The following is a 144,179-nucleotide window of genomic DNA, read 5'->3' on the forward strand; positions in this document are numbered from 1 at the left end:
GATACAACCAGAATGTTTTCTATGGTGTAAAAGAGAGAGTCGTAGCTGACATGCCAAATTTCCTTAGTCTTCTGAGAGAGTTGTTGGTGGGCTTTCTTAACTATAGTGTCAGCATGGGGGATCCAGGATAGGTTGCTGGTGATCTGGATACCTAAAAGCTTGAAGCTCTCGACCCTTTCTACATCATCCCCATTGATGTAGACAGGAGCATGTTCTCCTTCACATTTCCTGAAGTCAGTTATCATCTCCTTCATTTTGTTGACATTGAAGGAGAGATTATTGTTTCCACACCAGTTTGTCAGCCTGTTCACCAATCTGCCTCCCAGTTTGGACTTAAAACAAAGAGCAAGCCAGCAAAACTTATTATAACTGTGGATGCACTTATAACCACCATCTATCTTCCAAGATGAACAATGAATTTTGGCCAGATGTAATATGTATGAAGGTTTCAGCAGCGAACAACCTGAGGTGGATGCAGTTATGGCACTGAAAATAGGCCATTATTGTGATGGAGTTAGAAACACTGAATTGGGTTGGGGAACATACTATTTGTGGTGGGAACTTCACAGCATTTAACTGCAAGAAGTTAAGAGTCAGCTGAACAAAAGGTGTTGGACAGCGTGACAGTAAACAGTTGAGACCAGTGGTGAGTCAACTATTATTAATCCGCATGTGGAAGATGATCTAGTTTACAGATGTTGCCAAAGAGGACGAGAAGGACAAAAATGGTTCTGGGAAGATACCATATTTGGTAGTAGAGGGGAATGAGATACTGTTGCTGGAGATGCCTGGCTTAAAAGATAGGTAAAAGTTAAAAGATGGTTTACCCCAGTCCAACACTGACATCTCCACATTAAAGATAGGTAACAGTGCAAAAGAGGAATTCAAATGCATCCTGATACTTTCCAGAGATGTGTATTATCATTGTAAAACTGTACAGATACTAAATCTTCAAAGGAATTTAAAAACTTCTAGGTTACAAGGATGAACTAACCTTGGCTGAAAATCCAGGAAAATCCGTTCCAATTTCACTCTGATTGGCTATGTGCATGTTAATATGATGGGGGAATAAATTCTCACGTCAGAAGCCAGCAAATGCAGTTACCTAGAAAGGAACATAAGAACTAGGCACAGGCAATTTAGCCCCTTGAACCTGTTGTCATTCAGTACGATCTCATTTTGGCTGATCTCATCTTGGCTTTAATATCCTAGCTTATGGCTGGGTCTCCGGATGTGCACCCAATTTACAAGGGTCAATTACTTTAAGCATCACATGAAATTATCGTCTGATACAGACAGATAATACTTTTCCCTTTGAAGAAGTACTTAAAACTATTAGCCAAATCATGACTTACAGTAAGAGAATGGAATTGTACCCTCAAATGATATGTGCCTCGTTAATACATTTACAAGTATATTTAATATTCACCAGTCAATCCTTGTGGAGATGCAGGAAATCACCACAAATTCTAATTTAAGCTTAAATACCAGTAAGTGTTCTAATAGCAGCTGGTATACATGATGCATCTGAAAGGGTAATGAGATTTGGCAGTTGATTTTTCTGAGTATTGCTACCTTTATGGTACTTGCTTTGGATGGCACCAAAGAAATTGCAAAACTGATTATTTGAAGGTCTTACAGGTTCTGAAAGAAGCTGAGTGTCAAACTTGATACCTTTAAAAAGTTACTGCAGATACTGTGGAACACTGCTGGACAGTCTGAAATATAGCTTTACAAATACCATGGACTAAAATTAATGAACTTGCACTAAGTTTTGATTAGCTATAAAACTCCAACAGGTACTAAATCCCCAAAGGAAATTTGTAACATTTTGAGTATAAAATTTTTTGGGTTCCAAAGATTTTATATAATTGATCAACCCTGGCTGAAAATGCAGGAAAATCTGTCTCAAGTTCTCCCAATTTTGTTTAAGGTATGTTAATGTGTGGGTAATAAATTCTGACGTATCAAAGTCATCAAATCCAGTTGTACAGTTTAAGAAGTTGCATTTATAACTTCCTGCATCAAATCTTGTCAAAGCAGTCAAATCTTGGAGTGAGCAAAATAAAGCACAGCCTGACTGGAAAGCTGGTTACTTTAATTGTGCCAGATAATAGAAACAACATCAAGCAAGGCATCTCAAGTATAAGTAAGGTCCACTTTATAACATGCCTCACACCCCAACATTAAAAAAGCAACCTGGCCAATGTTGTTGCACAGCACAAACTAGATTACAGTTAATGCTAAATTAGAGACATTTTTGTGCTGTCAGTCCTGGTTTACAAAGGAATCTTCCATTCCATTAGCATAGGCTGGATTTGAATCTAAGCCCCAGAGGTGAAAAAGGGAATGGTCAACCCCCAAAAGTCAGCATATAAACATAAGTGAAATCTTCACCAAAAGTCTCGAACAATTCTAATGTTTCAACTGTATAGCATTAAAAACAACGAAAACAACACAGATTAACATATAAATTTAAACAACTGGGTACCTTTCTCCAGTATCCTAAATATTTTAACAAAAAGTGCAATTACATTAGCTTAGTTCCTGTAATGTATTAAAAATAAGAGAACAGACCATGTAACAAATCCAGTAGTGATATCCATCCTCCTATGTAGCTCAGAGATGTGGACTATGTACTGCAAGCACCTCAAAATCCTGGAGAAGTACCATCAGTGCTGCCTCTACAAGATCCTGCAAAGTCCACTGGCAAGATAGATGCACCAATTTCAGTGTTCTTGCTCAGGCCAATCGCAGCATTGGACACGCTTAATCAGCTCCGCAGGGTGGACCACATCATCTGCATGCCAGACCTCAGACTCCCAAAACGTGCTTTATTGTGATCATCGACATAGGTGGTGATGCCCAGGGGGGCAGAGAAAGTGCTTCAAGAACACCCCCAAACCTCCTTAAGTGAAACATCATCACCGATACCTGAGAATTTCTGGCCTAAGACTGCTTGAAGTGGAGGAAAAACATCAGGGAAGGAGCTGAATACCTTGAGTTTCATTGTCATAGAATCCCCTACAGCGAAGAAGGCAGCCATTCAGCCCACTGAGTCTGAACCAACTCTTTGAAAGTGGATCTTTCCCGGACCTAACGAAAAGGGGTTAAAATGTGAATTGCCTAAAATGAAGCCATCTTTCTCCAAGTGAAGCATTAATTAAGGTGACACAAATTAGTGTTTATTGACTGTACAAATGCTATTACAGGAATGATTCAGTTTACTAATTAAACAAAATGACATTACCAGAGAACATTTCTGGCAGTGCTGGAGTTCTGATATTCGTACAGAAAAGACAACCAAACTTGCTTATTTTCAATGTTACAAAAATCATAGAATCTGTCATTTCATAGAGACTTTTAAAACTGCTATCACAAAATAAATTGGAGGAGAAAAAAATGTACAAATGATGGCACTGATTAGGGTCTGTAGAACAATTTCTACAGCTAGAGCAAGTCCTGTAAACATTTGAAAGTTAGAATTCATTATCTGGAAATGCTGTTGCTCATTTTCAGGGCATTGTGCTTCACAATGATAAGATCATGACTAAGTTTCAGCATTCCTTCCCACAGTAGACAAAAAATCTGGCAGCTGCAGTTCACACATCATTGACACATCTAGCTTGGTCACTATCACAATTGCAGCAGTACCACGCCATTAATTATTGCTCGATATGTCTGGATCTGCAAGTTAGGATTATTTTGTTCATGATTTCTGATTTTCAGCATGTGTTTCTTTAGTAGAAATAAGCTATATCCTTAAATATCAAACCTTTTACAGTCACTAATGGACATTTGTTCATTCTGGTATCAACTATTCCTAACAAAAAAAAATCAAAAAGCACCCCATACCTACCTCCATGAAGCTAATTGTACATGATTTCAAGTTTAAAATAATTGTAGTTTAGTTTATAAACAATGTTACAAAACATTAGTTTCAATGAAATCCAAGCAAACTATGTATAAAAAATCTCATGCTGCATTTCCAGTTACATCAGTAGAAATATTGAACACAGTGCAATACTCACACATACGACCAAATTATTGAGGTCTCCCAATAAATCAAGATTAACTCTTGCACTCATTCTACATTTAACAGACCCTTTCAAATTTAGACTAAGTCAGATTGTTATATCAATACTCTAAAAAGTTAAAGACTTATTCCTCTCCAAAAATACAGAACTTTAGTTAATACCTAGGTTAGAATTTTATAAGATTGTATAAGTCTTCACATTTCAAAACATGGGCCTTGATGTTCCTACACCATATTTAACCTAAAAATGATTAGTGTTCACAAAAATTCCTTTAATACCCTGATGTGGAATGGCAAAAGGATGAAAAGTGTTCAGTTCATGAAAAAAGTGGTTCTGTGCAACCGCGCAGTAACATTCCAGATTGTTATATCAATGTTGGTTTAATATTGGATAGCAAGACACCATTTTGGAGTCCTTTAGTTTTGCAGACCAACAGCTTACTGCAGTTGACTTGATTTATAGATTATCTCCAGGTTGGTACTGGGGCTCTGTAGCAGTAAAATAGTCTTCTAGGAAGGACTGTGTATATTCAAATGTTGGCCTTTCATCTGGGTCTTTTTTCCAACACTGTTTCATGAGCTCATGAAGAGACTCTGGACATCCATGAGGGCAAGGCATTCTGTAGCCCCGTTCCACTTGCTCTAGAACCTCCCTGTTCACCATACCTAAGAAGTAGATTTGAATAATTAGCAAATAACATTTTTCTTTAAATAAAAGATTTCCCATTCTTTATCCAAAATGAAAAACCAGTCCAATTTTACTGCAGTGATGACAAACTTGCACTGTGAATCCATTAAACAGAAAATAAATTCAATAACAGATTTTACGTAGAACTCTTAAAAGATACCAAAGAATGCCATTTTGAGTGTCTCGTTTGGTCTTAAAACCCCAAAACTATTTTTAGCTATGCATTTCTATAAGCAAGACAATTGTTAGAGATCATAATTTCAACTATCTAATACAACAAAGTATTTATTTTACACCTTTTCTCAGCAGTCCACATTTTGGACTTACAACAAAATGCAAATGCAGTAAATTTGCCCAATTTTATTTTCTGAAAAGGCTAAATGGACTCTTTTCTCAATCGTGAGTCCCAGACTTCCTTCTCTTAGTTTGTAGTGTTACTTTACATTGTACTACACACTTCTGTATTGGCCTACAGATTTTCTAAAAGACTTGAGTTCATAAATGTAAGCTGATGCTTCAGTATAGACTGGGAAGCTCCTACGACACGGTCCCAATCATAAGACCACATTATAGTTGAGACCGCATTAAAGTGATGTTTATAAAGAGGCGCGTGCACATGCATGTAAAGCAGTACAAGTTGATGATCTGGATACCTCAAAATTTGAAGCTCTTGACTATTTCCACTTCATCACCATTGTTATAGATAGCGGCATGTCTGCCATTACATTTCCTCAAGTTGGTGACTATCTCCTTTGTTTTTTCTCCCCCCATAGAATCCCTACAGTGCACAAGGAGGCTATTCAGCCCATCGAGTCTGGAGCAACATCAATCCCACCCCAGACCCTATCCCAACAATTTCACACACTTACCCGGTCAATCCTTCTAACCTACACATCCCAGGACACTAAGGGACAATTTAGCATGGCCAATCAACCTAATCTGCACATCTTTGGACCGTGGGAGGAAACCGTAACACCTGGAGGAAACCCACGCAGACAAATCTGGGAAGAACGTGCAACCTCTACATAGACAGTGACCCAAGTCGGCAATCAAACTCTAGTCCCTGCAGCTATGAGGCAGTAGTGTTAACCACTGTGCCATCCTAAATTTTTTCTCAAATTGAGGGAGAAATTATTGTCATCATACCATTTCACCAGATTCTCTGTCTCTTTCCTCCACTCCGTCTGGTCATTGTTTGAGATCGGACCACTATGGTGGTTTCATCAGCAAACTTGAAAATGGAGTTAGAGCAGTATTTGGCCACGCCATCATAAGTACATAAGGAGTATGGGGCTGAGGACACAGCTTTGCAGGGCACCCGTGTGGAGGATAACCGTGGAGGACGTGCCGTTGCCTATCCTTACTGATTGCAGTGGGGTGGTGAAATCAATAATTTAAAACTGTTCACATTTATTCCTTGTCTCTGCCTTTGTCAGGTGTAACATGTTTTGAAATTGTGTCACATCTGCAGCACTTGATTTTTTGTTAGTTTCTAACCATATCAACAATTCATCTATATAGTGGATCACTGTATGGAACGAAGACACTGGCTTTGAGTCAGCGATGTCATCATCATCATCATCTTCAGCTGGCTAGACCTTGAGCTCGGATCTTTCACACTGGCCAAAATTTAATCTTACTGGCAGCTGCTTGCATGTTGATACTGAGCTATGCGTTAATGCTGGCAGTAATTAGTTCTATTCTAAGTACAAACCTGTATTGTTATGGTGAGACCAGTCTGTAAATTGATGAAGTCATCCAGGTTGTGATGCCCAATGAGTATTAGCCTGGTTGTGATTTCTGATGATGGTAGTAGTGTGGCTTGGTAAATTTTCTATTGAACAGAGTCAGCTTATGCAGAGTAGTTATGATGCAACAAAAGTGATATCATTTCTTACAGCATCCTTTCCTATGGTTTGAGTTCCAATTCTGGACTGGTATCCATTGGGAAATGACATTGTGTGTGAATTATACTATGAATGGCAGAACCCTTAGGAATATTAACATCCAGAAGGATCTGGGCGGACAGGTTCACAGTTCCCTACAAGTGGCAACACGGGTAGCCAGGGTGATTAAGGAGGCATGTTTATTGGGGCACTGAGTACAGGAGCTGACAAATCATTTTGCAACTACATAAAATCCTTGGTTAGACTGTATTTGGAGTATTGTAAGCAGGTCTGGTCACCACGCTATCAAGACGTGGAAACTTTGGAGAGTGCAAAGAAGGTTCACCAGGATATTGCTTAGTCTCGAGGGTGTTAGTTATGAGGAGAGCTTGAATAGACTGGGATTGTTTTCACTTGAAATATGGAGGCTGAATTAAAGTTAATTTATTAGTCACAAATGCCTTACATTGACAATGCAATCAAGTTACTGTAAAAATCCCCTAGTTGCCACAATCCAGCACCTGTTCAGGTAGACTAAGTGAGAATTTAGCATGGCCATGTCTTTTGGACTGTGGGAAGAGACTGGAGTACCCAGAGGAAACCCACGCAGACATGGGGAGAATATGCAGACAGTGACCCAAGCCGGGAATCGAACCTGGGTTCCTGGTGTTGAGAGGCAGCAGTGCTAATCACTGTGCCATCCTGAAAGGTCTGATAGAGATCTACAAAACTACCAGGTCTCCTTCTATGAGAGGCATAGACAGGGTGGATAGTCAGAGGCTTTTTCCCAGGGTGGAAGTGTCAATTACAAGGTGGCACAGGTTCAAGGCAAGAGGGGGAAAGTTTAAAGGAGATGTGCGAGGGAGGTTTATCATACAAAGAATGGTGGGTGTCTGGAACATATTGCCAGAGGTGGTGGTGGAAGCAGGTACATTAGCAACAGAAGATGCATCTAGATGGGTACATGAATAGCGAGGGAATAGAGGGCTATGGTCCGAGTAAGGACAGAAGTTTTTTATTTAATTTAGTTAGGGCATCAGGATCAGCATGGGCTTGGAGATCCGAAGGGCCTGCTCCGGTGCTGTACTTTTCATTGTTTTTTGACAATGGATTGTAAAACTGATCTCACATAACTATTAAATGTTAGAGCCACTCTTGATAAATATTTGGGAAAAAGGATTAGTCTGCTTAAGTCACAGAATCTGGTAAAAATCCCAGTCATGGATAATTTTAATCATACTTTGGGACAAGATACAAGTTAATCAAGCCATCAAAAAACTAGGAAAGAGCACCTCATGGAGTATAAAACCTTTCTGCCTCTGAGGGTGCAACCAACTTTAATATTTTGTTTCTACATATTTTGCTCATTTTCTTTTCCTGTACACCATGGTTTAAGTGGTAAAGAATATGGTTATTCCTGATTGGTGGCACCCCAATCTTTTGGCTTATGGGACAGCTGGGGGAGGAGTGGAAAGAGGAAAACAAAAAGGTGAGACTGGAAGTTTTGGCACATTTATGCACACACTAAGCTTTTAATGGCACTTTTCCATGAATCTGCTGTTAATAATACTTGAGTCATTACCAGAGATCCTGACTGGACAGCATGCAGTGGTAACTGTCTTATTTTGGAAATAAATATTTTAAATATTCATTCATTGAACAGCGGTAACATTGGAATGAAGAGTTGGCATTGTACCTGGCAGGTGTACGCTGGAGAACAGATTGGAACAGTCAGCTAACGGAAAAGGCAAATATAGTGCTAAAATATGAAGAAAAACCCCATCTCAGGCCATTGTTTTTTAATTATGCTTCAAAATCATGAAGCCACGGAATCCATAAAAAGAGTATAGATTTAATTTTGACAAGCCAAAACAAAAGTGAGTGACAGCATTGCTGAATGTTAAAACTTCCACAAACCAAAACAACAACTCCAGCTAAAAACACTATTGCATTTGTTGCACGTGTTTTAAATTAGGTCAACCGAATTATTTAAATATGCATTGTGGATAGGTGATGCCTTGGGCAAACATGTAACCATAAAGGACCATTGTAAAAACACTGAGACACAGCCACTAAAGCTAAATAAGTGAATCCACGTAATTAAAAAAAGTCAATAGCTTTTAAAATTCTCACCAATCAGATGGATCTGTCCATGGTAGTGTCAGAATGACTACCATACAATCCTTGTGGAGGCAAAGACTCAACTTCATATTGAGGATACCCTCCATTGTGTTGTGTGCAACTGCCACTGTTCTAAATGAAAGGGATCTCGAACAGCTCAAGCTTGGGCATCCATGAGATGCTGTGGACCATCAGTGGCAGAATTATACTCAACCACAATGGGTAATCATGGCCTGACATATCACCCTCTCTCCTATTACCACCAAGCCAGGGGATCAACCTTGGTTCAATGAAGAGTGCAGGAGGACATTCCAAGAGCAACACCAGGCATACCTAAGAATGAAGTGCCACTGTGTACAGTTCTGGTCACCATATTATAGCAAGGATATTATTAAACTAGAAGCAATCCTCAGCCAGAAGTGCCAAGTGAATGATCTATCTCAGCCTCCTCCAGAGGTCCGCAGCATCACAGATATCAGTCTTCAGCTTTTTTGATTCACTCCATGTGATATCAAGAAATTGCTGAAGACACTGGGTGCTACAAAGGCTATGGGCCTTGAAAATACTCTGGTAATAATACTTATGCTGCAGAACTTGCCGTGCCCCTAACCAAGCTGCTCCATACAGCTACAGCACATGCATCTACCCAGCAATGGGGAACGTTGCCCAGGGATGTCCTGTATGTAAGGAGCAGGGCAAATCAAACTCGGCCAATTACCGTTTCATCAGTCTACTCTCGATCATCAGTAAAGTGATGAAACTCCCCAACAGAACTATGGGTACTACCTACACCTTAGGTATTGAGGTGGTTTAAGGCAGCAGTTCACCATCTCCTTCTCAAGGGAAATTAGGGATAGACAATAAATGCTGATTTAGCCAGTGACACCTACATCCTACAAATGAATTTAAGAATAGCTTTAAAGTGTGGTAGAAGCAACAGCCAAAAGTGATAGGACGAATTCTAATAGGGAAGGTTAAAACAGGTTGGTGGCAGTATGGTGCAGCAGCACGGGCATTGATCCCCTTGCTTAATGGCTGAAGTGGACACACTGCTTCAGGTGAATGTGAAGACTGTGAATCCCGTTCAGAACTCAATAACATCCCAAGAGGATAACAGTGCACCACAGCTGTCAGGAATAGGTGATATACCCATTTCTAATATTAGAAGGATAAGAACTAGGAGCAGAAGTAGGTAATTCAGCACCGAGCCTACTCCGCCATTTAATACGTTTCATAGCTGATCTCATCTCAACCTCAACTACACTTAACTGCCCGTTCACCCTAGCTCTTCAAACCCCTAACTAATTAAAAATCTACCCAACTCTTCCTTAAATTTACTCAAAATGCTGGATCCACAATGCTCAGGGGTAGTGAATTCCACAGACTTACGACCCTTTGACAGAAATAATTTCACCTCTTCTCGGTTTTGAACATGCTACCCCTTATTCTAAAACCAAGACTCTTGCTATTGATTGCCCAACCAAGAGGAAAAATCCTCTCCACATCCACTTTGTCAATTCCTCTTACTTAATGCAACTACATCTGTCCTCAAATAAGGGGAACAAAACTGCATACAATATTCTAAGTGTGGTCTCATCAATGCTTTGTACAGGAGCAGCAACACTTCACTATTTCTATATTCTATTCCTTTAGCAATGAATGCCAAAATTCCATTTGCCTTCCTTATTACCTGTCAAAAATACTAATTTTCTGCGATTCATACACGAGAACACCCAGACCTCTCTGCACCATAGCATCACAAAGTTTCTTGCCATTTAGACAGTAATTTGCCTTTGCATCTTTGTGCTCATAGAAACTTTTGCAGTCCGTTCTTATACTTAGTGCTAGTTTTCTTTCATAACGTACAATTGTTCTTTTTATCGCTTTTTTTTAGTGATCACTTGCTGATCTTTAAAAGCTTCCCAATCTTCCAGTGTGCCACTGGCCTTTGCAACATGGTATGCCTTTGTTTTTGTCTTTATGGTATCCTTAGCTACCTTACTTAACTATAGAAGTCTTTCTCCCCCTCTTACCAACTTTCCTTCTCTCTGGAATTTGTGATGACTTGAATGTCTCCTTATATATGTCGCAGATCATCAACTGTCTTACCTTGTAGTCTTCCTGCCCAGTCCACAAGGGCTAAATCTGTCCTCATGCCTATGTAATTTCCTATGTTTAAATCCTGAATGCTAGTGTGGGACTCCAGTTTCTTGTCCTCAAAAGGAATTTGAAATTCTAGCATGGTATAATCTCTCTTCCCTAGATGATCCTGAACAGATATTTAATTAATCCCCCCTCAAGATTGGTGGAACGGCAAATTGCGCGGAGGGTGTGGAGAGTCTGCAGAAGGATCTAGATAGGCTGGGCGAATGGGCCAGGAAATGGCAAATAGAATTTAATGATGGCAAATAGAATTTAATGTTGGCAAGTGCGAGGTGGTCCACTTTGGTAGGAATAATGGTAGGAAGGACTATTACTTACGTGGCGAAAAACTGCAGCAGGCGACGGTGCAGAGGGACCTCGGGGTCCTTGTGCATGAGTCGCAAAAACCCAGCTTGCAGGTGCAGCAGGTGGTCAGGAAGGCTAATGGGATGCTGGCCTTCATAGCAAGGGGGATTGAATATAAAAGTAGGGAGGTCTTGCTGCGGCTGTATAGGGCATTGGTGAGGCCGCAGCTGGAGTACTGTGTGCAGTTTTGGTCGCCGTACTTACGCAAGGATATTTTGGCCTTGGAGGGAGTGCAGAGGAGGTTTACTAGGCTGATGCCGGAGTTGAGGGGGTTGAGTTATGAGGAGAGGCTGAATAAACTAGGCTTGTACTCGTTAGAGTTTAGAAGAATGAGGGGAGATCTCATTGAGACATATAAGATGATGAATGGGATGGATAGGATAGAGGTGGAGGGACTCCTCCCGCTCAGAAAGGACAGTAGGACTAGGGGGCACAGCCTCAAGATAAAGGGGGGGCAGTTTAGAACGGAGTTGAGGAGGAACTTCTTCACTCAAAGGGTGGTGAATCTCTGGAATTCTCTGCCCATTGAGGTGGTGGAGGCTGCCTCGCTAAATATTTTTAAGACGCGGGTTGATGGGTTTTTGATAAGCGAGGGGATTAAGGGTTATGGGGAGAGGGCGGGAATGTGGAACTGAGCCATGACAGATCAGCCATGATCTTATTGAATGGCGGGGCAGGCTCGAAGGGCTAGATGGCCTACTCCTGCTCCTATTTCTTATGTTCTTATTATACAACACCAAATCCAGAATAACCCATTCTCTGGTTGGTTCCACAAAATATTGCTCCCAAAAAAAATCCCTAACACATTCAATGAACTCTTCCTTGAAGCCACTCTTGCTAATTTGATTATTCCAGTCCATATGCATGTTAAAATCACCCATGAGTATTGTTGTACATTTCTTGCAAGTCCTCAGTATTTCTTAAAACCATGTGCCACTGCGGAACTACTGTTTGGAGACCTATAGGTTATTCCCACCAGGGCTCTCTTTCCCTTGCTATTTCTTATTTCCATCCAGAGTGATTCTATATCTTGGACTCCAGTTTCTATATCATTTCTTACTACAGCACTGATTGCTGCCTTCACTAAAAAAGCTATACCACTTCCTTTTCTTTCTCTCCTATCCTTCAAAAATACTGAGTACCCTTGAACATTCAATTTCCAAACCTGGTTTCCTTGCATCTACGTTTCATTAACTGCCACTAAAGCATACCCACTTTTCTCAACTTGTGGATGTTAACTCAATTTTATTCTGAATACATTGTACATTCAAATACAAAGCCTTTAAATTCATTTTATTATCCAGTTTCCCTCTTGTTTGGTCCTTTGTGCAATATGACTTTCATGAGATTTGACACTGCCTTTTGCGTTCTGTTGACGCTCAGATTCATCACTAACCTGTACAACTATCATTAACTTGTACTCCTACTTTCTTTAACTTTGACTTCCTAATTTTCCATGCAACTGAGCCCTCAGCCCCACTCTTTAGTTTAAAGCCCTCTCTACTTCTCTAGTTATACGGTCCAGGAGAACACTGATCCCAACATTGTTCAGACGTAGACTATCCCAATGGTACAGCCCCCACTTGCCCTAGTATTGATGCCAGTGCCCCACAAACTGAAACCCACTTCTCCCCAGTCTTTGGGCCACGTATTCACCTCTCTAATTTTTCTGTACTCTTTGCCAATTTTCATGTGGCTCAGGTAATAATGCAGAGATTCTAACCTTGAGATTCTGTTTTCTAATTTAGTGCTTATTTCCTCAAACTGCCTATACAGAATCTCTGTTCTTGTTCTACGTATGTCAATGACACCTATATGGACCATGGAATCCTCCTCGTCCCACAAGTTCCAGCCTAGAGCAGGTGTCCCGAATGAACCTTGGCACTGGGCAGGCAAGTCAGCCTTTGAGATTCTCAATTCTGCCAACACAGAAAAGTGTCTATTCCCTTGACTATAATATCCCAAATTATGACTACATTTTCTCCCTCAACTTGAATGGCTCCCTGAACCACTGAGCCATGGTCATTGTGATCACCCTCCCTACAGTCCTGCTTTCATCCACATAGGGAGCAAGAATCTCAAACCTGCTGGACAAAGACAGGGCTGAGGTGCCTGCAGTGCTCTCTTTTGGATCCCTCTCTCTGCTTCACTTGCAGTCACACCCTCCTGGCCATTGACAGAATATAGGCAGTTAATCTTACTGCCTCATGAAACAGCAGTCAGGTAACACTCCCTCTCCCTGATGTGTCACAATATCTGAAGCTCAGACTAGAGCTCACTGATTCTGGGCCGAAGTCCCTCAAGCAACCAACACTGCCGCAGATATGGGCGCTGTGAACCACAATATACTAGCACCATATGGAAGAAATTGGGCATTAAGCAATCTGGCAAGGCAGAGCAACAGTTACATGCAAATACCCCATGATATAATGCCACAAAATATTGTCTATCGATCAGTCGTATTTTCAGTTTGCCACGAGAATCCTTCACACGATTTTACAGTTGCGTCTTTGCATTGCCTGCAAGGCATACAGTCAAAATGCAATGTCCAATTGACATCATTACATGCATATCAAAGCTATGAATGAACCTTTCCATTTTTCAACACCTGCGAGAAGCTCATGTTAGGCTCAGGGCAGTTGTAAGCTTGCATTTTAGGAAAAGCGCCAATGTGGTGACATCCAGTAGAAGGGAAAGGAAACGCAAGCAGCAACCACACTGACACATTATTCACCTGTTCTATTTATGCAGGGGCAGCATATTAGTTCCTTTGCAGAAATGAACGATTTACATGCGCAACTGTAGAATGCAGTAGAGGTCTTGCAAACTGGTTGCAAATGTTCCTACCACAGATGGGAAAGTTCTGCTCTCCAGACCCAGAGCAAGTTGAAGCAGCTGTCTCATCAGTAGCAGTCGTTGCTTCAAGTCTAGATCAACTCATTTTAACGCAAATCCTGCAGAATTATGCTAGATATTAATTTGTATATTTCTACATCAATTCTGGGAGCTTAATAAAACCTAAGACATAAAATACACAAGCATTTCTGTTTACTAAATACAGAAAATTGACTTACAGGTCAGAAAGAAAGTGGTGTAGAGTATACTACTCCAATTATGCACTGCCTGATTTGGGAACACACCTACTCTCCTAGTGTACAGGACTTGGACATCAGCACTCAAGTTACATCTCTCAAAACCAACTTCCCTCCATTAAATGAAACATCTGAACATTTTAGCATTTTATTGGAAGACCGATCAGTTAATAATTTTGCCTTTTGTTTACCTGGATATGGCACTCTTCCCTTAGTAACGAGCTCTATCAACAGAATTCCAAAAGACCACACATCAGATTTGATTGTAAATCGCCCATATAAAGCAGCTTCTGGAGCTGTCCATTTGATAGGAAATTTGGCTCCTAAATAAGAGGAACATAATTACTGATGGGACCAATATAGCTTTATAAACTTGTGCATGCTTCAAACAAAGATGGAATTACCAATCTTTACCTTGTCTTGCTGTGTATTCATTGTCTTCAATCAATCGTGCCAAACCAAAGTCTGCAATTTTACATACGAGATTGTCACCTACAAGGATATTGGCTGCCCTCAGGTCTCTATGGATGTAGTTCATTCGTTCAATATATGCCATGCCATCAGCAATCTTAGTGAACACAAAAGTTTGCATTTTAGCAGGTATTTCACAATTTATCAATATCAAGTAAATTATACAAATTCAGCATTTGTTGTTAGAATAGCACTTATTTTTTACTTTACTATCAAGTAGAAATATAGAACATAGGGAAGGAGGCGGCCATTTGGCCTTTCGAGCCTGCTCCTGCATTCATTACAGTCATTTCTACTTCATCCCCATTGACATAGACAGGGGCATATCCTCCACTACGCTTCCTGAAGTCAATTGCTATATCCATTGTTTTGTTGACATTGAGGAAAGAGATTTTTGTCGCACCAGTTCACCAAATTCTCTCTATCCTGTACACCATTTCATTATTGTTTGAGATCTGACCCACTGCGGTGGCATTATCAGCCAACTTGGAAAGTGATTTGGAGGGATCTTTGGCCACAGTCATAGGTGGATAAAGGCATAATAAGGGGCTGAGGACACAGCTTTGTGGGCACTAGTGTTGAGGGTGATCATGGAGGTGTTGTTGTTGCCCATCCTTACTGATTGCGGTCTGTGGATTAGGAAGTCTAGGATCCAGTCACAGAGGGAGGTGCTGTGGCCAGGCCACGGAATTTGGAGATGAATTTTGTAGGAATAATAGCGCTGAAGGCCGAACTGTAGTCAGTAAATAGGTGTCTTCGTATTCTAGGTGTTCCAGGGTTCAGTGTATGGCTAGGGAGATGGCATCTGCTGTGGATCTATTGTGACGATAGGCGAACTGAAGTGGATCCAGGCAATCTGGGAGGCCGGAATTGATTTAGACTATGACTAACTTTTCGAAGCACTTCATAATGATAGGTGGTAGAGCCAGCAGATGATAGTCATTAAGGCATGCTACCTCACTTTTCTTTGGTACTGGGATGATGGTCGTCTTCTCAAAGCAGAAAGGGACCTCAGATTTTTGTAAAGAGGGGTTGAAGATATCAATAAATACCCCTGCCAGCTGGTCCGTGCAAGGGCCTGAGTGCTCGTCCACGTACCGCATCCAAGTCAGTCACTTTGTGGGTTGATCTTCAAGACTGCTCTGATGCCTGCAATGGTGACTTCAGATACAGGTTCATCCGAGGCTTCCGGGGTGGAGAATGTGCTCTCGCTGACCTCTGGTGCAAAACGGACATTGAATGCATTGAGCTTATCGGGGAGGGGTACTTGGGGGCTGATGATTTTCTGTTCCTTCATCTTGTAGCCTATTACGCCTTGAAGACCTTGCATAGTCGGTGGGAATCCATGTGGCTAGCCTGGGACTCTAGCTTGGTCTGATACTGTCTTTTGGCATCTTTGATGGATCTCCATGGCTTTCTTGTATAGGTGATATCCGCATCACGGCTACCATCGACACCGCAAACTGCCAGCTCCAAGTAGAGAGGATCTCCAGATCGCATACATCGACAACGACTTCTTTCTTGTATAGGTCAATGTCACCTGACTTGAACGCCTTAGACCCGGACTGCAGTAGGTATCCTTGTTCATCCATGGTTTCTGGTTGTGAAACACACGGATTTGCTTCTTCGGATGTCACGGGGTGATAGTTCTATCCTGTCCTGTTGGAAATGATCATTCCCTAGCACTTGTGTGTGTGAATGTTATTTGCCACTTGTCAGCCCAAGTGTGGATATTGTCCTGGTCTTGCTGCACTTGGATACAGACTGCTTCTGTATCATGAATAATACTGAACACTGGGCAGTCATCAGCGAACATCCTCACTTCTGACCTTATGATGAAGGAAGATAGCTGGGTCTAGGACATCACTGTGGAACACCTGCTGTGGAGTCCTGAAACTGAGAAGATGGACTTCCAATCACCATCATTTTCCTTTGTGCCAGATATGACTCCAACTGACAGAGGGTTTTTCCCCCCTCATTTAAAATGACTCCAGTTTTATCAGAGCTCTTTGATGCCATACTTAGTCAAATGCTGAATTTATGTCAAGGGCAGTCACTCACTCTGTCATTCAGCTCTTTCGTCCATGTTTGAACCAAGGCTACAATGAAGTCAGGAGCTGAGTGATCCTTGTAGCTGTGATGCAAATAACAGTAAATCACAGCAACATGCACATGTAGACTGCACATGTGCAGTGTATGGACCTTTGCACTGCATGCATTCTTCAACGACAAGAGGAAATACTTATATTGTTTCTGAAGAATTTAAGGTACAGTATGTTATTAATCTTTTGCAACCAGGTGCATGAACGCTGTTTAAATGCAAGTGTGAACCTGTGGCTTTCCGCAGTTTGATAAACTGCGTGAACTTGAAGCATGGAAACAAGTCTGCAAAAGGAGGCACTTTTGTATCTCTTAAGCATCGTGGTTTTTTTACTGTGAGTTTTTACATTGATAACACCTGGTTGTTACATTTTTAATTACAGATGAGTGAACAGGAGTTGACGGTCCTTTCAGCAGTACTTACAACATATTACTGCAAAAGTATTTTTTAACTAATTTATAATTTCAAAGTGGCCTGTTTACTTATAGGTAACAATTCTGTCAGATGGGAAATTCATTTATTAGGCACAGAATAAGCCCCAACAAAGTCAGACAAAACTCTCTTGCCGTCTTACACCTATATACTTGACAAAAAGACAATCACTGAAGTTTTGCATGTTCAGTTAAATTTCAATTTCATGCATGCTTCTACACTTAAACGATGTTAAATTTGTTTCAATATGTTTTCTCTAATAGACAACCTTACCTGCGCTGCCATATCAACAAGCTGAGGAAGTTTCAGAACTTTCCCATCACCTTCTTTTACAAAATCCAATAAGCTTCCTGTATCAATAAAAGTTCATCTTCAGTTAATTTTTTTTTACCAATTTCGTTCATTCTTTTTTGAATTAAGTGAACAGGAATACAGCCACTTTATTTACTTTGACAAGTGCTGCTCCCCAACTACTTACAATCTATATTAATTACTTGGATATAGGGATAGAAGGTACTATAGCCACATTTACAAATGGATATGGATAGGTTAGGTGAGTGGGCCAAAATGTGGTAGGTAGAATTTAACGTGGATAAGTGTGACGTTATCCATTTTGGTCAGAAAAATGGGAAGGTAACTTAACTAAATGGAGAGATACTTTGGTGTGCTTCAGTGCAGAAGGATCTGGGTATCCTTGTGCATGACTTTCTGAAAAGGAAAGCAAATGTAAATTTGGAACTTACAGCTCAAGAAATAGAATATAATATGAGGGAGTGTTGCCGCAACTATACAAGGCATTGGTGAGACTGTACCTGGAGTAATGTGTACAGTTTTGGCCTACTTACTTGAGGAAGGATGTAGTGGGGATTACAGGCAGTTCAGAGGAGGTTCACTAAATTGATATGACAGGTGTTTGTCTTATAAAGAGATTGAGCAGTTTAGGCCAGTTTAGATGAATGAAAGATCTAATTGATGGGTGTATGATAAGAAGTATTGATATAGTAGACATAGAGCAAAAGCTTCCTCTTGTGGGGCAGTGTAGGACAAGTGACTATAGTTTTATAATAAGAGGTAGCAGATTTAAAACAGAGATGAGAAAAAAACGTCTTCCCTCAAAGGGTTGTGAATCTGTGGAATTCATTACCCCAGAGTACTGTGGATGCCTGGCTATTGAGTAAATAGACAGATTTTTAATTAGTAATGCTTCAAGGGTTATGGAGAATGGGCAGGAAAGTAGAGTTGCGGCTGAGACAAGATCAACAATCATCATCTTGAATGGCAGAGCAGGCTTGAGGGGTTGAATCGCCAACTCCTACTTATGTTTGTATCACTGGATGAAACAGAAGCAGCATATTGATACAATGAAATGAGTTAGCTGATAGTACAATAATGCTGGTTGAGTTTTATCAACAGCGTTGCTGGAGTCACACTTAACATGCACAACAAACATCTTAAGAAAGCTGCACTTTTCTTACAGCTGATCAAACAAAAACATTTGTTTAATGTATATTTGTTCAGTTTACCAGCTGAGAATCTGCTTTCTTCAAAGTTACACTTCAGTGGACTCAGAACAATATATTTTACTCTGACAAAGAGTCATCCTGACTCAAAACATTGGCTCTCTCTCTGCAGATACTGTCGGACCTGAGATTTTCCAGCATTTTCTGTTTTTGTTTGGAATATATTTTACTTTGTTAGTGAAATCCACATTTGATTACTCTAAACTTAGCAGAATGAGTTGCTTTTCACATAACCATTGATACATGATTTGATGAAGCTAATCTATGAATTTGATGTTCTCAACTCAGTGAGCCATGGCAAAGCACAAAGAGTACCAAATAACCAATTTTACATTGAGGTGATTTAGCTTGGTGCTGGAAAGCTAAATCACCGATGCTAATTCAGTATTTGCACAGCTTTATCCTGTGCAACGCTTGCACATAAAGCAAGCTTCTTGCAATTTCTCGCTTCTATTTCATCACCTACCTGTAGTTTCCTCCTCTTCAAAGTGATATTAATTGATTGGTCCATTGTCAGATATGCCATCTTTTGATCACTCCCCAATTCCCAATTGTAATTCATTTTTCAACCAACACCACTATAAATGGAATACTTGATATCCTTAGGACATGAAGTCTTGTAAATGCTCATTTTTCCTTTTCTGAATATTTGTTACAAGTTCACTTCAATTCCCTACTTGGGCGTCAACTGCATAAATATTTTATTTCCGGCTATTTCAGATTCCATTAATCTAAAAACCTGTTTCTTCCTTCTCAGTAACAGGAAGAGAATACTTTTAAAATATTTAAAATGATAGTAAGAACATACAAGGAACAAAAAGAATGCTCTTTACACAAGTGTCTTTGGTGTTCAATTGGAATTCACTTCGAAGTTACGTGCATCTACTTATATATACACACTACATCAGGTATACAACAATCATTTAGAGATAACCTAACCTTTTGCCATGTATTCTGTTACAATGTAAATCGGCTCTTCTGAGACAACAGCATATAATGGTACAAGTTTATCATGACGCAATTTCTTCATAATTTGAGCCTCTTGCAAAAAAGCTTCAGGAGACATGGTACCCGGTTTTAGTGTTTTAATCGCCACTTTTGTTGTTCCATTCCAAGTTCCTGAAAAATGAAAATGGGGATAACATAATCAAGTGAAAGCATCTACACAATTCATAAGCACTAACTTAGAGTAGGTGTACTGTATCTGAAGAAGTTAACAGACAGTTCTCTCTGCAGGAACAGAACTATAATCTGACATCTCGACCATCATCTGTACAAGAATATTTACACAGCTTTAGCCTAGGTAAAAAGCAGTTTCTTTACTGCTCAAGAGACAGGTTAAGGAACTCCCTATTCGTCAAAAGCCATTTGCTTCATGAGGCCCGCTGCTACCTCATGCCAAGCTGAAAGCACCAACCTCAGCAGCCCACTGAATCGTGAAATGCAAATGTGAACAGTGACGAGGTCACCCTCTTCTAGCCTCGTCATACCTCTTTCAGTGGTTAGTTGTAACTCCTCTACCCAAGTCTGCCATCGATTTCTTTGATTTGAAGGGCTTTGGGAATTAAGGTGAATGCTGTCAAGTCTCTTTACTGTAATACCGAGTAATAGACAGGCCTGTTAATCCCAGCTATTAGTGCACTTATCTGCAGACCCAGTCCTCAACCAGAAAATTATAGGTTCACTCCTACACGTGACCTGTTGCTCCCCCCTTCAGATGTTAATTGTGATGATTGTGGCGTAACGGGTAGGAATATATGTAGTTTTTTTCTGTTTAAACAAAATTTTTAAAGATTTAGCTTTGTTTTGCGGGCTGGTAGTATGTCTGGAAAACATTTAGCTCAGATGCTAGGAGAATAGCATAATTGCTAGTTTTAGCCATGTAGTATGGACTTAGGATGGAGCTTTTTGTTAATCGATGAAGATTCCCCTTGGGATTTTTGATTAAGTTGATTGACAGGGTCATGTCATAACGTGTTAATGGGAAGAGCTAGGTTTGTCGGAGATAAAACAGCTTTTCAATTCTGGCTTGGGTTTGCTTGAAGACAGAGTTACGTAAGCCATTCTGAAACTCATTTTCTCTCTCTGAAAGCTTCAAGACTGTCTACACTCATTGTTGCACTCACTGACTACATTTAAAGTGACACTATGTCCAAGGGGAATGTTGCTTATTTGGAACTGAAACAGTGATAAGTTAAAAGTTAGTTGTTTTCTTTCATTTTTAAATATTGTTCAATTGCTAATAGCTAAGCTGCTTCATTTATTATATTTAAACCGTATTATTAGATAAAGCTTGCTTTACTATAAAAGATCCCTAATTTGTCAGTGGACTTACTCCTGGAATGAAGCATCTTATCCTCACATTAATGCTGAAATAGAAAAATTGTTGGGGTCTAGTCGGGCATCCTAATATAAAAGAAGAACAAAGAAAATTACAGCACAGGAATAGGCTCTTCAGCCCTCCAAGCCTGCACCGACTATGCTGCCCAACTTAACTAAAACCCCCTACCCTTCCAGGGATGATATCCCTCTATTCCCATCCTATTCATGTACTTGTCAAGATGCCCCTTAAAAGTCACTACGGCATCCGTTTCCACTACCTCCCCCGGTAACGAGTTCCAGGCACCCACTACTGTGTAAAAACTCTGCCTCGTACATCTCCTTTAAACCTTGTGCCTCGCACCTTAAATTTATGCCCCCTAGTAACTGACACTTCCACAATGGGAAAAAGCTTCTGATTATCCACTCTGACAATGTTTCTCATAATCTTGTAGACTTCTATCAGGTCTCCCCTCAACCTCCATTGCTCCAGTGAGAACAAACCAAGTTTCTCCAACCTCTCCTCATACCAGACAATATCCTGGTAAATCTTTTCTGTACCACTGCAAAGCTTCCACATCCTTCTGGTAGTGCGGCGACCAGAATTGAACACTATATTCCAAGTGCGGCCTAACTAAGGTTCTATAAAACTACAACATGACTGCCAATTTTTAAACTGAATACCCCGGCTGACAAAGGCAAGCATGCCGTATGCCTTCTTGACTACCTTCTCCACCTGTATTGCCACTTCCAGTGATCTGTGTACCTGTACATCCAGATCCCTCTGCTTATCGATATTCTTAAGTGTTCTGCCTTTTACTGTAACTTGGGGTTTTGGTTCAGTATCTTAACACAATCCACTCTAAGGTCTGCCTTTAGAAGCTTCACTATAGCAGTACAATCTGTCATCATATTTCTCCTTTTTTATTGTTATTGGCCTAAATCTGCTAAATTGTTCTCTACTCCAGTGAAATCAGCATGAAATAAAATGGGGATTTAGATTGCAAAATTGTTGAAGAAACAAGTAAGCATTGGTCTGTAGGAGGAGTTCTTGCATTGTTACAGCTGATCATAACAATCTTGTACAACCAGGTGAGATTAAGAATTTTTTTAAAGCTGTATAAAGAATGACCATTTGGAAATAGGATTTGTATAACTGATACCAGTCAAGTGTCTATAATTCACAGGCTGCATTGCATTTTTTTTTAAGGAGCCAAAATACTTACCCATCCAGACTTCACCAAAACAGCCTTGGCCAAGTTTAATTTCCAGGCGCAAGGAATCCCGAGGAATCTCCCATGCATCTTTAGCCAGTCCCTGGGTTTGTGGTTTTACAGTAGGGCACACAGTAGTTAATCTATGGCATAAACCATCTGCATGATCTAAAGAAATAGAAAAATAAAATTCCACAAATTTTGAAAAGTAAAATACACATTGAAAGGATATAATAGAGGGAATGTACAAGGAAACATAATATTACAGCATAGTCAAGAACCCCCATGTATCCAACACATACTCTTTTCCACCTTCTTACGTCAAGAAAAAGATATAAAAATCTGAGATCACATACCACCCAACTCAAGAATAGCTTGTTACCTGCTGCCATCAGACTTCTGAATGGACTTACCTTATATTAAGTTGATCTTTCTCTATACCCTAGCTATGAGTACAACATTATATGCTGCACTCTCTCCTTTCCTTCTCCCCGATATACTTGATAAACGGTATGCTTTGTCTGTATACCATGCAAGAAACAATACTTTGCATGGTACCCCATTAAATGTGACAATAATTCAAATAAACCCCCACCACCCCCCCCCCCACAAAAAAGGAGGTGCAAAATGGAAGTGGGAAGGGAAAGAGTTGAGGGGCGGAGCGAGTGCATGTGCAGAGCTAAGTTTGTCCACAAGTCTCGTTCACTTCCACCATCATGGTTTTCATTCATCCCACACACACCTTCATGTACTCTCATCTCAGGCACAGAGCACCGCGACTGGGAGTGAACCAGGCAAACACATATTGCCATATTCTATTTCACTCTAATACTCATTTGTATCTATTACTCATTGTTTTTATATTTCTAAGTAATTTATTTTACTACTACATTTAAAAAAATTTGTAACACTGCAGCAAATTTTCTTACTGAAATTTGCTCAGCGTTGCCTTGTGAGGAATATTTAGAAATATGTCCCTACCCCCACCTCTCCCCAAGCAAAAAGGTTGGACAACCCTGCCTAACAACTAATGAAGTATTTCCTGAAATGCAGACACTGTTGGAACAGAAGAAACACAGCAGCTAATTTTCGCTTGGCAAGCCCTCACAAACATCTATGTAATAATGACCAGACAATTTGTTTTTCTAACGTTGGCTCAGGTATAAATATAGGCCAGAACACCAGGAATCACTCTGCTACTTTTCTTCAAAATATTGCCATGAAATCTTTTATATCTGCCCCATGCAAGCACAGTTTGATGTTTCATCCAACAGCCAGCAACCCTGATTGTGCAATCGCTTCATCAGTATTGCACTGACCTGGAATGGGACTTGAATCTGAAACCTTGTGATGTAAAGACAAGTGTGCTATGAACTGAACCACAGCTGATACACAGCATAAAGTTCACATAAGCTTGTACCTCAGTGAATTAAGTAATTCTTTCTATTTTCAAACCGCATTTGTTTCATTATTCCACTTTTGAAAAACTACAAGTATTTCTGAAACTAATTTTTCTGAACCTTTTAGGAAAGGAGGTACCTGTGTAGTGTTTCACCAGTTTCTGTAGTGATTCAAACTGTGCTCTTGTTGTAATATAATAACCACCGCTGTCAAGTTTTCGGATTTTGTAGTGTTTGACATTATCACCTTTAACTTCATCCCAATCTCTTATTGAAAGAGAGTATGCACCTGAAAGAAAATTTAGGAAATAGTAAATTTTAAAATTCTTGTTTCCATTTTTAATAGATTTAGTGAAAGTACATGCCTCAAGTTTATTGATCAGTTCAGGTTTTCACCTATACCAACCAAATAGATAAGTGGATAAATATTTTTAGCTTCCCTTCGATCAACATTACTGTTCCACTGCAATGTCAACACGTTGTTCAGGAATAGAACAAGTGAGAGATCAGTCCTAAGTTACTGTGACACCTAAATCTCAAACTCCTTCCTTTTGCAATCTTTCATTTCCTTAACTATGTCACTGGCAACACTGCCTGAAACAATTGTCCACTTGTGCTCTCATCATGCTGTTACTTGCAACCCGAGCCTTCGATTGTTGTGAACCTTTGTTCTAGTCAGCTTATTGCTATACTCCTTGCTCACATCAGTGCTTCCCTCTGTCAACAGCAATTAATACTATGAAAATGAGCTCAACATTCTTACGCAAGTGCTTGTGCACTACACATTTAAATGCATGATTTACTAAAAATGACTGATGCATATACTATTACATTCTTGTAGACTAGAAACTTTTAAAAATAAATTTGACAGTTATTCACAGAAAGAATTACATCAAAATATTTAATGTTTTAAATTAAAGCCTTTAGTGTACAAGACAAATGAACAACACTATATTTTCATAGAAATCATAGAATCCCTACAGTGCAGGCGGCGATCTGGCCTATTGAGTCTGCACCGACAACAATCCACCCAAGCCCTATCCCCATAGCCCCACATATTTACCACTCTAACCTACACATCTCAGAACACTAAGGGGCAATTTAGCATGGCCAATTAACCTAACCAGACCATCTTTGGATTGTGGGAAGAAACCGGAGCACCCGGAGGAAACCCACACAGGCACGGGAAGAGTGTGCACACTCCACACAGACAGTGACCCAAACCAAGAATTGAACCCAGGTCCCTGGCGCAGTGAGGCAGCAGTACTAACCTCTGTGCCACCGTGTTGCCCTAAATGTAAACACTTGCATTTTAAATTTGAAAGTCTCAATAAACCACTTCCTATTCCACTTTTATTTTATCTAAGAGGTTCCCTGTATCTTGAGGGTTCCTTTCCTTCTCCTGGGATCAAGGTAAGCCACAGCTCTCAGGAATTCACTTTGATTCACCTCAATGTTCCTTCTATTTGCCAAAGTACAAAGAACAAAGAGCAAAGAAAAGTACAGCAGAGGAACAGGCCCTTCAGCCCTCCAAGCCTGTGCCAATTGTGATTCTCTAACACAACTAAAAGAAAAACCTTCTGCTCTTACTCAATCCGTATCCCTCTATTTACTCCCTATTCATGTACCCACCCAGATGCCTCTTAAACGTTGCTAATGTGCCTGCTTCCACCACGCATTCCAGGCACCCACCATTCTCTACGTGAAAAACTTCCCCAGCACATCTCCCTTAAACTTTCCTCCTTTCATCTTGAACCTGTGACCCCTTATAATTGACACTTCCACCCTGGAAAAAAGCCTTTGATTTTTTAGGAAATTTGGGCTCCTTTCAGTCGCATCTAGCTAGATGGCCCTCCAATACTCAATACCTCATGAACTCAAACTCCAGCTCAAGCATCAGCCATACTGCATTCTTGTTTGGTGACTCAGTTCGCCCTTAGTTTCTGATCTCTTGGTTCTGGCTACTCCACTACTCCTGGCAGATATTGTCTCTGCCTGTCCCAAATCTGCTCCCAAGCGAACTTCAAATAGCTATTTCAGTGAGAAACCTCTCAGATAAAATCATACAGTGGTCTACTATCATGGCAATGTGGCACACCTAGGATGCCCTAGATAGAGATCTAAACCAATCAACTTTACTTGCAAAATACCCTTTGATTTTCAGACTTGCACAAATCTGAACTATGTACATCTCGCATTGGGATAACAGCAATTTTAGCAGACACACTAGTTCCATTAAAAACAAAGAGGACCACTTGTTTATTATTTCCACACCTCTAACTCTGACCTCTAAATGAACATGGACCACTGTTTGAACTATTAATATCATGAAGCTGCTTACCAGTTTCTCAAACCCGGTTGTTTCCCCATTTATCCTCTCTGTGCTTCTGAGGGATCCAGATTTATTTTTGCTGAACTCTTCCTTTTTAAATACTTATAAAAGTTCAACAACCTTTGTAAACATTATGAATTTACTCTCATTCTGATTTCCCCCTTCTTTAAAATCAATTTCTTCTATTGTTGCTTTTAATACTGTCCCAATCCTCAGGCTTCTTAGTCAATTTGGTGACATTTTAAGCTTTTTCTTAATACGATCCTTAACTTCCAGTTACCATGGCACTGTCACTTTACTAGGGGAGTTTTTATCCCTCAAGAGAATGTATATTCATTGAGAATTATGAATGATTTAAATGGTTGTTGCCAGAACCATTATACTTTTTAATCTAATTACCCAATCTTTTTGAGCCAACTTGCTCCTCATTGCTCTGTAATTAGCTCAGTTTTAAATTTAAGACCTTTGCTTTCACTAAGCTACATCACCCTCAAAAGTTAATATGAAGTGCTATCATATTATGATCACTCTTCCCTAGAGGATCCTTTATGATGGTTACTAATTAATTCTGTCTAACTGAATACATTTAAAATAACCTGTTCCACCATTGGTTCCTTGACATTCTTTCTCGAAACCATCTGAAATGCATTCCATAAATTCATCATCCAAACTATTTCTGCCAATTTGTTAAGTTTATATGAAGACTGAAGTTCCCACATTATTGCAATACCCTTGTGTGCTTTTACATTTCCTGACTTTTAAAATTTATTCACTGTTGCTTCATAAAACCATCTGTATTATTTCAAATTTTCTGGACTATTTACTGTTGCATTAAACACTTAAAATGGCTACTACCTTTTGTGGTTTCACTTTCTCGAACTAAAAATGTGCCACGTGGATTTCCTGGATGTAGTAGTAATCGCTCTGCATCCTTACGACCCATTTTACCAAAATACCACCTAGAAACAAATCACAGAAAGAATGAGTAACACTTAACAACGTTGTCATAAAATGAGCTTTCTAACCAAACCATGTAGGAATCTAAAAACCAGGAGAAGCGTAATGCCTGAAGGTAATGACAAAGAATAGTGCTTTTGTCAGATTTCAAGTCTGAATCTTTTTTGCAATTTATGCAAAAGACTATTTTGTAAATTAGGTTGATCATAGGAACATCCATCAAGAGGATAAAAATATAAAGAAATTAGTCTTGCGTGAGCAAAAGACCAAAAGAATGAGGGTTTAGAATTGTAAGATTGTAGTGAGAATCATTGAAAAGTAAAAAGACTTCAGAAATTTCAGAGACTAATTGTACATTTACACCATTGTGTCAGTGAAAAGCAGGTTCATTTGCAGCAGTCCAGTTTTAAAGGTATTTTCTGCAAGGCCCTGAAGCTCAAATGCTATGATTTGAAAATAGCTGTAGCAGGTTTCCAGCATCAATGTTTTTGTTGTGCCATTGTTAACAAACTTTTCTATCACCAAATTTATCCTTTTATTTGTCCAGGATGTCAAGGGGTTAATGGTGGAACAGATTATTTTAAATGTATTCTTCAGTTGGACAGAAATAATTAGTAACCATCATAAAGGATCCTCTTAGGGAACAGTGATCATACAGCCCTTTAACAGCTATTCCCTTGGTATAGTTTTTAATTCCCAGCAAGTGTGCTTTCTCTCAAAGGGCGGTGGATACAGCATATACCCTGTGTTAACGGCACACAACTGCAAAAATGAATTAGCAAAACTAGAGGCCACTGCATACATATTGACTAATCTAGAGTCAAACCCTGACTTGACACTGAACAAATTAAGAGAATTAATTCTGCTTTGCTTTGGAGTCAATTTGCAGTCCATGACTCCACAGCTATTGTTTTCAAGTTTATTTATTAGTGTCACAAGTAGGCTTACATTAACACTGCAATGAAGTTACTGTGAAAATCCCCTAGTCGCCACAGTCTGGCACCTGTTCAGGAGTATTTAGCATAGCCAATACACCTAGCAATTAACTAATTAATTCTAACAATAATACATTTGAAATAATTTGTTCTACCACTGGTTCCCATCCTGTTTTCGAAACTATCTGAAACACATTCCATACATTCATCATCCAAGCATAGGAGGCTTAGGGGTGATCTTATAGAGGTCTATAAAATAATGAGGGGCATAGATCAGCTAGTCAATATATTTTCCCAAAGGTAGGGGATTCTAAAACTAGAGGGCATAGGTTTAAGGTGAGAAGGGAGAGATACAAAAAGGTCCAGAGGGGCAATTTTTTTCATACAGAGGGCTTCATGGGTAAGATGGGTATAGAGGAATATGGGTCAAATGCCGGCAATCAGGACTAGCTTAGGGATTACCAAAAGGGGCAGCATGGACAAATTGGGCTGAAGGGCCTTTTTCCATACTGTAAACCCCTATGACTCTAGTTCATAAATTTGCTGATAGTGCAAACCCAAAACTATTGTGCGTCAATGCAAATATATTGCAAATCTAGTCTTGGGACTGGCAATACAAAAAGGAAATAGAGAATGTGCATGTGTACAAACTGTTTGGAAAGCAAGTTGCTGATTTGCACATTCTAAGATTGGCCTTTTGGGAAATGCAATTTATCAATATATAAAATTGGAACTAATTATTGCTATATCATGGCTTGAAAAAAATCCGTATTTTGGGGACGAAGTGTCAGTTTGATTTGAAGTGGGAGTGTCAAAAGAAAAATATAAAAAAAGCTTGCATCATTATTTAAAAGGAGCAGTGTAAAAAGTGTTTCTCTAATGTGTTTGAAATAGCTCATCCAATTTTCAAGTGTTGTAATGACAGAATACACAGCTACATGGGATTCAGATCATCAGCATTTAGGCAATATGTCACACCAAGAACATTGCAGAGCATGAAACAGGGAACAATTGCTTTGAATTGAATTTGGAACCACTGGGGCACTAAATGACAGAAAGGCCAAATTTTACTTGGGCTAATGGCCTTCATTTTATGGCTACAGGGGCATGGAGTTTATGTTAGAACAACACAAATCAGTAGTTAGGTCACAACTCAAATACTGCATGCAGTTCTGATCGCCATATTACAGAAAGTTAGTGATTGCACTAAGAGGATGCAGAGGAAAATTACAAAGTCATTGACAAAGGTGGAGAAATTTAGTTGTGAGGAAAAACGTGATAGGGTATTTTGAGAATGGAGACTCAGCAGAGATTTAATTGAGGGCTTAGATTTAATGGATAGAAAGCTATTTCCCTCAGCAAGAGAGGACCAATACCAGGCGTTGCAGCTTTGAAATAATTAGTAGTAGGGATGGAGAGGAGCTAAGAATAGTTTCACCCAAAGATAAGTGAGGGATCTAGAACTGAGCAGAAACCTTGATCGCATTTAAGAAACAGCCAAACGTGCGCTCAGAAATGCTGTAGCTTACAAGGCTACGGACCAATAGCTGGAAATTGGAATCAGGCTGAATATTTTACAGTTATTGTATAATTCTGTGATTCTTAGAAACAGTAAAACCTTGTTGCGACTATCAGATTGGCACGATTGAATTTTGATGCTAAAATAATAAGATGAAGCTTGGACTGATATAAGCTCACAATCCAAAAGTGAAGCTTGTTATTTACCTAGAGGTGATATTTGCGCAGATATAGAGTGGCACAGTGGTGAGTACTGCTACCTCAGTGCCAGGACTCAGGTTCAATTCCAGCCTTGAGTGACTGCCTGCGTGGAGTTTGCTCATTCCCCCAGTGTCTATGTGGGTTTCCTCTGGATTCCTCCCACAGTCCAAAGATGTGCAGGTTAGATGGATTGGTCATGCTAAATTGCCCATTAGTGTCCAAAGATGAGTAGGTTATGGGGATTAGTGGGGTAAATACATGGAGTTATGGGCTTAGGGCCTTGGTAAGATGCTCTGTCGAAGAGTCAGTGCAGACCCAATGGGCGAAAGGGCCTCCTTCTGCACTGCACTACAATCACCCCAAGCCTCCTCTGCTTGGATGATGAATGTATGGAATGTGTTTCAGATAGTTTCGAAAACAGGATTGGAACCAGTGATCCTATGATTCTACTTCTTGCGATTAAAGAATTGTTCAATTTTAGTTAAATGTGGAATGCAAGAAAAAAATTTGTTTTAAAATATTTGAATGCTTAGTGATTATTTCAGAAAAAATTACTGAGATAGTTGCTTGTGGAATTACATGTGTATTAATTCAGTAAGAAGCACTCATCAATAAAAACTTCTATCTCTGAAACTGCCCAGCTGCGCAAGTGGTAAATAACTAAGCAACTTTCAGGAAATGGAACTTCACCGTCACACATTCAAAAACAAAATTGCTGCTTCATGAGTGAGATAAATGGATATCATGATATCTTTGGTGTAACATTGTGCCTTTCAAGACCTCAGGACATCCTTCTGAGTGCCCCAGTGATTCCAAATTCAATTCAAAGCAATTGCTCCACTTCATGCTCTGCAATGTTCCTGGTGTGACATATTGCCTAAATGCTGATAATCTGAATCCCACATAGCTGTGTATTCTGTCATAACAACACTTGAAAATTGGATGAGCTATTTCAAACATATTAGAGAAACACTTACTACACTGCTTCTTTTAAATAATGACGCAAGCTTTTTTTTGATCACATTTGACACTTCCACTTCAAATCAAATTAACACTTTGTCCCCAAAACACATATTTTTCAAGCCATCATATAGCAATGAATTATTTACAGCTAATGAAGTATTTCTGAAATTTAGTCAATGTGGTTATGTAGAAAACATAGCAGCCAATTTCCAAATAGCAAGCTCCCACAAACGGCAATGTGATAATGACCAGACATTTGTTTTTGGAAGGCTGACTGAGACACGAATATTGACCAAGACACCAGAAATAACTCCCCTATTCTTTAAAATAGTGCCATGTGATCATTCACATCATCTGAAGTAGACTTGGTTTAAGGCTTCATTTAATTTTTAGATGAGTGCAAAAAGAAAAATAGTATAAAATAAACTGATTAAAGTTGTGGGAAGTACTTCGCAGAACTGCAAATTTATGTTAAATGTCATGCAAGAACAAAAGCTGGGCCTAAAGCACAAATATGCAAAAATATCAACTTAATATTTACCAAGTGAAGATTTCTTGGCAGTCTTTGTTATATAAATGACCAGTTTTTAGCTTTTGGAGGGGAGAAAAAAGGAAAAGGAGGAAGGGAATTAACTGATTTTGCAGAGAAGGAACAAGAGCGTTTCCAGTGGATAACCATTTAAAATGGCGATAGCTTTTTCCCAAGTGACAGGCAACTAAATAAAGAAACTAATTAAACAGTTTTCAATTTATTTACTTCTTAGACAACAGACCTGAGGAAACAACCACGGACAATGAACCACACTTTACTGCTGCAGAACGTGCTAACTTAACTAAATGGAATTAAACAATAATTTTGTTTTCCATGCCACCAAGTGTGTTTTGGAAATGATGTTCAAACATTTGAAAAAGTACTCTAAGCAAATACTACCCCTGACAAGTGGGAAATTAAACTGATCCTGTAGCAGTTGTTAAGCTTTCTACTGTTGCACAAACAGCCCAAACTTTAACTGACCACTCTCCTAGTGCATTATTTCCTTTCCAAGATGCAAACATTTAAGCCTGACTTTGCCAGTTATTGAAGAAAAATAAGGATGGCAGAAAGCTCTGCATAGCATAAGTCAAATAATATTTAATGTGCATCAACAACGCACATGGAAAATTTGGGAAAAAAACTTTATGTTTGGGCTGGGGGAGAGAGAATGAGTCGCCCGAACCACATTAAATAGTGTAATAATACCTAGATATGATTCAAATCAAAGCAATTAGATATTTACCTTGGGAAGGACCGGCAGTCTGCTCCTCCCCTTTCAGGAAGGGAAATTCTGTATCGCCTATTAAGTTGCCATTAGTTTATTCATTAGTGTCACAAATAGGCTTACATTAACACTGCAATGAAGTTATTGTGAAAATTCCCTAAAGTCGCCACGTTCTGGCACCTGTCTGAGTAGAACGTGGGAGAATTTAGCATGGCCAATGCACCTAACCAGCACGGCTTTCTGACTGGGAAGAAATCAGAGTACCCAGAGGAAACCCCTGCAGGCATGGGATTATGTAAAGACTACAGAAAACAAAAACTGAACTAAGGCTTAATGAAAATATTAGTCAACTTAGATGGATTGAAGTGGACTATAATGCTCAGTACATAAATGAGGGTACAGGATAATGCAGTCTGGTGGCCAGAAGAAAGTAATTCTCAAGATGGGAAGGAAGCTCTAATCCAGTAGTGCCAACATAAAGACTGTTAGAAAAAATTATCCAATTATTAAACAGGGCTTTGTTGCTGCTTTGTATCCCTATTTGAAACAGTCCTTAAAGACCAATATTACAGTGTGATAATTCCATTTGGAGGGTAAGGTCAATCTTTACAGCTCATTTTTAATTGCCCTCAAGATACAAATCAGTAGCTTACAAGGCCATTTCAGTAGCTAGTTAAGAAGCAATCTACATTCATGTGGGTCTGAAGTCATAGATTGGCAAGACAAGGTAAGAATGGCAGCTTTCATTCCCAAAAAGAGTGAATTAGACAGGGTTTTACGATAATCTAGTAGTTTCATGGTCAGGATTAGCCATAGGAATATTAGAAATAGCAGGAGGCCATTCTGTCTGCATGAGCCATCCAATTCATGGCTGATCAGCTACATCTTACATCATTTTCCCCATGTCCCTTTATGTCATTTCTATTTTGAACATACTCAATGACTGAGCTTCCACCACCCTCTGGGGCAGCGTTTCTAAAGATTTCCATGTTCTGAATGAAGAAATTCTCCCTCATCTCAGTCTTATTGGCTGCATCTGCATGTCAGCTTTCAACAACTTATGAACAAGGATACCCAGGTAGGTCCCTTTGGACATTAACACTTCCTAATCTTTCACCATTTAAAGTGGATAAATTCACACTTATTCATTTTATATTTCATCTGCCATATTCTTGCCCATTCATGTAGCCTGTCCAAATTCCCTTGGAGTCTCCTTGCATTCCCCTCACTTCACCTCCGAGTTTTGTCTCATCTGCAAGTTTGGAAATATTACATTTGGTTCCCACAACCAAATCATTTATACAGATTATGAACAGCAGTGGCCCAAGCACTAATCATTTCAGCCTGCCACCCTGAGAATGATCTGTTTGTTCTTACTTGTTCAGTAAGTTAACAAGTATGCTTCCATACCCATTATTAATATTTGACTATTTATATATGGGTATACAAAGTACTGGTGATCAGACAGCCTCAATTAATCATATAAGATCATAAGGGGTAGGAACAGAAGTAGACCATTTACATAGAAACATAGAAGATAGGTGCAGGAGAAGGCCATTTGGCACTTGGAGCCTGCTCTGCCATTCATTATGATTATGGCTGACCATCCAACTCAATAACCCAATCCTGCTTTTTCCTCATAACCTTTGGTCCCATTCGCTCCATTTGATCCATCTGCCATTCAAAGGGATTTTGACTGATCTCCAATTCATCCTCAACTCCATTTTCTTGTCTTATCCCGATAACCCTGGATTCCCTTATCAATTAAAAATCTGTCTATCTCAGCCTTGAACATACCTAACAACCCTGTACAGCCTCCTGTATTAAAGAATTGCACAGCTTCTCTATTCTCACAAGAAATTCCTCCTCATTTCATTAAATTGGTCACTCCTTACTCTGAGGTTATGCCCTCTGATCCTATACTCTCTCAAAAGGAGAAAAGAAAATCTCAGCATCTACCCTGTCAAGCTCCCTGATAATCCTATGTTTTAATAAGGTCACTTTTCAGACCCAATCTATTCAAAAAAAAATCTCTCCATACTTGAGATCAACCTAGTGTATTTTCTCTAGGATGTCTACAATGCCTGTTTGTCTTTTCTTAAAGGGGACCAAAACTGCTCACAGCATTCCAGTGTGGTCTAACGAATGTCTAGTTTAGTTTTAGCAAGAATTTCCTTTTTTAAAATCTCATTTCCTTTGAAATAAAGGCCAATATTCCATTTACCTTCCCCATTACCTGCTGAGCTTGCATGCTAGCTTTTTGTGATCTTTGAATCATAAAATCCCTACAGTGCAGACGGAATCCATTCGGCCCTTCGATTCTACACCAATTCTACGACAGAGCATCTTACCCAGGTCCGTTTCCTTAACCCCATGTATTTACCTGGCTAACCCCCCTAATTTACACATCTTGGGACACTAAGGAGCAATTTAGCATGGCCAGCCCACCTAACCTGCACATTTGGATTGTGGGAGGAAACCAGAACACTCGGAGGAAACCCACAACTCGCAAACTCCACAGTCACCCAAGGCTGCAACTTGGGTCCCTGGTGCTGTGATGCAGCAGTGCTAACCATTGTACTACCGTGCACCCAATTCCTCCGTGCTGCAGCTTTCTGCAGTCTATCTAAATATTCAGCTCCTTCATTCTTCCTAGAGCATAATTTCACATTTTCCCACATTGTATTCTATCTGCAAGTTTTTGCCCACTCACTTAACCTGTCTACATGTTTCTGTGGGCTGTGTGTATCATCCCCCATGATTTGCCTGGGCTTGTAAAATATCACTTACTGTCCTGTCTGGAGACAATACACATCTCTTTAACCTATGCTGATGCTATCTACACTCACATTGTCTGCATCTTTACGGCTTGAATAGCAGGTTAGCGGCAAAGGCTTGCAATCTAATCAGTATTCTGCAAAATGTGTGTGTCTTTATATGCCTTTCTCTGATCAGAACCTTCCATACACCTGACAAAAGCACACCGTTTCCAAAACCAAATAAACTGGTTGGACTTAAACCTGGTGTTGTGAGACTTCTTACTGTATCTTCCTCACCACTTGCCTTCTGACCTATATTTATGTCATCCACAATCCTGCTAATAGTACGCTCACTTCCCTCATCCAAGTCATTAATACATATTGTAAATAATTGTGGACCCAGCACTAATCCCTGTGGCACTCCATTACTTTCAGGCTGCCATCCTGGAAATGCTCTTATCCCAACTTGCTGTCTTTTAATAGTTAGCCAATCCTCTATCCATGCTATACTATTTGAGTCTGTTGCAATTAAAAATTGCATTAATTTAGTAACCACGAAATTTTATATTTCATATTTCCACATCTGAGAAACATTTCAAATATTGAAATGCAGTCAAATATAGCAGTCAATTAATACACAAAATGATGGAAAAGCCTAGCTGCTGGTCCACAGAACTGGCCTCATAGTAATGTTGCAGCCATAGATCAGACCAGCACTTCCTTCCACCTGCCAGTACAAAAATTCTGTAAAATTCCTTTCCAAAAACCAAAGGCAATGAAAATGAGTTCAATAAGACCGCAAAGGCCACAAAACAGCCAATGTTTTACCGGCTTTTTTGTACGTTGAGATACTATCTTAGCTAGGAACTGATCCTGCTCCCTTTGAATGTTATGATGTGGATGTGCCGGCGCTGTACTGGGGTAAACAGTGAACCTGCACCAACTTCATGAACTGACAATTTATTTCAAAGGGAAATGACCCTCAGAAGAAAACTTTTGAGGTGAGATCTTGTTTTATTTTTATGTAACTTACTCACATACTTCCTGTTTCACCCTAACTGATCTAAAAGCACAGGTAGTAGCACTGCTGCCTCACAGCACCAGGGGTCCTGGTTCAATTCCCAGCCTGGGTCACCGTCTCTGTGGAATCTGCATGTTCTCCCTGTGTCTGCGAGGGTTTCATCGGGTATTCCGGTTTCCTCCCACAAACTGAAAGATGTGCTGGCTAGGTGTACTGGCTGTGCTAAATTCTCCCTCAGTGTACCCAAACACATGCTGGAGTGTGGTGACAGTAATTTCATTGCAATGTTAATGTAAGCCTACTTGTAACACTAATAAATAACCTGTAAAAAATTCAAAAAGTCCATTCATATGGAATGTTCCAGCCCCTTCATTAATTTAAACACCTTGATGGAAATTCCCAACGTCTATATTTTCTGGAACAACACCACACAGCTCCCTTAGCCCATAATGATAAGGGGATTTAAATAATTTTGGTCAATCTAATGGCCCTTCTTTGAACCCTTTCCAAGACACCCATATTATCCAATATGTGAAGGAACCAATGGTCTAAGTATTTTAAATGAGGCCTAACCAAACAAACTCCCACAATAGTAACAGAGTTATGTTACTTGTGGTGGTTGAAGACTGAGTGTTCAGCATTGCACAACATCCTGTTCTTTGTAAAGTGCCATGTAACCAAGATGCTCATCCAAAAAATCTATTTCATGTTTACTTGAAAAGCAGTGACAATGCAACATTCACTCCACAGCAGACTGAAGTGTCATCTTTAATCATCAATGAAAATCCTACAAAGGAACTTGAATCCCAAACCTTCTGAACGAAGGACAGATTGCGGCCGGCTGATAACCTAATTGAGTTCAGGCAAGTTCAGAAACATTGGATAGTAACTGACAAAGCATTAAACCAAAGGGTTTGGAGCACACACAAGTGCTTGCATAAACTGGAGCCACTCCTTTGAACATTTGGGCCAGTATAGTTGCTCAAATACAATCTCCCAATGCACACAACGAATACTCTCCACGGATTGTAATAAAGGTCATGCAATTCCACTCAGGGTAAAGTGGTCTCAACCTCACTTTACAGTAAAACATGCATGTATACACACAGATAACTAACTTCTTCCATGTCTCTTTTATCATTGTTTTCCATCAGATCTGTCATAATTTACTCATGATACTATACCATATTAAATCCTGAAAATGACAACTGCAACTATAGGATAAGAAATATTTACCATGTTTATTTGTAAAACTATTAAGTTTTTAACATTCAGTTTTTAATGGTTATAAGTATCTTAAAATTATAAAAGTGAAAACTGATGACAGAACTGTAAGAAAAATGCTAGGAAGAAACAACTACAACAGCAGAAAGAGTACATCATACCATGGAGCTAATGAAAATCTTTGAGTCAGCTACTAATCTCGATTTTAACAAACATGTTAAGATAAGCAATTTTTAAAAAATGAAACAGCTAGCAGACTTCAAATGGTGAAATTTTAAACACCCGCATCAAATTTCCTCAAATACTTGAAACGGAGAACAAGATCTTACTCTTCTGCTTGAATGGAGTCAGCAGGAGCCACATAATTGCTGGGAATGTAACCATTTTTCCCTGTAGTGATAGATCGAGCTTCCCACCAGTCTCCTTCCCTGTAAAGGCAAAAGAGCACCAGATATCTAGCAGTTCTTTGAGTTGGTCATTCTAGGATATTGTAATAAATGTCACTTTAAACGCTTCAGAGAAGATCTGAACCTGGATTGCAAAATCATGTCGAAAATTATTTTAAGTATACAGAAAAGATAAATTTATGCAACACTTCTTACATCCTTGGGTTGCCTCAAAATATTCTGCACTCAAATTCCTTTATGACTCAATCACCATTTCACTAAAATCCTTCAATCACCTTTCTGGTGGGTTTGCTGCATGCTGAATGCTTGCCAGAGAACTGCCCTTTTTCAAAATAGTGCTATGGTGCCCAGCTAAACAGGGTCTCAATTTAACACTGATCTGAAAATGGCACCTCTCATAATGCAGCAGTCACTGCACTGTGTCATCAACACTGTTTTCTCTGAATTTGAAGTGTTAAATGCACAACAAAAATGTCAATGCTTCTGAGCAAATAATTACATCAGGAAATTGGAATGGATTCAATCATACAGGAAAAGTGAGAAATTTTAAATAGTGATCATTTTTGCTAATGTCTATTGCATATCGACACTCAAGTTCATAGATCATTTGAAAAGAAGTGAAGCTGTTATGCCTCAATGCTCCAAACCACAGTACTTGCAGTCTGACTTAGATCAGTAGTTCTTAAACTTTAAGGCGTAGCTCACTGTTGAGTTGCCTGGAGTGCCCAGATGGAGCATGGCAAATGGGTTGAGGAACAAAACACTAATATTCCATGTGTAGCAGCTATATATGATATGGAGATGTCAGTGTTGGACTGGGGTAAACACAGTAAGAAGTCTCACAACACCAGGTTAAAGTCCAACAAGTTTATAGTCCAACCTGTTGAACTTTAAGCTGGTATTGTGAGACTTCTTGCTGTGTAGCAGCTATATAAGCATCACGAATGCCAACAGGTCAGTGGAATCCCAAAAGCACTTTCTGTTAAAGGGTTAGCACTTCCTTAAAAGGTGTAATACTTCTTCTATAATGACCATTACTTAACAGCCTAAATTGTTAACATTTAAATCAGATCTGTAGAAATTAATTACATTTGAAAGACAAATATATTATTTTGGGCCTTAAAAATTCCTTGAATATTTGCAAAACATCAGTCAAAATCATGAAATAAAGAAACAGAGTTAACGCTAAGTCTAGCTAAGATCAAGTATAGTATCGACATGCTGTGCATGGTTGAAGTCATTAGGTTACATTTTAGCTTCATTTGAAGCAATTTTTAAAAGCGGCATCTCAGCCTTTTGGCTAAGATGCAAATGAGATCAAGCCTTGGAAAAGGAACTATGCCTACTCCAAACAGCTTGGATCATGTAGATCAAGCCCAAGACAGGAGGTGAGAGCCCTGTCTTGTCAGCTTGGATCAGGAATGTCTCAACTTGTTGAGACTCTGAATTGGACTTGATTTGATTGAATTGGAATAAAAACAAAAAAAAGACTCACAATATGTTAACACTGTTTCTTTTTCCACTGATGCTGCAGACCTGAGTTTTTCTAGTATTTTTTGTTTTTATTTCAGATGTCCAGGAACTGGAGTATTTTGCTTTTATTTTAGTCAAATTCATGTTGCTCAAGAGCACAATTTTAGTGAAAAAGTTTGCAATTGTAATGTTTAAACTTGTGGTCTGGGTGGGATATACATGCATGAAAATGAAGGCAATCTGTCAAATAAAATTATTATAAAATCTAATGAATCTTACAATTTTTCAGTAGGATTTTCTATTTTGCTTTAGTTTCCCTCCACTCTCATACTGCAATTTTTATTAAAGATAACCAGCATCAGTATCTATTTTACCTGTGTCAATATGCATTCAAAAGGAAATACTATAAATTTGAAATAAAAACAAATTGCTGGAGATTCTCAGTAGGCCAGCCCACATCTGTGAAGAGAAAGTTACTTTTCGGGTCAATTACCTTGCATCCAAACTCTGACCATTAACCTGAAACATTAACTCTTGCTTCTCATCAGAATTTAGAAGAACGAAAGGGGATCTTATAGAAACATATAAAATCCTCATGGTACTGGACAGGCTAGATGTGGGAAGAATGTTCCCGATGTTGGGGAAGTGCAGAACTAGGGGCTCACAGTCTAAGAATAAGGGGTTAGCCATTCAGGACTGAGATGAGGAAAAATTTCTTCAGAGTTGTGAACCTGTGGAATTCTCTACCAGGGAAAGCTGTTGGGGCCAGTTTGTTAGATAAATTCAAGAGGGAGCTGGACTTGGCCCTTGTGGCTAAAAGGATCAAGGGGGTGGAAACAAAATGGAAGTGGGATATTGAAAGTGCATTATCTACCATGATCATATTGAATGGTGGTGCAGGCTCAAAGGACTGAATGGCCTACTCCTGCACCTATTTTCTACGTTTCGCTTCACTGATGCTGCCAGGTCTGCTGACTATCTCCAGCATTTTCAGTTTTAAGGTATACATGTAATAGGACTTGAAATGTAGTGCAGCTATCAAAAATTTGGTACCTGGTTTAGGGATCTTTCAATATGGTGATGTCATCAATGCTTTTCAATGGAAACCAGTGATAAAGGGATGCTTACAACTTTAGTGTAGGGTAGTGTTTAAGCTTTTTTGAGTCACAAAATCCACTTAATTTGTAATTAACCAGCTATTTCCAGAAGTCCAAAATACTTACGTATTGTTTATGATCTGGAATCTCTCACCCTTTTTGAAGGACAGATCTTCTGTTGTTCTTGCTTCATAATCGTATAAGGCCACAAAAATAGTTACTCCACCTTTAAGAAGATCACAAACTTCAGTTACTCCCTTTTCTAAATTTGCAGTTTTCAAAAATTGACACATAATATTGATAACTTAAACTCAAAACCACAAACACTAAAATTACTAACTTCATGGTAGTTAAATATCAATAGCCGCTACTGGTTCACACACCTAGGCTTGCAAGTTATAAAAGCCTGCGAGAGAGGAGATTCATGCAAGGGACTTTGCTCCTGATTCTTTTAGATAACTAATTACTGTCAGCAGGCTCTCCTGTTCTTAAGCACACGAAGCAGTCTCAGTCACAAAAATGGCAATAGCCATAACTAGAGCTCATCTATGGGCGAGGCTGACCTTAACACTTTCATCTTATTAAACAACAGAGCTCCCCATTGACAGCAGTTAATTGAGAAATACAGTTTTGGCTGGCATATGAAACTAGAGGCCCTCAGCTTTGCAGTATAGATATCATTCGCAATTTAAACAATTTCAATTACACTAGAACTATATACAAGTGAAACAGTACAGATACATATGATATGCAAACTGTAGAATAATTCACTGTTACATATTTTATAACAGCTTTATAACTGTTTATCAGAAGATGTAATTTGAATAGACAAAGTCAACAGAACAAGACTAAAGTTAAAAAGGAAATTCAGAAAGCTGTGACTTCAGCTGCTTTTATTACCTTCTTTTAATCATAAAGTCAGAAGTAGGGACGTTTGTTGATGATTACGCAACGTTCAGCACTATCCGCAATGATTCAGATACTGAAGCAGTCCATATGCAGCAAGGCTTGGATAACGCTCAACTTGGGCTGATAAGTAGAAAGTTACATTCATGCCACACAATTGCCAGGCAATGACTATCCCTGAAAATAGATAATTCAACCATCTCCCATTGTCATTCAATGGTATTATCACTGTTGAGTCCCCCAGTACCAAGTTCCTGGGGATCACCATTGACCAGAAGCTGAACAGGACCAGCCATATAGTGCGGCTACAAGGGCAGGTCACAGACTGGGAATTCTGCAGCAACATACCACCAAACCTACAAAAAACTGTCCATCAACTGGAAGGCACATAACAGGAATACGTTTAAATGCTCTCCACTTGCCTGGATGAGTGCGGCTCCAACAACATTCAAAAATCTCAATATCACCCAGGACAGAGAAGTCCGTTTGATTGGAACCTCATCCACCACCTTCAACGTTCACTCACTCCACCACTAACACACAATCACAGCAGTGTGTACCATCTACAAGATGCAGTGCAGCACCTGGCCTCCTTTGACAGCATCTTCCAAACCTGCAAACAATACCTCCTACAAAGCCAAGGGTAGCAGATCCTCCAATCCACACACCAGCCTGACTTAGAACTACATCACCATTCTTTCACTGTCACTGGGTCAAATTCCTGAAACACCCTTCCTAACAGCACTGCGAGAGTACCTACACCACATCGGCTATAGCAATTCATGACAGCGGCTCTCCATCAACTTCAAGGGCAATTAATGATGGACAATAAATGCTGCTTCAACCAGCGACGTACACATCCCCTGAAAAATTTTTTTAAAAATGCTACACTTGTACAGGGGCTTACTGAGACTGCATCTGGAGCACCTGGTACAGTTTGGGTCTCCTTACTCAAGAAAATATATATTTGCATTAGAGAAGATCCATGGAAGGTTTGTTTGTCTGATTTCTGAGATGAAGGGGTGATCTTCTGAGAAACTACTGATCAGATTAGGCCTGAGGGAACGTGATAAGATGGATGCTGAGAGAATGTTTTCCTGTGCGTGTGTGTGTGTGTGTGTGTGTTTGTTTTTGGGGGACGGGGGAGACGGGGGGGGGGGGGAGGGATTTTAGAACTAGTGGAACAAATTAAAGATCAGGGGTCTCCCATTTAAATATGGGATCAGGATATGTTTGTTTCAGAGGATTATTAAATTGTACCATTTACTTCCCCAGAAAGCAGTGGAATCAGTGAATATATTCACCGTTGAGTTTGATAAATTTTTGATCAACAAGGTAGTCAAGGATTATGAAGGGCAAACAAGAAAAGTGCAGTGAGGCCACAATCAGATCATTCATAATCTTACTAAATAGCAGAGCAGATGCAATGGGCTGAATGCCCTACTTCTGCTCTTAATTGTGAGCATTAAAAAAATGTTGGAAACACAAAACAGATCTGGTACCATCTTTAGTGAGAAGAGTTGCCATCTCAGCATGATGAGCTCTCATCAAAACTGGGAAATGTTGGAGATACGATTGATTTTAACCAAGTACAGTCTAATGGGGGATAAAGAGTGGGAAAAAGAATAAATAAGGTGGTCCACAGTTGAGGGGAATGCATTCACAGTATTTTGATCTTGTACTCATGAACATTGCTTAATGAGAGGTCATATAATGATAATTCATTTTTACAAATGGCAACAAATTTTGTCAGAGATAATGGCAAATCATTTTCGTAAGAGACCAGACAGAAGAGTCACTATTGGACCAGACAAACTGAAGACAGTCATAGGAAAGACCATTTCCCAGTTTTCTTTTTACATTGATTCTGCATCAAAATTCTCCAAATTCCCTTTTTAGTGTCCCTTTATAGTATCTCATTTAATCATTTAAAAAAATGAAATGGTTTTCTGCAACATCAGGCCAGTTTGTAATCTATTTCACAATTCTATACATTCTGTGGGAAAAAAATTGGTAATTTTTTATTTTAGTAATGCTAATGCGCTCATTGTTCTTCAAACCCTGTACCACGCAAAAGACCTTTCTTGGATCCAAATGGTCTAAAGTTTTGCAGATGTTAAGGATCTACAGCAAATCAACCTTTATGTGCCTTTTAAGGCAGTAAATGCTTGTGGTAGACAATCTCAGCTCTTACTGTTCAGGAATCATCCTCAAAGTTTTACTCTGGGCACCTTACAATAATTCTGCATCTTTCCAGTAATTTTGACAGCAAAACTGAACTGAACACAATTTTCCAAAGACAGCCTCATTGAGGTCAAATACATCTTAAAAATGAGCTCATTTGACAAGTTGCTAATTTTGCAACAAATTCCAACGTTATTAGTTTCTACATTACTTGTAGACACAAAATTGATGGTTTGAATGACTTATCCACCAAGTAGTCTTTCTTGCTGTTACCTGAAGCAGAAATTTACTTCACCACAAAGTCATTGGTCTTCTGCCTAATGCCTGACTTACAATCACTCTACTGACTTCAAACTGCCAGCTCTTTTCCCAATGTCCTAGCCAGCCTACATCCCTTTCAAATTACTGTACCTTGGGCTTGAATGACAATTGCACACAAATTGATGCCATTTGCAATCTTGAGTCACAACAAACAGTTGTGACAACAAACAGCCTTTCAAGTAATCAGCAGCACTTCCAACACTGATCCCTGTGGGATTACATAGGTGATCTTCTCCACTCAAACATTATTCACTGCATCAGCAGTCTGTGTCTTTCAGCCATAAGAAATAGAAGTACCAGAAGCCATACATCAATGGCGGCTGACATTTTATCATTCGTTCCATGGGACCACCTTTTGTGAGTCAGTCATATTAGATTTGACAGTATCAAAAACCGTCCTGAAACATAAGCAGATAACATTCATTGCTTGATCCTTATCCATCAGGTAAGCAACTATTTCAAAAGAATTCCAATAATTTACTCCATCTGAGCCCATCCTCATTTTCTTTAACATTTAGTCTTCCGTAGGACTTCTATTTTTTTTCTACAATCAGGGCAAGATTTACAAGTCTGCCCATTTTCAAGATGATGTTACATTCAAATCAATTTGGATGTTATTTCACACCAAGAGGCTTGCAAGATGTCAGAGGAAATTTGAAGCTCTTCAGTGAAGTCTGCATGCATCCAATTGAAGAAGCTGATCATTCATGGTGCTAATAAAGACTGCATCAGAGTTTTCAAGATGATGGCTAATCTGAGAGATCAAAGAGGTTTGTGTGATTTGAGAATGCACTGATACAAGATCAACAGCATAGTCTGAAGATAGAAGGAGCTTGTTGCTCATGAGTAGGGTGAATATGAACAAATTTTCATGGAAAATAAGGTAAAGGTGAGTCCAGAGGCACTTAAATAGAGGGCAGATTATCATAATCGTATTCAATTCTGAAGCAAGCTCTAGTGGCCATATATTCCTAACTTGTGGATGTTAGAACATCAAGAGAATGCAGTATCAAAAGGACTAGAAATAAAATTTAATGTTGATTGGTGAACTAAAAGGAGTAATGCTGAGAGTTATTTTTCTATTGGGGTCTTTGAAGTTAGAATTGGGGGGAGGATGAGGCAAGATTTCTCTTTAGAACTTGCAACGCAATTAACATGCTTTCTTGAGTAATTTTCATTAAATTCCATGGAGTGAAGAGCCACACAACTTTACCATATATTCTGAGCTTTTTTCAGATTCAAATACTGTGTAAATTTATATTCTATAAATAGTTACATAAAGTATTCTGATTAATCAAAGGGACTCTAACATTCCAAATCTTAAGGACGTTTGTCCCATGCTACAAAGCTGGTCTTTCATACTGCTTGCAAAAGATATAACCAACAATATCTGCAATCATGAGGGGATCATTGTACAAGGGCATGACCATTTTTCAAGTTTGCAGCATTGTTGTTACATTGGTCAGTTGACTTTCCTCTCTGCTGTATAGGTGGTTTAATTTTGAATTGCATTCTTGGTTCTTTAGCTCCAGGAGAAAAGATATAAACAAGGGTATAATGAAGAATAATTTAAGGGAAAAGCTGGGGGTAGCAAGTATCTTTGTATGTAGAGGATAAGCCTTTTAATAAAATCCTCATACTGATAGTAGCCAATCAATAATATTCTATCTTTCTGATTCCTTTTTTTTAAATCAACTAGAGGACAACAACATAAAAAGCAGCACTGGCACTCTTGACGGCTTATCATTTCCAGCCAATACTGTTGCCTTTAATTCCATTGTAATCTTGAGTGAAAGCATGCAAATTGTTCCTGATAGTTGTTTTACAGATGTTTCCCTTCTTTCCAATTGCCTCCTTTCTTGAAGGCTGGAGTTTGCCCCCACAACCAAACAGTAAATTGCATTTCCATAGTGACCCAATGTAAAAAATATTCCATTGTGAAAACAGTAAGAAGTCTCACAACACCAGGTTAAAATCCAACAGGTTTATTTGGTAGCACGAGCTTTCAGAGTGCTGCTCCTTCATTAGGTGAGCGAAGAGTTGGGTTCACAAACATGGCATATATAGACACAAACTCAGTTACAAGATAACGGAATGCGAATCTCAACAGGTAATCAAGTTTTACCAGTGCAGACAATGCGAGTGGAGAAAGGGTTAAGCATGGGTTAATGAGGTGAGATTTTGCAAGCCCAGGTAAGTCGCGGCGGTTACAGATAGTATGAAATGAATCCATGATTCCGGTTGAGGCCGCCCTCGTGTGCAGAACATGGCCATCAGTTTCTGCTCGGCGATTGTGTTGTCGTGCGTCTTGAAGGCTACCTTGGAGAACACTTACCCGGAGATCAGAGGCTGAATGCCTTTGACTGCTGAAGTGTTCCGACAGGAAGGGAACGTTCCTGCCTGGTGATTGTTGAGCGGTGTCCATTCATCCATTGTCGTAGCCAATATACCATGCCTTGGGACATCCTTTCCTGCAGCGTATCAGGTAGATAAAGTTGGCCGAGTCGCAAGAGTATGTGCCGTTACCTGGGGGGTGGTGTTTTCACATAAGATGATCGCATCCACGTTAATGATCCGGCACGTCTTGCAGAGGTTGATGTGGCAGGGTTGCATGGTGTCGTGGTCACTATTCTCCTGAAGGCTGGGTAATTTGCTGTGTACAATGGTCTGTTTGAGGTTGCATGGTTGTTTGAAGGCAAGTAGTGGGGGAGTGTGGGGATGGCCTTGCCGAGATGTTCGTCTTCATCGATGACATGTTGAAGACTCCGGAGAAGATGTTATAGCTGCTCTGCTCCAGGGAAGTGACTGGACGACGAAGGGTACTCTGTCCGCTGTGTCCTGTATTTGTCTTCTGAGGAAGTCGGTGTGGTTTTTTGATGTGGCAGGTTGGAACTGTCAATCGATGAGTCTAGCGCCATATTCTGTTCTTAAGAGAGCATCTTTCAGCGTCCGTAGGGATCCTCCTCATTAGAGCAGATCCGGCTTATATGGAGGACTTGTCCATAGGGATGGCTTCTTTAACGCGTTTCAAGGTGGAAGCTGAAGAAATGGAGCATCATGAGATTATCTGTGGGTTTGTGGTACGATGAAGTGCTGGGGTAACTGTCCTTGATGGAAATGTGTGTATCCAAGTTGTAATTGAGTTTATGTCTATATATGCCCTGATTGTGAACCCAACTCTTCACTCACCTGAAAAAGAGCAGTGCTCCGAAAGCTTGTGCTACTAAATAAACCTGTTGGATTTTAACCTGGTGTTGAGAGACTTCTTACTGTGCCTACCCCAGCATCTCCACATCACTGTGAAAACAAGAGGGAAGCATTGGATTTTTAGGAAATATGAAGGTAGCATATTCATTTTGATTTTAAGGAAGCTTTGGATGGAGGGGAAAAAGCTGCAGATTGCTGGCGTTTACTTATGTAGACCCAAGTGGCTATTATTTGTCAACATAAAGTACTCTATAAGCAGCCTATTTGGCTTTGTGCTCAGAGCATACAAGAATCTAATCCTTCATTTAACAACCATAAAAGCTTCCAGGACAGGACACAAGATAGCGATCAGGAAGAGGAACCATGAAGATATCACCTCAGTAGCCGAGGAATATCATTTTTAGCAGTTTATCATGTTTTGAGATTTTTAATTATTTTGTTTCCATCTGAGGATTTGAAATATTCAACATTTGTTCTTGTTTTAAATTCACAGAGGTTTATATAAAGAGACAAGCTGCAAAAGAGACAGCAAGGTTTAATGTATCTGTGAGGCAACTTTCCTTATCAATGTCCACAATGACTGGGACAATTAAGCAATTCATTTTTTCTGATGGCCTAACAAAAACACACCTGTTACAGTAGGGGTAATTCCATTCATGTGAACCCAGGATGGCTGCTGAGAATATACTCTTGGAAGAAGAGGTAGTCTGTTTGGTTGACAAGCCTACTGGCGAATATCTGAACAGGGAAGGAATCGGAGGCCCCACCCTTCCACATCCTGTGAATACTCAAGAATAAAGGAGAAAAAGAGACAAATGGACAGGTAATGAGGTTTTAAAATGGGAGATTGTGTAAGCTAAAATAATGCTAAGTTTTGAAATTAACAGTTCTAGAGAAAGGAAAGTAATACCAAAAACAAGTGAGTTAGCACACAGAAGACAGGGTGTGGGGTTTATTATATTTTTCAAGAAGGGAACAGAATTGAATGACTAAAATGGGATTTGCTTTAACCATTTCTTTGCTTACTTACTTGTTACAAGATAAAGTAACTATTTGCATTAGGTCTCATCTCATTAGCACTTCTGCATAGCAAACATTTGAAAGCGCACGTGATGACACATGCAAAAGATACAATACGTAGTTCACACCAATTGGTTATTCTATTACATAATTAAGTACTGGGCAACAACAGTCACAGCCCTGAAATGTAACATTTTGGGAAACTGTATACTAGTAACTTGAAACATGACATGTACTTGGAAGAAACAGGTAACTTTGGACCAACAGTCCCCAAAGGTTGTCACAATGAAGGATTTGGCAATCTTATGAGTTTCTCATGAATAGAAACTGTAGACAAACAAGTGTTAGTCAAGAACTCTGTCATTGGTGCATCACGCTGTTGAAGGTGAATCAGATAAACTAAAGTCTTTTTTCAGCTAACAAATTCTTACATACCAGGATTAGCTAACAATACAGAATGAGAGTTAGATTTGGCACTTTATGGTTCAAGAAGTCACTGGAAAATTTTCTTGATTGTGGAGCCTTATAAATAAATGCCAGAATCCTTTGTACGTTCCCTCAAGATAAGGCTGCTACACAAGTAGATGATCAGCTAACATTGCATTGGATCAATTTCAGTGGCTGGACAACCATGACATTCTACACAAGTTTTAAACTAGCAGGAAGGCAAAATGAATTGAATTACGCCATTAAAGTCGATCCAAAGTACTGATACTGAATAGGCCTAGGAATATAACTGATGCCTATTGGAAAGTGAAAATTTGCCCAAACCTTTCAAATCAGATTTTTATTTGAAGAACTAGCTGTAAGAAACTCTGGTAATTTCCAGTGAAAACAGAAGATAGAATAATAAAATCAATGCCATTTCTCATTTTCTCCACTTCGTATTTTGCCAATTTTAAATACTGACCTATATTTTCTGATCATATCAATGGCAACATATTCATTTAAAATTGAATTAATGAATGGATAACCCAGATATGTTTGCAATCTTGCTCAAGTGAACACCAACTGGATAAGTCAACATGCCTTGGGAAGGGTAGAGGTGGGATAAAGAGAAAGGTGAAAGATTACATCATAGTTTGAGCTGATCTCGTTAACGTGCACATCGAGCAAATATTGTTGGATACTGATTAGAAGTAGGAACTTTGAGGTCAACTGTAGTACATTTACCACCATTATGGCAAAGATCAATTACTTAAAACAGACTGGTGATTAAAGCTAGAACACTGTTCACTTTATGGATTAACTGTCATTTTAACCAGATAAGCCATCATGCAGGCAAATATTTTTCTGAGCAGACAACAGACTTGGAGGAAAGGACTTTTTTTTTTATTGGGGTGAAAAACCACCAGATGAAAACAGCAGTAGAAATGTCAAATTTCTTAAAACAATCTTAATGCTCTTGATATGCTTTTTCTTCCCTTATTTGAAAGTTTACAGAGAACTGCAGAATAAATGTTATGACTTCCATGAGTATTTTAAGATCTTGCAAACAACTAGAAAATATGGTGATATTACTTTGTAGGAAAATTAATCAGTCCCAAACAACTCCATTGAGGGACACATCTGCTGTATTTTGAGAGAAAGAGGCTTCAAGATTGGTCCTATTCTATTCTACAAACATATTACCCTAAAAACCACCCAGTCAACATGATATAATTGAATGACTGCTAATTAAAACCAGATTTTCCAACTTTACTCTTCATTTAAGATAAACTTGAAATGAATTTCTCTAAAATGGAGCTAATTAGCTCTAACTGAAAGGGGGATTACTATATATAGTTTTGATTATGCTCATTTAAGATTAATGAATGATGTAAAGTAAATCTATAAAACAAGCAATGCAAAATAGAAGGAATCTTGAGTAAAATGCACCTATTTATAATGTGTACACAGAAGAAATGTGGCACGCTCATAATGGTCATTAGCAGTGTTGGCATGTCCATCTTTCTATACGGGTTTCAGCAGCATCCTCACTTTTATAGTCAACCAATTCAAAAACATTTTTTTTTAGCTGGAAGCTTTATTCAAGATATACTGCTGATACAAATATGGCTTCATCCACCTACTTGATTAGAAGTTGTCATTTTGCAACATAGCTGCAGAACATCTTGTTATCACAAATGATTGGAATTTAAAGAATCAAGGTCAGTTTTACCCCACTGATGTTGCAACATACCATAGCAGATAAGTGGCTGTAGTACAGCAACAACCCAAAAGCCAAAGAGTTAAAATCCCATCCCATGGAAAGCTGTGATATTGAACTTACTTTTTTACATATATATAGTAATAGGCAAAAACAAAAACAGGTTCACTCATATCTTTTAGAAAAGGGAAACTGTCACTTCTACCCAGTCACACTGACCCATGACTCCAGGTCCACAAAAGTGGCCCTACTTCTCAGTGCAATTAAGGATCACCCACGTGCAGAGATTAAAAAAGAACAAAATATTACTTGCACATGATTCCTGATATTATCCAGGGAATTAACTAAAATAAAATAACAAAAGTAAATCAAATCAGGACAGTCACACAGATGACTGCAGTGGTCTGGGAGCATGGTGCATATCCACTTTAGGGAATAGTGGAAGCACGAAGTGGAATAATGTCACAGTGGAAAAAAATCCAAAAAATGAAGGAATGTTGTGCCTTTCTACTAGGAAACTGGAAATGAAGAGATTTACACTGCTTAAATTATTCAAGGGATGGTGCTTCTAACAAATTGTTTGATCTAAGTTGCCATTTGGATAAAGCTGAACTGCGCCTGAAAAACATGTTCTGACTGCAAAAAGCAGAAGATGAACAATATTCTAATCACATTTACACCTCCAGCTGTAACATTTCTAGTTAAGATATAAAAGCTGAAGCAACTGAAGTCAAATCAAGTGCAAGATCTTAAAATCACAAGTTAAAACTAAAACTAAGATGGGAGTCTTATGAGTGATGTGCTGTCTAAATGTAGAAACATAATGAGGTTGCAACTATTATGACCTTTTAAAATAAAATTCAACTGGGTAATAATTTGTCTCTGGGTTCGACTGTCCTGTAAGACTTATATCCTTTCCAAAGGAATTTTAGCAACTGAGCACTTATGTGTGTTAAATTAAAAGCGGAGGAATTTAGAGTAGCTAAGAGCAGTGGGCGAGAAGAGGATTGGGAAAGGTTTAAATGTCAACAAAGATTGACAAAGAAGTTGATAAAGGAGGGTAGGAAAAGCTATGAAGCTGGGCTAGCACTTAATATAAAAAAGGATAGCAAGAGTTTTTATAAATATATAAAAAGGAAGAGGCTGGCTAGGGTGAACGTTGGTCCTTTAGAGGATGAGAAAGGGGACCTAGTGGCAGGGGATGGGGATATGGCTAAGGTCTTGAATAACTTTTTTGTTTCTGTCTTCACGGAGGAGGACGTGAATAATTTGCCGGGTGTTAGCGATGGAAAGGTGGTAGGACTGGAGGGTCTTAATGACATTACTGTTACTAGAGAGGCGGTGCTCGACAGACTGGAGGGGCTGATTGTGGACAAGTCCCCAGGACCGGATGGAATGCATCCGAGGGTTCTGAAAGAAATGGCGGAGGTTATAGTGGATGCCTTGGTGGTTATTTTCCAGACGTCGCTGGATTCCGGGGAAGTGCCGGAAGATTGGAAAACGGCTAATGTTACGCCGTTGTTTAAGAAGGGTGCCAAGCAAAAGGCGGGGAATTATAGGCCGGTTAGTTTAACGTCTGTGGTAGGTAAAATGTTAGAATTCGTCATTAAGGAGGAAATTGCGAGGCATCTTGAAGGGAATTGCTTGATAGGGCAGACGCAACACGGTTTCATTAAAGGGAAGTCATGTCTGACAAATTTACTGGAGTTCTATGAGGATGTGTCTAGGGCAGTGGATAGAGGAGAGCCGGTAGGTGTGGTCTTTCTGGATTTTCAGAAGGCGTTTGACAAGGTACCTCACAAGAGGTTATTACAGAAGGTCAGGGGACATGGAGTTGGGAGTAGGGTGTTAGCGTGGATAGAGGATTGGTTGTCAAATAGGAGGCAGAGAGTGGGGGTCAATGGGTGCTATTCGGATTGGCGGTTGGTGACTAGTGGGGTGCCCCAGGGGTTGGTGCTGGGGCCTCAGCTATTTACCATTTATATAGATGATCTGGAGGAGGCAACCGAGTGTAGGGTGTCGAAATTTGCTGATGACACCAAGATTGGGGGAAAGGCAAATTGTGCGGAGGGTGTGGAGAGTCTGCAGAAGGATCTAGATAGGCTGGGCGAATGGGCCAGGAAATGGCAAATGGAATTTAATGTTGGCAAGTGTGAGGTGGTCCACTTTGGTAGGAAGAATGGTAGGAAGGACTATTACTTACGTGGTGAAAAACTGCAGCAGGCGACGGTGCAGAGGGACCTCGGGGTCCTTGTGCATGAGTCGCAAAAACCCAGCTTGCAGGTGCAGCAGGTGGTCAGGAAGACGAATGGGATGCTGGCCTTCATAGCGAGGGGGATTGAATATAAAAGTAGGGAGGTCTTGCTGCAGCTGTATAGGGCATTGGCGAGGCCGCAGCTGGAGTACTGTGTGCAGTTTTGGGCGCCGCACCTGCGCAAGGATATTTTGGCCTTGGAGGGAGTGCAGAGGGGGTTTACTAGGCTGATACCGGAGTTGAGGGGGTTGAGCTATGAGGAGAGGCTGAATAAGCTAGGCTTGTACTCGTTAGAGTTTAGAAGAATGAGGAGAGATCTCATTGAGACGTATAAGATGATGAATGGAATGGATAGGATAGAGGTGGAGAGACTCTTCCCGCTCAAAAAAGACAGTAGGACTAGGGGGCACAGCCTCAAGATAAAGGGGAGGCGGTTTAGAACGGAGTTGAGGAGGAACTTCTTCACTCAAAGGGTGGTGAATCTCTGGAATTCTCTGCCCGTTGAAGTGGTGGAGGCTGCCTCGCCACACGGTGAAGCCTTCCATTGTTTGCTGGAGCAGAGAGAGAGCTAAGATTTTACCTGTTAAAAACCTGTTTAAAATAAGTTTAAAGCACTTTACTCTTTGTAGAACTGTTTAAAGCATTTATTTATTGTATTTACTGCTTTAAGAATTCTGAGGGAGTGGTTAAAAGGCATTTGTGGACCAGCCTGCTTTAAATCAGCGCCAGGTTTAAAAGGAGGCCTGGTGTAGACAGCGGGCAGCGTCTGAGCGGGAAGCAGAGTGAGCTAATGGGGCTTAATAGCAAAAAGGGCTTGAAGGAAAAAAGGCCAGGTGAGTTTGTTTGAAAAAACAAGGAAAAAAAAATTTTTTCAAAACTACTACAGCAAGAAACAAGGAAAAAAATTTTTCCCCATAAAAAATTGTAGTGAATAATGGAGGGGCATGTGGTGTGTGGTTTCTGTATGATGTGGGAACTGGTGGACCCCAGGGTCCTTCCCAGTGACCATGTCTGCAGTAAGTGCAGGTTGCTGGAAGAGCTCCAGCTCAAGGTGGATGAGCTGGCCTCTGAGCTACAGACACTGAGGCTCATCAGGGGGAGAGAGGGTGCCATTGTCAATTGGGTGCAAGTGACATCCACCCCCCCCCTAGACTGGCTAAATCTAATGGTCAGGGACAAAAGGGGGCTGCTGGGAGGAGGAAGGGGGGTGAGGAGCGGAGGCCTCAGCTTCTTAATCTGCATATCAGGTTTGAGGTTCTTGCTTCCACTCTGGAAGACGACGAGGCAGGTGAGGTTGGTGAGCAAACTGCACACGGTACAGTGATGCAGCAGGACATAGGCAAAGAGAAGGGGAAAAGGAACGTAGTAGTGATTGGGGATAGTGGGGTGAAGGGTATTGACACTGTCCTTTGTCACAATGACAAACTGCGCAGAAGGGTGTGTTGTCTGCCTGGTGCTCGGGTACAGGATGTCGCAGCTGGGCTGCAGAGGAATCTGGAGTGGGAGGGTGAGAACCCGGTCGTTGTAGTACATGTGGGTGCCGGTGACGTAGGCAAAGTGCGGACTGAGTATGAGAAGCTGGGAATGGAATTAAAAAGTAGAACCGACAAGGTGGTCTTCTCTGGGCTACTGCCTGAACCGAGTGCAGACGGGCGTAGGGTTGACAGGATAAAGGAAGTGAATGGGTGGCTCAGGGATTGGTGTGGGAGGAATGGGTTCGAATTTATGGGGCATTGGCACCAGTATTGGGGTAGGTGGGACTTGTTCGGGCGGGATGGGGTTGGTCTGAACCGTGCTGGGACCAGAGTGCTGGCGAATCGAGTAAAGAGGACTGTAGACAGGGCTTTAAACTAATTGGGGGGGGAGGGTGCGAGGGTAGGTGACGTTACGAGGTCTAAAGTTAAGGATAGGGTACAGGTAAGGGAAGAGGCCGAGGATGTCCCAATTGGTGGCGTTACGGCAAATAGGGTTCTTGATAAGAGAGGGGATTAAGGGTTATGGGGAGAGGGCGGGAAAGTGGAACTGAGCCACGACAGATCAGCCATGATCTTATTGAATGGCGGGGCAGGCTCGAAGGGCTGGATGGCCTACTCCTGCTCCTATTTCTTATGTTCTTATGTATGGGGTGCATGCAATTCTAGAGCAAAACGTACATCTTTACAGGCAACAAGCAATTACTCGTGTAATAAAAACAGAAAATGCTGGATAAACTCACAGGTCTGGCAGCATCTGTAGAGAGAGAAACAGAGTTAATATTCAACATTAACTCTGTTTTCCTCCACAGAACCTGCCAGATCTGCTGAGTTTGTCCAGCGTTTGCTGTTTTATTTCCAATTTCCAGCAACTGCAGCATTTTGCTTTTATGCAATTGCTTATGATTTGATTGTCCAAATAATTTTTCTGAAATCCACAGCTAACATACCATAGCGTCCAAGTATTTTTTTAATCACCATCAGAGTTTTATTGTTCACTGACACAAGGTAATTTTTCCAAAAACGCAAAGCGGCAGCATCTGACCCTGGCAACCACTCGAACAGCTACAGATGCAACTTTATCACACATTAGCAGTTTGCAGAAATCTTACTCTTAAAATATCACTTTTTGTGCCAAGTCCATGTGTAATATGGCAGTCTGTTTGCACGTTGTGGAATAACAAGGTAGAGAAGCATATTCATATGCTCAAAAGCTCACCTGTAACACCAGTTGTGTACTGGCTTGACACAATGGTAAACGATGAAGAAGCACCTCCAAATGGTGCCATACCAGCTGACCCACCAAATGGTGTGATGAAATTACCCGATGGTTTGTTGAAATTACCCGATGGTCCCTTTGGTGCTGGTGATTGTGTTAGTTGGGTAGGATCAGGACCATACTGAGTAATGTGTGCACCAACAGTTCCAGCAGTGTCACCTGGTCGGTATTTCATAGCTGGCTCTTTGTCTTCCTTGCTCTTTATGCAACCCATGATTGAAGCTGGAAGAAAGAAAAAAATATCAGTGCACACTATAAAACTGATATCCATAAGCCTTTAAACATAAGTTACAAAAACAGAGCACAGAAATACAACAAATTTAAGGGAAGGAAAACTCACCCTGGGGATAAAAGCAATGTGCTTGCCAGCTTATACAGTGGTTACAAAAAATGCAGTAAAAAGTCTGACAACACCAGGTTTTAGTCCAACCTATTTATTTGATAATATACTCACAAGCTTTCGAGGGACACCCTCTTCGTCAGGTGAATGGAGAGTCACCTGACGAAGAGGGTGTCCCTCGAAAGCTTGTGAGTATATTATCAAATAAATAGGTTGGACTAAAACCTGGTGTTGTCAGACTTTTTACTGTGTTTACGCCAGTCCAACGCCGGCATACCCACATCATTACAAAAAATGCAACCTTGAAAGGATAGGACTAATTATTTGGGCAAAACAGTATAAAATTATGGAACAGTATTTGAATGGTAGACAATAAAAGAAACTCTTCACCAGGCTGCAAGGTCTTAGGTTTAAAGCGCTGAGGTTCAGGTGTCCAAACATTAGGCAGCAATGGTAGAAACAGGCATTAAAGCGAGTTTGAGCAAAGGTGAAGGGAGAGCAGTGATGGTGGCTCAGATTAGACCAGGAGTATGGGTCAGGAAACAAAGAACAACAAAGTAGGACATCACAGTGGTTAGCACTGCTGCCTCACAGCACCAGGATGTGGGTTCAATTTCAGTCTTAGGTGACTGAGTGCAAACTCCACATTCTCCCCACATTTGCGTGGGTTTCCTCCAAGTGCTCCAGTTTTCTCCCACAATCCAGATTGTGGATTGGCCATGCTAAATTGCTCCTTAGTATTGAAAAATATGTTAGGGGAATTAGCAGGATCAATGTTTGGGGTTACAGGGATAGAGCAAAGGGGAGGGCCTGGGTAAAATGCTCTGTTGCAGAGTCGGTGCAGATTTGATGAGCTGAATGGCCGCCTTCTGCACTGTAGAGATTCTACGATTCCATGGAAAAGCCATGTAGCTAATCAAATTTGTAAGGAGGTTTCAATTTTTGTGCAAAGGGATTTTGTTTGTAGATTTGCACTGTATCTAGGGATTCTGACTTTAGTAATGGCTGATAGTGGTGGAAGATTTGCATGCAAAGACAGTTGATATGAAACCATTTTTTCATACATGTGGAAATATCTTTTAAAAAAAATCAAGAGGCAGTGTTGGACTTTATGTTTTGTCAGGTTCTCCTTGATCAACAAGTGTAAACAGCCCATTCACTGGCTGAGGTACATATGTGTGTCCAACATATCCAACATCGGTTCTTGACTTGGACTGACAAGCTCTAACAGTGGATGGATGAATTGCGTACTATTGTTTTGAACAGAGGTTACCTCTTATTAAATAGGCTCTCATTAATAACAGCAAAATACTATTGATGTTGGAAATCTGAAATAAAAACAGAAGATACAGGAGTAATCAGCAGGTCTGGCAGCATCTTAGGGTCTTGAGGTAAATAGGATTCTTCTTCAGGGTTTGGAGAATTCACATTTAACTAGAAACATTTACTGCTTCTCTGCCCACGGATGCTGCTGGATCTGCTGAGGATTTCCAGCACTTGTCTTTATTTCAGGCTTTCATATTGACTACTTAACATAATTCTCTTTAAACTCCATTTAATGAAGAACTTCTAATCTTTAGACCTAGCATCAAATTAGATTTTTAAAATCAATGAGAAATCAAGTTCCAGAAGGACTTTTTCCCCAGTTACCAGCTGATAATGCTTCTGTTAATTATCAGAAATGAGGCACTAGCTCTGGTTAGTTGAAGAGGAAGCTTCCTCCATCTTTTAAGAGAACAGAATGGCACTGACATATGAACATTAGTGACTTGTTAAGATTTGTTGCATCATTAGCTACATAAAAATGCCCTACAGTATGTTCCCAGTTTTTCACAAGTTTAGCTTGCAGCAGCTGGCTCTGTGACATCTGCTAACAAAAGCTGTGTTTGATCTCCTCAAAGCATATGCTCAATATCAGAAAATCTGACCAAACGAGAAAATATTCAGAAAGAGTAAGACCTGCAAGAAATTATCCCAATTAAAAAGTAGTCAAAACTAAAAATTCAAACTATTTCAATTTTTCCCCATTTAAGTGACAAGATTCATTTAGAGAAATTGGCAAACTAAACTTGCTGACTAAAATACCAATTACAGTCCATATATGTACGTAATCTTAAAATGGTGTCCAATACCAAAATCTGCTACAGTAAAGTCTTGACTTGTAACAGAACACCTTATCTTATCTCGCAAAGAAAGCTCTTCACATACAAATTAATTTTGAAATACACTGCAAATGATTTATTGTGTAGGCAAACATATAACAAGAGTTCACACAAGTTGTGATTATTTTAGTTTTACTGATTAAGGGGGAATTACTGCCGAGGATACCAATCAAATTTCCTGATCTTCTTCATGCATCTTTGATACATACAGTTCCTGAACACGAGGAATTGTGGAGCTGGATTTCAAGCTAAGTCTACTGGCAAGTCACAGCAAGGAGAGTAGGGATCTGGGTTCGAGTCCAGGGGAAGAGGGAAAGGGGGAGAATATGATGGGGGTGGGGTGGTGCTGAGAAAACGAGAGCAAGAGCATTTCAAATATGAGCAGGGGACACTTGCTTTCAGGAGCCAGTTAGCTCAGTTGGCTAAATGGCCAGTGTGTGGTTCAAAATACACCGAACAATGCAGGTTCAATTTCCTTTTTAGCTGAGGAAGTCTAACAGCCTGCCTCCTGATCTGCCGCATGTTTGATGCAGTGGTGTTCTCAAGGTGTAGAGCCAATTGACACTCTGTAACAGACAGTTGCGTACAGTCCCTTGTGGATTATGACTAGTTACTTACGTACATATTAGCTTTATAGGATTTCTAACATACACTTGATTTAATGCTATGGGAAACTGGGCCTCCGTTTAAAATATCCATTGGACAGACAGCACCTCCCTTGATACAGTACTCACTCAGCAGTGAATCGAAAGCACAGTTTAGATAGTGACCTGGACTTAAGAGTAGTAATGGTGGTGAAACTTCCAGCATTTGTCATTACCCTGTGAAAATGACAGCAATTTCTGCTGGTTAAATCCAGAATTTGCTTCCAATGTTTCCTTGCTTCTCCATTGGGTGTACTGTTGACGTTCCCGCAGATGACAATCTTTAGAAATCACTTGACTGATGAGAATTTCCCTTTTCCTGGTGCAATATCGCTGTTACAAACCTGCAAAAAGGTTACGCCTCATTAATGAGATGTAACTGGGTTTTTAACAGCTTGCTAAGTCATAACCTTCCTGAAAAACCTAATTTTAAATGTGTGTAACATGATAAAAAAATTCCATGATATTAAAATTTTTAATTATGTTCATGAAGATTGAAGGAAAAATCAATGCATTTTACTTCCTGGTTTGCTGGGAGGGAGATTTCTTCAACATGATTGGAGGCTTACCCTGCTTAACGTCTCTAAGTTTAATAGCTCCAAGCTCCACTTCAATGATCCCTTGCTCAATTATATCACTATCGTCACATACCTAGCAATCTCCTTGAACTGATGCCAGATTCAAATTAATGTTGGGAAATGTGAAATCCCAATCACAAATCACTAGCTCTTTGTGCACTGCTTTCCTGGAGGTCAACAGCAAGTACTGTCATTTTGCTACTCACTGAAATGTGGCACTTACGATTTAAGCTGGGATCCTAGAAGTGGGTTGAAGCTATTAACTTGCAGTGCATTTCTCATTTTAGTTGACTCTCTAACACAATTTCCATGGTACCTAACAATGAAATTTTTTTCAGCAATGACACACTGTTTTCATTTGAGTAGCTCAGATTAATTTTTAGAAAAATGTAGATCCCTTGGATTTTTGTTGATCTTTGCAGACAATGCCTGATACAAATGAACATTTAAAAACCATTTCCTTGCTGAAGAGCTTAATTTCTGTACTGGGCCTTAAACTCAATTCCCAGCATTAATGTTTGATCACTAATCCAAGGTCAGATAATACAATGGATATTAATCAGTTTCACAATTGATTAAAAGGTTGCCAGCCAGTGCAAGTTAACTTCTAAATCTGCTATGTAAACTTGAAATGGAGACAACTAAATATATTTATGACAAGCTCATTAAAAAATATTCAAACCACATTTCCCAAACAATGTAAAAATGCAGACTTCTACTTTCTTCCAAATTGCCAATGATTTGTGAAAGAAATTCATTCTTCAACATTCTACTAGTCAAACAGTACTGTATAAAGAAAAACACATGGCAGCAAAAACAAGGTAGGGAAGGGAACAGAATGTTGTATCACCCATGCCTAGAGGTAGGAAGTGAATATGTGAAACCCATGCATCCTCCTTGCCTGATGGCAGGAACACCCTTAAAGAAAGCAGAAGTTTCCAACTACCCCCTCTTTTTTAGGAATTTCAGCGAAAAGCATACAAGTATATTTAACTTTTACATGGACTTGACCAGCCTCAGACAGCTGGGACGGACATCTCATTTTTCAGTCAGCTGTTCAAGATTCACAAAGTAGGTTCCTTTCACTTACAAACCATGACAGCTGACAGAAAAGTCACCCCCAGCTGTGGTCCAAATCTCTGTCTCAATGGAATAAAGAGCTTTAAAACATCACATTTCAAATTGCTTTGGCAACACTTGATTGGGAAAACAGCAGCTGTATTAAAAGGATTGCAACTTGGTGCATTGCTGGAAGTGGTCAGGGAGTAAAAATGAAGCAGTACCTGTAACACCACTTGACACTATCAACTGACATGGCTATTCACCCAGGTTAACATACTGCCTCCATTGTCCTTCATAGAAAACACCATTTATTTAAAGATAAAAATCTTGGCTCCTCCTCCTAACATTTTTCCCATGCCTTTTTGGCTAGGGAGAAGGCTTCTGGTCGTTACAGCACTTCATTTAAAAGAATGTCAGTCATTACAAGGTAAACCGGTTTAAATTAAACCAAAATCAATTATAGTCATTTCAAAGTTAACAGATTTAAATGGAATCCAAATTAATTTTAGTGCTGCTACATATATTCAAATTAGACAGGTAGTTGAGAGGGAGGGACAAGGTGGAGAGAGGATGAGGAAATAACTTCGACGGAACTATCAGCATAATTGTTTTTAGCCATTGTGCTCCTAATTTAATTGAAGGAATCCCAAATATCATTTCATTAAGTTAGTTCTTTTTTGTCAATTTTTAGGCAACTACAGTTAGCAATTCGACTCCCAATAGCTCGGATCAGTTTTTGCTGTTCTATGCATAATATGGTTTTACTAATAATGAGTATCTGCACACATATGGACTACTTCATTGCTTACTTACTTTTTTCAATTCTGACACTATTTTCTTCAATCATTTAATTTGTTTATTTCTAGTCCACCAGCACCAGGATCTACCACATTGAGGATTTTTTTTTGGTGGAGAGGAATTAAGATCCAAGTGCTAGAAACAGGTGTGGGTCGAAAAGGAGAACGAGATTTTGACTATTAAAAATAATTAACATTTTACAGCAAATTATACTTTGTATACTTCATTTAGTATTGGAAAATACTGCAACAATTACTAACGAACATTCTGTACTGTCCTACACTGTATACATTACTGTAGCTACATTGTAATTAAAAAGCAAGCCCACACCAAGCAGCTATTTGCAAGGTCAATTGGCTTTTTCAGAAGTTGATAGCTTACAGGGCCTAGTGAAATCCAGATGCTTGAGTACATTTAGGTTGTATTTTCTGAGTTGTACAGCACACCAATTCCACTGAATCTAATTCTAAGCGTTAAATATTTATATATGGTAATTTTCCAGTTGTCAGTAAGGAGACATTTGTAGCAAGTTGCAAGAACAAGATACATAATAATGCTTTTCTTCATCGAAACTTACAAACTGCTCTGATGCTGCATCTAACTCATTTCCTCAGCTGTAAGCAAGCTACAATCAATTTATCAAAGTTATCAGCCAAGAAAAATAGAAACATTTTGAATTATCAGGAACATCAACATGTGAAGAGTGAAGTGAAGACATGTTCTGATCAAAAAACTTCAAGATCAGCTCCAAAAGCTCATGGATGGTCAGTGCCACGCCTGCATCATATTCTACCTCACCATCTTTGTCAAGAAAATTAGATATGAGACAAGGTGTTGTGTCTCCACTATTGATCAGGCTCAATAACACACCACTGGAAGCAGTCATCTTGGATTTATTGCAATAGATAACTCTTCATCAAAGCAAGTTGTGACCATAAGATCATATGAAATGGGAACAGGAGTAGGCCATTTAGCCATTGGAGCCTGCACCACCATTTAATAAGATCATGAGTGATCTAACACTCAAGAGGTCACTTTCCTGTCTTATCTCCAACTCTCAATTCCCCTACTGATTAAAAACCTATCTCAGCTTTGCAAACACTCAAGGACACAGCCTCCAAAGCCTTCTGGAATAAAGATTTCAATAGATTCACCACTCAGAAGAAATTCTTCTTCAAATCCATCTTAAATGAGCATCCTCTTATTCTGCAACTGTGCCCTCCAGTCCTACACTCTCCCACCAGTGGAAACATCCTCCCAACATTTACTCTACCTAACCACCTGAGAATCTGATCTGTTTCAATCATTTCACCCCTCATTCTTCTGAGCTCCAAGGAGTACAGAATCAAACTGTTCAATCTTTCTTCATACGGCAATGTCCAATACCCAGGATCATCCTAGAACAAAATTAGAAAATGCTGGAATAGTCATCCAGACTCCAAACATTAGATCTAGTCTCTCTCCATAGATGCTGTCAGACATGCTAAGATTTTCCAATATTTTCTATTTTTGTTTCAGATTCCAGCTTTCACAGCAATTTGCTTTTATCATCCTAGAAAACCTCCTGTACTGCCTCCAATGATAATATATCTTTCCTTAAATAAGGGGACCAAAGCTGTACAAGTATTCTAAATATGCCCTCACTAGCACCTGTACAGTTGCAGCCTTTATATTCCAGCCCCCTTGAAATAAAAGCCAACATTCCATTTGCCTTCATGAACAAGAAGTCCTAAGTTCCTTTGTGCTATAGCTTTCTGCAGTCTCTCTCCATTTAAATAATAATTCTTTCTTCCAAAATGAATAATCTCACATTTTTCCACATTGAATTCCATTTGCTTAATTTCTGCCCATTCATTGTACCTCTGCAAACTATTTATAATTTTCTTAAAACCTATTCAACACATGCACTGGAAAAGCAGTCATAAATTTTAAACAACTAGCAAAGAAGGCATGGAAAAACAAACTGACGCACAGGAACAAGATGCTCATCTACAAGGCCTGTATCCACAGCACATTGCAGCAATGCCTGGTAAATTTACACCTACCAAGAAAAAATTATGGTTTAATAATTTTCATCTCGTGTCTAAAACATCCAAGGCACCAATGAAAGAGCCCTTTCTAGGACAAACATGTTGGCGCGAATCAAGCAAAGAATGTTTCCCTGGACATGTGTATAGGATGGAGGTTACTGGGGAGGTAGCTCATGCCAAGAGGGCAACAGGGCACCATAGCTCTGATTCAAGGGTGCTATCAAAAAAGGCATGAAAGTTTTCAGTATCAATCTCGACAAATGGAAGACAATAGCTGACAATCGATGCCATTGACCACACCAGCCATTATCAGACAGAAATTAGCCACCACAAAGACATGGGGTTTCAGAAGCACCAAAACATTACTAACAAGGCTTCAGCACAGATCACCCTGTGACTTGTTCGGCTATCATCCATTCATGGTTTGTGGGCATCGCTGGCTGGGCTAGCATTTATTGTCCATAAATAGCGCATATTGCCCATCTAATCTCACCGAAGTCCCAAGGCTGCATTTCCATCATGTTTTACAGATGGAAGTCAATCAAACCAATAATTTAAGTTGCACATAGTCAAAAGCCTTTATATAAAATAAATCTATGCATGACTACAGGCTATAAATGTTAGGACATCTAAACGCCAAATATTGTACAATGTTTCACTAATACCAGTAGATTATATTTGAACTTAATGACCAGTATTATGATTTTATATAGCTTCTCAGGTGCCACATTAACGAAAACACATGTAATCTGCAGGCCTATAATTAACAATGCTAGGTCCTCCAAGGACTGATTCCAGCCTAGAACATTTAATCATGGTACCTTAGGGTACCTTAATAAAATGACAGACTTCTTCAGACTTATAATAATTCACTATATTACTAGAATGATATTTTACACTTAAAATTAAAACTTTAGAATGTCAACCAAGTTTTGATGCGACACGAGGTTGGACTTATAGCTCTTCAGGCTTCAAGTACTGATCATTTTGACTAAAATTGACAGAAAAACTGCAGACAGAGCACTGAACTAATATGACTGCATACAATGTAAAGTAAAAATGTATTTATTAGTCACAAGTTAAGTTTACATTCACACTGCAATGAAGTTACTGTGACAGTCCCCTAGTCACCACACTGGTCCGTTTGGGTACACGGGGGCAGAATTTAGCATGGCCAATTCACCTAACCTGCACATCTTTGGACTGTGGGAGGCAACCGGAACACCGGAGGAAGCCCATGCAGACACGAGACCTCGCTAAATATTTTTAAGACGCGGGTTGATGGGTTTTTGATAAGCGAGGGGATTAAGGGTTATGGGGAGAGGGGGGGAATGTGGAACTGAGACACGACAGATCAGCCATGATCTTATTGAATGGCGGGGCAGGCTCGAGGGGCTGGATGGCCTACTCCTGCTCCTATTTCTTGTGTAATGTGCAGTGACCCAAGTCAGGAACTGAACCCGAGTCCCTGGCACTGAGAGGCAGCAGTGCTAACCACTGTGCCACCATGCCGCCAGGAGAGGAAGAGAGCAAAATCACTTTTCCAGTGAGACTTGTACCATTCTTTTTAAAGGTTGCCTGTTTGCATTGTGGTTTGTTCAACGTTTTCAGTATTTAACTTGATATGTCGCTAAAATAATCAGCATCATAAACAATATACAACAAAGCCCCACTGTAGTTCAGATATACAGCGAAGCCTCATGTCAAAACAAAACTATTGTTTACCACAGTGGACTTTACTACACAGCTCTCAAAACAGAAGTGTGAAGGTTTGCACATCAATATAATGGCTCAGTAATGCCCTTTTCGGAGGTCCTGCTCATGATTGACCAGTTTAAGGATTTTTATTTCTGTTTTGAGCCTAAAATAATACCTGCTCATGAAGTTACAATTGTTTTTTATGTTGTCACCTTAATGCTCATTTCACTCTAATTTGGTCTGTTTCTCTTGTGGTTTTTCACTCGTGTTCCAAATTTTGTACACAATTCTTGAATTTTCTCTGTTTTTTGTACTTATTCAATACAAGCAACTGTTAAGATCGCATACATCCAAGGCTTAGAATGTATTAAAAATGTTACAGCTAAAAAGCGATGGATTTACTTTTGTAACTAAATCACTGAAATGAAGGGACGATAAAGCCAAACTTACCGAGGCAGTTCTGTACATAGAGTTTTTTTTTGCTTATCCCAGATAAAGTGATGAGATAAGCATCTACTCATTGTAACACTGTGCCAGGGTCCTTCAGTACTAAACAACACATTTACAACCTAAGACTAATGCAGTGGATGACCTACAACCATCATTGGAAAAGGCAACACTACAGTTAATGTGAGCCTAAGAATTTTCTTCTAATCATTTAGGAAGAGTGCAGGTAACTTTTCAAATGATATAAGCCAGAGAGATAACAGGAATTTATTTAAGCACAATGGTGGTTTATTGCTGTTGAGACAGAAAAAGTTCAGCTCTAATAAAAGCAACATTATTAAATGATATTGATGGGTTGATGGAATGGGCAGTAAAGTGGCAGATGAATTTTAACAGAGAAGTGTGAGGTAATGCATTTAAGGAGGTCAAACAGTTGTAAGGAATACACTAGTTATAAGGAATATAGTAAGAAGCATAGATGAAGAGAAAAATCTTGGCTACAAACACACAGGTCCCTAAAGGCTGCAATTCAAGTAGACATGGTTTTAAGGAAGGCATATAGAATGCTTGTTTTCAATTGCAAAGGATAGAATATAAAAGGATATAATGCTTGAATTGTATCAAACACCAGTGAGGCCATAATTGGCGTATTGTGTGCAATTCTGATCAACATAGTACAGGAAGAACATAATTGCTCTGGAGTGCAGAGGAAGTTTACAAGAATGCTGCCAGGGCTAGAAAAGTATAGCTATGAGGAGAGGTTAGGCTATTTTCCTTGAAACGAAGAAGGCTGAGGGATGACTTGATAGAGATTTACAAAATAGGAGGGGAAGAGATAAGAGTGAACTGGATAAAATTTCTAGAAAATTCTAGAACCAGGAGATACAGATTCAGGGTATAAGTGGCTGTAGGTGTAGAGAGGACATGAGAAAGAACATTTTTATGCAAAGCGTGGTGGGTGTCTGGAATTCACTGCCCGAGGTGCTGGTGGAGGCAGAGACACTAAACTCTTAAGTCATACCTGGACCTGCCTCTTAAGTGCTGTAAGCTACAGGGCTATGGGCCAGGCACAGAACAGTAGGATTACAAAGGGCACTTGGGTATCTTCTGGCTGGCATGGACAAAAATGGGCCAAATGGCTTCATTCTGAGCTGTAACTTTTCTTTGGTTTCTATACTCAATAATGTGACTTACATTTTGTCACCAAAGTATATTATTCCCAAATGTATGTCAGCAATTTCACTGGCCATATTTATTGATAGTTTTTGACTTCTCTAAGTAATCTGCTCCAATTACTGTAAAATCTATTAGTCCTAAATTTTTGAAAAAATGCAAAAAGCTTAAAAGATCTTAAATTGATCCCTGACAATTTCTTCACTTGCTAATTAATGCATGAATCTCTTAAAATTAATGCTGAACACTTCATGAAAAATTTAAAAACCTGAGGAAACCGGCAATTAATGCTCCATGTTGTTTCATTGAAAATAAATGCGAATCTGACTGTGCCTAGTTACAAAATTGCCACTTGTACCTAGAATGTTTCCAGGATGCATGACTGATAATTCCTCATTATAGTGGTTGAGCTTATTTTCTCAAATAAACTCAACTTTGAACTCCCTTCAGCAACAGAATGTCACTTACAATTTTCATTGTAATACATACTGATTTGACCAGATTTTTGTTCATGGGGCATCTAATACTTGGATAATCTAAAATGCTTAATAATTTTCAAACCATATTACTGAAGAATCCAAGAATGGCAGTTTTGTTTAGCAGACATGTAGTGCATACTTGTTTCCAGTGGGAACAGACCCCTTTTGCACCTGAAATACCTAATTATATTGTTGTGACATTGAATTTTAGATATTTAGCTAACACAAGGCATAAAATGGGCAGATATAAACAAATTATGAGTGCTGGAATCTGAAACAAGAACAGAAAATGTTGGAAAATCTCACCAGGTCTGACAGCATCTGTGGAGAGAGAATAGAGCCAACGCTTCGAGATAGATGACCCTTTGCCAGAACCACTTGCAAAAAGGAGGATCACTATCAATCTGGTAAATTATGAATTTTGTTCACAGGAATATTTGATAAGCACAGGAAACATGAGACAATTGGGGAATTTCATCTGAGTAATATAATGTTCTCCTGATGACACAACTTAAGATATCATCCAATTCTCCAAAGTTACTGCAAAATGCAATGTAGGAAATCTGAACCCTCAACAAAATAATGCCGAAAATACCCAGATCAAGGTGGAGAAAGAAAGTTTTCAAGTTGGATTTTGCCAATGTTCTTACTTTTTAAAACTTCTTTCATGGGGCATGGGTGTCACAGGCTAAGATGGCTATAAGACTTAGGAGCAAAAGTGGCCATTTGACCCACTGAATCTGCTCCACCATTCAATGAAATCATGACTGATCTGATATGATAATCCACAACTCCAACTTCCTGCCTAATCCCCATAACCCTCTATTCCCTGACTCATTAAAAATGTATATCGCATACTTAATGACCCAACCTCTAGGGCCCTCTGCAATGAAAAATTCCACAGGTTCACTACAGTTAGAAGAAATTTCTCCTCATCTGTGACAGGTGACCCTTTATTCTGAATTTATGCCATCTGGTCCAAGATTCTCCCACAAGGGCAAACAACCTTTCAGCATTTACCTCACTAAGCCGCACTGAAAATCCCATATGGCTCAATAAGATCATCTCTCATTCTTCTGAACTCCAGAGTACAGTCCCAACCTACTCAACCTTGTCTCATGAGAAAATCCCTCCATACCCTGGTCAACCTAGTGAACTTTCTCTGGACTGCCTAATACCCATTTATTTTCCTTAGATAAGGGGGTCAAAACTGTTCAGTACTCCAGGTATGGTCCAATTAGTGCCTTGAGAACAAAGCCAACATTTTGAGCCTGGATGAGTCTCCATCAGAGCTTTGATGCGGGGAATCGGAATTATAGACCAGTTAGCCTGATGTCGGTTGTGTGGAGAAATTGCAAGAGTTCATTATAAAAGACTTAATAGCAGAGCACTTGGAAAACAGTGGCAAGATCGAACCGAATCAGCATGGATTTCCTGAAGGGAAATCATACTTGAAAAATCTACTGGAATTCTTTCAGAATATAACTAGCAGAGTTGATGAGGGGAAGCCTGTGGGTGTGGACTATTTGGACTTTCAGATAGCTTTTAACAAGGTCCCACGTAAGAAATTAGTGCGCAAAATTCAAGTACATGGCATTAGGCGTGGTGTATTGAAATGGATAGAAAACGGGTTGGCAGAGAGGAAACAGTAAGAATAAACGGGTCTTTCTCCAAGTAGCAGGTGGTGATTAGTGGTGTGCTAGGACTCCAGCTATTCACAAGGCACCTTAATAATTTTGATGAGAGATTTAAATTTAACATCTCCAAACTGGCAGATGACAAAGCTGGGTAGAAGGCTGAGCTGTGAGGAGGATGCAAAAATGCTTCAGCGTGATTTCAACAAGTTGATTGAGTGGGAAAATGTATGGCTGATGCAGTATAAAGTTTTAAAAGTTTATTATCAGTCACAAGTTGGCTTACATTAACACTAAAATGAAGTTACTGTGAAAATCCCCTAGTCGCCACACTCCGGTGCCTACTCTAGTACACTGAGGTAGAATTTAGGATGACAGATGTGCCTAACCAGCACATCTTTTGAACTGTGGGAGGAAACCCACACAGACACAGGAAGAATGTGCAAACTCTACACAGACAGTGACCCAAGCCTGGAATCGAACTTGGGTCCCTGGCGCTGTGAGGTAGCAGTGCTAACCACCGTGCCGCCCCTATAAAGGTGGATAATTGAGAGATTAACCCCTTTGTAGCAAAAAAAAGGTAGGTTATCATCTGAAAGGCTATAGATTGAGAGAGGGGAATGTGCAATGAGACCCGAGTGACCTTGTATACCATTTGCTGAAAGTAAGCATGCAGGTGTAACAGGTGTTGAAGAAGGCAAATCATACATTGGCCTTCATAGCGAGAGGATGAGTATACAGGAACTGCAGTTACACAGAACCTTGGTGAGACCACACCTGGAATACTGTTTTGGTCTCCTCATCTGAGGAAGGATGTTCTTATTATGGAGGAAATGCTGCAAAGGTTCACCAGACTGATTCCTGGATTGTGGGACTCATGTACATTGAGTCGGTTAGGATTATATTTGCTAGTGTTAAGAAAAATGAGCAGAAATTTCATAGAAACCTATGAAATTCTAACATGGGTAGGCAGGGTAAAGGCAGGAAGAATGTTCCCAAAGGCATTGGAGTCCACACCAGAGTCACAGTCTGAAAATGCAGACAGATCATTTAGGGTTGAGATGGGGAGAAATTTATTCACTAAGCCTATGGAATTCTCCACCAGAGAAGGCAGTTGAGGCCAAAACATTGTTTTCAAGAAGAAGTTAGATATGTATCTTGGGGTTAATGGGATCAAAGGGTATGGGGGAAGTGAGAACAGGTTACTGGGTTGGATGGTAGCGATGATCACAATGAACGCTGGAGAAGGCTCAAAGGGCTAAATGGCCCACTTCTGCTTGTATTTTCTATGTTTATATATTTTATTAGGGGTTAGCCATGCCTTGCTAATTTAATTAATTTTTGAGGAAGTAACAAGGAAGATTGATAAGGATAGTGCAGTGGATATTGCCAGACATTTGACACGGTTAAACATGGCAGACTAGTCAGAAAAGCAAAAGCATGTGGGATACAGCAGAATGTGGTGAGTTGGATCCAAACTTAACTCAGCAGCAAGAAAATGGCAGAGTACTGAACAAATATTGTGCGTCTGCCTGACAGCTGAAGACAAGTTTCGGACCAGAAATTAACAGTAACCTGAAGGCAAAAAAGTGAGGAAATGAAAATGTACTGGAGAGATTTGAGGGACTAAAATCCAACATATTCTCAAAGTAATGGCCTACACCAAAGGCTTCCAAAACAGACAGCTGCAGAGATAGTGGATGGGCTCGCTACAATTTTCCAAAAATCCTTATATTTGAGAATGGTCCAATCAGTTTCTTTTTTTTTTAAGCGCTACTGGCCGGGCCTGCATTTCGTAAGAATCATAAGAACTAGGAACAGGGGAGGCAAATTTAGCCTCCTGAGCCTGCAAATACAATTATGGCTGATCTCATCTTGGTGTCAAACTCCACTTTCCTGCATGTTCACCATATCCTTTCACACCTTTACTAATTAAAAAATCTGTCCACCTCTTCCTTCAATTTATTCAAGGTCCCAACATCCATCACACTCTGTGGTAATGAATTCCACAGACTCACAACCCTTTAAGAGAAGTAATTTCCTCCCATCTGTTTTAAATTTGTGACCCCTTATTCTAAAACTATGACCTCTTCTTTTAGATTGCTCTACCACAGGAAACATCCTCTCCACATCTACTTTTTCAATTCCCCTCATTTAGATCTATTCTCATTCTTCTAAACTCTGGGGAGACAGGCTTAAACTGTCCAATCTCTTTTCCTAAGACAAACCTCTCATCTCTGGAATCAATCAAGTGAACCACCTCCAATGTAACTACATTCCTCCTCAAGGGGACCAAAACTGTACACAATATTCTAAGCGCAGTCTCACTAATGCTTCGTATAGTAGCAGCAACACATCACTACTTTTATAGTCTATTCCTTTAGGAACTAATGCCAATTTTCATTTGCCTTCTGATTACCTCCTGTACCAATACTAGCTTTCTGCGATTCATGCATGAGAACACCCAGATCCCTCTACACCAAAGCACTCCAAAATTTCTCTCCATTTAGATAATTTAACTTACCAAAATGAATAATCTCACACTTATTCATGTTAAACTCATTCTGCCAAATTTTGTTCCATTCACTTAACCTACCTATACCCTCAAGTTGGTGATGACCTTATGAAGGTTAGCTAAAAGCTGTGAATTCGCAATGCTTAATTTTCTTTGCAATAGGTTGGTAGGTGGGCTCCAGAAAAAAGTTACCCAGCGAAGGCTGCTCACAAAGTACATTGACTTTTAAATCAGCAGTAGATATTGCAGTGTCAATGGAGCTGGCAGCACAAGAGGCTTTGCAGAAAGGAGTTGCAGTGAAGATCCACAAAATGTAGACCAATACAAATAACACTGCAAAACTACAAGCATGTTACTGATGTGCACATGTTGGACACTCAGCAGGGGAATGCTTGTCTAGGGAAAACAAGTGCAAGAGTCATGGCAAATAGGGCCACATTGCCAATGTATGCTGGATATGGCAAACTTTCCCTACACCAAATGTGTGCATGAAAAATGAATACCTTGAAGTCTATAAAAAGAATCTATAAGATGACAGGCAAAGATGAAAACCCCTTAAAAGATAATGTATCAAGCCAACTGAAGCTAGGCGTTTTATCAGTTCAGGGTGATTTACAGCATTTTGCATATTCCCAATATTCAATGGTGAGTTAGTCAAAATGGAGGTTGATACTGGGGCGGCAGTATCATTGATATGAGACAATATGTAAGCAGAAGCTAAAGCATCAGCTGTTGAAACCATCAAATGTTATTCTATGAATGTATACAGAAGAGGTCATGCCACCATTAGGGTGAAAGTGGAAGTGAATGGACAATGCTTCTCCATATTATCTTTGGGAACTTGCCTGCTTTATTTGGTAGCGCCTTGTTGAGAAAATTAAACTCAACAGCTGTAAATCAGCAGGTTGATGAGAAGATTGACCTACAGCAATGTTCAGAAAAGTACAAAAGTATGTTTGAAAATTCACTGGGCTCAGTGACAGGAATTGAAGCCAAGCTCATAATTAAGCCCAACAATATGCTAATATTCTAAAATTTGAAACAGCCAGAAGTAGTGATCATGAAATCCATGAGAAGCTGGATGAAATATTTGCTAGATTTGATAGACCAGAGCAAATAGTAAGTGACAATGGGGCCCAGTTCACTTCTAGAAGACTATTTGAAAGGAAATAGTATACAACACATCAAGTTGGTTCTGTACCATTCACCTATAATGGATTGGTTGAATGATCTGTACAGTCACAAACACTCAAAGCATTAAAGACCCAAGGGATATTGTCAAAACAAGTAAATAACTTTTGACATCGTATAGGAACACTGTGCATGCAATGACACAGAGTTCACCAGCTATGCTGTTTTTAAAAAGAAAGTTTGACTTCTTGGTACCACCTGAAACTTCAGAGGTTGTCAAACAACAACAAAAAGCACAAACTGCTTAGCAAGAACTGAACACAAAAAAGAGAGCATTTACTCAGGGAAAACAACCAACTTAACACTACCAATGAAAAACCTCATTTCTTTTTGTTCAAGTTCCCAATCAACACAAGCTGATTTTCCCCTTCCAACCCATAGCACTGAAGCTAAGTATAGCACTTAGCTGCTTTTCAAAGTATGAGCAGTTACCTCTGCATAGTCCAAAAACTTTGGACCTTTTCTCATCTGGACAACTTAATGCAACATTAAACAGTGTCTTTATTTACAATGCCATATCACACACAGCAAATCTTTATTTCCATCTCCTGTGCCATACGGAGTCTCTGAATCAGTCTGGAAGGCAGAGCATATTGAGCTGTAAACTTCCACAGTTCAAGTTAATGTTTTGTGACTGGCTGCACTGGGGGTTGGTAAGGGAATAATTTTTTTTCTCTCCATACCTTCCACCATAAAGTGAAATGTGAAACATTTATGGTGGAAGAACTTGCTTAAGGATAACAAGTTTAAACTAATCAAAGTATGCATTCGAGACTGGAGTTCAGCAAAGCAAGAGATACCAGTTTGTTCAATTTTTGACCTCAATATGTTGAGCTACGAATCTGCAATACGCAGAGTGCAAAACAGCCACAATATTCGCGCACATGAATCTGCTTTTCCTGGAAACAGACAATGTTCAGACAAGCAGACACTGCCTTGCAACGTAATCTCAAATGCCAACAGAATTTCATGTGCTTGAACAGGTATGTGCACAGGCATGCAAAGTATCACATGTCACAATAAATTAAGTTTCCCTTTGCATTAACTGCAGACTCTTCCAGAAGTGGGTTTTATACCTTCTGAACATTTTTTTCAAAGTGGCATGAGGAAATTCAAAACTGGAACATGTTAACAATATTCCTACCAACCAAGGAGAACTGCTTAAGACTATAACTGTTGCAGACTAGTTATATCAAAATATGTCGTTATACTCTGAATAAAGTATTTCTTCAAAGTTCAAAATTAAATACCTTGTTATTGACTTTGGAATAATAGCATACCTGTGTTTAATGAGTTAATCGGAAATCCATCTCATCTTAAGTGGGATAACATCCCAAATAAATTAACAGAGAGGAACTTTTCAATAAACATATTAAACATCACACAGTAGTTCTGTGTGGTCTAATTTTGTAAGAGGATAACTTGCACTTTATAGACACAAGTAATTTTTTAACCTAATCTGAAAGAGTCAAGTACAACAGTGTAGAATATGCCAAGATTGAAGAAACTAATAATCAGGAACCAAGCAGGCAATTTAATTCTAGCCTTGGATTTTTAGAAGCAGAAAGATTGCAAAAATTCAACAGTTTTGCTATCCTTGTAGATGTAGTGTTAGAATACACTCCAATATGAAGTTTAAAGTTTAGTTATTAGTGTCACAAGTAGGCTTACATTAACACTGCAATGAAGTTATTGTGAAAATCCCCACACTCCGACATCTGTTCGGATACAGAGGAATGACTCACATTAGGCTTTACCAGTGAGTTAAAAAATAACTAAGACCAGTGGAGATATGGGGACAGGAGTGAAAATATGTAATTGCAAGTTTTGTTAAAAGGAATGATATTCTTAGAATAATTTCTCTCAAAAATAATGCTTGGAGAAATATAATGCAACATAGAAGTACAGAAAAATGTGTACTATGATAATTTGCAATTTACAGTGAACAATCTTTATAAGCTAAATTGAGGGGTGGACAAAACTGAAGTATGAAACAATGAGGACACAGTTCAGGCACAGTAAAGGTATGTTCCCACAAGAGGGAAAAGGAAGGACAAAAGTCCAGAACTCTCCACATAACAAGTGTCAGTTGAGGCAGAAAAATGTGCATATAAAAGATATCAAGTTGATAATACAAGTGTGAAGCAGGCTGAATATAGAAAGTTCAGAGGGGAATTGGAAAAAGAAAAGTAAGTAAGAGGTTTGAAGCTTATATAAAAGGGAATCTAAGAGTCTTCTTTCAGCATATAAAGCAAGGATGGCAAAAGAGCGGGACCACTTAAGAACATAAGAAATAGGAGCAGGAGTAGGCCATCCAGCCCTTTGAGCCTGCCCCGCCATTCAATCAGATCATGGCTGATCTGTCGTGGCTCAGTTCCAGATTCCCGCCCTCTCCCCATAACCCTTAATCCCCTCTCTTATCAAAAACCCATCAACCCGCGTCTTAAAAATATTTAGCGAGGTAGCCTCCACCACTTCAACGGGCAGAGAATTCCAGAGATTCACCACCCTTTGAGTGAAGAAGTTCCTCCTCAACTCCATTCTAAACCGCCCCCCCCCTTTATCTTGAGGCTGTGCCCCCTAGTCCTACTATCCTTTCTGAGTGGGAAGAGTCTCTCCACCTCTATCCTATCCATCCCATTCATCATCTTATACGTCTCAATGAGATCTCCCCTCATTCTTCTAAACTCTAACGAGTACAAGCCTAGCTTATTCAGCCTCTCCTCATTGCTCAACCCCCTCAACTCCGGTATCAGCCTAGTAAACCTCCTCTGCACTACTTCCAAGGCCAAAATATCCTTGCGTAAGTACGGCACCCAAAACTGCACACAGTACTCCAGCTGCAGCCTCACCAATGCCCTATACAGCCGCAGCAAGACCTCCCTACTTTTATATTCAATCCCCCTCGCTATGAAACAAGGTTACTTGGGGTCCAAAACTAGGGGTTTGTGCATGGAGGCAGAAGACATTGCTAATGTACTAAATGAGTGCTTTGGCCAAGAAAGGTGCTACCCAAGACAGTGAAAAAGTAGTTGAGGCATTGATGGGCTAAAAGTTAATAAAGTAGTATTAGAAAGGTTGGCTTTTTTTCAAGCTGAGAAGTCATCAGGATTGGATCAGATGCATCTGAGGATGTTGAGGTTTTAGAGACACTGACCATAATTTTCCAAACTCCCATGGGTAGTTGAAAATTTCATGTGTTCATCCTTCAACAAAGTGTGTAAGGATAAGTCCAGCAACTACCAATCAGTCAATTTAGCCTCAGTGGTGAACTTAATTTTCTTCAAAATCTTTGTTTCCAAAAGCAATAATCACTTGAACAATTGTGCCTTAATTAACATAAACCAGCATAACAACTGCAAGAACATACAAATTAGGAACAGGAGGTCAGTTGGCCTGCTCTGCCATTCAGTAAGATCATACCCAATTCAATTGCAACCTCACCCAGATACCTGCCCATTTTCGATAACCTTTTACTCCCTTGTTATTCAAGAATCTACCTAGCTCTACCATAAAATAATTTATAACTAGGTTTCCTACACCTTTTGAGGAAGAGAATTCCGAAGACTCGTGACTCGAGAGAAAAAAATTCTCATCTGTCTTAAATAAGTGACCCCTTATTTTTAAAGTTATCCCTAGTTGTAGGTCCTTCCCCATGAAGAAACGTCCTCTCCATGTCCATCCAGTAAAGACATCTCAGGATCTTTTGCATTTCAATCAAGTCACCTCTTCCTCTTCTAAACGCCATGTGATGAAGGGGCAACACTCCTCAAACTTGTGATACCAAATAAATATGTTGGACTTTAACCTGGTGTTGTGAGTCTACTTACTCTTCGAAACTCCAGCAAGTACAAACCTAAACTGTCCAACTTTTCATTATAAAGCAACTCATCCACTGCTGATAATAGTCGAGTACATATTTTCTGAACTGTTTCTCATGCATTTACATCTCTCTTTAAATAAAGAAACCAGTACTGTACACGATATTCCAGATGTGGTCCCACCAACGTCCTTCTCAAAAGTAGTATAAACTCCCCACTTTTGCAATCAATTCCCCTCACAATGCACAATAACATTCTATTAGCTTTCCTAATTAATTGCTGCGCTTACAAACCATTTTGTATGCTCGATGCCGCAGTTTTGGCCCAGGGCCAGACTCGCATATTCCATCTAGGCTCTATTTCCTTTCAGGCACTTTCTTTAAAATTAAGGATCACACTTGTAGGACAGAGATGAGGAGAACTTTTTTCTGAGGGTTATGCGACTTTGGGATTCAGAAGGCGGTGAAGGTGGGGTTACGGAATATTTTTAAGGCAGTGGTAGATTGATTCTTGTTAAGAAAGGAATCAAAGGTTACGGTGGTAGATTGGAATGTGAATTCAAAACTCAAAAGCTGTGTAAGTGTCTCTTGATAGCACCGTTGACAACACTTTCTATCACTGTGATGATCAAGAGGCTATTGGGTTGTAACTGGCTGGACTTCCCACATTAGCCTGTAGATACTAGTGTTGTAGCTGTGCTGGAACAGCTTGGGTAGAGGCACAACTTGTACTGGAACACAAGGCTTCAGTATTTTTGTTAGGACCCATAGCCTTTGAGCTTGGCCAAGGAGTTGAGTTGGAATATCTGATCAGTACTTCTGGTTGAAGGAGGCAGCAAATGCTTCAGTGTTGTCTTTTGCACTGATGTGCTAGCCTTCCCCATCACTGAGGAAGGGGACATTTGTGGAGTCTTCTCCTCCAGTTAGTTGTTTGGAAGAGTGGGGTTATGCTGGACCATGAGATTAGAGATTGCAGTTGAATACAATTCTGCTACTGCTGATGGCCCACATATTCTCATGATTGCCCAATTTTGATCTGTTAGATCTGATTTGAATACATCCCATTTAGCACAACATTTGAGCCTCAAAACATGGTGGAGGGTTTGTGAAGATTCTGTGGTGGTTACCTCTATTTATCCTGACATGGACAGATGCATCTGCAATAGATGACTATAGGCTTTTCGCTTGTTAGTTCACTCACCACCTGCCATAGGCTCAACCTGGCAGATTTTTGAAAAAGTTTATTTATAGTCACAAGGAGGCTTACATTAATATTACAATGAAGTTACTGTGAAAATCCCCTAGTTGCCACATTCCAGCACCTGTTCAGATACATGGAGGGGGAATTTAGCATGCCAATGCACTTAACCAACCAGACTGTGGGAGGAAACACACGCAGGCATGGAGAGAACATGCAGTCAGCGCACAGTGACCCAAGTCAGGAATCAAACTTGGGTCCCTGGCTCTGTGAGATAATGTCACTCAGGATTCACCAAGCTTGGTCAGTAATGGTGCTACCAAACCATTCTTGGTGATGGACATGTAAGCCCTCCACCCAGAATGCTTTGCGCATTTATCATGCTCAGTGGGTCCTCCAAGGGATGTGCTATATGCAAGAGGACTGATTCATGAGTTGCGGGTGGGTGGTCAGAGGCAATTAGCAGGAGATTTTCTTGCCCATGTTGACCTGATGCCATGAAACTTCATGAAATTAATGTTGAGGAGTTCCAGACCAATTCCCCACTGATCGTACATTATTGTTCCACTGGGTTGGCCCTGCTGGTGGGACAAGACATATCCAGAGTGAGTGTTGATGGTTTCTGGGGCATTGGCCAAGTTACGATTTGCTAAGTAAACTGTGTCAGGCTGTTGTTTGACTAGTTTGTTGAACAGCACTCCCAATTTTGGCACAAGTTCCCAGATGTTAGTAAGGAGGAATTTTCAGGGTTGACAGAGCTCGGAGTACCATTGTCATTACTGGTGCTTAAGTCAGTGCCAGGTAGTCTGTCTGGTTTTATTCCTTTTTGACTTTCCTACACTGTGTTTTACCATTTCAGAGGGCAGTTAAGAGTCAAATTGCTGTGGATCTGGAGTCACATGTATGCCACAGTAGGTAAGGATAGCAGATTTTTTTTTTCCTGATGGACATCAGTGAACCAGGTGGGTTTTTATATCAATCACAAAAGTTTAATTGCACCTCTACTGAGACTAGCTTACAATTTATCAACTGAATTAATTAATTAATTAAATTTAAATTCCACAGCTACCATGGCAGGATTTGAACCCATGTTCCAGGGCATTAGCAAGGCTTCTGGATTATCTATCCACTAACACTATGCCACCATCTCTCCTTTAACAGACAGGACCCACACACTGCCTGAAACATGTGCTGTATCATATCACAGTAGTGCCAAAATATTGTTTTCACCTAATTTCACATTATTACATACTCACCTTCCCAAGCATGTGTTGTAATTTCTACTGAAGTACTTCTCAAGATACACAGATGGATTTCTGGCAGCATTTTTTTCACAGATACCCTGATGATCACAATGCCGATTGTGAAACATGTTGAATCTACTACTGAGTAACACAAATGTATATTGCAGCCTAAAGAGAAACACTCAACAAAACAAGAGCCATTATTTATTGCTAAATATCCTTCACTGGAAGTGGTTCAGCAATACATAGTTTTTAATCATTTTGTGGTTTCTCATCTTACATTTTCATTTTAAGTATGCTTTCATTCACCCACAGTATCTTTCTTCTAGTTGCCACTTTGTCAATTCTTGCAACGTAATGCACACTATAAGTTGAGAATATCGCTCCTACATTCTCTCCTCACAGAAGACAAAGTGGGAGCTTAATTCCACTTAATACCACACCACGCTTTGGCTTGGAACATGCTGGGCTGGGAAAGCTTTAAGTAGGGAATAACATAAATGCTGTTGCTTGTATCCCAAGGTTATGCCGGCCAACGGATCTCTTTATATTTCAAGGGCACAATGCCATTACTTTCAGTACTAAGTTACTGGATAAAGCAGATCTCCGTCAGACTTGTTTTTGATTAAGGGATTTTTTTTAAAAAAAGAGCACCGTTCTGACTAACAATATTTTAAAATTAAAGTTAGTGTAAACCATGTAAACCACTAACTTTCCTGTTTGCAGCAATATAGTTACAATTATGATTTTTGCTTACCAAATACAATGCATCTCCATGTTGTTACATCCCTTCAGACACTAATTACTTTAAAAAAAGGATTTGAACTCACAGGGACTGACTTGAAAGGAATTGTGCGACAAGATTGCGTTCTAAGAATTTTACAGTAACAAAAACTAAAATTAATATTGACTAAACATTAGTTGGCAACCAAAATTCTAAATTACAGAAAAGATAACGTTTGTTATCGTATTGATGTGACCACTAACCACACAGTCATATATATAAAAATAAAAGGTTACACCACATTCTCCGCAGAATTGCATACTGATAGAAAATAGTCCAAAGGCACTCCTCGCTTCCAATGCTCTTCTCCCAGTTTTGCTGATTCGGTGTTCAGTGACTATTAAAAACCATAACCCTCTGTATCTCCTGAACTTTCAGCAACCAGGTCCATTCTGAAGATTGCTTCCCCCACCATACCAGGAAGAAGCTTCCAGAATCCTTAAATTTCCACAATTCTACTTCTTTGAACAGAACATTGTCTCATCCATACTTTGAGAGTTAACAGAAAAAAGTTAACAGGAAAAAGTCTTTTCCCGCTGCTCGCAGCAGCTGCTCCCTGTCTCCCAATCTGAGACAATAAGACTGCAATTCCAAAAACATCTGGCTCTGTGTTCAGGTATTAAATCTAGCACATGCATTTCAGTAGAATTCAATCTGGGCTCCCACTCCCCATGCTAACTATTGCCTGGCTTATGCTGGGCAGAGCCTACTATCCCTCTCTTCCATGGCAAAATTAAAAGAGGTTGTCCAAACATAACCATCTCATAAAACCTTGCATTCGTAACAAAATTGACTCCTAGGGGTACGTTGGGAACAGTCATTCCAATGTAATGACATCCCCATTGAATGGCTCTGATAAGTATTCTCCATTCATGCCATCATTGAAAAACTTTAGATTATTATTCTGAAAGTTGTGATGAGAATTTTCTTAAGGCTATAGACATTCAGTTTTATAATGTCAGATACCTGACAGCAACTTCCAGAGTGTGCGGCACAGTGCTTAGCATTGCTTCCTCACAGCACCACAGACCCAGGTTCAATTCCAGTCTTGGGTGCCTTACTGCACGAGTTTCTTCCAAATGCTCTGGTTTCCTCCCACAGTCCAAAGATGCGCAGGTTAGGTGGATTGGTCATGCTAAATTGCCCCTTAGTGTTCCAAGATGCGCAAGTTAGATGAATTAGTTATGGTAAATGTGTGGGGTTATAAGGATAGGTTGGGGGAGGGGCCCTAAATAAGATACCTTGTCAGGGAGATGATGCAGACTTGATGAGGCGAATGGTCTCCTTCTACACTGTAGGGATTCTATGCACTTTTATTTAAGAATAGAAATCTGTAAGCTGCTGTTAGTTTATCCTTTTCCTCCACAAAGTGCAATGCTGCAGTCCTCGCTAACAGACCCAATATTGAAATGACTGCAATAGTTTGAGGCTGAACTTGGTCACCAGTTCCACACTGAAAGCAGTTGAATATGTTTGAATTGCTGCATTCAGGAGTAATTGAGTTTTAAATGAAGCGATATGTAAAGTTATTGAAAAACTTCTCGGGCCCAGAAACAGTACAGAATTTTTCTTCCCAAGAAAACTTCTGCTGGAGATTGTAATTTTTGTTGAACCTTTTCTGTTGTTTATCTCTCTCAATTTCCATCTGTATTTCCCAACCTAGCATGGTAGCACAGTGTTAGCACTACTTCCTCACAGCACCAGGGGCTCGGGTTCAATTTGCAGCTTGGGTCACTGTCTGTATGGAGATTGCATGCTCTCCCCATGTTTGTGTGGGTTTCCTCCCGTGTTCTGATTTCCTTCTACATTCTGAAAGACTTGCTGGTTAGGTGCATTGACCCAAACAGGCAACAGACTGTGGCATCTAGGGGAATTTCACAGTAACTTCATTGCAGTGTTAATGTAAACTTTACTTGTGACAAATAAACTTTTTTTTAAACTTTGCCTCAATTTAAGAACACTCAAATTAGGAGCAGAAGGCGGTCATTGACTCTGCTCTGCCATTCAGTAAGGTAATGCTGATCTGATTGCAGCTTAGTCCCACATTCTTGTTTACCCTAAATCTTAAATCTGCTATACTCACTGGAATTCAGAATGAGGGGGATCTTATAGAAACATATACGATTATGAGAAGAAAAAACATGATAGACGAGGGGAAGTTGTTTCCACTGGTGGGTGAAACTAGAACTAGGGGACATAGCCTCAAAAATAAGAGAAAGCAGATGTAGGACTGAGTTGAGGAGGAACTTCTTCACACTAAAGGCTGAGTCTGTGAAATTCTCCGCCCAGTGAAGCAGCTGAAGCCACCTCATTAAAAGCTTTTAAGGCAAGGATAGATACATTTTTGAACAGTAAAGGAATTGAGGATTATGGTGAGTGGGCAGACAAGTGGAGCTGAGTCCATAAAAAGATCAGCATGACCTTACTGAATAGCGGAGCAGGCTTGAGGGGCCAAATGGCCTACTCCTTCCTGCTCCTAGTTTCCATGTTATGTTTTATGTTCTTAACCGCCCCCCCCACCTTTTAATAAAGAATCTATCTAACTTTGCCTTTAAACATTCAAAGACTTTGCCTCCTTTGCCTTTTGAGGAAGAGGTCCAGAGACTCAACCCACAGAGAAAACTTTCTCATTTTCTTATTTCATTTTGCATACACTATTTAAATCTAATTCATGATTCCTTGTGTATAATCTTTGTGGCTGTGTGCAGATCCTTCAATCTGATTGACTTATGATGATACTGTGCTTTTAAGTAACATCCCCATAAACAGCTTTGTGAATAGGAAAAATAGGCTCTGATAAGTGTTCTCCATTCATATCACCACTAAATGCTTTGTAATATTATCCTGAAAGTTGCGATGAGAATTTTCATAAGGATTAAACATTCGGTTTTATAATGGCAAATGCCTGACAGCAATTTCCAGAGTATGTGCACAGTGGTCAGCATTGCTGTCTCACAGCGCCAGGGACCCAGGTTCAATTCCTGTCTTGGGTGACTGTGTACAGTTTGCATGATCTCCGTGTCTGCATGAGTTTTTTCTGGGTGCTCCAGTTTCTCCCACAGTCCATGTTGCCTGATGTATAATCATTGTGACTCTGTGAGGATCCTTCAATCTGATTGACTTGTGACGATACTGTGCCTTTAATAAATGTATTTTAATCATGTCCCTCTGTAGGAGCTTTTGTCAGCACCGTGTTGTCTGTAGCCAGTATCCTTTATTGTTACTGAAGCAGTACAATTGACATCTTGTTGATTTTAATCAGAACTAATGCAGTGTTCTGTGGTTTTAATGTTTTTCTGGGATTGCTGAGTGAAGCTTGATTGGGGATGATTGACAGGTCATGTCAGGTGACTGAGGACAACTATTTTTCACAGAGCATTCTAGATTTAGTTTTTCTTTCAAAAGCTGCCTGAACCAGAGAAAAGCAATGTTTCATCCTTCCCCCGGAGTTGGAATTCTGCTGTTTAATTGCACTGTGAGGGGACCTGCCACAGATTGAGTTTACCTCTCTGAGGTTTTACTGTTTGAAGGAAGATAGATGTTGGGTTCGCTGTCCTGAAGTGTTAAAAAGCTGGAAATCCGGCATTACACGAGCATACTTGTTTTTGTGCTAATGCTAGAGAAGGGTGCTATGTCTGTGGGATGGTGCTTTAACTTGGAACAAGTAGCTAGCTATTAAGAGTTGTGTGTCATGTTTAAATCTTGTAATTGGTAAAAGTTATACTAATTATTTTGTTAAATTCCAACTGTATTTTTAAAGATACTTTCTTTAATAAAAACTTCCTAATGAGTCACTTCAATCATACCTTAAGTGAAACACATGCTCACGAGCGCCAAAATCAAATAAAAAACTCAGGGTTTAGGCTAACTTTGCAAAACACTCTGGAGTCCTTCAGATGGGTCTTAAACTGAAGAGCCATGCTGATCTTTGCCCTGCTCACAGATCCTACATAGAGGATACAGTGCTAGAAATGATGCCAGGCGCCAAACAGAACATAAGAAATAGGAGCAGGAGTAGGCCATCCAGCCCTTCGAGCCTGCCCCGCCATTCAATAAGATCATGGCTGATCTGTCGTGGCTCAGTTCCACATTCCCGCCCTCTCCCCATAACCCTTAATCCCCTCTCTTATCAAAAACCCATCAACCCGCGTCTTAAAAATATTTAGCGAGGCAGCCTCCACCACCTCAACGGGCAGAGAATTCCAGAGATTCACCACCCTTTGAGTGAAGAAGTTCCTCCTCAACTCCGTTCTAAACCGCCTCCCCTTTATCTTGAGGCTGTGCCCCCGAGTCCTACTGTCCTTTCTGAACGGGAAGAGCCTCTCCACCTCTATCCTATCCATCCCATTCATCATCTTATATGTCTCAATGAGATCTCCCCTCATTCTTCTAAACTCTAACGAGTACAAGCCTAGTTTATTCAGCCTCTCCTCATAGCTCAACTCCCTCAACTCTGGTATCAGCCTAGTAAACCTCCTCTGCACTCCCTCCAAGGCCAAAATATCCTTGCGTAAGTATGGCGACCAAAACTGCACACAGTACTCCAGCTGCGGCCTCACCAATGCCCTATACAGCTGCAGCAAGACCTCCCTACTTTTATATTCAATCCCCCTCACTACGAAGGCCAGCATCCCATTCGCCTTCCTGACCACCTGCTGCACCTGCAGGCTGGGTTTTTGCGACTCATGCACAAGGACCCCGAGGTCCCTCTGCACCGTCGCCTGCTGCAGTTTTTTGCCACGTAAGTAATAGTCCTTCCTACCATTATTCCTGCCAAAGTGGACCACCTCGCACTTGCCAACATTAAATTCCATTTGCCATTTCCTGGCCCATTCGCCGTTCCACCAATCTTGGTGTCATCAGCAAATTTCGACACCATACACTCGGTTCCCTCCTCCAGATCATCTATATAAATGGTAAATAGCTGAGGCCCCAGCACCGACCCCTGGGGCACTCCACTAGTCACCAACCGCCAATCCGAATAGCACCCATTAACCCCCACTCTCTGCCTCCTATTTGACAACCAATCCTCTATCCACGCTAACACCCTACCCCCAACTCCATGCCACCTTACCTTCTGCAATAACCTCTTGTGAGGTACCTTGTCAAACGCCTTCTGAAAATCAAGAAAGACCACATCCACCGGCTCTCCTCTATCCTCCACCCTAGACACATCCTCACAGAACTCCAATAAATTTGTCAGACACGACTTCCCCTTAACGAAACCGTGCTGCGTCTGCTCTATCAAGCAATTCCCCTCAAGTTGGCTCGCTATTTCCTCCTTGATGACGGATTCTAACATTTTACCCACAACAGACATTAAACTAACCGGCCTATAATACCCTGCCTTTTGCCTGGCACCCTTCTTAAACCACAGGTAGCTAACGGCAAGGTAAATGACAAACTCTGTCATCCAGGAGACGTCAAAATCTAAGCCTAAAGTTTCAGCAAATGGGGAAAACATCCTTTTATTGGCATTGTTACCTGTTGGGTGAAACAATGTCACAAAAAATTCATTTGCATTCAGTTTCCAACTACTGTTATAACAGAGTACAATGTATGCACAATAAATACATGGGTAGTAACATGTTAATTACTCAATAACAAAACTATGCTGCACAAGACTTCTTAAAATGGAGAATGGGAGACTGTTTACAATAAATTCTAACGTGTTACATCTTGCATATTTTCAAATGTAGACTATTCAGTGACAATTTAAAAATGTCACTGATTGCCACCAAGATTCAATGTTTCTCCTACTTCTACACTTTCACAACTGTTTCACTAAGCATATATTAATTGTGGTTTATAAACATAGTTAATCAGACACTGAATGACTGGTGTACACAACCACCACTTATTTTAGGGTGGAGTTTCTTCAATGACAAACCTTACCTTACCTCAAATAAATAAGTTACATAAGATTTAAATAGGTACATCTACCAAGATTAATAAAGCTCAGCACAGTAATCCACAGAATCCGAACAAGGCTTCCAAAAACAGTTAAATATTTCATCTTTTAAAAGCACATTCCTCTGAGTGAAGGGCAAGACTGGTAGAAGTAGGAAACCTTGGATGACCCTGGATATTGAGGCCCTGGTCAAGGAGGAGGAGGCACACGTATAGGCAGCTAGGATCAAGTGAATCCCTTGAAGAGTATGGGGAGCGGGGGGGGGGGGGTGTAGGAGTAGAGTTGAGAGAGAAATCAGGAAGGCAAAGAGGACGCCAGTTTGTTTTTGCAGACAAGACAAAGAATCATAAAGGGCAAAAGAGTAACTACGGAGAGAGAGTAGGGCCTCTTAAGGATCAATAAGGTTATCTGTGTGCAGATCCACATCAGATGGGTGAAATCCTAAAGTAATATTTCTCATCAGTATTTACAGTTGACAAAAGCATGGATATTAGAAAACTTTGTGGCATAAACAGTGAAGTCTGGAGGAGTGTACATATTACAGAGAAAGAGTGCTGGAAGTCTTAAAGAGTGTCAAGGTAGATGAATCCCTGGGACCTGATGAAGTGTATCCCAGGACATTGTGGGAGGCTAGGGAGGAAATTGCAGGTCCTCTGGCAGAGATATTTGAATCATCAATAGTCACAGGTGAGGTGCCTGAAGATTGGAGGATGGCAAACGTTGTGCCTTTGTTTAAAAAGGGCTGCAGGGAAAAGCCTGAAAATTACAGGCAGGCAAGCCTCACATCTTGGTGGATATGTTGTTGGAAGGCATTCTGAGAGATAAGGTCTATAGGCATTTAGAAATACAAGGACTGAATAGGGGTAACCAAGAAGTTGGTGAGAGTAGTGCAGTTGATGTTGTCTACATAGACTTTAGCAAGGCCTTTGACAAGGTACTGCATGGTGGGTTGTTGCAGGGGGGTTCCGGGGAGACGGGGGGGGGGGGGGGGGGACTGGGGGGGGGAAAGGGGGGACGGGGGGGGGGGGGGGGGAGGGGGTTCCGGGGAAGGGGGTGGGAAAGGGGGGACGGGGAAGGGTGGGGGGAAGGGTGGGGGGAAGGGGGGACCGGGGTGTGGGTGGGGGAGCGTGGGAGATGGGACGGGGGTAGGGGGGAGTTCCGGTGGGGGTCTGGGTGGGGGGGGGGTGAGGGGGTAGGGAGGGAATGGAGCTAAATGGCCTTGTTTTAACTCGGTTCAGCGAGACGGGCACCCGAACCCTTCCCGGGTACAGACCCGGGTCGCCCCAGCCGCAGGCCCCGCTCACCAGCTCTCCAGTCCGGGCTCCTCTCCTCCTCACACCCGCATCACTTCCACAACTCTTCCTCCTGCCGCGGGAGTCGCTCCGCCAGCTGATCCGGTCCGGCCTGGGCCCGACTCACTGTGCCAGCCGGCTCATGGCCTCTTCCCTCCGCCAGCTCCACAGCAAGCAATTAGCGAGAGGCCGAAGCAAAGCCGAACCGCTGGCTGCAGGCCCCGGGAACTAAACCATCATCCCGCCGGCGGCACCGACTCACTCGAACCTTCCAACTTCCAAGATGGCGACACCGCTGGAAACAGTAGCCCCGCCCCCTCTCGCCCCGACTCCGCCCTCTGCCTTCCCAGCCCCGCGCCCTGCCGTCCCGACCAGGACCCTGGGGTCCCAGCTCCGCCCCCTGCTGCCCCGACTCTGCCCTTGCCGTCCTAGCTCCGCCTCCTGCCGTCCCTGTCTCCCCTGCTGCCTTGGCCCTGCCCCCTGGCCACAGGCTCCGCCCCCTGCCATCCCAGCTCCACCCCCTGCCATCCCAGCTCTGCCTCCTGCCACCCAGGCCCCATCCTTGCTGCCTCGGACCCACCCCCTGCTGCCCAATCATGCCCCCTGTCACCCTGGCCCTGCAAACTCAGTACCATGTTGCTGCCTGCTACCCAGTTGCACAAAACTGGCTCTGTTCTGCATGCCACTCCAGCTCTGCACCATGCTCGCTCTGCCCAAGTGTGCTGTTGCCCATCTCTATACTGTCTTGCCTCTGTATTGCCCCTACCCACTTCTGCCCAGGCTCCATTCACCCCCTGCATAGGTTGGCATGGATAGGCATTGGGCATGTGTGCAGTTAAGGCTTGGGGGATATTTTGATTTGATTTGATTTATTATAATTGTTGCATGTATATGTATACAGTGAAAAGTAATGTTTCTTGTGCAATATAGAGACAAAGCATACCATTCATAAAGAAGGAAAGGAGAGGACAGTCATAGCTAAGGTGTAGAGAAAGATCAATATGAGGTAGGTCCATTCAAAAGTCTGATGGCAGCAGGGAAGAAGTTGTTCTTGAGTCGGTTGGTATGTGACCTCAGACCTTTGTATCTGTTTCCTAGCGGCACGAGGTGGAATAGAGAATGCCTGGGGTGTGTGGGGTGCTTGATTATGCTAGCTGCTTTTCTGAGGCAGTGGGTGTGTGGACAGAGTCAATAATGGGACTCTGGTTCGTTCATGACCCTTTGTAGCTTCTTGTGCTCTTGGACAGAGCAGGAGTCATACCAAGCTATATTACAACCAAAAAGAATGCTTTCTATGGTGCATCTGTAAACGTTGGTGTGAGTCTCCTGAGAAAGCAGAGGCATTGGTGGGCTTTCTTAACCATAGCATCAGTATGGAGGGACCAGGAAATGTTGTTGGTGATCTGGACACCTAGAAACTTGAAATTGCAATCATTTCCACTTCATCCTCATTCATGCCGTCCACTATGCTTCTTGAAGTTGATGACTCTCCCTTGTTTTGCTGACATTGACATTGTTTTTTGTTTTGTTATTATTTCTTATTCATTTAAACATAGTGCCAGAGCACAAAGGCAGGCCTTGCATTCCTCCACACCTAGCAGCCTCTGCATTTGTTTCTGGATCACTTGTCCCAGGTTTTATTTCAGCCCATCTCCCCACGATTGAAAACTTGACCTATGGATGGATATTTTTAAAGGTTGGATTTGCTGAGCTAGAAAATCTCCCCACTCACCGAACACAAAGCCGGGCATGGAGTACAAAAGCAAGGAAGCTGTGATGAACCTTTGCAAAACATTGGCTTAAACTCAACTGGAGTGTTGTGTTCAATTCTGGACACCACACTTTAGGAAGGATGTAAAGGCATCAGAGAGGATGAAGAATAGATTTATAAAAATGGTTCCAGGCCTTCAATAATGCGGATATATTGGGAAACTGAGGCTGGCCTTCTTTGAGAAGGGAAGGGGAGATTTGACAGAAATGGGCGGAAGAGTAGCACAGTGGTTAGCACTGCTGCTTCACAGCTCCAGGGACTTAGGTTCGATTCCTGGCTTGGGTCACTGTCTGTGTGGAGTTTGCACATTCTCCTCATGTCTGTGTGCATTTCCTCCGGGTGCTCTGGTTTCCTCCCACAGTCCAAAGATGTGCGGGTTAGGTTGGTTGGCTTTGCTAAATTGACCTTAGATGCATTGGTTAGAGAGGATTAGTGGGCAAAATATGTACAGATTGGGGATAGGGCCTGGGTGGGATTGTGGTCACTGCAGACATGATGGGCGAAGGGCCTCTTTCTGTACTGTAGGGTTTCTATGATTCTAAATATTCAAAATCATGAGAAGCTTGGACAGAGTAGATGGAGAGAAATTGTTACTTATGGTAGTAGGCAAGGATCAGAGGACACTGATGCAAGGTGTTTGGTAAGAGAACCAACTCAGCGACATGACAAAAATCTTTAGTGGATTGAATGTGGTGGAGGCAGAATCAATCGAGGCCTTCAAAAGGAAACTGGAAAAGTATCCGAAGAGAAAAACATTAGAATGTTCCAGGAAAGGGCAGGCATGTGGAGCTAATTGAGTTGTTCTGCAGAGAGTCAGCACAGAGGTTATGGTTGAATGGTCTCCTTCTGAGTTGCAACTATTCTATCCTATAATTCCACATAACAAAAGCATGAATAAGGGTTTCAGCAGGAGATGAGTGGAATTCCAGAGAGGGAAATAGGTGTTCTTGCTAATGGAGAGCTTATGAGCTCAGAAGCTAGCTCAGCTCTTGGCCAAATAGGAAATAATAGCCAGGGAGGGTGATGAAACTGACAGTTGAATAACAAAGTTTGTAAGAGGGCTGAATATAATCACTTTGGTCATTTTGACGTTTAATTGGAAGAAGTTTCCTCTCATTTGACTAGATAGTAAGTAAGCAGCATGATGAATCAAAGACATTAATGAGGTTGGAAGAGAGGGTGGCAAGGTAGTGTTGCATTGGGTATGGTCAGTGTACATTTAATACTTGATCATGTGGTGTGACCGTGGGGCCGCTGAGATGTGGATGGGGATCATCATGAAAGGACAGATCCTCTAGAGGTAATGGTGCAGAAACAGGAAGAGAAGCCATCACAGATTACAATCGGGTAGATAAGATTGGAAGCGGGCGAGGGTCATCTCACTTAGTTGAACAATGTAAGGACATTGGAGAGGATGGTGTGGTCAATTGTGCTAAATGCTTCGGATAAGGAGAGCAGGATAAGGAAGAATTGTGTCTAACATTCACATTGGGAATCATTTGTGACCTTGTTAAGGACTCTTTCAATGCTGATTGCAAGCTTCAAGTATGGAATTCCAGAAAAGAGGAGCACAGAGTTAAGAGCTTTGGAGAGGTTGAGAATGGGGAGGTGTTGGGGCCAGTGGTTGGGAGTTTTTTTTTAGGATTTTGAGTAACGACAATGAGGAAGGGTCATTGTACCTGAAGAGAGGGAACGGTTAAGAATAACAGCGAGCAAACACTGTTAGACGGCTCAACACCGCCATCTGCAGGTTCACATAAATACTGACAACGTGTTTAGCACCTCAACCAGCAAACTCAGACTATGAGGAATAGTTTATTTAATATTAAATGTCAGTTTAATTTTACTGAAAATGAAAAGCAAGAACATTGTTTGAGCTGAAAAGAGTTCAGCAGAAGTAAAACAGACTTCCTTTTTTGTAGGTAAAATGGCTGCATCAACTTCCACAAGTTGTGCCGCTGTGAGTATTTGACAGGTTAATGAGTGCCAGCCATGTGAGAGCTAGGATGGCCAATCCCTAAGACTACTCCTGAGGCATTTATACAAGGGTTATTGACCAGAACAGTGGTTCCCAACCTTTTACATGTCATAGCAAACCTCTATATTATATAAAAACACTTTGAGGCACATCTCCTATTTTCTCTGTCTTCTTCCCTTACTGGGAACTTCATTTTTAACGTCTCCCTGTCCTCTTGCCCTTCTTTTTATAACATCTTCCTGTCTCTCTCACTTCTCCCAGGGTTTTTTTTTCACCTTTTTTGCTTTTTGTGTGGGCACATGGGATCTTTATCCTCAGCTCCAAGTCCTGTTGGTCAGGCACAGGGACCTGACCAACATAAAAAATCTAAACTAGGTATGTGTAGTTCTTTCCCAGCCAGCACAAACGTGGTAAGCCCAGGATTTTCTGGGTCTTGGACATACCAACCACAGAGCTGAAGATGAAGGTTAGTTTTAATGTGAATTTTGAATCATTTTGGATCTTTTCTCGCGGTGCATTTTGGAGGTCTTCTGTGTCATGGCACACAGGTTGGGAACCAGTGGATTAGAAACTGAATTGGACCAGCCATATAAATGCTGTGACTACAGAGCAAGTAACTCACCTCCTCAAGGACTGCCCACCATCCACAAAGCACAAGTTAGGAGTGTAATGGAACACTCTCCGCTTGCCTGGATGAGTTCAACTCCAAAAAACACTCAATAAAACTCAACACAGTCCAGGACAAGAAGCCCATTTGGTCGACTTCCCCTTGAACAAATTCCTCAGTCCTGTTCCTGGGATTGGCCACCCTAGCTTTCCAATGGATGATTGACTTGATTCTAATTCACTGCTTCCGTTCCACAAACATTCACTCCCTCCACCACTAATGCATGATGGCAGCAGTGTTTACCATCTACAAGATCCACTGCAGCAACTCACCAAAGCTCCTTCAACAGCAGCTTCCAAACAAATGATCTTTAACACCTGGAAATACAGAAGCAGTAATCTGGAGTGATCTGGAGGAGGGAACCGAGTGTATGGTGTCGAAATTTGCTGATGACACCAAGATTGGAGGAACGGCAAATTGTGCGGAGGGTGTGGAGAGTCTGCAGAAGGATCTAGATAGGCTGGGCGAATGGGCCAGGAACTGGCAAATGGAATTTAATGTTGGCAAGTGCGAGGTGGTCCACTTTGGTAGGAATAATGGTAGGAAGGATTATTACTTACGTGGAGAAAAACTACAGCAGGCGACGGTGCAGAGGGACCTCGGGGTCCTTGTGCATGAGTCGCAAAAACCCAGCTTGCAGGTGCAGCAGGTGGTCAGGAAGGCTAATGGGATGCTGGCCTTCATAGCGAGGGGGACTGAATATAAAAGTAGGGAGGTCTTGCTGCTGCTATATAGGGCATTGGTGAAGCCGCAGCTGGAGTACTGTGTGCAGTTTTGGGCGCCGTACTTACGCAAGGATATTTTGGCTTTGGAGGGAGTGCAGAGGAGGTTTACTCGGCTGATACCGGAGTTGAGGGGGTTGAGCTATGAGGAGAGGCTGAATAAACTAGGCTTGTACTCATTAGAGTTTAGAAGAATGAGGGGAGATCTCATTGAGACGTATAAGATGATGAATGGGATGGACGGAGTTGAGGAGGAACTTCTTCACTCAAAGGGTGGTGAATCTCTGGAATTCTCTGCCCGTTGAAGTGGTGGAGGCTGCCTCGCTAAATATTTTTAAGAAGCAGGTTGATGGGTTCTTGATAAGAGAGGGGATTAAGGGTTATGGGGAGAGGGCGGGAAAGTGGAACTGAGCCACAACAGATCAGCCATGATCTTATTGAATGGCGGGGCAGGCTCGAAGGGCTAGATGGCCTACTCCTGCTCCTATTTCTTATGTTCTTATGTTCTTATGTTCTTATAGGATAGAGGTGGAGAGACTCTTCCCGCTCAGAAAGGACAGTAGGACTAGGGGGCACAGCCTCAAGATAAAGGGGGGGCGGTTTAGAACGGAGTTGAGGAAGAACTTCATCACTCAAAGGGTGGTGAATCTCTGGAATTCTCTGCCCGTTGAAGTGGTGGAGGCTGCCTCGCTAAATATTTTCAAGAAGCGGGTTGATGGGTTTTTGATAAGAGAGGGGATTAAGGGTTATGGGGAGAGGGCGGGAAAGTGGAACTGAGCCACGACAGATCAGCCATGATCTTATTGAATGGCGGGGCAGGCTCGAAGGGCCAGATGGCCTACTCCTGCTCCTATTTCTTATGTTCTTATGTTCTTATATTCTTATGTAAATGCATGGGAACTCCATCACCTGCAAGGTCCCTTCTAAGTCACAACCATCCTGACTTAGGAAATATATTACTGTTCCTTCACTGTTGCTGGGTCAGAATCCTGGAACTTCTTCCCTAACATCACTGTGGATGTATTTACATCTCATGGACTGCAGCAGTTCAAGAAGGCAGCTCACCACCATCTTCTAAGGGCGATTAGGGATGGACACTAAATGCTGACCTTGCCAGCGATGCTTACGTTCTGTGAACAAATAATAAAAAAAATTGTGAAGTAGGATTTCTCCCCAACAAATTGGAGATGGACTGGGTACGTTCATCACGTTGGAGTTTCTGAGAGTTCAGTTATATTTGCATAATATGGGTGAGTTCCGAGTGCTGAGTTTGCCAGTCACTTGGCATGGTGAGGCTTGGAACTTAATTCTTCAGAATGGCTTAAACAATCTCATCAGCTGAAAGGGGTGATACAACAAAATCTGAAATTCCGAAGAGGAATATAGGTGAACAAATAGAGCTATTCCAGATTTGCTGATGGAGCAATGGAACTGGAATTAGACAGAACAAAGTTTATTTTGACTCCTGTGATGTTATTCAGCCAGGTCAGTGACACAGCAGAAATGTGGGAGAGCCAATCAGGAAAATTAATGCCAATAGACACTGCATTTCTTTGCAAAATGTTTTGCAACCTTATTAGGTCTGTCTCACGGTAGAATAAGTTAGTCCCATCTTCCATCAATTTACAGAAGTTCGCATGTTTACAACTTACTGTCACCTATGTCTTGTGTGTTTAAGTGTGCTAATAGCCCACAGTGAAGGTGCATGGTGTCTTGCAGAGCTCCTTACATTCTCAACCTCCTTGAATATATTAATGTATGAATATTGGAGTGAAGGCTGAGGAAGACTTGATTCTGGAAAGAACGTGGGGACAGGAGTTTTGACAACCTGGAGATTGTAAATGAGGTATTTGAGAAGACAGGTTTAAGGTGAACTTGTTGCTGCCTGTTGTACAACTTTAGTTCATACTTAAAATATGCTAAAAAATAAAGAGAAGAGGAAAGTAATGGGCCTTAATGACTCATGGAGGTTGATGCATGTTAAGGAGTGAGAATGTTCCTGTTTACTACTGTGTAAAGTATATTCCTACTTTAATTTTCTGCTGTCCTTAGAGAGAATGATGTGGGAACTGCAGATTGTCTAGATTGGGAATATTGCTGTTTCAGATGAATCAGTGTGAGTGTAAATGCAGCCACAGAGTGATTGATCCAGTCTGATGCGGAATGATTTTTTTACAATTATCTGATCAGAAGGTACTTCTGTCATCAGGGAGTTGCACAGATATGGTTTGACAATGACTCAGTGAACTCACAAGAGATCCATATAAAGAGTACTAAAGCCATCCTAAAATGGAATTCACTTATTTTATCGCAGCTGTGCAAAATACAAATATGCAAATATACTAACATATGAAATAAGAGTCATTCAGCCCCTCAAGCCATCTCCACCTTCGATGCGGCACCTTATCACCTTGTGATAAAAGGTAGACAGATTAGGAGTATAGACATACAGAGGGACCTGGGAGTGCAGGTTCACAAATCCATGAAGGTTGCGTCACAAGTGGAGAAGGTTGTTAGGAAGGCTTATGGAATGTTAGCCTTTATAGGAAGGGGTATAGAGTATAAAAGCTGCCGTCTAATGCTTCAGTTGTATAGAACGTTGGTTAGACCGCATTTGGAGTACTGTGTCCAGTTCTGGTCACCTTACTACCGGAAGGACGTGGAGTCTCTGGAAAGGGTGCAGAGGAGGTTTACCAGGATGTTGCCTGGCATGGAGGGGCTGGGTTACGAGGAAAGGTTGGAGAAACTGGGACTATTCTCCTTGGAAAGACGGAGATTGAGGGGGGACATGATAGAGGTATATAAGATACTGAAGGGAATAGATAGAGTTAATAGTGAGAGACTGCTCCCTAGACTGGGTACAAACACGAGAGGTCATGATTTAAGGGTGAGGGGGGAGAGGTATAATTTGGAAGTGAGAGGAAGGTTCTTTACGCAGAGAGTTGTAGGGGTATGGAACGCGCTACCGAGTAGGGTGATGGAGGCAGGAACGTTGGACTCGTTTAAGGTTCAGTTAGATAGACACATGAGTGAAACGAGGATGGAGGGTTATGGTAGGGGCTATTAAATGAGGTTAGAACCTTGGGAGACACCGGAAAAGCAGGCTTGTAAGATTAACGTTTTTGTCTTTTTATTCCGCAGGTGGAGGTCCACCTCGTGTCAAACGAGGGGCATGCACACGGTGGGTCATGCGTGGGCTGCTCTTGGAAGTTCCGGGAGTGGCCTAGCACTTTGTGTCGGTGTGTGTGCTTGATCCTGGACCGGTAGACGGGCGCCGCAACAGCTCGGTGACTAGCACTGCTAGCTGTGCAGATACATGGATTTGGGCCTGTGTCTGTGGGAGTTTGCGCATTCTCCCTGTGGTTGCATGGGTTTCCTCCGGGTGCTCCGGTTTCCTCCCACACCCCAAAGATGTGCTCTTAGGCTGATTGGTTTTACCAAATTGACACTATTCTCCCCTGAATCTGGCTAAGTTAGGGGTTCCATTCGTAGATATGCAGGGTAGAATAGGTGTAGGGTGATGCGGCGGCGCGGGCTCGTTGGGCCGAAGGGCCTGTTTCCCGTGCTGGGTTGTTCTTTGTTCTTTGTTCTTTGTTTTATCAAATGCTTTCTGGAAATGCAAGAACATTCACAGGCTCCACTCTATCCACAGCACAGCTGCACTTTCAAATCACTCCAGTAAAACATGATTTCTCTTTTGAACAACCACACTGGCTCTTTCCAATTACCTTGAGCTTGTCTAAGTGCTCAGCTATAACTACAAACAGGGACCCAGCAATCAATCTTTGCGGAACATCACTGGACACGAGCTTCTAGTCACAAAAACAGTCTTCAACCATCATCCTCTGCCTCCTGTCACTAAGCCAGTTTGCCAAATTACAAAATTGATGGAACTTTTCCAGAATTAAATGAATTTTTGAAATTTAGCACCAATGCATCTGTCCATAAGGACCCGAAGATTTATCAGCCCACATCTCCATCAGTTTGCTCAGTACTGCTTCTCTAGAGATTATAATTTCATCAAGTTCCCCTCTGCTTTCCATCTGATTTCTAGCTATTACTGGATTTTTTTTGTATCCTCTTCAGTGAAGACAGAAGCAAAATATTTGTTCATTTCATCGGCCATGTCCTTATTATCTACTATTAACCCCACATTCTCATTCTCTGGACATAGAACACTCACTTTACTTATACTTTTCCTGTTTAAATACCTGCAGAAACTCCTGTGATCTGTTTTCAAATTCCTAGCTAACCTCCTCTCATACTCCAATTTCTTTCTCTGGATTAACATTTTAGTCATTCTCAGCTGTTCTTTATATTCTAACCAATCATCTGATCTGTCACTCATACTTGCAGTTATATGCTTTTTCCTTAAGCTTGATACTTCCCCTAACTTCTTAGTTAACTATACAAAGTAGCTCCTCCCTTTAGAATTTTTGTTTATAACAGGAAGAAGTGTAAGATGCTCTTTCAGAGGGTTGGTGCAGACTTAGTGGGCTAAATGGCCTGCTTCTGCACTGTGGAAATTCTATGGATTCTATGATTATTGGTGTTCCTTCATCACAAGCACCCAATATTTCTTGTATACTTTGTCCCACATTGTGGTTACTGTTAGGGGACCTGTAGATTACTCCCACTAGTGACTTCTTGCCCCTATTATTGTTCATCTCCACCCAAACTGATTCCACATTCTGATCTCCTGAACCAAGTTAATCTCTAACTATTGCACCAATGTGATCCTTAACCAACACTACTACCCCCTCACCTTTATATGGCTTCCTATTCTTTTAGAATGTCATAGAAATGGTCAGCAGAGTAGAAATATAAATTGGAGAACCATAGAATCCCTACAGTGCAGAAGGAGGCCATTTAGCCCAATGAGTCTCTACGGGCTCTCCACACAGTCTCTCTGAAACTTTGTCTTTCTCATAAATATTTCCAATCTCCATGTTTGAAGATCCCACCTTGGAATTCCATTCAGATGGCTTAAACAAGTATTCACCTCCAGCGTCCTAATCTTGCCTTCTGAGATTCCTTTCCTTGGATCTCTGAATACACTCAAACTTCATCTTCCAAGCACAGTTTCAGATGTCAGGCTGTACCAAGCAGAACAATATGTATCCACGTGAATTCTTGAAGGTGGCAGGGCTAGTTGATAAAGTTAAAAAAGCATACAGGACACTGATCTTTATGAATTGGGGCATGGATTGCAAAAGCAAGGAAGTTATGTTAAACCTGTATAAAACACTGGTCTGACTTCAATTGGGAATTGTATCTGGTTATGGCACTTTAGGAAGTATATGAAGGATCAGAGCGAGTGCAAAGAAGATTCACAAGAATGGTTCCAGGGATGAGGAGCTTCTGTTATGTAGATAGATTAGAGAAGTTGGGACTGTTCTTTTTTAAGAAGATAATTTTCAGCGGAAATTTGGTAGAGGTATTCAAAATTATGAGAGAGAGATACACAGTTCTCATTGGTGGAGGGAAAGGGAACTAAAGGGCATAGATTTAAGATGACTGGCAAAAGAAGCAACGATGACATAAGTAAAAATGTCTTTTCCTAGGGAGTGGTTAAGTTCTGTAATACGTTGCCTGAGATAGGGTGGAGGCAGATTCAATTGTGCCGTTCAAAAGAGAATAGGATCATTATCTGAAGAGGAAACATTCACAGAACTACAGTGAAAAAAGATGGGGGAGGGGGTTGGCACAAGGTGAATGACTCTTGCAGAGAGTTGGTACAAACATGATGGGCTGAATGGCCACTGTCAGAGAGGTTTAGAATAACCTGGGACTAAAAAGACTAATAGATTAAGATAAGCTAATTTAGAATGAATATAGTATCGAAAAAGTACAAAGTACCTGGAGTTACAAAGGCACAATTTGCAGAGACACATATAACCATTGTTAGAGAATTTAAACATGTATTTTTTTGAAAACATATTGTATTCTGAATTAAAGACATTCATCTTGGCTAATAACACTCTAGGGCATGATGGGATACAGCTGAGTGAGGAGAACCACATTCCTTGAAAACAATACAGCTACTGAGAACTATCTTAGCTTTAGAAAGTACAAGCTTCCCAGACAGTAGAATGAATAGAATAATTCAATTTTCCCGATGAAGGGTTGCTAAGTAGACAGTGGGAAAAGAACTTTTGAACTCTATGGACTTCAGTATTTGTGCTGCTTAGAGATAGTGGGAAAAAAACATTCAAACTGTATGAACTTATGTATTCTCATGCTGCCAGACAGTGAAATGTTATTGGCCAAGGTAAATGATTCATACTAAAATGATTGGCTCATGTCTGGCTAGGATGAGCAGAGTAGGCAGGCAAATAATTATTGAAAAATGTATAACTGTGATACTGATAACAATGCAATTTAGAATAATTTGGGCTGCACCAAATCATTCTCCCACACGTGTGGACCAGGCCTGGGCAACAATAAAGTATGTCTTCAACCAGAATTACTGTCTCCATGAGTTCTTTGACAGAGGTATTCATAATTATGAGAGAGAGAGACACAGTTCCCATTGGTGGAGGGATAGGATAGGGCATAGATTTAAAATGATTGGCAAAAGAAACAGTGGTGACATGAGTACAACTGAGCTGTAATTAATAAAGAGGAATCTCTCAAATGAAAGCCAGTATAATACATAGGTCTATGAAAAGCTCCTACAGCCTCTTTCTGTGCAGCACCCATTGTCTGATTCTATAATTTTCTACCACTGTATACCCCCATGTTCATTGCTTTCTTTCAAAAGTGAAATCTGTGTTGTTCAGCACTGCACTAACTAGAATGCTCTACTAGCCAGTACTCCTGGTAACTGTTATGGCATGGAGGTTGTCTCCCTTTTGAAAGGTAACGCTGTATCGCCCAAAGAGGAATACCTCATCTCATAATCTGTTATGTGCATGGGAAGATGTGAACTGTTCTTCAGTAACTTTTAGTGGTTAACTAACAGAAATATCTGACACTCACTTTAACATGAACACTTAACAATTTGTTTATTTAACTAACAGGGAACTTTAATGAAACAAGTAACATACTGAATGAAATAAGATTCAACTAAAATGCTGTTCAAATAAATACAATATCCATTCATGAAGAAAATATTTAATAATAGAATTCAGTCATGCTCAAAAAGATACAACCAGGTTTTGTGGCTTTTGGAAACTTTTGGAGTTCTTCTGTTGATTCCACTATTTCTAAGTTCTTTCTGATTTGGTACCTTTTGCTACTTGGATGGTGCATTCTCTTAAGAGATATCTACAGCTGGCAGAATTCAGAGCTGCTCCCTCCTTCTCAGGGCTTGAGAGGTGGCAGTTTCTATCTCTTGTTTTTCCCCCTTGCACTCTCTTTTACATTTGTGATGACCTATCAATTTTCCCACGATAGGATTGGTCTGATGTTGTGAACACCATCAAATTCAAATGCTATAGGTTCTTGGTATCTCAGTTAAATTGATGAGCTGAATTCAAAAACATTCAAATGCCTGAAGGCTGTTACAAAGGCAACCCTGTTGCCTGGCCTTTGATACAAATGTTTCAGTTTGGAATCTATGTGTACTTTGCATTTTAAACCTCCAAGCAGTGAAGCAAAACATCAGCTTTTAAAAGCACCACGCAATGTTTTTTCCCTCTAGCCATTTTGTCACAATTTTGTGAATTCTGTGTTTGTCTTCATTTTTGGTGGTGATCTGTTTGGTTCCGATTTTTTAAAACTGCTGGCAGGAAACCCACAAAGCTGCCCAATGGTCGGAGGCAGTGGTTATCAAGTGGAACTGAGAGCTTGATTTTTCAAAAACCTGGTCTGAAGGCCGCAGTGTCAGATGTGGTGTCAGTTTTAGTTGTGGTGGTTTTACTGTGACTCTCCCTTCTATCCCTCCGAGACAAGCAGCACCTTGTCTTGTATTTGCAATAATGTAACTCCTTGTTAACCAGCATTTTTGATTAACTAGCAGTACCCATTTCCAGACGGTGTTGGGCAACAAAAATTGCCTGTGTGTTCAGACCCAGTTAGTAACATAACAAAACAGGCATGAAAAGACTTATTGATCCATCCAGTCCATTCCTAAAAAACATGATGCCAAATGCACTAAAATATTTACATAAATCACCCACCATATGAATCTAGAATCAAAGACGCAGATAAAAGAAACACAGCCAAACAGAAAGAATAGCTGGAAAATATGTCTCACTTATCAAAGAATCATAGAATCCCTACAGTGCAGAAGGAGGCCATTCAGCCCATCAAGCTTGCATCAACATCAAGCCCACCCAGGCCCAATCCCCTTAACCCCATGTGTTTACCCAGTTAATCCCCCTGACTCTAAGAGCGGGATTTTCCAGCTGTGCTCATCCCAAGACTGGAAATTTTTACCTGATGTCAGTGGATCTTTGCATCATCTGCCAAATTTTCTTCCCGCCCACTATGATTCCCGTGGCAGGTGGGATGAGAAAATTCTGCCAAAGGCTGAATTTAGCATGGCCAGTCAACCTAACCTACACATCTTTGGACTGCAAAGAGAAAACTGGGGTACCCAGAGGAAACCCACACAGATACGAGGAGAATGTGCAAACTCCACACAGTCGTCTGTGGCCAGAATTCCTTAGGCAATTGACATTGCTCAAAACATAGGACCTGGTTAATATTAAATATCACCAACTCTTGGTATGAGGTGACCTCCATCCCAACGAGAAACAGGTCTCATTCTTGTTGGAGGAAATTCAGTGAATCAGCATTCACCCCCTCAAACAGCAGTTTTTTGATGTCCATTATTCTCTGGGAAAAATACCACCTCCTAAAGTCTAACTGAATTCTGGCTTCCTTGTATTGATTGTTAACTCATGAGTATGTTTTTTGATTGATTCAATTGGGTTATTTATGATTAAAATACATGGGCCTGTAATTTGCAAGAAATAACAAAAAGGCTATTAGCACTTACCATTTTTCAACAGTAAACAGAACAGCCAATGTGCAGCAACTGCATATAGTAGTTAATTGCAGAAATAAGGAAGTTGGTGTCCGAGTAACCCTGTTCCTCCGAAAGCTTTGCTATAACAGTATCTCACCAAGAGCTCAACACTCAAACAGATGGAAGGATGTCAAGTTCAAGTATCCACTAATCATGCAAGAATAGGTAAGACCTTGCCCAAACCAGTGTAAGTAAATGTTTAACCGTGTGATAATTCTTACTTACTGTCAAATATCCTGTCTGACAATAAGCATTAACTTTTACAAGTGTGGACCTCAATTGTCTTTGGAGATTTAAAAATCAAATGCATATTATTAACTTTTTTGATCTATCTGTTTAATGTCTCTCTTAATCTGATCTTTCTTTTCCTTTTTTCCTAGCAAGGTACCTGTTTTGGCATTGGATTACTATTCTCACTGACTTCTTGCTTGGACTCCATGGCCCTGATTTTACCAACACGGCCACCCTGAAACAAGAGCAGGCGAGGCTCACAGAACGGCATTCCACATTGGCCTCAGGTGTGATCTTAAGAGCCTCGGGTGGCTGTGCCAGTAAAATCAAAGCCTGTGGGTGGGATTCTCCCAAAAAAATTCTAAGTGTTAAATTGAAGTAAAAACAGGTAAATCCTGTTGCAATTGGAGATAACTTTCTTCACTGTCCACTATGCCACCAATCTTGGTGTCAAAGAACAAAAAGAACAAAGAACATCCCAGCATGGGAAACAGGCCCTTCGGCCCAATGAGCCCACGCTGCCCCTTCAACAAAGCATTTTCCTACACCTACCCTGCCCTGTGTGTATGTGAATGGAACCCCTAATGTAGCCAGATTCAGGGGAGAATAGTGTAGGGTCAATTTGGTACACCAATCAGCCTAAGAGCACATCTTTGGGGTGTGGGAGGAAACCGGAGCACCCGGAGGAAACCCACACAGTCACAGGGAGAACGCGCAAACTCCCACAGACACTGGCCCGAATCCATGTATCTGCACAGCAATCAGTGATAGTCACTGAGCTGTTGTGGTGCCCGTCTGCTGGTCCAGGATTAAGCATACACAACGACACGAAGTACGAGGCCACTCTCGGAACCTCCAAGAGCAGCCCACGCACGACCCACCGTGTGCATGCCCCTTGTTTGACAACAAGGTGCACCGACACCTGTGGATTAAAAAAGACAAAACATTAACATGTAATACTACATTTCCGGCGTCGTCCCAAGGCTCTAACCCTATTTAATACTGTCTACTATAACCCTCCATCCCTGTTTCACTCATGTGTCTATCTAAGTAAACCTTAAACAAGTCCAACGTGCCTGCCTCCACCACCTTACTCGGTAGCGCGTTCCATACCCCCACGACCCTCTGCGTGAAAAACCTTCCTCTCGTATCCAAATTATACTTCTCCCCCCTCACCCTTAGATCGTGATCTCTCGTAATTGTCCCCAATCTAAGGAAAAGCCTACCACTGTTGACTCTATCTATTCCCTTCATTATTTTATACACCTCTATCAGATCCCCCCTTAACCTCTGTCTTTCTAAGGAGAAGAGCCCCAGTTTCTCCAACCTTTCCTCGTAACTCAGTCCTTCCATGCCAGGCAACATCCTGATAAACCTCCTCTGCACCCTCTCCAGGGTCTCCACGTCCTTCCGGTAGTAAGGTGACCAGAACTGGACGCAGTACTCCAAATGCGGCCTAACCAACGTTCTGTACAACTGAAGCATTAGACGGCAGCTCTTACACTCTGTACCCCTTCCTATAAAGGCTAGCATTCTGTAAGCTTTCTTCACAACCTTCTCTACCTGTGTTGACACCTTCAGAGATTTGTGCACCTGCACTCCCGGTCCCTCTGTATTTCTATACTCTTAATCGGTCTACCTTTTATCACGTAACTCCTCCCTGCATTATTCCTTCCAAAATGCATCACCTCGCATTTGTCAGGATTAAATTCCATCTGCCATCTATCTGCCCAATATACCAACCTATCTATATCCTGCTGTGTCACCTGACAGTCCTCCTCAGTATCTGCCAATCCTGCCATCTTGGCGTCATCTGCAAACTTGCTGATCACACCATGTACGCCCTCTTCCAAGTCGTTTATATAGACTACAAAGAGGAGAGGTCCCAGTACTGAGCCCTGCGGCACACCACTGGTGACTGACCTTCCACTACTACTCTCTGTCTCCTATTGCCCAGCCAGTTTTCAATCCACCTAGCTACCTGTCCTTGTATCCCATGTGCCTTAATCTTTTCTACCAGCCTACCGTGAGGGACTTTGTCAAACGCCTTACTGAAATCCATATAGATGACATCAACGGCTCGCCCATCGTCAACCGTTTTTGTCACCTCCTCAAAGAATTCTACCAGATTCGTAAGGCAAGACCTCCCCCGAACAAAGCCATATTGCCTATCCCTAATCAGATCGCAACGCTCCAAATGCTCATACATCCTATCCCTAAGAATTTTTTCCAATAATTTTCCTACCACCGATGTCAAACTCACTGGTCTATAATTACCAGGGTTATCCCTACTACCCTTTTTAAACAGCGGTACCATATTGGCTACCCTCCAGTCCTCTGGGACCTCACCTGTGTCCAAGGAAGAGACAAAGATTTGTGTCAGAGGCCCAGCAATTTCATCTGCAAACTTACTAACCATGACTCCTATATTCTCATCCAAATCATTAATATAAATAACAAATAACAGTGGACCCAACACTGATTCCTGAGGCAAACCGCAAGTTACAGGCCTCCAGTTTGAAAAACAACTCTTTACAACCGCCCTCTGGCCTCTGTCAAGAACTATCAACTATCAAGAAGTCCAACGCTGGCATCTTCACTTTTTGTCAAGAAGCCAATTTTGTATCCATTTAGATACCTCACCCTGGATCCCGTGAGATTTAACTTTATGCAACAACCTACCATGTGATATCTTGTCAAAGGCCTTGCTAAAACCCATGTAGACAACATCAACTGCACTGCCCTCATCTACCTTCTTGGTTACCCCTACAAAAAACTCAATTAAATTGTGAGACATGATTTTCCACTCACAAAACCATGCTGACTGCCCTCATCAGTCCTTGCATGACTAAATGCCTGTAGATCCTATCTCTCAAAATACCTTCCAACAATTTACCCACCACAGGTATGAGGCTCACTGGCTTTTCCCTGCAGTCCTTTTTAAACAAAGGCATTTGCCACTCTCCAATCTTCAAACACCTCACTCGTGACTGTCGATGATTCAAATATCCCGGCTAGGGGACCCACAATTCCGCTTTTAGAATCCTTTTGGAAGAATCACCTCAGCAGATTTTGGAAATGTCTGTGCAGCTCCTCTCAATAAGTAGGTGGTCATTGGAGGCTTGAGTCCACACGGGACAATTATGTGATTTACAACAGCCATTTTAACAGCATGTTTGTGTCAGGTTTTTAAAAGTATCAACTGAAAGTTCTTAATATGATATGCCTGTACTGGTCATGACACTATGAAGCTTATAAGGTGTTAATTAATTTCACCATCACGGCAGAGAAGAAAACTTGTCTAGTTTGAGTTCCATGTAGAATAATTTAATTAAAGGATTAATTCTAATCCAAATGAAGTTGATTAACTGATGGAACAAATTCCAGGTTGCCCAACTGGAAAGTCATGAGAAAATGGGTGATGAAGAACAGAAATGGATGGGTAATTAGGCTGGTTGGGGGGGAAGAAAACATGTGAAAAATTTGATTCCTGGCCCAGACCTGCCTCCAACTCACCCACTTCTGTTCTCAACTGAGACCAAGATTTGAACAGATAACCAAAATGTTCCAAGGAGCTCAGCCATGAAATACGATAATGAGGCTGTGAGCCTCATTGCCATTCAGTTTCTCAACATTAACTCTGTTCAAGTGAGTTTTCCAATGGATTCAAGAGCTGAGTGCCTTTATATCTACCTCCTGGATCTAAATGCTTGCCTAAGGAGCCTTCATGACACCCTCCATCAACCTTCACCCCCTTCGGGGCCTTTGATCCCACCCCAAGATCTCATATCTCAACACAACATCAGGTCCCTCTAGCCCCCACCACCTGGATGTTTTCAGCACAATCTCTATAACCTAATCCTGTCAGCAGGCCTCTAATCACCCTTTCAACCTCATGGTCCCTGGTTCATGAGTATTAATTATATCAGTCCTTATTATTTAGTATAAGCAGTTATTGGAGTTTTACAATTTTCATATTGTAACAATATTACTCCAGTAAAGTTAAAGAAAAGGGCAACTAAACCTCTGCCATTCTACAAGATATTTACTCAAATTCTGATGTGGGGTAGACCAATATTGTTTTGTGGTGTTTCCAACATTGTTGTAACTTGTTTTAGCCCCCATTACTCTTTCATATCCCAAGTTGTTCAGTATAGATTTTTTGTCACTGAGAAAAGGAAAATTGTGTGTCATTGTGAATGTTGAGAGAGACCTGAAATCAACCATACATTGCAAAAGTGTGAACATTCATTGTTAAAGGAAATAAGTAACATGAGGATGAAGATCAGGGAAAAAAAAATCATCAAATTCAACTCAGGCTAAAAGTTTAATCAGGTATCCTTCTGGCTGCATGGCTCACTTATTGAATGGAATGCCTCATTGAACCACCAAGAGAGACCTGAGGGAGCCGAAAGAAACTACTGTCTGACAGTATTAGTGTTTTTAAAATATGAACTATCCAGACCCCTGATTATATTTTCTTCCTATTCTCTTTTCACCAGTGCTTTAAAATTCTTTATTTGAAGAGCTATGTCACCACACACTTTCCATTTGAAGTGCTAACAAAGCCAACTCATGTGAAACATAAACAGTCAAGTGCTGGTTGTGGTCATGCCAGCCCACTCCAATTCTTCGGCAGGCCTTCAGAGTGGGAAGTTAAAGCTGTGGCTGAGGTAAACAGCCATGGCCTAACCAGCTCCATGAACATTCAGGTTTCAACGCTCTGTGGCATCTGCCACTTTGGGCAGATCCAAACGGTAAAATTCTTCATAAATGTGTGCGTCGGCTCTTTCGATATGCCTCTCTCAAGGCAGACTCATTACGGCATTTGCTAATAGTGCTCGGAGTCCATGATAACTATCTAATGATGGTGCACTGAGAAAATTTGTGCTTGCTCGAAGTGGTATAAAACTATAGAGCGTAAGTGCAGTTCCATTCCATATCTGGCCATAACACAGATACTGGATGCTATGGTGTCTGCAATTAGCTATGTGTAGTCATGTCTGTTCAGGCTCTTATATTTTTGTGCGCCCAGTTGCTGGAAGTGCAAATTAATCACAGCGTAGTGAAGGAAAACAATCTGGCACATGACTGAACAGGACAAACAATTGTACAATTCCTTAAGCAGTGTGCTAGTTTTACAAAGCAAGAACTGAGAAGGATGCATAAATTAAAATGGTGAATTCAGTCTCAAATAGGTACAGAAAGAAGGAAGGGGAGGAGAAATTGGATTAAGAGGGAGTACAGTAAGGCAGAAGGAGAGTGTGAGAAACCATTATTAACTTGTAAATTCTAAAAATATCTAACAACAATTTGGACCTGAAGGAGTTTGACTTATAATAGATATCATTTCAGTGCCAGAGAAGTTGACTGGCAGTAATTAACACATCACATTGTTAAAAGGATGTTAGACTGAAGTAGACAAGACTTAACTTCCTGGCTGACTTTAGTTCATGTAGTGCAAATACAACAATGTCACATGGTTCAATTCCTCACAATGATGACGCAGACACTAAGATGCCATTTTTTGCAAAGCTAGCTGTGAAGTGGCATATCTTGGACAGTGAATTTTGGATTTCTACATTTAGCTCAATTTGCTGCAGCATTTGTGTGTAAATAAGGATGAGTGCCATTGCCTCCATGTTATTTTGACAGGAAATTGAAGAAAATCTTGTTCTGTGCTTTTTCTTCCAATTAACAATATCACTTTAAAAGCACTCTTTAAAGCTGGTATGCTGGATATTCCTCTCTCCATTAAGTGGTTCTAATTATGAGGCATTATGCAGTTCAGGAGCTAACCATACATTTCCAATGGCATCCAACCCTGATGGATCAGCTCTGTTTTATTCGCATGAATGAAAAGCCTAGCATGCAGTTTCTGCGAGACAAAGAAAATTTACTGATTTCTAAATCACAGAAATAAGTAACTACTTTCTAATTTGAGTAACACTCAACATACCAGCCATTAATACAACAACAGGGATATACTTCTGAGCTCTGGTCAGACCCCATTTGGAATATTGTTTTGGGCCCCATAGCTATGGAAGGATTTGCTGGCCTTGGAAAGGATCCAGAGAATGTTTACAAGAATGATCCCTGGAATGAAGAGCTTGTCGTATGAGGAACAGTTGAGGAGTCTGAGTCTGTTCTCATTGGAGTTTAGAAGGATGCGGGGGATCTTATTGAAACTTACAGGATACTGTGAGGCCTGGATAGGGTGGACATGGAGAGGATGCTTCCACTAGGAGAAAAAACTAGAACCAGAGGACACAACCTCATCCTTTAAAACAGAGATGAGGAGGAACTTCTTCAGCCAGAGAGTGGTGAATCTGTGGAACTCTTTTTGCCACAGAAAGCTGCGGAGGTTAGGTCATTAAGTGTCTTTGAGACAGAGATACAAAGGTTCTTGATTAATAAGTGGATCTGGGGTTATGAGGAAAAGGCAGGAGAATAGAGATGAGAAAAACATCAGCCATGATTGAATGGTGGAACAGACTCGATGGGCCAAATGGCCTAATTCTGCTCCTATGTCTTATGATCTTATGGTTTTATTAACTGAAGAGATTAAAAATGAGGAGATAATGAATATAATAGTTCATGATCAAAAATGTTGCTGTACCATGAATTATCTCTGATCAGAAGTAATATATTCAAAAATATCTCCACTGTTGGTGGGATAGAGTTTAATATAAAAAGTTCCCAGATAATAAAAAGCATCCAAAGCAGTAAAACATTTCCAAAGGATGACTAAATTAAAGGTTATGTGCCAAGCACACATGCTCTGAAGACCTCTGTCAGTGAAATGCAAACTTGTTCTGAGAATCTGAGTTCCAGTATTTGGAATCAATGAATGTTGTCCCTATACCAACATCACTCTTAACCAAAGAAAGGTGAACCCAGTTATCTCTAATATCACACTTCAGTGGATAAGCTTTGAATAATCCATGGGGGATCCAGCATAATTCCCCTACACCACTGATTACATTTTCCAGCAAAAGTACTTCTGTTTGTTCCAGGAAAGGTAAATAATCAAGTCTGTCTGTCATACCTACCTCCTTCGTATACAAACTCAAAAAGGCAATCAGGAGCAGATGTGGAATTTATATTATAAACTCATTGAGTAAATTAACTGATAAAGGTGTACTGTGGTAGTTTGAGGGGTGTTTGTATCCAGACTAGTTTTAAACAATCTGCTGTCAGCTGCTGGGACAATGCCAGCAAATGCAAACTATTGAGATTTGGATCTTTATACAGATTTGTGAAAGCTTGCATCATTTCATGACTCTGACTTTCCAGTAATAAGAAGCTTTATTGCCCAAAGAAATCAAAACAAAATACTTCAATGGTTTAACCATACAAAGAAGTGAAACAATTTTAACAAATGTGAAATGTGAGCATCCTAAGCTATGTAGAAACACTCAGTAAAACCAATATCTGGGCAACAAGGGACTGCAGAACACTACAAACGATGCAAATTACCTTGTTGCCGCACTATCGTTGAATGAACATATGCTTTTTTTTTAGGTACTTGCTGTGGTTATTTGCTTATATCATTCAGCTCAGCTCTCTAAAGGCTTGTCTCAGGTTAAAAGTACAAAGGTTATTGCTCCTGTGATGACCTGAGAGAGAATGCTATGACTAAACTCGATGGAAGGTGAGGCAGAAGATCTGTGAGGGTTGCACCTACTAAATTTGTGGAGCCAAAGGGAGGTTCCTTCATTGTCGAAGCTTCACAAAGAGGTCCTGATTGAAATCTGTCAACTACTGCAGCCTCAACTGCAGCTTCAAAGCAGGTCAAGGATGAAGTGACTATCAAGATGTCATGGATCTAAATTTCTGTGTCACTGACTACATTCAGGCTGATGAAGGGAAGCAATTGAGGCTTTCGTTCATCTCTCTTTTGGCAGAGACAAGCATGAAGAATGAGCATGAGGTTTTTGCAAGAACCCTCCATGATGTAGGCTGATATTTGCCTTGCATATGCCTCATCTTAACTCTGCCATATTCATAAACAGAAAGGAATTGTTTGTCTACAACTAGTGTATTGTGTGCAGTTCTAGAATCTATATTATATGACACTATTATTCAACACAATTATTCCCACAAAACTCATTTCCAAACTCTATGGCCTGGGCCTCGGCACCTTTCTCTGCGACTGGATCCTGAATTTCCTAACTCACGGACCACAATCATTAAGGATAGGCAACAACACCTCCTCCACAATCATTCTCAACACCGGTGCCCCACCAGGCTGTGTTCTCAGCTGTCTGCTATATTCCTTATGCACCTATGGCCAAATTCCACGCCAATTCGATTTTCAAGTTTGCTGATGACACCACCGTAGTGGGTCGGATCTCAAGCAATAACGAGACAGAATACAGGAATGAGATAGAGAACCTGGTGAACTAATGTGGCAACAATAATCTCTCCCTCAATGTCAACAAAATGAAGGAGATTGTCATTGACTTTAGGAAGTGTAAAGGTGAACATGCCCCTCTCTACATCGATAAGGACGAAGTAGAAAGGGTTGAGAGTTTCAAGTTTTCACGTATCCAGATCACCAACAACGTGCCCTGTTCCCCCTATGCTGATACTACAGTTAAGAAAGCCCACCAACGCCTCTATTTTCTCAGAAGACTAAGGAAGTTTGGCATGCCAGCTATGACTCTCACCAACTTTTACAGATACACCATAAAAAGCATTCTTTCTGGTTGTATCACAGCTTGGTATGGCTCCTGCTCTGCACAGAACCACAACAAACTACAGAAGGTCATGAATGTAGCCCAATCCATCACACAAACCAACCTCCCATCCATTGACTCTGTCTACACTTCCCGCTACCTCAGCAAAGCAGCCAGCATAATTAAGGATGCCACACCACCCCGGGCATTCTTTCTTACAACCTTCTTCATTCGGGAAAAAAATACGTAAGTCTGAGTCATGTATCAATCAACTCAAGAACAGCTTCTTCCCTGCTGCTGTCAGACTTTTGAATGGACTTACCTTGCATTAAGTTGGTCTTTCTCTACACCCCAGCTATGACTGTAACATTATTTTGCATTTTCTCGTTTCCTTCTCTATGAACGGTATGTTTTGTCTGTATACTGCGCAAGAAACAACACTTTTCACTGCATATTAATACATGTGATAATAATAAATCAAATCAATTCAAATCAAATCAAATTATAGGAGGAATGTGATAGCATTGAAATGGGTGCAGAGGAGATTCACCAAGATGTTATCAGGTCTGGAAAGTTTTATTTCTAAGGAGAGGTTGAGTAGTCAGGAGTTGTTTTCCTTGGAGCAGAGGAAACTGAGGGGAGTCGGGATATGATTGAGATGTATAAAATTCTGAGGGGCATCAACAGGAAGAAACTTTTCCCCTTGGTGGAGGGATCAATGACTCAGGGGCATCAATTTAAGGTAAGGGACAGGAGATTTAGAGGGGATGTGAGGAAAAACTTGGTGCGTGGTGGAAGTCTGGAATTCACTGCCTGAAAGGGTGGTGGAGATAGAGACCATTTGTATGGTTCAACTATTGAAATATGTGCACTTGTGATGTCAAGGCACAAGGCTATGGGCCAAGGACTGGAAGTTGGGATTAGAATAGTTAGGTGGTTTGTCTTTGACTGGTGCAGATACAATGGGCTGAGAGGACCTTTTCTATGCTGTACACTCTATGACTCTAATGCGCAGCTGGTGTATGACTGCAGGCAGTGCATCATGCAGGTTAATTCCTGTTATCCTGATGAGAGTCACATTCTTTCATACTGTGCTAGTCTCCTGTGCAATCTATATTTGAACCAGTATTACAAGTCAAAGGCGGCCTATTAGGTGACAAAATTTATCACCTCATGACATGCCTCATGATTTTGGTCATGAACCTGTGCACACACGCACAGCAGGCTTATAATGACAATTGTACTGTTAAAGAACAGAATATCAACCTCCTCAAGCAATGTTCCCACTGCCTGGATTGCTCTGCAGGGATCCTACCAAAGTCAGCTGAGTATCCAGATTGTGTGCTAGAAGCTTACAGAAGCAATAATTTGGGATAAAATTAACAGTAATTTGGTCAAATACAGGTTAATTAAGGAAAGTCAGCATGGATTTATTATGGGAAAACCATGTTTAACTAACTTGCTTGAGTTTTTTGTTGAGGTAACAGAGAGGAAAGGATGGGCTTCAAGTTTTGTGCAAAGTCTTGTATCAAGTTGGAGCTGCACCTGGCACCGTGCACAGAATTTCTGGCAGGCTTTCCAGTGCACCTAACATGTTATTATGTATCTCAATGTGTGCAGACCCACCCTCTATCTTAGCCTCTAAATACATAGAGTATCAATCTATAAGCTTGTTGCTGTGAATGTAAGATTGAATTATACACTGGAATTCTACTGCCACACCCACCATGGGAATCTGAGCAGGCGAGGGGCGGACAATGGGAAGGTCCGTTGACCTCGGATGAGATTTTCTGGTCTTGGGTCGAGCCAGGGTGTAAAATTCTGCTCATAGTATCTCTTTATCAGGTTCTTCTTGTTCTTCCTCTTCTAGTCCTAGTTCTTGGATATCTGAAGAAAAAAGGAACAGAGTTTGGCTGTAGCAAAGGAAGATGAGAGTAAGAAGCTAGTGTTTAAGCCACGCAGAGTTTTTGAATTGGAAGAGATTGTGCAATGAAGGGAAGAAGGAAGGAGGATTTGATGTGGTGTGACCTTGAACATTGAGTCCTTCAGCACCATCCTTGGCTCAAAGATGTCTCTCCTCACCATGGCCAGCATTGTCATCTCTATGATGGTTAAAATGTGCAGGTGCGCTTGTCCTCTTCCTGTCCCACATTGTTCTTTTTGTATTAAATTACAGATGTGGGCATTCTGGCTAGGCCCTTCCCTATTACCCTTGAAAAGGTGGTTCTGAGCTGCCTTCTTGGACCATTGCAGTCCCTGTGATGTAGGTGGCATTGGCATGTGCTAGAAGGATTTGAAAATTGATGGTCAGCCTCTTTGTTCACATCATGAACACCCTTCCTTGGCCAGAAAGTCCTGGACTGGGACCCAAGAACAAAAGCTTCTGAATCAGAGGAAGGGCGCGACCCAGTATACCACAAGGCCTCCCAACCTTAGCTACTTACGTATCTTTCATTTCTCTTTTTCTTATTTCTTGGGGTACATTTTCCAGTACTGCATACTTTGGAAATTGCCATGGGCAGGATGGAAAATTTGATGGGCCGTTTAAAGGCCCAGTTACCATGGGTGGGATTTTTCTGCTTTGGGCAGGCGCATCTCCTTAGTTACCCTCAAATAGACAATACATCATTCCAATTTGTGTTTATTTGTATATAATGTATAAGCATATAAATACATATGTATTGTTTTCATACACGGGATGTGACTGGCCAACAATTGCTGTCCATCCTAAATTGCCCTTCCAACTGGTGGCTTGACAGGCCACATCAGAGGGAATTTTAAGAGTCAACCACATTGTTGTAGATTTACAGTCATGTGTAGGCCAGTGCAGATGAGGACAGCAGATTTCCTTCCCTAAAGGACATTAGTGAATCAGATAGTTCACTAGTTATATTTATCTATTACACATGGGAAACCCCTCCTTTTTCTTCATCCTCCATTTATTCAGTTCTGAATAAACATACAGGCCATAATTCTCTGGCCATTCATGCCAGTGGGAATCTCTGGTCCCACTGGCAGCGCACCCCCACCCACAGATTTCCTGCAGGCGTGGGGTGACATCAATGGGAATTTTCATTGACAGCGGCAGGACCAGAGAATCCTACCACTAGCAAACAACCTGCCACCTCCTGCCAGTGGGAAACCTGTGGTTGGGAGGCTGGAGAATTTCGCCCTCTCTGCAAATGCCGTTGTTAATTCCTGGTTTTGTCCTGTTTCGGTTTTTGATTTTTAGCATTTGCAATATTTTCCTAGTTAATAGTAAATGCCTTTACCAAAATCAACTACTGATCCCAGCAAAATGGAGGCTCAAGACTTTTCTTGGCCCTAATCCAGTGCAATACTTTTCCAACCATATAATGCAAACACTTCATGAACTTTATTTCCATCACTGGAGTTGGTAATGGTTGCACAAGAAAAATAGAAAGTCATAAAGGAAGGATTAGCATCAACTCCAGCAGCAGTAGCTCAGGATACTGGTTTAGATCATTATTAATGTGATTTGATTGCTTTTCTTGTCAAGTTATCACTGATGACATTCAAAACTAATTGAGGGACAGATATATAATCTGTGTTCATTGTTCCCTTTATGAAGTTTTGGAGAAAAATCCCAGCAACGTGTTTATTTTCTTTTTAGAGTCTTCATGATTCTCTCGTGTGGTTTAAATGCACAAGAAAATTCACTTGCACCGAGGCTGATGGAAAATATGCACTCCCAATAGACAGTAACAAAGTGTATGAAAATGCTCCATTTTCTGTTTTGCAAACAATTATAATTATTTCATTAGAAAGAAAGAAAAGCAGTGAATTGTGTTTTGTACCAACTGTATTTGTACCATTTCAGAAGAAATACCATTGTTTTAATTTATATCCAGGAACGTTAGAAGAGGGGACATGAGACCATGTTGTGCCCGTTTTTCAGCTGTGGAACTGTACCAAAAGTAACTCATTTTGTGGGGTTATTTCCCGAGGGTTGAAATATGTTTCACGACATTTTGGCTCTGATGCCATTAAAGTATAGCTGCATGGTGGCCATCTGAAACAGGTTTAGGGCCCCTTGTACATGCTAATCACATGCTAATACCTTACATGTCTTATACTTGTTGAAGGATGATTCTGCCGGCTCAGATTTTTAGTTGTTGCAGAATCCGAACCAGCAGTGCTTAAAAAGGACCACTGGAGGTCACCAAAAAACATGTAAGTTTTAACTTTTCAATTTACCTTCATGTGGAACCCTGAGTAACAGGGTACTCACCTCATTCAATTACGCCTAGACAACCCACCCGTCCAACATCTCCTCCCCCCCACCCCGACCCCACTCGGCCCCACCTCAGCTCCACAGAACTCTTACAGGCTGCTTAACTCTTACCTCTCCCTCACTGCAGAGTTACTAGAAAATTACTGCTAATGTTGCAAGTCGATAAAGCAGATCTTCTCCAAACTTTCAAGCAAAGTGTAACTCTGTAATTGCCCCTCCCTGTCAAACTTGGACAGCGTCCTGACTTGGAAATGTATCTTCTTCCTTCACTGTCACTGGGTCAGAGTCCTAGAACTTTCTCCCTAACAATGCTGTGGATGTACCTATACCCCACAGACAGCAGTAGTTCAAGAAGGTGGCTCACCACCACCTTCTCAAGGGCAATTAGGAATGAGCAATAAATGCTGGCCTTGCCTGTGTCATGGACATCCATGAAAGAATAAAACAAATTTGAATGCCCCCCTGGTTCTCCGGGTACATTGTTGCTGGAGAGAATTTCTTCATTATACCCACTATTCCATCTCTATCTCTACATGAGATATAATTATGTAAGAATCACAACAGGGAAACAGAGCTTTTAGCATAACTAGTCAATTGTGGTGTTTATCCTGTCCCATGTTTGCAGTGAGTAGATCTTGATTTTGTGCAATAGCATAAAACTGGGGGCAGTACATGGCACAGTAGTTACCATGGCTGCCTCACAGCACCAGGGACCCAGGTTCAATCCCAGCTTGGGTCACTGTCTGTGTGGAATTTACACATTCTTCCCGTGTCTGCATGGGTTTCCTCCGGGTTCTCCAGTTTCCTCCCACACTCCAAAGATGTGCGGGTTAGGTTAATTGGACACGTTAAATTGGCCCTTAGTATCAGTGGATTAGCAGGGTAAATATGGGGGTTATGGGAATAGGGCCTGTGTGAGATTGTGGTCGGTATAGATTTGATGGCCGAATGACCTCCTTCTGTACTGTAGGGATTTCATAATTCAATAGAACAAGTGATAGTGATGGATATAGCAATCGGGGTGATAGCTTACTGGCCCAAGAATACATTGCACTATCATACCCTGTGCAACTTGAGAAGGCAATCAAAGGTGTGTTTTAATATAACTTCTGAAAGCCAGCATCTCCAATGATGTAGCACTCCCTCAGTGCTACACTTATGTGCTAGCCTGAATTATATGCTCAATTATCTGGAGTGAATCCATTATTGTATATGACTCAGAGGCGAGAGTGTTACCAGATGCCAAGGGTGACATCAGCTGTGGAGTTTTCAATACTGTTCTCAGTGCCGTAAAACCTCTGAGTGCTCAGCACTGCTCATTTCTTCCATGGAAATCTCATTTGTAGCAATAATGAGGATGATAGAGAGAAGTTAGGTCACATTTTGAATGTAGCAGTATACAACAATAATGAAAAAAGGTGTGGTGGAGATAACTCAGAAAGGACACATACCCAGCAAATCATCTAATGCACTGGCAAAAATGCAACTAAAAATAGATGACAGCGCAGGAGAGGGAAACAACTAGAATTTCAAAAACTTTGAAATGTCTGTGAACCTCCAAAAATTTCAGCATGTCTAGTTTCTAATAGTGAATTTTGTACTGTGGGTGAAGCCCAACATTCTAAAATTTGTATCAGGCCACTCAATTTCAAATCTTTTAATCAAGTTGTTCAGTTGGACAGTCAACAACGAATGGGACAATTGAGGCTAGGCACCTGATTTTGTAATCAATTTCACTCATGAACCTGGCTGTGTGTGGGCCAATCATACTCTGTGGAACGTTTTTGCTGCTATTTAATCGATTAAACAGATTATGAACTTTTTAAGGAAAATTATCAATCCCGAATAAATTATGTTTCTTAACAGTTCACTCCAATGATTATTGCTTTATAGTCAAATTAATCTAATCTCCAATCTTGCTAATATTAGTTAGCTAATTTTGTACTGAAATTTTCAGTTTCACAATTACAGTGCAAGTTTAGCTGCTGCCTTTGGCTACACTATCTGTATCTCTCATTCTGCTTTTAATAATTTTCAATCTTCTTTTCTGCAATAAAGCCAAGTTCAGTTCCCTCATGTCTTAGCAGCCGAAGTCCTTAAGTGTCCTTCTTCAAACCATTTACTGATACATCAATAATTTCCGAATGGAGTGTCAAAAACCAATGAGAAACTTTGCGTGGTCAATAATCATTCGTTAACAGTATACACATATTTAATGTTTCTCTTCCAGCATGCATCAGCTTAATAGCCTACTGTTTCCTCCAGTTTTACAGAATGAGATTTGCACTCTATTGGAGTGAAATGTGAGCAAACATAACTTATTTGGGATTGATAATTTTTCTTAAAAAGTGCATTACCTGTTTAAATGATTAAATAGCAGCAAAAACATTCCACAGAGCACGCTTGACCCATGCACTGCCAAGTTCATGAGTGAAGCTGATTACAAAACCAGGTGCCCAGCCTCAAATGCCCCATTTGTCGACCGCCCAGTTGTATGCTCTAAACATCAGGCTAATTAAAATATTTTTGGGGGATTCCTGGCAGGATTTTTACTGGTGTTTTGTACAGCTATCTTTGGCATCAGGGCTTGGTTTCTAGAAGCCTCTGGTGCCTTCAGCAGTGGGAGGAGAGAGGTAGATGGTGTCACCTGCCTATTGTTCAGCAAAAGAGAGATTAAATTTCTAGGCAGAATATTTAAACTTCTAACAGGCAAGGAGGAATGAATCAATTAGCTCTTTAAAATAAGTATTTAAATTTTAAAAGACCTTTCACTGGCCTTCAGTAGTGCTGACTGCCCGTAACATACTGCCATTACTTGCATCCATTATGGCAGAATTAACTGGAAATATAACTTACAATGTCATCCTGTCTTTATCATCTATTCCAAATATGCCTCCTACCTCAGTTAGTAAGCAAATATTGGCACTCTGTACAGTGCTGATAATTTCAATGACTTCATTCCTTCTCTATTTCCTTGGATGTTTCCTATCAGGTCAGGTCCATCTCTAGCCCAACTAACTTCTCTTATCCAGGCCCTTTGTTTATTATAATATTTCACCTAGCTTTTAACCAATTCAGGATTTACTCCTTCCCTAATATTCTTTTTTGTAAACATTAATATAAAATACTTGTTCAGCAGTGCCAACAATTTCTGTTTAACCTCCACTAACATAGCAGCACTGAAGAAGTGCTGTAAAGTCGAAGGTGACATCTTTCGGATGCAATGTTAAGCCAAGGTCTTATCTATCCCCTCAGGGAGAAGATTCCATGGAAATATTTTGAAAAAGAGCTTGGGAGTTACCCCCGCTGCCCTGACCAACATTTATCTCTCAACCAATATCATGAGAAAGTATCTGATTATCACAGTACTGTTTAGGGGATCTTACTGTACGTAAACTGGTTGCCACATTTCTGACATTACAAAGCTAATTGCACTTCAAAAGCACAAAGTTAGCCATTAGGCATTTTGAGACATTTCAAAGTTGTGAAAATGCAAGCCCTTCTCTCTCATTTCAGGAATCTTATCTCACATTTTGCAATTCTCTTTTTACTGATTTAACCATGGAATATATTATTGCTCACAGTAATATTTTTATGACTTGTTATCATACTGTCCCCTTGCTTTCTTATGCCTTGCATATCTTTCCTTGTTTTCTCATATTTTCATCATATCATAAAAGCAAATTACTGCAGATACTGGAATCTGAAACCAAAAAAGAAAATGCTGGAAAATCTCAGCAGGTTAAGCAGCATCTGTAAGGAGAGAAAAGAGCTGCCATTTCAAGTCCAGATGACCCTCTCCAGACATCTGAGATTTTCCAGCTTTTTCTCTTTGTTTTCATTGTACCAGTTTTTAAAATTAATTTATGGGATGTGGGTGTCACTGGCTGGGCCAGCATTTATTACCCACCCCTAATTGCCATTAAGTGGCTTGCTAGGCCATTACAACAGATTATTACTGAATTCAAATTTCACTATCTGCTGTGGTGGGGTTCAAACCTGTGACCCCAAAGCATTTCCACATCTTTGGATTATCAGCCCAGTGACAATACCACTATGCCACCACCTCTTCTGCTGTCATCAGATACCCTCCTCTCTAGTTTTGTCTACTTTTAATTTATTAGTGGAATACTGAATCCTTTTAATGATCTATGTTCACTTTGGAATCTACACCCTTCTTTATTTGAAATTATCCCATAACCGTAGCCCCATTCTGTTCAGCAATTTCTCCTGCCAGCTCAATTTAATTACCTCACTTAACATTTTTTTTGAAAATCTGCCCCATTCCAACCTAATGCCTTTATTTTTGTATTAACATTTTCCTTTTTTATGTAACCTTTAGATTTCACCACTGTGATAATCCGCATGAGATCCACCATCGAGGAATCATCAGTTGATCTCCCTGTGGGCTTGTTGAGCATGAGTTCCCCTGGTAACAGGCAATGGTTTGCCTGGCTGGAACTCATTACTTAAGCCTCTTATAGGGCAGGTCCAGGACTGGGCCGCACAGTGGCACTAGCGTTTGTGTACCACAGTAGTGGTTTTACTTTGCATTTTGTAAATAAACTATGTTCCTTTCCAGTCAGGCTTTCTGAGTTATTCCAAGCCATAATAGAAAGTTGTTTTTTAAACTGGAGATATGTGACCAGCAGCGTGCCTCAAGGATCAGTGCTGGGTCCACTGCTGTTTGTCATTTATATTAATGATTTGGATGAGAATGGGCTGAATGGCCTAATTCTGCTCTTATGCGTGATGGAGAATTTAGGAGGCATGGTTAGTAAGTTTGCAAACTACACCATGATTGGTGGCATAGTGGACAATGAAGAAGGTTATCTAGGATTGCAAAGGGATCTTGATCAATTGGGCCAGTGGGCTGATGAATGGCAATTAGAGTTTAATTTAGATAAATGCGAGGTGATGTGTTTTGGTAGTTTGAACCAAGGCAGGACTTACTCAGTTAATGGTGGGGTGTTGGGGAGAGTTATAGAACAGGTTTGTAGCTCCTTGAAAGTGGAGTTAAAGTGGATAGAGTGGTGAAGAAGGCATTCGGCATGCTGGGCTTCATTGATCAAAACATTGAATACAGGAATTGGGACATCTTGTTGAAGTTGTCCAAGACATTTTAAGGCCACACTTGGAATACTATGTACAGTTCTGTTCACCCTACTATAGAAAGGATATTATTAAACTAGAAAGAGTGCGGAAAAGATTTATTAGGATTACCGGGGTTTGATGTTTTGAGTTATAAGGAGAGGCTGGATAAACTGGGACTTTTTTCCTTGGAGGGTGAAAGGCTTAGAGGTGATCCTATAGAGGTCTATAAAATAGTGAAGGGCATAGATAATGTAGATAGTCAATATCTTTTCCCAAAGGTAGGGGAATTAAAGCTAGAGGGCATATGTTTAAGGTGAGAAGGGAGAGTTACAAAAGCACCCAGAGGGGCAATTTTTTCACACAGACGGTGGTGAGTGTCTGGAACAAACTGCCATAGATAGTCATAGAGGCAAGTACAATTTTGTCTTTTAAAAAGCATTTAGACAGTTACATGGGTAAGATTGTTATAGAAGGATATGGGCCAAATGCGGGCAATTGGGACTAGCTGAATGGTAAAAACTGGATGCAATGGACAAGTTGGACCGAGGAGCCTGTTTCTATGCTGTAAACCTCTATGACTCTATAACCAAGTCTAGCCAATACTTAAACTTAAGAACGTTTCTGCTTTTGTCGGCATATGAACAGAATGTTTCAACAGAAAGCTGGCATTTGGATGCATATGGCACCAAACACCTGTGAAGCAGAGTCAGTGGTGAAGTTAAGTGAAAGACTCTCCAGCGGCTGGGATCATACCTAGCACATAAAAAGATATTCATGGTTGTTGGACAACAATCATTGCAGCCTGAGGAAATTGTTTCAGGAGTTTTTCAGAAAGGCGCAACTATCTACAGCTACTTCATCTATAATCTTCTTTCCAATACAAGGTCAGCAGTGAACCTAATTTCTGATAATTTCACGGTGTTTAGCTCAATTCAAGACTCCTGTCATAATGATGTAGCCCTTGCCGGTCTATATCAGGACTTCAATTACATCCAGACTTGGACTGACAAGTAACAAGTAACCTCTGAGCCATATAGATGTCAAGTAATGATCATCATGAACAAAAAGAAAGCCCAGTCATGTCTTCTGAATCTTAATGCTATTATCAAAGTGATGCCCCAATATCATCCACGTCTGGGAGTCATTATTAACTACAAACTTAACTATATTAGCTAAATGAACACTATGGCTGTAGAAGTACTTTTGTGATGAATATCTCATTTCATGATGCCTCAAGTAGTTTTCAACAACTACAAAGAAAAACCAGGAATGCAAGGCAATATGCACCAATCAGCTGCAACAACATTTATCTCATTTTGGGGTGAATCAGTAAAACTAAATTAACAAATTAAGGGACAAAATAAAAAGGCAGCCCCTTAAAGGGACATTGCATTAAACAAGAAGAAATTCTAAAGGAAATTGAAAACATTAAAACAAAAGGTAATTAAAGGGGTCAATAAAGCTCACCAGTCCCTGCAGTATCCACCAAGCATGGAAGGCCTTGGTCGAGCTGGTGGATACAATGTGCTCATTCTCCAAGGACACACAGCTGTGAACGTGACAACATGTATCAAGCTCAACACTATCCAAGAGAAAACAAAACTCTCAGTAGGCACTCTTGCCACTGGACTCAATATCTATACCTTCCACCACGAGCATACAGTGGTTGTGTACATACAGTCTGTTCAATGCATTGTAACAACTCACCAAGCTTGTTTCCCAGTAACATTATTTCTATCCCCAAAACACCAAGAACAGCAACATAATGGGAATACTAACACCTCTAAGATTCCCTTCCAAGTAACTAACCATCCAGTTTTGGACATACATAGAACATAGAACATAGAACATAGAACATTACAGCGCAGAACAGGCCCTTCGGCCCACGATGTTGCGCCGACCAGTTACAAAAACAATGACCCACTAGCCTATACCAATCCCTTTTCGTCCATAAACCTATCCAGAGATCTCTTAAACGCCCCCAAACTAGACGCATTTACAACTGCAGCAGGCAGGGCATTCCAATCCTTCACCACCCGCTGGGTAAAGAACCTACCCCTGACATCCGTCCTGTAGCTACCCCCCCTTAATTTAAAGCCATGCCCCCTCGTGCTAGCTTTCTCCATCCGAGGAAAAGGGCTATCACTATCCACCCTATCCACCCTATCATTGCCATTCCTTCACTGACTCTGGCTCAAGATTCTGGAATTCCTAGCCTAACATCGTCAAGGGAGTATTATCAAAACAAGGACTCCAATGGTGACAAGTTGAAAGCTCACCACTCTCTGATTTGATTTGATTTGATTTATTATTGTCACATGTATTAACATACAGTGAAAAGTATTGTTTCTCACGTGCTATACAGACAAAACATAGCATTTGTAGAGAAGGAAATGAGAAAATTCAGAATGTACTGTTACAGTCATAGCTAGGGTGTAGAGAAAGATCAACTTAATTCAATGTAAGTCTATTCAAAAGTTTGACAGCAGCAGGGAAGAAGCTGTTCTTGAGTCGGTAGGTACATGACCTCAGACTTCTGTATCACTTTCCCGAAGGAAAAAGGTGTAAGAGAGAATGTCCAGGGTGCATGGGATTCTTAATTATGCTGGCTTTTTGCCAAGGCGACAGGAAGTATAGACAGACTCAATGGATGGAAGGCTGGATGAGAGCAAGTTGGGAAGAGGAATGAAAAATGACTTTGCTGTCATTTTCCATACCATGTAAAGAAATAAACTGAAATAGCAGGGTGTCTTGCTGAGCCCTTACTTTTGTGTTTAATTGAATATTTCAGTTTGAGGACAGTCTAGCTATGTAATAACAAGATGTAAGGGCTAACTAGAATGCTTGCAAGAATCATGTCTAAGGGAATTACAGCAGGGTCCAGTGCTTATAGATTTTTAAACTTCTCCACAGATAAGTTTTATTGATGGAAAGGAGAGCAGGTTTGGCATTCAGGAGGATGATTAATCAAAGGAATAATACAGGTACAGTATAACAACCTGACCCTGATAATCACTGCTACACTACCCACCTTTGTATGGCAATCAATGTAGGAAGTAGTTCAATTACTTATCAGTCTTGGGAGATAAGAGGAGACAACAGTTTGTAACAAAACAGTGTAAAGAGCAAACTTCACATGTGTAGATATCCTCTTCTGCTGAATACGACAACTTAGCAGACATTTTCAAGACCCTTCACACATTTTTCCTCTCAACTGTGTTTCTTCATACACAATCTAACATTAGGGAAGCACTAAAAGCCTGACATGATGTATTTGCTTGTATCTTACACTTGCAATCATCCCAATTAATGACTGCTCACCACAGCCTATGTTGCATTCCACATGATAGGAAGTAGAAAATTTTCACATTACGTATTTGCTTTTTAGTATATAAAGTATTGCATTGTTGAGTCAAGTGAACAGCCACAGGTGGATGGCATCCCATTGTCTCTGAACTCTAATTACAAATGTAGAGAAAGCCCTGTTACTTGGGTAGGTCTGCAGGAGGAACATTGGGAGTAGGAAGCAGAGAGTAACGGTCAATGAATATTTTTCGGTCTGAAAGAAGATTTGTAGTGATAACTTCCAGGGGTCAGTGTTGGGAACCTTGCTTTCGCAAGGATCTAGATCTTGGTGTGACAATTTCGAAGTTTACAGATGATACAAAACTTGAAAGTATTGTAAAGTGTGAAGAATACAGTGTAGAACTTCAAAAAGACATAGACAAGTTAGTGGAGTGGGCAAGTAGGTGGCAGATGAAGTTCAATTCAAAGAAGTGTGAGGTGATGAGGTACAATATAAAATAAGGGATAAAATTCTTGGGTGGGTGCAGGTTGGGGCCAGCATGGTAGCACAGTGGTTAGCACTGCTCCTTCACAGCCCCAGGGGTCCGGGTTCGATTCCTGGCTTGGGTCACTGTCTGTGTGGAGTTTACACATTCTCCCTGTGTCTGTGTGACTTTATACTGGGTGCTCCAATTTCCTCCTACATTCTAAAAGACGTGCTGATTAGGTGCATTGATCTGAACAGATGCTGGACTGTACCAACTAGGGGAATTTCACGGTAACTTCATTGCAGTGTTAATGTAAGCCTTACTTGTGACTAATAAATAAAAAAAAGTTAGAGGACATATACTTGCATAAATCATTGAAGGTGGCAGGACAGGTAGAGAAAGCAGTTATAAAATGATAGTAGTCTAGCCTTTATTATTAGGGGTAAAGGATACAAGAGCAAAGAAGTTATGTTGAACTTATACAAGAATCACAGAATCATACAACGCACAAGAGGCCTTTCAGCCCATTGACATGTGATACTAGTTAAATCTCAATGGGGTATTGTGTACAGTTCTGGACACCACACTATAGGAATGATGTAGAGGCATTGGAGGAGAGATTTACAAAAATGGTTTCAGTGATGAGAAACACCAGCAATAAGGATAGGTTGGAGACGTTGGGACTGTTCTCCTTGGAGAGAAGAAGGCTAAGAGGAGATTTGATAGAGATGTTCAACATCATAAGGGGCTGGGCAGAGTAGACAGGGAGAAACTGTTCCTGGTCATAAAAGGATCAAAAATGAGAGGGTGCAGAATTAAAGTGATTTGCAAAAGAAGCAAATGTGATACAAAAAGCTTTTTCACACAGCGTGTGATTTGGGTCTGGAATGCACTGGTTGGAAATGTGGTGGAGACAGGTTCAATCCAGGTATTCAAAATGCATTCAATGATTACTTGAATAGAAACAATGTGCGGATGTACAGGGAAAAGGCAGGGGAATGGCATTAAAACATGATGGTTGTTTGGAGAGCCAGTTCAGACACGATGGGTCAAATGGTCCCCTTCTGCATTCTAACAATTCTGTGATTTTGTGATTCAATCACACACCAATGAGGTTAACTCTGAATTACATTTTGCAGAACTTAGCAAGCCACTCAAATACATGAATCTTCATCAAATAATGTAAAGAACAAAAATAGCTAGATCACTCAGCAACGTGATCTATGTGCTATTAGACATTGAATTAGGACTCAACAAATTCAACTAACCCATTCGACCCTGCAAAGTCCAATTCACTAACATCTGGAAACTGGTGCCAAAGTTGAGAGAACTGTCCTATAGACTTGTCAACCAACAGCTTTATATTGTTATATACACAGAACCACCACTCCATTACACTTAATGGCATTACAATTATCACGTTCTCCATCATAGAAACAGGAGTAGGCCATTCAGCCTTTCAAGCCATTCATTTTGATCAAGGTTGATCATCAAATTCAATATCTTAATCCCCCTTCCGCCAATATTCCTTTAGCCCCAAGAGCTATATCTAATATGTTTATCCCACTAATCCCCCTGACACAAAGGGGCAATTTATCATGGCCAATCAACCTAACCTACACATCTTTAGAGTGTGGGAGGAAACCAGAGCACCCGGGAAAACCCATGCAGACATAGGGAGAGCATGCAAACTCCTCACAGTCACCGGAGACTGGAATTGAACCTGGGTCTTTGATGCTGTGAGGCAGCAGTGCTAACCACTGTGTCACCGTTTTGCATTTTCACACCTTAGGGCTCAGTATTTATCAAAGTCCAGTGGACCTTCCAGATAAATGTTTTGGCTACTAGAGCAGATTAAAGGTTATATATTATGCCATGTGTAGATCAAAGCCTTTATTTATAAGACCCTTGTGCTTGATTGGCACATTAACCTAATTTAAACACCCATAGTCTCCAACACCATTTTACTGTGGTTGCAGAGTATGGATAATGCTACAAGGTGCACTGCATCAACTTGCCAATCAAATTTGGTGACCTCCACCAACTAGGCAAGACAACGGCAGCAGGCGCAGTTCCTTCAACGTGACTGGTTTGGAACTTGTACTTAATCGCAATTTAGGAAAACCTTCATCACAGGGAAAGCAAATCAATGAAGAAAGCCCACTGTCACTTGCTCAGGGCATCTGGGGATGAGCAATAAATGCTGGCCTTGTAATGACGCCTACAGCACAGGAACGAATAATGAAGAAAACCAGCTTCCACCCGAAACAAAACAAGTAAAACTTGGACAAAACACACATGCGCGTCATCGTCCTTTGGGGACGAATATCTTTTTACCAAGTTACCGAACAGAAAGCGACTCAGTCAATAAAATCACACATCATCCTGCTACCAGTCATACAGACTTACAGTACAAAAAGTGATGAACAGTAAAGGAGGAATAAAATCGTGTGTTGTATTATAAACTAGAAATTAGTGGAGAGATTTGCGCTCTGGCAATTCAGACCGCTTTCAGAGCAACTTCATTTCGTCTACAAACGCATGAGGCAATTCGCCGAATGTCTGTTTGGACACGAGGGGGAGCTCTGATATCGTATTTGCATTTTCAGACAGTCGGGACGTGGGGGTGGGAATGCTGTAGTAAATTTAAAACTAATCACCTCGTAATTGCTTTAGGGATGTGTACAGGAAATGCTAAATGATCATCCGTTGCCCCTCAAGACAACTGACAGCGTACAGTAAATGTGCAAAAGGATTTATGAGAACTCAGGTGTTCATTTTGTGACCAAATCGTGCAGTGTTGTACTTTATAGGACGGCACTGATATATCAGCGTTCATATGACAATGAATTCAAGAGCACGTGCTTGACTTTTTAACATGTTTTTTTAAAGAGCAAACGAACGTGCTGATTATAATTACGTACCAAGATCCTGTCAGGGCATCATATTCCACTTTGGAGTCAATATACAAAACAGTCTTACTTTAGGTAATTTATCATGCTTAAAATCAAATTGTTGATCCAAAGAACTTGAACAAATGTGAACAAAACAACCTTTTGCGACTGCTTTCACAGCCATGTTGTGAACATTTTTGTTCTCGCTCTATGTATCTGTTTAGAGTGATTTGACTTCGGTTAACACAAAGGAGGAAGCTGAATGGCATGGTCCTCGTCAGGGTTCCTTTTTAAATGCAAGGTCAAATCAGTAAAAGCAAGTTTTATTTTTAAGTGGTTTTACTGGCGATCTGAAGCAAATGAAAGGCTGCCCATGGTTGAGAAACTAATGGAAACAGCTATGAGAGATTGTCTTCAGAGAACTCTCCTACAATGTACTCTGTGTGAAAAATCAGCTCGGGATAATAAGAGAACAGCACTTGAAATGCCCCCGGTGAGAGGCTTTGAGTACGGAGGAATCTGTTCTGCTGTTTTCATATGATTCACCCATTCCCATTGACATGCACGACTTTTGCATTTGCAGAACTCCTGTGAAAGTATGGTTTCACGCTTTGAATTAATAACCCCCCTCCTAATGTACTCACTAACACAATAGTAGCGATCCAGGAGCTGGTGTGGTGCATCACTTATTGCTTACTATTGAAATGAAAGCTAGTTGCAGTGGGGCCAAAAAAGCTTCGGTTTTTTTTAGAATACAATGCTATTGTTCAAAAGATTTTTATTAACAAAGGTTTCAAAGGGGGAGTTGGACATTTCCTTATTAAACAATTAGGGAGACCAAAGGTTGGGGGGAGGTGGGGGTATCATCTTCGAACCAAAGTTCTTAGGGTATCATCAGATATTGGATGATACCCACAAGAGAGACGAAATGCCACCACTTTTCACTTTGGATTACACCAAGACTGGTGTTGATAGAATATTAAAACGAGTTAGGTGCTGGACCCTGGCTAACACTTCGAACATACTAACCAACAAGACGAGTAGTCAAAGAGGGTGAACTGCTAACGTCAGTATGAGATCTCTTTTGCCCAGGCTTTATAGTGTTGGGTTCAGACACTTTGAGAATTAAAGTCAAGCTATGTCGGTGCTGTAAATATCCTTGATGCTTGTTTCATGGTGACACCTTCCACAGATTTCAACTTTGTCAATGTGGATAGCGCGATCATCGTTCAATGCATGTTTCCAAAACTTTGTGATTTGTTTTGGCCAAGAAATTACAGTTGGCCCCTATCCTGGTTGACGTGGCAACACTACTTTGTACGGTCCATTTCCCTTTACTTAGCATTAGTTTTACTGTCGTGACACAGCTGAGTTATTGTTTTTTTTGTTATTGACACGAGAATCCTAAAAGTGGCCGGATAAACCTTGGCACAATGAGCATCACAATAAAATGTTTAATTTGGTATAAGTGTTCATGAGTGGGTTATGACTTTGGCCAGATAAACGATGAGAAAGAAAGAGTGTTATATTCCGGGAGGACTATCGCAAGCTGATGACGTCTGTTGGTGATACATGGTCTTAACGTGACTTGCACCGGCTCTGAAAAGAAGGGAAGCAGTCTGATTCATGAATAAAAATCCGGGTGCAAGTGTACAACAAACAATAGTCTATAAAAAAAGCTAAGATGTAGACAAATGTTTACAAAGACATCTGTTGCTATGTGTATTTCAAACAGTGTTTGCGAAGATTTCTGATAATTGCATATATATATAATAGCGTAGAACGGTGGCAAGTTGAACGGCACCAGAATCTCAGCGACGCCTCAGTGAATTGCCGTGAGGAAGATTTGATCAGATTCAGAGCTAAACCTGGACCAGATCGTGCACAACACTCAGCCAACCTGCAATAGGTATGCGAGAGCCAGCAAAGTTACAGTCTAACTACTGGCCGCTTCTGTCTTACTACGGGATAGGAGATCGAGAGATAGACTTTGTTTTGTTTTGCAGGGATGCACAATTTTTTTTATTTTTTAAAAAACTTTTTATTTCTCAAGTGCCAGGTTGAGGCGCTCATCAAGTTGCAGTTAATTTGTTGAGAGAATTAAACGCGGATGTTGCTTTCTGGGTTTTAAACTTTCGAAATTCACTTTACAGATTAAGAATGTCTAACAAAGCGACAATAGCATTTATGGTTGTGTATGGGATCATAATGCATTGCAGTGTCTACTGTACACCGGCTGGAATAACGTACCCAGGATTTAGGTAGGTGACTCTGGTCCGGTCATTTACTTATCTTTGCACGCCTTTCTGATTCAGATCTTTTCTTTGTTACCCCTCTACTTCTCAGCATTGTGTTGCCTTGACTTATTTCCCTTGGTCTTCCCTCTGTAAAGTAACTGCTTCCACTGGATCCGCTCACCACCCCCCACCCCCCTCCCTTCCCATGTGGAGACTTTCTACTTGTTGACAGCGAGTGATGCGAGTGCGATCCTGGGCGCCCCGCTCCGGCGAAGCCTCCAGATTTTTATCTGCCAGTCTTGCGCAGCGTGCGAAATAGGACGGGATGTGAGCGAAGGCGAGGAGCAGAGAGAAAGAAAGAGGGAGGGAGAGACAGGGAGAGGTTGAAAATGATCATTACATGGACATAGAGTTAATGCCACGGCATGGTGAAATGTAGAAAATGTGACATTACAAAAGAAAGAGACGAGAAGGCGGAGTGATGGAGAAGTTACAGGAGATTCAGGAAGAAGAGGAAAAGGGAAGATGTGAAAGAGGCAGTCGGGGGCAGAGCCACAAAACCACACCAGTTTATTCATCTGAAGGACTTGGAGGAAAGCCCTTTGCAAGTGGTACGATGTTGCATTGGTGTATTTGATGCCGAGTTGTAATTCGTCTCCGTGTACTGGCAGAACCGCCCGAGCAGAATCCCAGCCCTTTAGTCAGGTCGCAACAAGGGATGGGTTTTCGGAGCGAGCCGAAGGGGCTGTGTCAGTCAGTGCTGCTTTATTTAAGGATGTGTGTGCGGGAGGCGGGAGGGGGGGTGTGTGGGTGATGAGATGAAAGCTTACCGCAATCGAGACGGAAAAGGCAGAATACTTAGCATTGATAGTGGACAGAAGAAAATACACATTTCCGTGCATTGAGTGGACGGCACAGGAAGTAGAGTTTGCTTGGATTGTTGTGTGCTTGCTCTGATGGAATGGAATGATTGCAGAGACAAAGCCTAATGGGATTCCCGGGAGGGTCCGTGTAAAATCGCGTCAATTACTGTCATGGGGCGAGTAGGAGGAGGAGGGAGAAGCCAGCATTGCTAACGGCTGCATTAAATCTGCAGCGTTTATTAGATGCATGAGCTTCAGACTTTAGAAAACTACAGTCCATCACCAATCCAGCCCTTACCGAACTTCAAATAAAAACTGTTGAAGATTTTCCCAGGTTTGGAGGTAATGTTGCTTTGTTTTTAGTGATGGTGTAGTTTTAGTGATTTTTTTTAAATTCTAGGATACACTGGGGAAGTTGCAGGGTGGGAGATGGGTGTATTGGGCGATCAGCACCTTCACAAATACTGGCAGGAAAATTCCTGTATCGCCAGTAAAACGGGACGGGACCCATAGCTCAGACAGGCCAAAGAGTTCTTGTAACCATCCGGGAGATCAAGAAAACTGTCAACATTCCTGGCATGGCTACTGGAATCAGCATTGAACAGATAGGATGGCGCATTGTGTGCTTAGAAACCCTTTCATTGGTGTGCGGGGGTTGTGAAGGTAACTTGAACAGGGTCTGTGTGAAGCTTTGAGCATGAGGAGTGTCTGTTTGATGCTCGGTCTCTGGTTTCCTGAGCGCGGCGAGTCGGACATTAAGAATAGATCTCTGTTACTGGGTACGGTGCATTATTTTGCTTCAGTGATGGTTGATTTGCCGATGAGTTTTTTTTTTGTCCTCAGTACCAGAGAGAATTCACCATTCTGATCAAGCACGCCTGGCCTCAGGTGTTTGAGGTGAACGATGTTGACTGAGGGGAATTGTCAGCAGTTGTAACGATCACTGGTTATTGGTTTGTTTTCTGATGGTTGTTTCTATGGTTAGGCTAGGGGTACATACGGAGGACCGCGCTGATTCCTTATTAGTTTATTTGGAAACGATACGAACGGGTTAAAGTAACGAAATCTGACTTAACGCCTCATTACATATTCCAGACCTTACTCTGGGGGGGACGGGGGGACGGGAACATTTTGAACTTTTCGTTCCGCCTGGCCCCAGGAGCAGGTTTGTACACAGTTGTCTTTCAATTATTCATAGCGGAGCGCGAAGTCCCGGGAGAATAGGGCAGTGTACAATACCAGAAAGATTCTTGTAGTGTCCTGGGGATTTCCATTAACTGGGCTATGAATTACTTATGGCATTGAAGAACGTCAGAACAAGTTGGGCCCCACTTGCCAGTTTGCGCACGTCTGTGTGGGTCCCGGTAGACTCTCCCCTTCCATCGATGTCTAATCTCTAATACTAAGCAGAGCTCATCTCCGGCAAACAAGTAAATCATAAAGCCGGGGACAAAGGCAAGAATGTTCGCCACCAACCGCTTCCTAGCCCTCCACCAACTGGTGAGTACAGATTTTCATCTTGTTATTGTTTCCCCAGGGTTGAAGATGAGGCGTATGATGAAGAGGGGAACTCACTACCCGACCTGACTTACGAAACTGATCGAAACGGCGTCCGGATTCCCTCACCGGTAATTGATGATGTGAACACGTTATACTACCCGCCGGAGAAAAGGTGATTCATTTCATTTCATTTCTGTGCGAAAATATCCCGAAATCTTACCCACTGACGGCGTTACATCAGAACTTTCTGTTGGATTTATTTGCATGTTTACTTCTCAAACATTGGTTTTATAATTAGGAGGCCGCCTCCGATTATTGAAGAAGTCCCGAAAGGGTTAAGCAGAACAGGGGAGCACAAAACGCTGGCTTCTTTAAAAGAAAACAGCGTAAATTTATGTTAATCAATTCAATAATTACCATGCCAGCAGCCCCGCAAAATTGAGTGATTCAAAATTCTGCAATATCTTCGCGGTGTTCATTTCAGAGAATAGGAAGCAGGGGGGTTGTAGCGACATTATCAGCGCCCCCGCCCCGCCCCCCCCGTTTGTGTTTTGAACAAATAATGATTGTCTGTGTTTGGGTTCCAGTGGTGAATCACTGATATTTGTTTTCTTGTACATGGCCTTTGTGTATCTCAGAACGGAAAGACACGCGGATGGGCTATTAAATAAACGCCTAAGAGCATTGTTGGCGCAGCAAATAACGAGAGAATTCGTGCACTCCCTCGTCCATTCCAAGCGCAATGGGTAAGTTTGCAACACTTGATCGTAATCTTAAAATTGCAACGCCCCAAAGTATCGCCTTGCCTTTCTCGTACTTTATTGAGGCTGCGTTGCTGCTTTACCGCCATTCTATCTCGTTTATTCCACTCTCTTTATTAATTTTCTTTAACCCCATTGTCTCCTTCAATCCGCTAAAGCCATATTGGACCCATCAGCCACCCCCACCCGCCCCACCCTTGACAGCGGGACTGTTTGCATTGCCGTTCTGAAGATCCAGAACACCGTGCCTTGTTCTGTGTTCGATAAAATCCCCAAGAAGTACCAGTGCTCTTAAAAAAAAGGAAATACTTCAGAACCCCACCGGTCTGAAGTAACCGGCTCACCATTTCAAGGAGCGAGTTGGAATGGCGCGAATTCAGCGCAGGGCAGGTTTTAATCTATAAAGGAGTTGTGAATATTATTACACTGCAAGCGGTCTCGGAGTCTTGATTTTATTTTTCCATCGGCAGTGGCAGCAGTGTTGAGAAGGATACAGAACCTCTGTCAAAGCGACACTCGGATGGCATCTTCACCGACAGCTACAGCCGCTACAGGAAACAGATGGCTGTCAAGAAATACCTGGCAGCTGTCCTGGGGAAAAGGTATAAACAAAGAGTTAAAAATAAAGGACGCCGAGTATTCTATTTGTAGCGATGAGTGACCACCCACCCTACGTAAACAGCCCTATCCAAGATTCGTTTCAAACGATTGAATGATCATCGCTCCTCTGTTATTTAAACATGTATTTATGTATGAAGTAAAGCCATTAAAAACGAATATTTTGATAAAAATATTGTTTTTTGTAAAACACTATAAGAACGCACAAATCTACTTTGTGGACGATTCATTTTTGGGTTATATATTGCAGAGCAGTTCATATAAAGTGTGCACAAGAACAATATCCGACTGAGTGCTGGTTTTATATGAGATGCATAGCTATAGTCGGTGTAGGTATGCGGGGATATTGTTGCTGTTTGTGTGTGCATATACTGTATTCAAACTAAAATTAAAAAGATAGTGTTTTTCATCCACAACAGCCCTGAAGATATTAATATTGCCCACATTTTCGACGACATAGACATTGATGCTCTGCTTAGGCTGCTTGAAGGGGATTATGATATTGGTTTGGGAGAATTGCTGCAGCAGATCTCCTTGTCGGTGAGTTCCAGCACGGGCTGCTTTCACACGAGTCAAATTGAAGTAATGCTCCACCCCGCATAGTGCCGAGTAGCTCGTCGACATTGCAAATCGACTTCAAACTCACATGTCGCGTCTAGTCACCAGGTTTAAAACAGCCGAGTTCACTCGAACGCCAAGGTGCAAGTCTTGGCGGAGAGGGGGGGGGGGGGGGGGTAGTGGTGGAGTTTTCTTTGCCAGACAGACTATGATGGATGGCTCTGTTAAACGATGGTTCTGTCGTTTGTGAATGATTGCATTTTGTGTGTGTGTGTGTGTTGAGGGTGGGGGGGTGGGGGGTGCGGTTTCAAAGAGAGAGAATGGGAATCAGCTGTGTACGAACACAAGAACCACATTTTAACACCCACATCATGGACTGCAAGCATGTCCCTTCCACCCTACCCCCAAAATAAAAAGCATTGACAGATTCGGTTGCCTTTCAGGAACACAGAAGTTCACGATCAATTGCTCGTGCTTGCCATGAGTCACCCACCTCCAAAAGCAGGCAATGAGTGAGATTTCCCCATGAGTATTGGAGGCAGCCTCACACGAAAGCCTGGTGCAATATTGTGGCACTGTGCAATTATAAAATGCGGCTTCCGCTGAAACTCCGATAATCTCATCATGACGGGGGGCGGGGGATGGTGGTGAGAGAGGATTAAATTGCAAACTGATCTTGATTTTGTTACTCCAAGATGATCTTAAAATCGATAATCTAAAAAATAAGGCTCTGCCTGTAAAGCAATTCTAATGTGAACGATTAACTTAGCGACATATTCAAGAGCAAGGTTGCAGTTTACCCAGGGCGACTAAAGCAGGCATGTGAGTTTCCAAAATTGAGATCACACCTTGGCAAAAATGATTCGCCCCTTGTATAAAGGAGCATCAGTTGACCCATAAACGCCCTGGCCATGCCAAACATTGATTCCTAAACGTAGACAACATACGCGGTTCTGTTTAGCCTGTAGAAAATAAGAAAGCAAACAAAGTAATGCCACTCAAAGCGGAAGTGTTCAGGTATCCTAGTAGCTCATAGGCATTTGGATCTATGCCTGCATGAAATCAATCTTATTTTAATTTTGCATTCTCCTCCAGGCAAATTGACCCAGGATACAGCTTGCAGCTTTGGTGCCTTGATTCGTCATTTAAATCGACATGAATTACAGAGGGTTTCTTTGTTTTGTTTTCTTTTTTTTAAAAGCGGCCCTACATTGCTGCAACCCATCACCTTACATTTCAGCCTTTTACAGTTCGCGGATCTCGTGGTAATTTCGTGACAAGTTGTGGAGTCGCTGATATTTGTACTGCGCTAAATGTGGCGTGCACCCCGTGTGCTGAGATTACTTAACTATTCTAGACGTTTTAATAAAATGCTGTGCTTTCGTTAATGTTCGCGTGACCTAGACACCTTGTGTATAACCATAGGGACACCAGAATGCCTTATTAAACTTTACACAGACTACTGACATTTGAATGATCCTGATTAAACAGTAATAGAAACTGCAATTCTGGACACCTTTTTATTTGTACAGTGGAGTAAGTGAAGGAATCCAAACAGGTTGAGGCAGGTAGATAGATATATTTGAAGTAGGAATCGATCGTTCATTATCTCCCCACTTTGAAAAGTTTACATTCATACATTTTTATAAACACAATTTCGTCTAATCTTCGCACGTGTTTTAAGTGAACATGATCTGATGCTTTGAAACCATATTAATTCTTAACTCTTAAACACCCTGCGATGGATCGGAATCAAAGTAGGATTATTTTCTGGACAATAGGTGTCATTCTCACCCCACAGCCGGCCAGCCTCTACTTTAGCTCGGCCTGGTATATGGAAAATATGCTGTAAATTGCGAAAATTAATCTCCAGCCAACTAGACAATTTAATTTCACAATAACCAGTTAATTCGCTTTCAGAACCCTCAAACAAAAATTGATATCTACTTAACTTGATTTCCATTCGATAGCCCGACTGTCCTGAACACATTGGCCATTCACAACTGTCCTTTCTTGTAACACTTTAACCCCACTTGTGGGAATGTATTTATTCTTCCAAGATGTTGCCTGCCACCCTTGGAAATTTAAAATTTTCGAAGATTGCCACACAAAGTAGAAATTAAACGATAACGAGTTAATGGCCAACACTGGACAGCTACATTCGGTTCACAGACTGGTCGGACACAATAGTCGGCTTCCTGCCAGAGGGACCCAGGAACGCTGTGGGGAATAATGGGCACATACTTGCAATTAAACAACAGGCAACGGGGGTTTTGGTGGGGTTTAATATTGACACAGTCTGATTTCTTAATCCCCCCTCATTCCTACCGACACCTTTCCCCCAGCAGTCGCAAACAACACATAGATGCAGTCACTATTTGTAAACGTCCATTAACTCTCAAACCAGATCAATCCAACTTAAATGTCCTCAAATTCCTGCAGATACAGGAGAGCGAATAAGTTTATCCACAATCTTGCTTGTCGAACAACATCTGCCGAAGAGCTAAGGTCTGTCTGAAATTTGATCAAATACATTTCACCTGTCTAATAATATCCATCCGTGGCCATAGTCTCAATACCGACTAATCCCGAAGAATAATTTGAACCAATGTAACCTGTTTGCCCTGTTGCGATTCTTCAATTTAACCTGAAGAATTCAATCTCTGTGCTGTAACATTCTGCTAGTGAGAATTCATTTCTTTCTCTAGTTAAAGAGGGCACAAAGTTTTGACAAATAGGTTCTATGGCATAAACAGATAAATTAATGATAGGAAAAGGTTCCCAGGCGAACGATTGAACGGCTAGGGATCTTTTCTTAAGAAACGAAAACCAAAGTTCAATGTTGGGAAAGAATTAGTCCCCTCGCAGCCGCCGCTCCCCTTCAAAGTATTATTAAAACATCTAACTGGCATTTCAGAGTTGGCCATGCGCAATTATCAATGCATGAACCCTCTGCTTTCCTGGCAGAAAGCAAGGTGACCAGGCAGGATGACTCTGGCTTCCCAAATCCACATCACTCTAATTCTGCTCCCAGACCACAGGGACCAGTTTCAGTTCAGTATCTGCAGAGTGCGAATTGCAGCTGATGGACCGGAGTCACACTGCTTGCTGTGCATTGCATGTTAATCAATGAGGAGGAAGCATGTTAGCATCCATATATACACAATAAGATTGCTCTCTGAACAAATGATTTCTAATAGGCATAGGTGCCAGTTCTCTCTGAACACTACAATGATCCAAAATAAGTTTAGTGAAATGCCCAAGTGCCCCAAATGATACATTTATTATGGCTGCCCACCAAACTGCGGTTAATACCTAGTATGATGCCCAAGTGTCACAAGATCATCTGCTTGAAGTGATTGTACAAATTCTGGTTTCGGTGTACATAGAGCTCAGATTGGGATCTTGTTCATGAATTATACTGCCATTTTCACATTGGTGTGCAGTTAAAAGTATTTCAAATTGATGAAAAAGTAATTGTCCTATAAAGAGACACTTACACCAATATTTCTAACAGTGCCGTATGGAAAGAGCAGGTGAAGAGGATTAATGGATAACTCTGAACTGCCAGCATGATGGGCTGAATGGTCCCACTTTCTATACTGAATGATTGGCTCTATGCCTCAAATGTAACTACAGCATAAAGAGACTATTTCAAATTTGATTCGCACTATCTTGTTAACTAACTGTAAGTTCAGGGGCGAATTACAAGAATTTGAGTTAATGCATCAATTCCCTGAAAATGTTTGTTCTGAACTTAACACTTGCATCAAATTGATAAAGAAAACACATCTTTTTAAATTGGGCTTCCGCGTGACAGTGTTCAGTGATAAATTTGATGCTTATCTCTGTTCAGTACCTGTGCAAATTTATCAAGGCGGAATGCTCATGTTGGTTCCAGTGTCACACTGTTAAATGAAGAGCTGTGCACATGTTGAACTGACTTACTGAAATGATTCATATTACCATTTCTTTGTTGATGCCAATTCAAAGCGGATTCTTATTGATGCAAAACCAGTATTACAGAAGCAGTGCATTACTTACAGGTGATTTTGGGTTGTCAGTGTTGTTAGTATATCAGCAAAACCTTTTCAATATTGGGAAGAAACAGATGGCAGAATGAGCTCTGTTCCAATATTGAAAACATATAGTAAGAGGTTTTTCTTATGATAGGAATTCCCTCTTAGGTGACTATCTCTGACATTTTTAAATATAGCTTGGCAGTGGATTTAATGTTGTGAAACACAGATTATGTAAAGCTGTCTCCAGGAAGCAAGTTTATATGTATCCTAATAATCTTTAAGTGGTTTCATTCTTTTTAATATTCAAGCTGGGGTTGAGAAAATGTCAGATCATTGATCTAACTCCTGAGTTATGTTACTGCTTTTTAATTGACTCACATTCAAAACTGCTTTGCGTCAATACAAACACTATAATTACAAAATTAACAGTTATTTCATATTGTCAACATTTTTACCATATTAGTTAATAGCAAAGTTGCAGTTAGAATCATTACTAACAACTTGAAGATTTTAATATACATTGATGATCTTTTTTTAAATCATCTATCCATCCCCACCCTTCTGCTATCACTTTCCCAAATCAGAAGAGTAAAGAGGTATGGGTTGTTGGAAAATAGTAAATTATAAAGGAAAATAACTGCACAATAATTATATAAAAATTCAATTTTTGCTCTATGTGCCATTCTATTGTTTAATTCTAGGAGTAATAGTTAATGGGGTGGCACGGTGGCACAATGGCTAGCACTTCTGCCTCATAGGTCCAGGGAACTGGATTTGATTCCCATTTTGGGTCACTGTTTGTGTGGAGTTTGCATGTTCTCCCTGTGCCTGTGGGGGTTTCCTCCAGGTGCTCCAGTTTCCTACCACAGTCCAAGGATGCAGGATTAGGTTGATTGGCCATGCTAAATTGCCTCTTAGTGTCCCGGGATATGTAGGTTACAGGGATTAGTGGTGTAAATATGTGTGGTTATGGAGATAAGAACCTGGGTGGGATTGTTGTCAGTGCAGACTCAATGGGCCAAATGGCCTTCTTCTGCAATATAGCGTTCTATGATTTATGGCTAAGAGGCATTTATATGCCTCAGTTAGCTTCACAAGAGTTAAATTAGTTCTCATCTACTGTTTCTTGTTAAATTGTAGTCTGGAAAGGCAGAACTTGAAAGATTTAGCAATTCATTGAGGCAATAGGATCAGGAAAATAAGAAACAGTGGACAAAGGGAAGATAGGGACAAAAGTCCCAAAGGATTTAGAGAAACAGCAGGAAAGAAGAAAAGAAACCAATAAAAAGCAGGAAAAATAGTTGAGAACATATACTTTAGGTCTAACATGCACATAATAAGAGCGTAAAAAATACATGCAAAGCTAGTTTTCATATGTTCATATATTGTGCAATATGTGGAAAAGCAAATGAGAAATGCAGATAGAGCAGAGGAAAAGCTATGTAGAATTAAGGCTCATAATGATTTTGGGAGTAGAAGGACTATAATACCAATATTGTAATGTGCCTCTTTTCATTTGTGTTTTGAATTTGGGAAGAATTTTCTTAAAGCAGCCACATAATTGATTCAATGTTTTCACTGTTAATCTTCCATGGCGTTAGTATGCTGCCCAAGTAAGCTAAATCTTTCACGTCAATATCTGCCTCAGACTGCTACTCAGCAGCATGAAGCCTCCACTCACTTTCTTTTAGGGTATCAGTTGGTCCTCTACTTCAGAGCTCCAGGCAATGCAATTATGTATTTTGATGTTTTTTCTTTTGCAAAGCACAGTGACAATTTCTTCTTTGCTACCAGCTTGGAGGAAATAACAAAGTAGGAGCCAGAGAAGAAGAACAATTGATGAATAAGAGTCACACTTGGAGATCGGTTTTGGTTTTGCTGTGTTAAATGAGTAGTGTAGAGGAGTGCACTTGTACCAGACTCTGCAATAATGACTCAATACGGGTTCCATATTGCCAAACATTGCTGTAACGCCTATGGAATAAAATCTGTACTCCTTGGCATTGCATCCATGCGTCAATTGACTCCCATGTGGCAGTTTTGAACAAAATCATTACAGATTTTGGGGATCAGGGAATCAGAACTCTTTGGATAAACAAATTAACAGCTACGTACCATCACCTTGACTTTTTATGTTGTGTTTTTCTTGTATATTCTGATATATTTTTGTCTCAACAGTGAGTCTGGATGACAGTGTGAAGAACAATGATATTATAGAAATTGAAAATGTTGGAAAGCTGAGTTAAAAAACAGAACATGCTGAAATGCACAGTAGGTCAGGCAGCATCTGGAAGAGAAACAGGTAAGTTAACTTTTTAAGGTTGAGTGCTGATCAACCCTCTGTGCATTTCCAGCATCTATTGATTTTAGGTCTGTAGAAATTAGTGCATCTACCAAATGAACTGGGAAGCCATCAGTTTGTTTTCTTCACATTTGAAAACGTTATGGATAGGGAGATGCTTAGATAGTAGAAACCAAGTGAGGGTTCTCAGAATGGGAAAAAAACAATGAGTCATGTTCTTCCCTAGAGGTCCATGTTTGCACTGTGGTTGGGGGTGGTGAAGGGGTTGCTTTTATTTATTATAATGAGACAGGATGTGGATTTAGGAATTGAGGGAATAATTTTGAAATTCATTGATAATGTCAAAATGAGCTCATGGGAAACTATGATGAAGATGACAAAGGATTATAGATATAAACTATCATAACCTGGGAAAAATGATGGCAAGTGCAGTTCCATGAGCAAAAAAGTGCCAATTTATTTTGAATGTTTTATTGTGGGATTAATCTCTAATAGTATGATTTTAAATGGAGCAAAGAGACCTTGATCTGTAGATATTTAGAAAATGAGGACAGCAACCCAATCAACGAACTCAAAGTTTTGTTCCTATAGATATAAAATTTAGGAGCAAGAAGGCATCACAAATTGTGACAAGTTGTGTATGATAGTGTGATATAATAATGTAATAAATGCAAGTTGTGATACTGAATTCACAAAATCTGAGGTGTTTTGTACCAGTGCCCAAAGGAGTAACCTTTGGAGAGAAACTGCCACCCTAATCACTTTTGGTTTACATGTGAACTGATTGCCACTACAATGATCTAGAAAGCCTCAATTTTGCAAAAGGCCACTAGATGAAGACCAGCCATCACCTTTTCAGTGCAACTAGGGGTCAGCAATAAGTTTGATTTTGTCAGTGCCGCCTGGCCTCCATCATGTAAGAAAATTCAAAAAGCAATGGAAAAAGTGCAGTGTGTATTCAGTGAAGTGAAGTTAATTATACAGTGTGATTTAAGAAGTTAGGGTTCTTTTTCAGTCAATGGTTAAGGGTTGACTGGGTAGGAGAGCTACAAGATTGTGAAGGTTTGTGAAGGTCTGTGAAGGTAAATATTGATAAATCATTTTCACTGATCAATGAGATGATAACCCTATCTTCACCCCCTCCCCCCACCCAACCCACCCCTTCCATGAGTGTCTGAAAGCAATGTTGACAGGGTTTCCTGTGTGATGACTGTCCAGCCTGCATCTACCATTTCAGATCAGTGATAATGCCAAACTTAACTCCTCCGGAGTAATGTGTAATACTTTTGGGTTTAGTGTAGCACAGATTCATCCAAATGTTATCAAGGTTCCAATGGTTAGATTATGAGGAACAATATTACAGGAAGGATGTGATTTTTGTGGAGAGAGTGCAGAGAAGGTTAATGAGAATGTTGCCAGGGTTAGAAAAGTGTAGCCATGAGGAGAGATTGGTTGGGTTGTGATTATTTTTCTTGGAACAAAGAAGGTTGAAGGGCAGCTTGATAGAGATTTACAAAATTTTTTGGAAGAGATGAAATGGACAGGATAAAATTATTTCCCTTGGTGGAGAATTCTAGAACCAGGGACATAGATTCAAGGTAAGTGGCTATAGGTGAGAAGGGACATGTGGAAGAAGAAGAACTTTTTTACACAAAGGGTGGTAGGTGTCTGAAATTTGCTGCCTGAGTTAGTGGTGGAGGCAGAGATTCTAAACTCTTTTAAAAAGTACCTAGATCTGCACCTTAACTGCTGTAAGCTAGATGACTATGGGCTGGGTGCAGGAAAGTGGGATTGGAAAGGGTGCCTGGGTGTCCTCAAGCTGGCATGGACAAGATGAACCAAATAGCCTCCTTCTGCGTTGCAACTTCTCTATGCTTCTAATGAGATAAACTAAGTTTATAGTTTCTGGAATGTAGAGAGTTAGTGGGTGATTTGATTGCATTTTTAGGATGTGAATGGAATTGATCTGGTAGATAAAGAGAAATCTTTTTCACTAATGTGAGTGTCTAGTCAGGCCATACAGGAGAGTGATTACGAAACATTTTGTCATGTAAAGGGTGTAGAAAGTGTAGAACTCTTTCCTAGTGAAAGCAATAGATGATTGCTCATTTAATAATCTTAAATCTGACATCGACGTATTTTGTTAACCAAGGTCATGGAATCAGGGCAATGAGATAGAATTGTGATACAGATCAGCCACAATCTCACTGAAAGGCAGAACAGGCTCTAAAAGTCCAATGATTTACTTATGTGCTTTTTTTCCCTTGATGGTGCTCATGTGCACATTGTTTAAATAAAGTTATTCAAGAGAACAATACATTTAGGAAAACAAGCGTATTATCATTAATGACAATTTGCTTTAACATTGATTTTTTTGAAAGAAGTACCAATCAGACATATGTGGATATTTTCCTTTTGTTGTCAATGCAATAGAAAGGTTGATGAAATCATAACATTCGTTAAGTGCAGTTTGGTTGTTCACCACTTATTCAGACAATTCTGTACTAATAGCATTGATACTGAGGAGACATGTCACCACTGTAAAGTCTGAATGAGCACGTCATTGTTTATGTTGTAAATTCTTTTTCGGTGGTCACAGTTAGCTTGCATTATAATGCTAAAACAAAATTTAAACATTGTTCTTTGTAAAACTTCACTTACGTATATTGTCTTAAAAAGAGAGCAAATGTGGTGCATCTAATTAGCAACTATACATCTGTAGACTTCAATGTTTTAGATTTATTTTATTATTTTGCTGTCACTGCTAAGTTGTGAAAAGTAGTTCTCGCTGGTAGAAATCTGCTAATGATGTAGCTTTCCGATAGCTGTAGACTTTGGTTCTGAATTTTCTCAGGGCATGGGGCACAATCCCAACACAAAAATCTGCCTTGGAGCTGTAGGTTTGTGATTTCCTGTGAGTGGTTGGGATAAGCAACATCTCTTTCCATTCCAGAAATGATCTACTGCTAAAGATAAAGTAGGACTGGTGGAATGGTCACCTTGAATGGACAAGTGTGAGTATTCAAGCCAACAAAAGGGTAAAGTAGGGTTCATAGGTGCATCCAAGCTTGACTTGGCCTGGAATGTTGTTAACTACTGGGGCAGTAACATGCAAGTCAGCCCATTGATTTTTGACATATTGATTTTTCAGCTTTATGAGAAAGATCCTTCACTCAGCATCTGCCAGGCATTGCATCTTGCACTTGCTCCCTTATAGAAAGAGCCTAAGGTATGTTTGTTTTGGCATTATTGTTCAGATAGTTTATTTTAATTACATGATCCTAACCTTACCCTGGATACTTGGGTGGGATCAGGAATGTTGGCAACTGGGACATTCTGCATTGTCCCACTTAAGTAGCAGAATGGGATTGATGAATTGACATCCCCTTAACTTCAAGTAGTTATGGTATTGCCATCTGCATAGTTTAGCTGGTAACATTTTCACCTCTGAATTTGAAAGTTCACGTCCCACTCTCGGACAGAAGCATCAGTAAGAGCCAAAGCTTCCATCTTGTAGAAGGAGGATGTTAAATTGAGGCAATGCTTCCCTGTTCAGAGAGGTGTTAAAACTCCAATTTTTCAAAAAAGCAGAGAAGTCTCCTATTATTTATATTAACACTCCTTCCTCAATTAAAAACAGATTAACTGGTAATTCATTTTTATGTTATGTGTGCGATCATACTATCATATAATAGTTGAACAATTCATTGTGCAATCAGGGTTCAGGTGCATCTGATGGACACATCAAAGCACGTTGAAAAAGCAGGTTTTCTCATGTATTTTTGGTGCACTACTTTTAGTCAATCTTTTCCTGGTAGTAATTTCAACATGTAATCAAACATATTCAAATTTAAAAAGTGACTGTTATCCAATGCTTGGATAACATTATGCTCATCTGTTTATCTTGGTTCCTCAAAGAACAATAACTGGGTAAGAGAGTGTTTGAGGTTTGCGCTCAATTAAAATGCTTCCCAGTTTTGCCAAACATATTAATAAATGTTCTATACAAATCATTTTGATGTTTTAGTAAAATTGTAATTTTTTAACTAGCACTGGCAACACTAATTTGAGTTGCCCTCATCGATAAGGTGTTATTGTAATATCACTACTTTGGAACATCACTGACTGGCTAAGTAGGAAACAGCAACATTGAAATGGCCTGAGGACTGGGCTGGAACTGAGGGATCCCAGCAACTTAAGACGTACACTCAGAAATGTCTCCATTGCTGAGATCACTGGTGCAGCGTAGCAGTGAGGGGTATACTTGGCAGTTTCTTAAGGGTACCAACAAATTTTGCGTGAAATATTCTTTTGCAAAAGTTAAAAGAAAACCTTCAAGGCTTTACTGATGAAGATGGACCGCATTTTGATCAGTGAATTTCACAGACTGGCAATGAATGAGAATAAAATATAAGGTTAAATTGACATTGATGCACTAATAGTCATAATGTTATCAAACCATCTCCCTCATAATTTCTAGTTCAGTAACATCTTAAAATTAATTTCCTCAAAATGCCATTCTTGATAGTTGAAACTAAAAAAAACTACATAGAAGAGTAAAAACAATTTATCAATTGTACCACATTTTTAGCAGTTTGATTTTATAAAGCGAATGATAAGATTCTTTCTTTAACAATAATCTTTGGTTCAATTATTAAGCAAAATACATATGTGTTTACAATGCAGGACATATCAATTTGAGTTGCTTAATCAAAGCATAGCTTTGATCAAAGCGTAACTGATATCTAAATTACAAATGGCATTTCTTCTGCTTTTTCTAACTATATATAGACAATGGAGAATTTATCAGCTAAAGGAAATAGCTATCACAAATTAGACTATGAAATGTTTTGTTTAGAAACTGTGCCATCTAGATGTATAGCCAGACAGTTCATCAGCATGAATAATAATTGTCATTAGTTCATGCCAGATATAATATTTTGCATTATTGCTCTGCATCCAAGTATACAGAAATAACATTACCATATCAATTATGGCTAAAGTGTTGTTCTGAATTTTTCTAATGTGACAGTTGATGGTTAGATTTTATGCATAGTGTGTTTCGCTGCCAATACTGATGTTTAGTATATTTTGCAGAGCATTGAAAATGATTGAACCTTTGGTTTCAGATTTTCAGTGTAATAAACTTAAATGACATAATGTTATTTAATTCAACAATCCATTTTACTTAGCCGGAATATAAAGAAACATAAAACTCCTGCTGTCTCAGTGTCTCACAGCTAAGTGATCCTTAGCTGCAGTGATTACTCAGTAAACTGGCTGCATATTATTATTGCTAGCACACTAAAAACTTACAATATAACAAATATTGACATAGGATTTTCCTCTAGTGGGTGATTTATGCTATTACTTTTGCGTCTCTGGGAAATAGTTTTTGATGTGCATTAATGCAAAAGTGACAGTATAACTCAGGGGTTATGACTCTGCCATGCTAATGCATGAAGTTTGCAACCAGCTCCAGGGGCTGGTGATGGAGCGTCATGCAGACTATAGTCAGATTACACTTTAAGCGAAATTTATTTGTTTGCCAGGCAACTACAAGGGAACTTTGTAAATAAGAATGCAAATCTTTTAATAACAGCAGAAACCCAGGTTCTTGCCCATTCTCTCCTAACATTACAATTTACTTGGCATTGGGAAGTGACAAAATGGTGCTTTACACACACACAACTGTAGATGTGCAGTGTTCCAGGATGATTTGACTGCCAGCAATGTCATTAAAGTTAGCTGATTTCATGCTGCATTAGAAAGGTAATATGCTTGCAGTATTTCCACCTTTATCAATATTAACATCGATAAAAACTATATCGGTATTTAGTTGCACCTTTATTGATATTAACATTTTGACCCACAGATTACAGAATTGACCAAAATATGCAACAATGCTCTTAGCCTTTGAAATTGGAGCTATGCTTTAACACTGATGGGTGTAGAAACAGTTAGCAGCTGTGTGCTTTACCCTGAAATTTAACCTTAAATATGATTGGATGAGATGTTTACAAATGACTTTATATAATTTGTGCTGTTACACACTGAAAAGGGTTATTTTCTATCGGAAATGACATGAACAAACAACAGAAAAGAGAACTACTGCCTCTTACCTCTCATGGTATTAACTCTCCTGAATGACTAGGATGATTTATTTTGCTACCAGCTAATATCAACTAACACAGTATTGTAATAAGAGATATCCCTCATTCATCAAGTACAACCTCTGGTTGGTACAATTGAATGGATAACAACATAGATGTGAAATAAATAAATTACCTTCTTTAAAGAAAGGGACCATTAATTTCATCCTGTGGAATTAATATTGAGTTACATTTCTTTGTCATCTTAACCTTTATAGTGGCACAGTAGCACAGTGGTTAGCACTGCTGCCTCACAGTGCTAGGGACCTGGGTTCAATTCTGGCCTTGCGTGACTGTCTCTGTGGAATTTGCATGTTCTCTGCATCTGCATGGCTTTTCTCTGTGTGCTTTGGTTTCATCCCACAGTCCAAAGAAGTGTGAGTTAGGTTGATTGGCC

General features: G+C 40.6%; 2 protein-coding genes across 5 annotated transcripts; one reads left to right on the forward strand and one right to left on the reverse strand.

Moving 5' to 3' along the window:
* Positions 1-3,122: 3,122 nt before the first annotated feature.
* On the reverse strand, positions 3,123-86,036 carry LOC145346696 (tyrosine-protein kinase Yes). 2 transcript variants are annotated; one of them, XM_080194304.1, is made up of 13 exons: positions 85,739-86,036; positions 58,049-58,216; positions 54,667-54,948; positions 40,061-40,160; positions 37,287-37,385; positions 26,976-27,079; positions 23,928-24,077; positions 22,401-22,556; positions 19,795-19,974; positions 17,609-17,685; positions 14,746-14,899; positions 14,523-14,654; positions 3,123-4,702 (listed from the first exon to the last, which is right to left on the reverse strand). In XM_080194304.1, the coding sequence occupies exons 3-13, from the start codon at positions 54,938-54,940 to the stop codon at positions 4,494-4,496; spliced, it is 1,635 nt and encodes a 544-aa protein (XP_080050430.1). In that variant the 5' UTR covers positions 54,941-54,948; positions 58,049-58,216; positions 85,739-86,036; the 3' UTR covers positions 3,123-4,493. The 2 variants fall into 2 exon arrangements, with proteins under 2 accessions (XP_080050430.1, XP_080050429.1); XM_080194303.1 differs by lacking the exon at positions 58,049-58,216.
* A 40,356-nt stretch (positions 86,037-126,392) lies between these two features.
* On the forward strand, positions 126,393-133,302 carry adcyap1b (adenylate cyclase activating polypeptide 1b). Of its 3 annotated transcripts, XM_080194950.1 has the most exons (7): positions 126,393-126,678; positions 126,923-127,030; positions 129,407-129,541; positions 130,008-130,115; positions 130,601-130,732; positions 131,168-131,288; positions 132,402-133,302. In XM_080194950.1, the coding sequence occupies exons 2-7, from the start codon at positions 126,930-126,932 to the stop codon at positions 132,408-132,410; spliced, it is 606 nt and encodes a 201-aa protein (XP_080051076.1). In that variant the 5' UTR covers positions 126,393-126,678; positions 126,923-126,929; the 3' UTR covers positions 132,411-133,302. The 3 variants fall into 3 exon arrangements, with proteins under 3 accessions (XP_080051076.1, XP_080051075.1, XP_080051077.1); XM_080194949.1 differs by lacking the exon at positions 132,402-133,302 and having other exon boundaries at positions 131,168-131,416; XM_080194951.1 differs by lacking the exons at positions 131,168-131,288; positions 132,402-133,302 and having other exon boundaries at positions 130,601-131,115.
* The last annotated feature ends 10,877 nt before the right edge of the window (positions 133,303-144,179 follow it).

The sequence above is a fragment of the Carcharhinus amblyrhynchos genome, chromosome 8 (assembly GCF_965287045.1).
Source record: "Carcharhinus amblyrhynchos chromosome 8, sCarAmb.v2.hapA, whole genome shotgun sequence".
NCBI classification, from domain to species: Eukaryota; Metazoa; Chordata; class Chondrichthyes; order Carcharhiniformes; family Carcharhinidae; genus Carcharhinus; species Carcharhinus amblyrhynchos.

Coding starts and splice junctions, on each gene's coding strand:
- LOC145346696 (XM_080194303.1), bottom strand. CDS start 54,940: ATGGGTTGCATAAAGAGCAAGGAAGACAAAGAGCCAGCTATGAAATAC. Junction 24,078..26,975: donor AGAAAGTGAAACCACAAAAG/GTAGTAGCCATT, acceptor ATTTTCTTTCAG/GTGCATACTCTCTTTCAATA. Junction 17,686..19,794: donor AACAGAATACATGGCAAAAG/GTTAGGTTATCT, acceptor TTATTGATACAG/GAAGCTTATTGGATTTTGTA.
- adcyap1b (XM_080194949.1), top strand. CDS start 126,930: ATGTCTAACAAAGCGACAATAGCATTTATGGTTGTGTATGGGATCATA. Junction 127,031..129,406: donor ATAACGTACCCAGGATTTAG/GTAGGTGACTCT, acceptor TTGTTTCCCCAG/GGTTGAAGATGAGGCGTATG. Junction 129,542..130,007: donor TACTACCCGCCGGAGAAAAG/GTGATTCATTTC, acceptor TGTGTATCTCAG/AACGGAAAGACACGCGGATG.